This window comes from Saccopteryx bilineata, chromosome 3 (genome assembly GCF_036850765.1).
Source record: "Saccopteryx bilineata isolate mSacBil1 chromosome 3, mSacBil1_pri_phased_curated, whole genome shotgun sequence".
Classification (NCBI taxonomy): Eukaryota; Metazoa; Chordata; class Mammalia; order Chiroptera; family Emballonuridae; genus Saccopteryx; species Saccopteryx bilineata.
The window spans coordinates 200,679,351-200,823,529 of NC_089492.1; the positions used below are offsets into that span (position 1 = coordinate 200,679,351).

The 144,179-nt window shown below is 42.3% G+C and overlaps 2 protein-coding genes and 1 pseudogene across 2 annotated transcripts; 1 reads left to right on the forward strand and 2 right to left on the reverse strand.

Moving 5' to 3' along the window:
* Positions 1–9,146: 9,146 nt before the first annotated feature.
* On the forward strand, positions 9,147–96,774 carry EIF2AK3 (eukaryotic translation initiation factor 2 alpha kinase 3). Its single transcript, XM_066268540.1, has 17 exons — positions 9,147–9,622; positions 19,808–19,937; positions 54,463–54,657; positions 56,025–56,155; positions 58,553–58,787; positions 59,903–60,065; positions 62,025–62,165; positions 63,569–63,691; positions 64,751–64,980; positions 65,580–65,692; positions 69,086–69,208; positions 73,070–73,219; positions 76,602–77,379; positions 81,310–81,477; positions 88,908–89,009; positions 93,437–93,499; positions 95,598–96,774. The coding sequence occupies exons 1-17, from the start codon at positions 9,336–9,338 to the stop codon at positions 95,802–95,804; spliced, it is 3,339 nt and encodes a 1,112-aa protein (XP_066124637.1). The 5' UTR covers positions 9,147–9,335; the 3' UTR covers positions 95,805–96,774.
* Positions 23,731–23,845, reverse strand: LOC136332598 (U4 spliceosomal RNA; annotated as a pseudogene).
* A 21,650-nt stretch (positions 96,775–118,424) lies between the features above and the next one.
* SPMIP9 (sperm microtubule inner protein 9) lies at positions 118,425–122,526 on the reverse strand. Its single transcript, XM_066264941.1, has 3 exons — positions 122,500–122,526; positions 121,772–121,864; positions 118,425–118,847 (listed from the first exon to the last, which is right to left on the reverse strand). Exons 1-3 carry the CDS (start codon positions 122,524–122,526, stop codon positions 118,425–118,427), a joined length of 543 nt encoding a protein of 180 aa, XP_066121038.1.
* Positions 122,527–144,179: the final 21,653 nt, after the last annotated feature.

Sequence of the window (144,179 nt, forward strand, 5' to 3'; positions counted from 1 at the left end):
ACATTAAGCTACTGGATAGTGTGGTTGTCTTTCTGCTATTGTCTGGTAGCCAGCAACTCACTCTCAATTTTCATTTTGTCATTCTATTTAGGTTTTTTGTTTTAATTTTATTTAGAAAAGTAAATTCAATGGAGTGACATTGATCAATAAGAGTACATAGGTTTCAGGCAAACATTTCTATAGCATTTGAAGTGTCGATTGTTTTGTGCCTATCACCTAAAGTCAAATCATTTTCCATCACCTTATATTTGTCCTTTTTTACTCCCTTCCTCCTTACTCTATCGAGTTTTTAAATAACTAAACTTAAAGCTTTTAGTGTTTGAAGAAAAACTAAATTCTTTGGGGAAAAGACTTAACATACAAAACTACGGAATTTCTTGCAAACGAAAGCTAGTGTGATGGGTTTAAGAGAAGGGCTCTGTCTGCCTTACACACTATCTGGCTGTACCTGATTTAAGTATTTAGCTGAGGGCAGATCCTGTGGACATCATATTGCAGAAGGGGATATGTAGCCTTTGAGGGAAGTTTCTGCAAGTGATTTAGGAGCCTGGCAGAGTGGGTCCAACTCCACAGCACATCTGGGTGTGATTTAATTTGTGTCAACTTGGTTATGCCATTGTTCCTGGTTGTTTTTAAATACCAGTTTGGATGTTACTATGAAGATATATGTTAGAAAAGATTAATATTTAAAACAATTGACTTTGAGTAAAACATTGCCCTCCACATATTAGTGAGCCTCATCCAATCAGTTGAAGGCATTAATAGCAAAGGCCATGGTCTCCTAAGGAAGAAGAATTCTGCCTCCATGCTGCCTTCATACCTTAGACTGCAACATCAACTGTTTCTTCCATCTACTTATTGGTTCTGTTTCTCTGGAGAATCCTGACCAAGCTTGCCCCCATTACGCACATGTGGCATACTAGTGTGTTTGATGCCTGAGTAGGTGAGAAGTGTAGCATAGGAGGGAAACCATGACATGGGGCCTGCCGCTCTTCCTGGAGCATCCCTCTAAAATGAATTTTTCTGCTGACAGAGTCACTCAGAGGGTCTCTCTGTCAGTGAAGAAAGGCAGTGAGTGGACAGCATGGAGCAGCAGCAGTCTGGAGCAAAACCACGTGAGCTGGGCGTAGGCCTGAGTGTGGGGGAACTGTCCTTCTAGCCCTTTCATTCTCCAAACTAGACAGGTAAGGAGACTTAACTGGAAACACAAACTGGTCAAGCCTAGAGGGCATTCAGACTATACTGGTAAGAATCCAGTAGTATTTGCAGAGGAGAATCTCTGGAAACACAATACTTTTTGTTAGAAGCACTGAGCATTGAGTTGCGTTTTGGTTTTGTTTTTTTAATTTTGTAATTGATTTTTTAGAGAGGGGAAGGGAGAGAGATCCATTGTTCCAACTAATTTATTGCATTCATTGGTTGATTCTCGTATGTGCCCTGACCTGAACGGGGACAGAACCCACAACCTTGGCATATTGGGTTGATGCTCTAAGCCAGTGTTTTTTAACCAGTGTGCCACAAGACATGGTCAGGTGTGCCATGGGGAAATTAAACATGGGTCCCCAAACTACAGCCCACGTGCCAGATACAGCCCATGGAGGCTATTTATCCGGCCAGCCGCCTCCAACGAACATAAACATTCCCCTCACAATCCCTCCAGCTATCAGTGACAGGAAGAGTGGAGGCACAGGGAACGCTCACTGACCAATCACCTTCTAGGATTCATCCCGACCACTAGCTATGAACCAATAGTAGGCCGCCTCTCATCCACACCCAGGAAGGTCCCTGTTCGGGCTGCCGCGCACTTGTCATTGTGTGGCTGCAGTGAGTAGTTGAAGCTGCTACTCCTCCCCATGGTCCCGATTTCTAATCCTGGTCAGGACTGGAGGTAAATGTTGTCACCACTAGATGAAGCCTCAGCCTCATTTGGTTATGTCTATCTTGATGGTGTATATAGATATTTGACCTTTTTCTTTTTAAAAGAGGCCCCCGCAGAGGGTGATATATAATGCATCACAATGCATCACAATGTTATTTATATTGTATATGGCCTCCTGAAGGATCATCTTCTTAAAGAGCTCAAATCTCTATATATACCATCAAAACAGACAGAACCAAGGCCCCTGCACCCAGCTGACCATGGGATTTGAACCCACAACCTCGGGGAGAACTCTAGTATTTATCAGAATCCTTACCTAGAAAGCAAACTTCTCAATCTGACAGTAGAGATGCTCTGAGGACTTATGATGTTACACAAGTACCCAACATTTTCTAAAATTGATTTTGTCCAGTCTCTATAGAGAGAGTATTTGCCAAATTAATTTGAACTCACAACCTTGATGAAAGCTCCAGTATCTATTAGCAGGACTGTATATATGAGGGGATACATGGGACTGTATATATAAGGGGTTACATGGGACTATATATATGAGGTTACATGGGATTGTATATGAGGGGATGTTATGTGGGACTGTATATGAGGGGATGTTACGTGGGACTGTATTTATAAGGGGATGTTACATGGGACTGTATATATGAGGGATGTTACGTGGGACTGTATATATGAGGGATGTTACATGGGACTGTATATATGAGGGGGTTATCCTTTTTTATTTAACTTTTTTTTAATAAATGTAATTTATTTAAACTTTAAATAAATTCTAACAGTTAGAGTGTCATTTTGGTAGGTGGTGTGCCCCAGGATTTTGTAAATGTAAAAAATGTGCCGTGGCTCCAAAAAGGTTGAAAATCACTGCTCTAAGCGACTGAGCTATCCTGGCTAGAAGGAGCATTGAGTTTTGTGATATTGGCATCAGTAAAACTTTTTGAGGTCACTTGCTGATGGGGTTTGGACATGCTAGTTTTATTCCCCTGATATTAAATGGATTAGACAATATTCCAGTACAAATAAAGAAGTTACCTACAAATTCATTTTGCTTGTATTATTGAAAACGGGCAATTCTTGTGTTGTGGGGCTGGCTAAAAACATGTGATCAGGTTCTCAGCGATATCCTCTCCTTTTTTCTCTCCCCTGAGTTAGGCAAAATAAAGTCTGTTTCTTGAGACTTCTCAGAGACTGTAAAACAAATCTGCTTTTGAATTTCCAGGAGACTGCAGGACCCCAGTGGACTGGGTATCAGAAAAGTACGTGTGCAGGGGACCCTTTTCTCAGGAAGCATTTCTTGGCATTAGTGTTCATGGAACACATGAAATAATTGTAAATAAATCTTTCACAGGCACTTTTCCTATTGCCCTCTAGCCTGCCATTCTCTCTGCTTGCAGAACAAATCTCTCAGTCTGAATTCTTCTTCTAGTTCTAAAACAGCACTGATTCAAACTGTTTCCCCCAGTTTTCTCTATGACCAACTGTGTTAACTTTTTAAAGAAAATGAATGGGGATTGTTCTGTAACTGTAGAATAGAGGGAGAAAGGTAAGTGCTTGTTTTTTGTATGGTACATGTTCAAAGATAAATAATGTCCCTGATACCATTAGTGCCATGGCTTTATCAAAATAAATGCACAAGTGATAGGAAAAGGAGAGATAGGGAGGAGAACAAGGAGAAAGAAATGGAGGTAAAGAAGGCAAGAACTTGCCACAGTGACGATTATGGGTAACGCAGGATTGGACTTAAATACTACCACCTCCAGGGCCTCTCAGAACTGCTGTGCCAACAGTGAGAGAGCTTTCTGAAACACGATAAGTAGACACAGCAGCCACCCATTCTCCAAATCTCAGTAACTAAGCTTCAGACTGTGAAAGCCAGGAGCTATGAAACATGGCCAAAGAGCCATCAAAATGATCATTGAAAGACATTACATTTTTTATATCTATATTTTGGCTCTTGAAAGAATCAAAAACCTTAGAACTTGAAGCTCCCAGAAAAGCCACCTTAAAGTTGGTATTTAGCTAGAATTTTTCTTTTGTTGTGTATTTAAAGATATCCAAGAAAAATAAATAAAGATATCCAAGGAAGGAAATGCCACAGCTCCCTGGATAAATCACTCCAGTGTCTAGTAAGTTTTCAGTTTTCCTACACTCACTCTCCTGAGTTTATTTAATAATGTCCAGGTTTAATGAGCAGGAGCATTCCCATTCTATATTCCCACAATTCAGCATCCAGCGCGTCGGCCTCGGTAGGCAGCATGGCCCCTCAAGCAGTGAGGTTTATGTGAGTTGGTGCAGGTGAGTGGGGAAGGGCTGAAAACACAACCCTGGGGAACTGGGCCGGTGTCAGAACCTTCTTTGTCAAGAACAGGTAACAGAGCTCTTGACTTGAGCTGCGGTAACTGCATGGCCCCCTGTCTGGGAATCTTTTAGGTTGTTGCTTCTTTTTATTAGTTTGAAATATATTTGTTAATGTCCAGGAAGTTTTAAAAAACTCTTTTGACCAGGAAAAAACAGCAAAGTCAGAGGCCTTCTGTTTTTCTAGCATAGCCCCGTTTCTCAGGCTACACGGGTGAAGAGAGAAAATCAAGGCACCAGATTATAGCTCAAGAGATTGGCGCCCAAAGTTCCACCTGTAGTCCTGGGATTCAATTGGCCATGGGAAGGCCCCACCCCAGAGTTCTTCCTCTCCTCAGTGTTACATGTTTTTGTTTTGTCTGCCCAACATCCACCCCTTCCCCCCACTAGCTGATAGAAGAACCTGGTTTCCCTGTGGGAATGCTGCCCTCCCCTATCCCACTGTGTGCTGTCTTGAGAGGACTGTAGACCAAGTATCTCTGCCCTACGGAGTTGAGAATGAACTAATAATTCACGTTTAGGTCAAAGCTCTCTCTCTAGAGGGTGAACTTTGACAGTGTAACTCCAGAAAGAAAAGTGATTAAAGTGGTTCTCTCCTGTGATTGATGTATAAAAAGACTTTCCATTGCATCCTGCTTCTCAGCTGAGCTTCTAGAGGCTTGTCCCAAATCCCCACAACAAGTAACGATTAATCTAAAAAAGCTGTACTTTTGGCCTTTGAAACCAAAGCTGCCTGGTTCCTGTGCTTTCAGAGATTTGGTTGTTCAGCTTTAACTCTGTGAGCTATCCAAAAATTTCTTAAAATTGTTGGTTTCTGTGGCTTCCCACAGAAGAATCCTGACTGATACATTCTCCCAAAACCTTAGGATCAGTTGTCCTAAGACAGCACAGTACCACAAGTTATGAAATCTGGCTACTATGGAAAGACAGACCTTTTGTCCTGGGGTGGTATAATTTAACCTCTACTGATTTCTTGAAGACCTGGAGACCCTGGTAGGATTGTATTGCTGACTCACGTTGGTTCACTGCAAACTCTGGTACTTATACTTCTCGACACCTCCAGCCCTGGGTCTTTGTGGTAACAACAATCTCTCCCTACTACATTGTTGACCTAGTTCATTTTGCCTCTAGTAGGATGTCCTCTAGGAGTCAACACATTGGCTTGAAATGGCCAATATGACATCTCTTTTAAGTTAATAGCTATTTCTTTTGGGGTTTGGGACAAGATTCTAGAAGCTCAACTGAGAAGCAATTGCAATTGGACTTGCACATGACATGAATATCAGGTTCTACAGAGAGCTGCAAGAAAAGTCACAGGGGACCGAGACCGCTCCCTACAGTGGGATAGTCTGCAGCAGTAAAAAACAAACAAACAAATGAGGAAACTTTTCTATGAAATTAAAAGTTCTCCAAAATATATTCTTAAAAAAAGAGAGAATGTTTTATTATGGGAAATTTCAAACATACACAAAGGTAGACAAATAGTGCAATGAAGTTCCATAGACACACCTCCAGCTTCAACAGCCATGAGTTCTTTTTCTATCTATACCTTTACCTACTTCCAGTCCTTCCTTACAGAATATGTTGAAGCAAATCTCAGACATCATATTCTTCTGCCCACAAATAGTTCAATAAACTATTTCCCCATCTCTAAGACACACCTTAATTTTCAGACCTGAAATTTGAAAAAAAATGTATTACATAAAATTATTGAACTCAAGTTTTATTCATCATAAAATTTATACAACTCCTTATCACTGTCAAAACTCCCATCCATTAGCTTGTTCTCATCTGTGTCTGATGATGAATCACTGTCTTCAACAATGAGCACAAAAACAAGTGTGAAAAAGCAGGAAATGCAAGAAAAAAATCTATAACCACTATATAAGATGCACCCAGTTTTTAGACCCCAAATTTTTCCAAAAAATGTGTGTCTTATACATGGGGAAATACAGTAGGTATCTCTTAAACAGAACCGTGATACTGCTATCACATCTAAAAAATTAAGAATTCCATGGTATCGTTATATTGAGTTCAAATATCCCTGATTGTCTAATTTTTTTCAGTTTTTTTGTTTGTTTTACCAAGATTCAAATAAAGTACTATGTTTGGGGTCCACAAGACCACTCCTAAGTTTGTTGACTTATTATGAGGACTCATGGAATCCAGCATATGGCTGTACTCTTAGCTATGCTTTCTTACAAAGAAAGGATAAGAAGCAAATCAGCATAGGGAAAAGGCATGTGGAGTGAAGTCCCGAGGAGGCCAGGAGCAAGTTTCCAGGAGTCCTTTCTCAGTGGAGCCATGCAGGATGCACTTAATTCATTCGGCATCAAATTGTAATACCATATGACATTTTGTTTACCAGGGATACTTGTTAGAGACTCAGTGCTCAAGATTTTACTGGGGGCTGGTCATATAGGCATCTACTACCTGGCATATACCAAAATGCCAGACTCTTAGTAGGAAAGTGGGTTATCAGCCTAAACCATGCTGTTTTTATAGTATATGCACAGTGAGGCATTCTTATCAGTTAGGGGTGGTGAGAACCATTCCAGTCCAAGTTCCCAAACACCAGCCAAGGGCCAACCTTGCGAGCAGCCCTAAGGAAAGTAGTCTCAGGCCTGCTTTGTTACCTTTTCTTCACAGATGCATACATTATAACTGGTTGATAGTTCTTAAATCTCTTAGTCTACACAACCCTCCAAGGGGAACCTTGCAAGGGGAAGAACTTTCAATTTATTGTTTCCCATAGTCTGAATTTTGTTTACTGCATCTCTATAGAGTTATTTTAAATATTCCTCTGTCCCTTGTCTTTCCCATGAACTTGTAGTCATATCTACAGGTTTGATCCAATTCAGGTTTGATTTTTAAATTTTGTCTGGTAGAAGATGACTTCATAAACAGGATTGTGTATGTCTATCACATGACTGTCCTATTGTAGTGCCATTGTCTCGGTTCTAGGTCCTATATCTGTTAATTCACAAGAGGTGCAGAATAGTACAATTCTAATTCTATCATTTCTTCATTTTTTTAAAAGACATTTAATAACACTGCCTTTTAAAAAACTGATTTTAGAGAACGGGAGAGAGGGAGAGAGCAGAGAGAGAATGTGGTAATATAATATATAGAATGTTATAGTATTTAAATATATAGAAATATAAAAAATATGGAAGATATATAAAAGTAATTAAGATATAATATTAAATTAATTAAGGAAATTAAATAAAGTTACGCCATCTGGATAGAAATTAATATAGTGTGTGCAGATGTGATAAACAGACTCTGACTTTCGAGCAGGGCCCAGTTAGTGTGTGTATGAAGTTATACATAGATAAGAAGTGGCTTGATGTCATAATTCTGTAAATTAACATAAACAAGAAACTTCCCTAGGAACATCTTAAAAGTGGCTTGATGTGACATTTCAGTAACATTGAGCAACTCCCAAAAAGGTGGTTTGAGGTGATAATCCTGCAGATTGACACCTGTAAGAAGGCTTGGCCAGAAAAGGTACTAAAGTTGAGGGGCCCCTGCTGCAGTAGTTGCCCAGACTCCAACATTGATGTGGACTGTCTCCATGCTGCACTCTGAGCTCTGACCAAAGACAGCCGAGAGGAACATGCCAATGGGGCCCTCTTAAGCTGTAATCAGGCACATCAAAAGGATTTATAATAAATTGCCTGTGTGATTCTTGCAACTAACGTGTATTGGTTGTGTTTTTCCTCCGGTGGCAGTCAGTGTCGGCACTGATCAGTAGCATCCTCATAGCCACCTCAAAAGTAGTCTCCAAGAGGCTGCCAGCCCTGCTGATAAGCAGGAGTGTCCCACTGCACGGTAAGTCAAATCAGGGGCGCCTGATCAACATAGAGCTTGGGCTCTACTGGGTCAGAGAAACATCAAATCATAGTTGTGTCACTGCAGTTGTTCATTGATTGCTTTCTCATTTGTGCCTTGACTGATGGCCCCAGCTGAGCCAGTGACCCCTTGCTCAAGCCAGTGATCTTGGCCTCAAGGCCAAGCCAGCAATGTTGGGATATCACTGATCCCAGGCCAACACTTGAGCCATCGCGTCCCCACGGGTCTAGCTAGCATTCCTTCTTTATTAGCTAAAATACTTCTATAGAGAACAACCTCCCTCCTCATATTCGATTACACACTGGCAGTCTCTAAGCCCCACAGTGAGGTACAAAGCCTGCTGCATCCGGTGCAGTAAGCTGAAAGTCAGTAGGTTGTGCTTCTCCAAACACCAGCTCTGTGAATTTAGAGGAACTGTGCAGGGACTGGGCTCCTTCCGCTTTACAACCAGAAAGGGGCATACCCCACGGTCGGAAACACCGGTTTCATCACTGACTTCTCTACGGAGGAGCACAACTTCTCCGCATGTTTCCTGCTCCACTGCGCTCTTTCCACTTCTAAGCACTGGGCGTGCGCAGTCACGTCTGTTCCCTGTTTCCCTTCCGCTCTTCTAAACAGACCCGGCTCTAAAGATCCATAGCAACAGCTCCGATCACGTGGGACTCCCCTCCAGCTCCTCCCTTCACTAGGGACGCTACTCTCCACATTAGAATCAGCCACGTAGTCAGAGCCGCTTCCAACCAATTAGGAAAAAGTTATTGCAGACGTTTTGAGGGGCATCCGCTTACACCAGTGAGTTTCAAGTCTTTCTAATGCCTTGCTGTGAACAGACCACCAATCAGGTAAGAAGGCTGAGGGAAGGGCGGGGCGCTTCGCTTGGGCAATCGCTTCCGGAATAGGGCGGGGCCTCGGGCGGGGGGGGGTACCGATGCGATTTGATTGGTAGGCGTAATGTTGACAACCGGGGAAATCCACCTTCTCCAGGAGTGGCAATGGCTAAAGCCAATCGGGGAGCAGCCGCGCGGACTGTTTGCTCAATGGGTGATGTCCGAGGGCGGCTGTCACTCAGGAGGCGGTGGCGGAGACCGAGCTGAGACGTGGCGGGAGAAGCGCGGTTGACTGTCCAGGCTGTCTGGGCGGCGGTGTCCTCGGCGCGTCCGCGGCTGCTCGGGGCACAGGCCGGCAGGAGCGGCGGCGGCGGCTTCACTTCCATGCCCGCGCGTGGGGCCGGCCACTGATGGGGCGCGCTACCTGCCCGGGGCCGCTGGCGCGGGCGCTGCTGCTGTCGCTGCTGCCGCCGCTGCTGCTGCTGCTGGGGTTGGCGGAGGCTGCGGGCCGCGCCCGAGACAGGCCCGCACTAGCGGCGGAGGCGGCCTTCGGCCTGGGAGCCGCGACGGCGCCGGCGGCCGGCGCCGAGGCTGTGGCCGAAGTGACGGTGGAGGACGCCGAGTCGCTGCCGGCGGCCGCGGGCGGGCCAGAGCCGCGGGAGCCCGAGCGAGTGAGCGAGCTGCGGCCACGCGACAGGTGAGCGAAGTGGGCTGAGCGCTGGGCCGCCGGCTTCGGGGAGCCTCCGGGTGTTGTCCGGACGGCCTTCCGGGGATGCTCGCGGGACGGAGCGCACAGGCAGTGCGGAGGGCGCGCCGCTGTCCCTCGATGCCCGCGGACTGTGCTCCGACGACGGCGAACTCCGATCCCCACCCAGCGCTATGTTTCCTCCGCCAGTCGCCGGCCGTCTGCGCTGCTGTGACAGCTGTTTTGGGCAAGGACCTCACAGGGAGATGTCCACATTTCATTTTAAGCACAGCCCTTAATGCCCGGACCAGAGCTATTGCCCGTATTTCTCTAGTTGAGATCTGCGGGGCACTGGCCGCATGATCACCCGGGGACACCGGGTGACCGACTGTACAGGGCCTTAGGCCTCAGCTCAGAATGACTCAATCAGACTACCTGGGTAAGAATCTGGAATGTGCGGGTTTAACAAGCAACTGGCACAATTCTTGAACACGCTCAAGTTTCTTGATACTATATTTTGACAGTTTTGATATGCAGAGATTTGACCATAATCAGCATTTAATATAGAACCGTTTTGGTTGGGTTGGTTAACCTCCTTAAACGTGGTACTTCAAGATACATGTGTTAAAGCACTTTTCCAAGTCTGGACACAAATGTCAGATATTTTAATGGTAAAGTCCTTTCCAGACAGTTGTCTTAGCACATTAACAAATGGAATGATAAAAACATTAGATACATTAAATCAAGAACGGCTACAATGTGGTTACAAAGTATTGTAAGTTTATAACGTAGTATTGACTAGATCGTAGCAAAGCTATTCAATTTCCAGTTAAATATTGGAACCTTGATGTGTGTACCCGTGGGTTACTATAAATAGGCCAAGTACTAAAATTTTCTAAGCATCACTTGAATGTTTATATGTAGATATATTTTTAAATTTTTTAAATTGATTTTAGAGAAAGGGAGAGAGGAGAGGAACATTGATTTGTTGTTCTACTTATTTATTCACTCACTGGTTGATTCTTTTTTTTTTTTTTTTTTTTAACAGAGACGGAGAGTCAGAGAGAGGGATAGACAGGGACAGACAGACAGGAACAGAGAGAGATGAGAAGCACCAATCATCAGTTTTTTGTTGCGACTCCTTAGTTGTTCATTGATTGCTTTCTCATATACGCCTTGACCGTGGGCCTTCAGCAGACAGAGTAACCCCTTGCTCAAGCCAGTGACCTGGGTCCAAGCTGGTGAGCTTTTGCTCAAACTAGATGAACCCGTGCTCAAGCTGGCGATGTTGGGTCGAACTTGGATTCTCCGCATCCCATTCCAATGCTCTATCCCAGGGGTCCCCAAACTGGGGCCCCCTGAGGCCATTTATCTGGCTCCTGCTGCACTTCGGAAAGGGGCACCTCTTTCATTGGTGTTCAATGAGAGGAGCAGAAGATGCATCCGCATCCTGTGCTCCTGGAGTACTGTATGTGCCGCAAAGCGCTGCGTTGCTCAGGTACAGTACTATTTCCGGTGATGTGGGACACACATGTCACGGTTCCGGAAGCGTGTCATATCACTTGTTACGGCTAGCAGTGACAAATATGGAACTGGACATTGACCATCTCATTAGCCAAAAGCAGGCCCATAGTTCCCATTGAACTTTCTCATATATGAGCTTTCTCATATATGCCTTGGTCAGTTTGTTGATTTAAATTTACTTGTTCTTTATTTTAAATATTGTATTTGTTCCCGTTTTGTTTTTTTAATTTAAAATAAGATATGTGCAGTGTGCTTAGGGATTTGTTCATAGTTTTTTTTATAGTCCGTCCCTCCAATGGTCTGAGGGACAGTGAACTGGCCCCCTGTGTAAAAAGTTTGGGGACCCCTGCTCTATCCGCTGCGCCACTGCCTGGTCAGGTACTGGTTGATTCTTGTATGTGCCCTGATGAAGGATGAACTTGTAACCTTGGTGTAGGGAGGATGCTCAACTGAGCTACCTGGCCAGTGTAGATATATTTTTAAAGTGGCAAATATTTGACAAAATTTTCATAGGTTTTGCTAATAATTAATTTCCCTGGAACAGTTTTATCTTAAACTTCTGAAGCACCTGCTCAAACTAAGTTACATGAAGTAGGATGGTTCATGCTTCAGCAGATATTGTGGCACTTACAAAGGCCCTCAAGATGCCTTGAGGTTACAGAGGATGGGGGTTAGCCCCCCACCTCCTGGAGGAGGCTAGCCCTGAGGATTCCAGGAGGAGACCGATAATGTCATTACAGAGCAGGAGTGCAGATTATGTGCTATGAGTGTCTCAGGGTTCTTTGTGGTGCTCGCTCAATGGCGGTAGTGCAAGGGCTGAGGTAGATGAGAAGATAAGCAAAGGCTGTGGTGGAATGAGTTGGTTCCTGAAAAGTGGTTAGCATTGTGATGGGCAGACACTGGACTCGAGGAAACAGCAAGAGGCAAGCTGGGGAGTACATTTAGGGAACATTTTGTTTATATACACCTGGGTATGTGCGAGATACAGATGTACATACGGCAGTGTTGGGCAGGGAGGAGTAGAAGGTGAGACTAGAAACATGTAAGGGCCATAATTGTATACATACAGCCTTATGTAAGTGGTAGTGACATTGTGGGAGCTTGTTAGAAATCCAGATCAAGGAACATCCAGACCCAACTGGGTAAGTATTTGCATTTTCATAAGCTCACTGTGTGCTTCACATGCACATTGCCGTGTGAGTAGTGATGTATCTTAAATGTCAGGCCTGATTAAAGTTTGTGCTTCAGGAATCTTTCTCTAGCAATACCATATACTGGACACTCGAGGTAAAGGCTATATACCACAAGGAGAGTGTTGAAGACATAGAATAGAGGGACTATATTGGAGGTAGAGTGTTGGTTTTTAGCAAATGAATCAATTCTTCCTCTCTTGCCACGCCCATCCAAATATTGAAACCAGGTGGCCAGAAGGTGAGAGCACACATGAAGGAAATGAAGAGATTTAAGGGAGCAGCAGAGAAAAGATAAGGCTTTGGTGTTGGACATCGTGACTTGGAGGTGTGGTCAGGATATCAAGAGGGAGATATTTGGTAGGCAGGTGGAAATGAGTGACTGAAATTGGAGAGCAGTCAGCATAGGTAGTCAAAACTGTGAGATAGGGGAAGTTCATGGTAAATTCTCAGGAAAGTGCCTTATATATTAGAGAAGACAGGCAGGCAGAGGAGACAAATACGGTTGACGAGGATGATGGTGCAGAGTGAGGGCTGAGAGGAATGAAGGAGATGGTGATGAGCACTCTTAAATAATTTAGGTAGAGCAATAGGGAGTGTTCAGATGGCAAGAGAGGGGTTAAGCCGTTAAGGGGTCATCCTCTTCAGCCCAGTGCCTCCTTCCCTCACTGCTAAACCTGATGGGAGGCAAACTTTAGGACCAGGGCCTTGGATCTTATTTACACACATGGAGGAGAGAGCCTGTACAGGTACAGAGGTGGAAAAGAGAGGGATGGAGGAGGAGGTGAAGGTAGTTGGAGAGGACCTATTAGGTAAGCCAGAGGATCACTTCTTTTCTCAAAAACAAGGTGAAATAGAGGAATTTTGGTCTGGCAGAGAGTAAGTGGCCTTTGACAAACAATTGTCTAGGAAGACACAGGCCCAGGTATGGGGGGTCTGCCTGGTAGTGTTAGATAGTGTGGATAGTTTGAGAAACCTTGGGTAAGTAAATTGGTAGCGCTAATAGGAGATAAGTATGCAGTGTTTGTAAAACTTTTTCTAAATGCTCTTAAAAAGGAGCAGTATCAGTTCATCATAATAGACCAATATCCTGTTTGTTTCAAGAGAGAAGATTAGGGGAGAGATTTGAATTAACCAAGAATTTACTATAAACAGCTGTGAAGAATTATCCTACTTGTAACACTTTTAAAAAGAAGGAAGTGGGAAATTAAAACCTTCATTTTTGCATGTTGTATTTTGATGCTCAAGAAGCAGAATGAGGCTCACTAATTGATTTTTTCTCTCCTGATGGCATTTTCATCGCTTCATTCTAAATGCTCACTCTGCATCTCAAGCATGTATATAAGTGAATAAATTACTTTTTTCTTTAAAAAAATAGCTAAAACTTTTTTTAAGGGGTAAGAAGGATGAGAGAGAGAGGAGCAGCAACTCATTGTTCCACTTTGTTCTGCAACTCAATGGTTGCTTCTCATATGTGATCTAAGCGGGCTTGAACCTGCTACCTTGGGGTGGAGATGGCAATCCCGGGATCAAACCGTTGGTCTTGGCGACCTGGGACATTGCTCTATCCGCTGCATCACAGGTCAGAGCTAAACATATTTTTCTGATAGCAGTCTTGTCAGTGCTGCTTCTTTTAAACATTACAATAATTTGGAATTTAGATAGAATGGCTACTGCAGGAAGTTGGGAAGAAAGTCACAATTTCACCTCACTGTTAGGTTTTCTGCAAGTTGACATAATTTGAGTTACCAGTCAGTTTTCTGACTCCAACAGAAATAGCAGGTTAGAGTATTACTGACAGTTCTTGTGATGGGGTGGGCACCCTCATATTGAGCACATCTGACAGACTCAGAAGTTGTCAAGGACTAGTTTTATCTAAACAGTCACACTAACATATAAAGTATTTGTTTCTTTTTCTTCTGCCTCTAATTCCCCTGTAACGAAAGTATGGCACACTGAAAATCTATGGTGCCTCTTCAGTTTTTGCATCTTTAAACTGATTTTTTTTTATTTAATGAAATAACTTGAAGATGCTTTGCAAACATAAGGTGATTTCATTCCTGTTTCTCCTTCTCTCCTTCTGTCCTTTCACAGACTGGTCTGATGTGAATCTGTGGTACAGAAGATAGGTCCTCCTCAGATTTTCAAATTCATAATCATCCTTAAAAAAAAAAAAAAAAAAGTACGGCCTGGCCTGTGGTGGCACGGGGGTAGAGCATTGACCTGGAACGCTGAAGTCAGTGCTTCAAAACCCTGGGCTTGCCCGGTCAATGCACATACGACAAGCAAGCAATGAACAATTTAAAGTGAAGCAACTATGAGCTGATCCTTCTCATCCCCCCCCCCCCCGTAAAATCAATAAATAAAATCTTTTTTTTAAAAAAAGTATGATGGTGGAGTAGTAGAATCTCAGAATACAGTGTTGAAAGGGAATTTAATGATCTGTTCCCAACACTGCTCACTTTTTTTACTTTGGACTTTTAAAGTTGACTAAAATTCACTTTTAAAGAATTTATGCATAAGTTTCAAGGCAAGTTGTAAGCTGAAATAAACATACATTAGGCAAGCAGTTGACTAGCCTTCCTGTCTACAGTTGTTTTTTAGTTTAATTGACACCTGGACTCTAAATATCAACTGTGCCAGGTTTGAAAGGCCTCTGTATTTAATTTGAACTCAGCCTTTACACTCTGAGGATTTTGCACAAGGAGTCCTGCCTTTATTAGCTGTTGTGAGCTGTATAGCTTGGACATGGCTGAAATACTAGCTGGGAATCCATCTATTTTTATTCTTTCTTTCTTTTTCCCTCCCTCCCTCCCTCTCTTTACTGTTTTATAAGAGAGGAGCTGCTTTATATTTTATTACAAAATGTTTTTTGTGTTTTTTTTTTTACAGAGACAGAGAGTCAGAGAGAGGGATAGTTAGGGACAGACAGACAGGAACGGAGAGAGTTGAGAAGCATCAATCATTAGTTTTTCTTTGCAACACCTTAGTTGTTCATTGATTGCTTTCTCATATGTGCCTTGACAGTGGGGCTATAGGAGACTGAGTAACCCCTTGCTGGAGCCAGCGACCTTGGGTCCAAGTTGGTGAGCTTTGCTCAAACCAGATAAGCCTGCGCTCAAGCCTGCGACCTTGGGGTCTCGAACCTGAGTCCTCCGCATCCCAGTCCGATGCTCTGTCTGCTGCGCTACCACATGGTCAGGCTACAAAATGTTTTAAAATGAAAAGAAGAGAACTTGTAGATTACAGAACTAAATATGAGAGGGGAAGATTACTGTTTTCCCACCCTATTCTTTTTTTTAAGACTTTATTGATTTTTTTTTTTTTTTTTTTGCATTTTTCTGAAGCTGGAAACGGGGAGAGACAGTCAGACAGACTCCCGCATGCGCCCGACCGGGATCCACCCGGCACGCCCACCATGGGGCGAAGCTCTGCCCACCAGGGGGCGATGCTCTGCCCATCCTGGGCGTCGCCATGTTGCGACCAGAGCCACTCTAGCGCCTGAGGCAGAGGCCACAGAGCCATCCCCAGCGCCCAGGCCATCTTTGCTCCAATGGAGCCTTGGCTGCGGGAGGGGAAGAGAGAGACAGAGAGGAAGGCGCGGCGGAGGGGTGGAGAAGTAAATGGGCGCTTCTCCTGTGTGCCCTGGCCGGGAATCGAACCCGGGTCCTCCGCACGCTAGGCCGACGCTCTACCGCTGAGCCAACCAGCCAGGGCCAAGACTTTATTGATTTTATAGAGAGGAGAGAGCAGTGGAGGTGGGGGAAAGAGGGGAGCAAGAAGTATTGATGCATAGCTGCGTCACTTTAGTCATTGTTCATTGCTTGTTGTGTGTGCCTTGACCAGACAAGACAAGCCCAGGGTTTCAAACTTGTGACCTCAGCATTCCAGGTGAATGCTCTATCTACTGTGCCACCACAGGTCAGGCAAAGGTTGAGCAGCCACCCTATTCTACCTGTAAATAACTTTTGATTAAAACTGTACCATAGAATAAAATACGAAAAGTACTTCCAAAACTGTTTTAATATAGTAGGAAAAGGGTATCTGTTACTCTCATGTTATCTCTGTATAACATTGGAAACTTAAGACTGTATTTCTTAAGGTCTAGTGGACACGTCCAAAGTTATAGGTGGTAACTTTTGACATATTTGTTTTGATTTGGGGTATGGCTAGTCTTGTGATATGTTTAAATAAAGGAGGTTTGATTTGAAGATATACTTAGTAGGTAGGGACTAAGAAAGAAGTAAAGTCCATGAGTACTGAGTACTAGTTTGGGGGGGGGGTTATATTGATTTTAGAGGGGGTGGGGGGAGAAGGCAGAGAGATAGAGAGAGAGAGAGAGATAAATTTGTTCTACTTATTTATGTGTTCATTGGTTGATTCTTGTCTGTGCCCTGACTGGGGATCAGGTTCTCAATCTTGGAGTGTTGGGACAATGCCCTAACCAACTGAGCTACCCAGCCGGGGCTACTATTTTTTTTTTTTTTTTGTATTTTTCTGAAGCTGGAAACAGGGAGAGACAGTCAGACAGACTCCCGCATGCGCCCGACCGGGATCCACCCGGCACGCCCACCAGGGGCGATGCTCTGCCCACCAGGGGGCGATGCTCTGCCCCTCCGGGGCGTCGCTCTGCCGTGACCAGAGCCACTCTAGCGCCTGGGGCAGAGGCCAAGGAGCCATCCCCAGCGCCCGGGCCATCTTTGCTCCAATGGAGCCTTAGCTGCGGGAGGGGAAGAGAGAGACCGAGAGGAAGGAGGGGGGTGGGGGTGGAGAAGCAAATGGGCGCTTCTCCTTTGTGCCCTGGCCGGGAATCGAACCCGGGTCCCCCGCACGCCAGGCCGACGCTCTACCGCTGAGCCAACCGGCCAGGACTCTAGTTTGTTTTTGAATGAGAACATGTGCCTCTCTGAGGGAGAGCATGTATTTTTTTAAATCATTTTTTAACTTTTCAGTTACAGTTGACATACAATATTATATTAGTTTCATTTGTACTCTCCAGTGATTAGACATTGTATAATTTACTAAGTGATCATCCCGATAAATCTCACATTCATTTGACACTATACATAGTTATTAGACTATGACTATATTCCCTATGCTGTGCTTTACATTTTCTTGACTATTCTGTTTCTTAATCCCTTCACCTTTTTCACCCACCCCCTCAACCCTCCTCTCATCTGGCAGCTGTCAAAATGTTCTTTGTATTCATGAGTCTTTTTGTTCTGCTTGTTCATTTGTTTTGTTTTTTAGATTTTGTTGATAGGTATACATTCCCATTTTTTTAATTTATTCATTTTAGAGAGGAGAGGGAGAGACAGAGAGGAGAGACAGAGAAGAGAGAGAAGGGGGGAGGAGCTGGAAGCATCAACTCCCATATGTGCCTTGACCAGGCAAGCCCAGGGTTTCGAACTGGCGACCTCAACATTTCCAGGTCGACGCTTTATCCACTGCGCCACCATAGGTTAGGCCATATTCCCATTTTTGTTTGTGTATGTGACAGAGACACCGACAGGGACAGATAGAGACAGACAGACAGGAAGGGAGAGAGATGAAAAGTATCAATTTTTCATTGGGCACTTTAGTTGTTCACTGATTGCTTTCTCATATATGCCTTGACCAGGGAGCTACAGCAGACCCCTTGTTCCAGCCAGCGACCTTGGGCTCAGGCTGGTGAGCTTTGCTCAAACCAGATGAGTCTGCACTCAAGCGGGTGACCTCGGGGTCTCGAACCTGGGTCCTCTGCGTACCAGTCTGAAGCTCTATCCACTGCACCACTGCCTGCCTGGTTAGGCTATTCCTATTTTATTGTTCATATTTTTTATCTTTTCTTTTTCTTAAAGAAGACCCTTTAACATTTCATGTAATACTGGTTTGGTGATGTTGAACTCCTTTAGCTTTTTCTTGTCTGGGAAGCTCTTTATCTGTCCTCTGATTCTAAATGTTAGCCTTACTGGGTAGAGTAATCTTGGTTCTAGGTCCTCGCTTTTCATCAATTTGAATATTTCTTGTCAATCTCTTCTGGCCTGCAAAGTCTCTGTTGAGAAATCAGCTAACAGTCTTCTGGGAGCTCCTAACTGCTTTTCTTTTGCTGCTCTTAAGATTCTCTCTTTGGCCTGACCAGGTGGTGGCGCAGTGGATAGAGCGTCGGACTGGGATGCGGAAGGACCCAGGTTCGAGACCCCAAGGTCGCCAGCTTGAGCATGGGCTCATCTGGTTTGAGCAAAGAGCTCACCAGCTTAGACCCAAGGTCGCTGGTTCCAGCAGGGAGTTACTCGGTCTGCTGAAGGCCCGCAGGTCAAGGCACATGTGAGAAAGCAATCAATGAACAACTAAGAAGTCGCAAAGTGCAACAAGAAACTGATGATTGATGCTTCTCATCTCTTTCCGTTCCTGTCTGTCTGTCCCTGTCTATCTCTGCCTCTGTAAAAAAAAAAAAAAAAGATTCTCTGTCTTTTGGCATTTTAATTACAATGTGCCTTGCTATGGGCCTCTTTGGGTTCATCTCTGTGCTTCCTGGACTTGTGTGTCTATTTCCTTTACCAGGTTAGGGAAGTTTTCTGTCATTATTTTTTCAAACAGATTTTCCATTTTTTGCTCTCTTTTCTCCTTCCAGCACCCCATATAATATGAATATTGGTACACTTGAAGTTGTCCCATAGATTCCTTACACTATCTTCATTTTTTTTGTATCCTCCTTTCCTTCCTTTTCCCCTTCCCCTTCCCCTTCCCCTTCCCCTTCCCCTTCCCCTTCCCCTTCCCCTTCCCTTCCCCTTCCCCTTCCCCTTCCCCTTCCCTTTCCCCTTTCTCTTCCCCATCCCCTTCCCCTTCCCCTTCCCTTTCCCCTTTCTCTTCCCCATCCCCTTCCCCTTTCCCTTCCCCTTCCCCTTCCCCTTCCCCTTCCCCTTCCCCTTCCCCTTCCCCTTCCCCTTCCCCTTCCCCTCTCCCTTTCCTTGGGAGGTAGCACAGTTTGACTTTGAGAGTTTTTAAAGAGGATAGAACAAAGTAGTCTGAGAATAGTAACAAGATACGCAGAGCACACCTACCCCATTGGTAGGTCCAGTGGTCAAAGATGTGGAGAAGACAGTTCCCACTTCCAAAGCAGGGTCCTCAGGGAGAGCCGGATTTTATCAGCACAAGAAGGAAAGTGAACATTCAGGAAAGACTTCAGGATTTGGAGAAGAAAGAAGAGGACAGAGCAGGGAACACTGAGTTCCATGTGGGAATTAGAGTGTAGGGATGGGTAGTGACCTAGGAGTCTGGGACTTCTCAGATGTGACATAAACAGACAAAGGACATAGTGCAGTTGTCTTGAAGGGCTGAAGATATTGGTGGCAAGACCATAAGTGTTATGAGGAGGTGATCCTGCTTCTACAGATGGAGGCCTGGGAAAGGGCTAGTTGTTTTTTTTTTTCGAGTGAGTGGAGTAGGTGCTTAATATCTTAGATATCTTTAAAACTTTTCCTATTAATCTTTAAATTTACAGAGCATTAGTGATCATCAGCACTTTAGATGGGCGGATCTCTGCGTTGGATCCAGAGAATCATGGTAAAAAGCAGTGGGATTTGGATGTGGGGTCTGGCTCCTTGGTTTCATCCAGCCTGAGCAAACCAGAGGTAAGAGTTTTCTGTTGCACATCACCATTTGTAATCAGCAATTGCTCGTATCAGAACTGTGTATTGGCTTTCAGAGCTGGGGTTCAAGACCCCATTGCCTAGGTGTGTGGCTGACTGTCTCTTACCGACCGACTATGTCCCTTTGGGGCAGTTACTTAACTTTTCTGTTCCACAGTTCCCTCCTTGTAATGAGGTAGTGATATTAATCTAATTCTTAAGGGCTTTGGGGGGCATAAATAAGTTAATTATATAAATCAGTGGTCCTCAACCCCCGGACCACAGACTGGTACCAGTCTGTGGGCCATTTGGTACCGGTCTGCAGAGAAAGAATAAATAACTTACATTATTTCCATTTTATTTATATTTAAGTCTGAACGATGTTTTAATTTTTAAAAATGACCAGATTCCCTGTTACATCGTCTAAGACTCACTCTTGACGCTTGTCTCGTAAGTTCGACAATTATATTTAAAAATACCACAGTTTTTACGTCGGTCACATAATTTTATATTATGCATTTATCTGTCCCACCCTAAAGGCTGGTCTGTGAAAATATTTTCTGACATTAACCGGTCCGTGGCCCAAAAAAGGTTGGGGACCACTGATATAAATGAGTAACTAAGGATACTGTCTGCTCTGTCAGTATATCTCATTATGTGAGCTATATAACATGATCATTTATTATTATTATCACATAGTTCCCTAAAGAGTTATACATATATAAGGAGCTTAACTTGTAGTAAGGTACCAAAAAGCTGCAAAATTAATATTGATATTCTAGGAGGAAAGGTCAGGCTTTCCTGTCCTGTCCTTCCTTTGGGGAGGGGAGGGAGAAGAATGTAGAAGTTTCTGGCTTGCAAGGACAATGGGTCATTTAGTTTTAAATCTAAAATAAAGGGAAACTTCTTCTCTTTCACTGGGAGACAGAATTTACATACCACTCTACATTGATTGAAGTTCCTCCCCCCTTCCTGGAATCTTGAGAGTAACATACCTCTAGGCTAGTGAGGGAAGATGAACCCTGAAAGATTGTAAATATCTTTGATTGTGTTACCTTGAGAGTCTTAATGTTTTTATGTATCCCCTAAACAAATGTTGTAAATTTGTGCCATGATATCCTGCTCTCTCCAGCCTGTGTGTGATCAAGGTTATATAACTGGCCCCTGAGGTGTATTTGGTGCACATAGTTTGGGTCTGCAAATGTCCTGTGTCAGCCATATGCTGCCAGCATATTTAATAAATCTCCTCCTTTAATAAAACCCTTCAAAACTCATTTGGACTTGGTGTCTCTATGTGAACCCGCAGAAGTGAGGTACAGTACTTTTCAGTATCTGTACAGTACTTTACAACAAACTGTGCTTTAATATATACAGTGTGTCCGTAAAGTCATGGTACACTTTTGACCGGTCACAGGAAAGCAACAAAAGATGATAGAAATGTGAAATCTGCACCAAATAAAAGGAAAACTCTCCCAGTTTCATACCTATTCAGTGCAGTTAGATGTGGGCTCATGCACAGATTTTTTAGGGCTCCTTAGGTAGCTATCCCATATAGCCTCTACAGACTCGTCACTGACTGATGGCCTATCAGAACGGGGTTTCTCCACCAAACTGCTGGTTTCCTTCAACTGCTTATCCCACCGAATAATGTTATTCCTATGTGGTGGCGCTTCGCTACAAACACGCTGATATTCACATTGCACTTTGGTCACGGATTCGAATTTAGCGAGCCACAGAACACACTGAACTTTCCTCTGTACTGTTCACATCTCGACTGGCATGGCCGTGGGCTGCTCTACTGTATACTTGGTGTAATGTCATCATCTGTGCATGCGCACATGCTGCCACATCATCCTACAGAAACTGGGAGGGTTTTCCTTTTATTTGGCGCAGATTTCACATTTTTATTGTCTTTTGTTGTTTTCCTGTGACCGGTCAAAAGTGCACCATGACTTTATGGACACACTGTAGTTAGAAATACAGCGGTGGACAAAAGTAGGTTTACAGTTGTACCTATGGAAAATAGTGCCAAAAAAAGAGAATGAAAATAGTGCAGTAGTTAATCATTAATAATACAAGAATGAACTGTCTTGCACACTCAAAACCTGTAAGCCTACTTTTGCCAACCTCTGTACAGGCTGCAGAATCTCATAAATCATGCTCCACATTATCCCTCAGGTATAGACCTTATTATAAGCATAATTATTTGAAATTCTTTTGGAATGTCATTTTAGACACATTTGATCATTTGCAAAGAAAGAGACCTTGCTTCCAAAACTATTCTGCCTGTGACCCTAAGACTTGCACAGGTGGCTCAACCCCTCAGAGCTACAGTATCCTCGTCAAGAACATAAGGACACTGCCTGCGTTGATGAGGTTAGGGAGTAAATAAATGCAGGAAGTGTATTTTCCTCATGTTTAGTCTTGACCATGTTAAATCGTCTTCTCCTTTTCTGGAGTGTTATTCTCTTATTTAAATTGTGTAAAATAAGTTCCTCTTTTGAGCATGACTGCTGGCACAGAGCAATCACATCTGTTTTCCAGAATACCCACCGGCTTCTTTTTAATCAGGTTGTTCCTCTGGGACACTCCCCCAGGGTCCTCTGTTTTGTTGTCATCATCAGTCTTTCCCTTTCAGAAAGTGTCTTAGCTGATGTCAAGTTTAAAAAAGGGAAAATCTAACTTGAGAAGGAACTGGTTAGTGGTGAAGAAATTTTCTGGTGGGAAAACTGCTAGTAAGTGACCCAACAGCTCTCCAGTAACCGTAGCCTGTGTTTTTTCCTGGAACAACAGGCAGGTATTTAGGGAGATGGCACTGCTGAGCCTCCACATTTGCTGTGTGCTGAGCCCTAACTAGATTCAGAATACCTGCTATTCATCAAACAGTATACCGAAAATATCTGTTCAGAATAGTGAACTTCTGTTGCATTGTGAATTATTAATGCAAGTAGCAATTTGATTATAAGTTACATTAAAATGTTTAAACCAGGTATACTATTCAAATGATTATGACTCAGGCTAAACATTCATTCTGGGATTATGCTTGGGTATGCATGTTTTACTTTATTTTTAAATTAGACATAAAAGGATCAGCAAAATCAGAATATGATAAGCTGTCTACATCTGAGGTAGAACTTCAATGGTGCACAGCATGTGTGTCTGCAGAGCAAAATACACCCACAAAAGATAAATGGCATGCATGGTGTGACAGGGTAGCATGCAGACAGTTGTAGCAGCCTAAATGCTGTGGAGTATGTTTAATTATAAGAATCTAGTTGTACTTGAAGGTTTTCTTTTTTCTTCTTCTCCTTTTCCAAATGAAAGGAGGGGAGATAGAGAGACAGACTCTTGCATGTGCCCCAACCAACTGAGATCCACCTGGCAACCCCTGTCTGGGGCCAGTGCTCTGCCCATGTGGGGTCATGCTTGCAACTGAGCTATTTTTAGTACCTGAGATGGAGGTTTCATAGAGCCATCCTCAGCACCCAGGGTTGATGTACTTGAACCAATGGAGCCATGGCTGTAGGAGGGGAAGAGAGTTAGGGGGGAGGGGGAGAGGTGGAGAAGCAGATGGGCACTTTTCCTGTGTGCCCTGACTGGGAATCAAACCTGGGACATCCATACACCAGGCCAACACTCTACCACTGAGCCAGCTGGCCAGGGCTGAAGGTTATATAGCTGGCTCTTTAACTTAAATTTTTAAAAGTTTAACTATCATCAGTATACAATATTATATAACTCTCAGGTGTACAATATAGTGACTTGACATTTTTATACCTTACAATGTGTTCACCCCTCTAATTCAAGTAATTATCTGTCACTGTGCAGATTTCTTTGTTTTTGTTTTCAATTAGCAATAATAGCATCTCGGATAAACTTCATTGGCTACAATATTGCCACTGCACAAAGCTGTGGTTACCTTGCAGATTTATCAGTGTTACTGACTACATTCTGCTTCACTTTTCTTATCCATCCCCCACCCTTCCCCCTCTGGTAACAACCATCCTTGACCTTTGTTTCTATGAGTCTGTTTTTATTTTGTTGTACTTGCTCTTTTTTTTTTTTTAAAGATTCCACATATAAGTGAAAACATACTATATTTGTCACTCTCTGTCTGACTTATTTCACATAGCATAATACCTACTAGGTCCATCTGTGTTGTGGCAAATGGCAAGATTTTGTCCTCTTTTATTATTGTGGAATATTCCATTGTATAAATGCACCACATCTCCTTTGTCTGTTCATCTAGTGATGGACACCTAAGTTACTTCTATACACTGGCTATTGTAAATAATGATGCAATGAACATAAGAGTGCATGTGTCTTTTCAAATTAGTAATTTTGTTTTCTTTGGCTATATACCCAGAAGTAGAATTGCTGGGTCATATGGTAGATCTATTTTATTCCACAGTGGCTGCACCAGTCTGCATTCCCACCAGCAGTGCATGAGGGTTTCATTTTCTCTACATCCTTGTCAACACATGTAATTTGTTGACTTTTTTATAATAACCACTTTGACTGTTGTGAGATGATATCTGACTTTGGTTTTGATCTGTGGTTTCCTAATGATTGGTGACATTGAGCATCTATTCATATGTCTGTGGTCCTGTGTATATCTTCTCTGTAGAAATGTCTTTTCTTGTCTTCTGCCCAGTTTTTATCAGATTGTGTATTTTTTTACTGAGTTGTATGAGTTTTTTTCTTTCTTTTTTAAAAATTTATTGTGTTTACATAGATTCTAATGTCACTCGTGTTTCGCAGTACACCCCCCGTCTCCCTCCCCGTAATGCCCTCCCCCCTTCCCTCCAGGAGTTGCTTTTCTGCTCTCGTCCCATCCTATCACCCTATCATCCCCTTTCCCTCTGTCCGCTTTCCTTCTGGTCCCTTTGATCCCGCCTCTGTCTCTATTCTGCTCCTCAGTTCATATTGTTTGTCGGATTCCTCGTATGAGTGAGGTCATATGATATTTTTCTTTCTCTGCCTGGCTTATTTCACTTAACATAATAGTTTCCAGGTCCATCCATGTTGTCGCAAAATATATTTCCTTTTTCACAGCCCCATAGTATTCCATTGTGTATATATGTACCAAGCATTTTAATCCAATCATCCACTGACGGACACTTGGGCTGTTTCCAGGTCTTGGCTATTGTAAACAATGCTGCCATAAACATGGGAGTGCATTTCTCCTTTTCAAACTGTGCTATGGTATTATTGGGGTATATTCCTAAAAGTGGGATGGCTGGGTCAAAAGGCAGTTCGATTTTAAATTTTTTGAGGAATCTCCATACTGTTTTCCACAGTGGCTGCACCAGTCTGCATTCACACCAGCAGTGCAGGAGGGTTCCCTTTTCTCCGCATCCTTGCCAGCACTTATTCTGTGTTGTTTTGTTGATGAATACCATTCTTACTGGTGTGAGGTGATATCTCATTGGGGTTTTAATTTGCATTTCTCTAATGATTAGTGATGTTGAACATTTTTTCATATGCCTATTGGCCATCTGTATGTCCTCTTTGGGGAAGTGTCTATTCATCTCTTTTGCCCATTTTTTGATTGGATTGTTTATTTTCCTGGTGTTGAGTTTTACAAGTTCTTTAAAATTTTGGTTATTAACCCCTTATCAGACGTATTGTCGAGTATGTTCTCCCATTGTGTGGTTTGCCTTTTTATTTTGTTCATATTGTCTATAGCTGTGCAAAAGCTTTTCAGTTTGATATATTCCTATTTGTTCATCCTGTCCTTTATTTCCCTTGAATGTGGAGATAAATCAGCAAATATATTGCTGCGAGTGATGTCGGAGAGCTTATTGCCTATGTTTTTCTCTAGGATGCTTATGGTTTCATGACTTACATTTAAGTCTTTTATCCATTTTGAGTTTATTTTTGTGAATAGTGTGAGTTGGTGGTCTAGTTTCATTTTTTTGCAGCTAGCTGACCAATTTTTCCAACACCATTTGCTCAAGAGACTGACTTTACTCCATTGTATGCTATCACCACCCTTGTCAAATATCAATTGTTCATAAAGGTGCGGGTTTATTTCTGCATTTCTCTGTTCTGTTCCATTGATCTCTATGCCTGTTCTTATGCCAGTACCAAGCTGTTTTGAGTACAATGGACTTGTAATATAACTTGATGTCTGGTCGTGTGATAACACCCACTTTATTCTTCTTTTTCAAGATTGCTGAGGCTATTTGTGTTCTTTTTTGGTTCCATATGAATGTTTGGAATATTTGTTCTATATCTTTGAGCTATGTTCTTGGTATTTTAATAGGAATTGCATTGAATTTATAAATTGCTTTGGGTAATATGGACATTTTAATGATGTTTATTCTTCCTATTCGTGAACATGGTATATGCTTCCACTTGTTTGTATCTTCCTTGATTTCTTTTATCCATGTTTTATAATTTTCTGAGTACAAGTCTTTAACCTCCTTGGTTAAATTTACTCCTAGGTATTTTTTTTGTTGTTGTTGCAATAGTGAAGGGGATTGTTTTCTTAATTTCTCTTTCAGACAGATCATTGTTGGTGTATGTATAAAAATGTCTCTGATTGCTGAGTATTACTTTTATATCCTGACACCTTGCTGAATTCCTTTATCAGGTTCAGTAGTTTTTTTACTGTAACTTTAGGGTTTTCTAGGTATCATATCATCAGAAAATAATGATAGTTTTACTTCTTCTTTTCCAATTTGGATGCCTTTTATTTCTTCTTGTCTGATTGCTGTGGCTAGGACTTCCAGAACTATATTGAATAAGAGTGGTGAAAGGGGGCACCCCTGCCTTGTTCCTGATCTTAAGGGAATTGCTTTTAACTTTTTCCCATTGGAGTATGATGTTGGCTGTGGGTCTGTCATACATGGCCTTTATCATGTTGAGGTATGATCCCTGTATTCCCACTTTGCTGAGCGTTTTGATCACGAATGGGTGCTGGATTTTATCAAACCCTTCTTCTGCATCAATTGATATTATCGTTTTGGTTTTTGTCCTTCCTTTTGCTTATGTGATGAATCATATTGATTGATTTGCAAATATTGTACCAGCCTTGCCTCCCCAGAATAAATCTCACTTGATCATGGTGTATGATTTTTTTCATGATTGCTGGATCCGGTTTGCTAATATTTTGTTGAGAATTTTAGCATTTAAATTCATCAGTGATATTGGCCTATAATTTTCTTTCTTTGTGTTGTCTTTGCCTTGTTTTGGAATCAGAATTATGCTCACCTCATAAAAGGAGCTTGGAAGTTTTCCATCTTGAATTTTTTTTTCTTTTTTTTTTTCCTGAAGCTGGAAACGGGGAGGCAGTCAGACAGACTCCTGCATGCGCCCCACCGGGATCCACCCGGCACGCCCACCAGGGGGCGATGCTCTGCCCATCTGAGGCGTTGCTCTGTCTCGACCAGAGCCACTCTAGCGCCTGGGGCAGAGGCCAAGGAGCCATCCCCAGTGCCTGGGCCATCTTTTGCTCCAGTAGAGCCTCGGCTACGGGAGGGGAAGAGAGAGACAGAGAGGAAGGAGAGGGGGAGGGGTGGGGAAGCAGATGGGCGCCTCTCCTGTGTGCTCTGGCCGGAAATTGAACCCGGGACTTCCACACGCCAGGCTGACGCTCTACCACCGAGCCAACCGGCCAGGGCCCATCTTGAATTTTTTGAAACAGCTTGAGGATAGGTGTTAGTTCGTCTTTGAATATTTGGTAAAATTTGCCTGTGAAGTCATCTGGCCCAGGGCTTTGGTTTTTTGGGAGTTTTTTGATAACTGTTTTGATCTCATTTGTTGTAATCGGTCTATTTAGGTTTTCTGATTCTTCCAGATTGATTTTTAAAGATTACATTTTTCAAGGAATTTGTCCATTTCCTCTAGGTTGTCTAATTTTTGGCAAACAGTTCTTCATAGTATTTTCTTACAATCCTTTGTATTTCTAAAGCTTAGTCTTTTTTTTTAAATTTTATTTTTATTTTATTTATTCATTTTAGAAAGGAGGGAGAGAAGGAGAGAGAGAGGAGAGAGATAGAGAGAGAAGGGGGGGAGGAGCAGGAAGCCTCAACTCCCATATGTGCCTTGACCAGGCAAGCCCAGGGTTTCGAACCGGTGACCTCAGCATTTCCAGGTTGATGCTTTATCCACTGCGCCACCACAGCTCAGGCAACCCTTTGTATTTCTGCAGTGTCCGTTGTTACTTGTTTATCCTCATTTCTAATTTTATTTATTTGAGTCCTTTCTGTTTTTTTCTTGGTGAGTCTGGCTAAAGGTTCATTGATCTTGTTTATTTTTTCAAAGAAGCAGCTCTTGGTTTCATTGATCCTCTGTATTTTTTTTTTAATCTCTATGTCATTTATTTCTTCTCTGATTTTTATTATTTCCTTCCTTCTACTTCCTCTCGGATTTACTTGCTGTTCTTTTTCTAGTTATTTTAGTTGCAGGATTAAGTTGTTCTTTTTTTTTTTTTTTGAGCTTTTTCTTGCTTCTTAAGATATGCTGTAATGCTATGAACTTCCTTCTCAGGACTGCTTTTGCTGTGTCCCAGATTTTGAGTTGTATGCTCAATTTCATTTGTTTCAAGGAAATTTTTTATTTTTTCTTTGATCTCATTGTTGACCCAGTTAATAACATGCTGTTTTGTTTCCAAGTGTTTGAGTGTTTTTCAGTTTTCTTATTATAGTTGATTTCTAGTTTCATGCCATTGTGGTCAGAGAAGATGCTTGATATGGTTTCATTCTTCTTAAATTTGTTGAGACTCGTTTTATGTCCTAATATGTGGTCTATCCTAGAGAATGTACCATAAGCACTTGAAAAGAATGTATATTCTGCTGCTTTAGGGTGGAAGGTTCTGAAGATATCTATTAAATCCAGTTGATCTAGTATACCCCTTAATTCTGTTGTTTCTTTGTTAATTTTCTTTCTTGAGGATCTATCCATTGATGTTAGTGGGGTATTGAAATCCCCTGCTATTCTAGTATTTATAGCTGTTGATCTCTCCCTTTATGTCCATCAAAATCTGATTTATATATATATTTAGGTGCTCCTATATTAGGTGCATATATATTTATAATGATTATCTCTTCCTATGTGGTTGCTCCCTTTATCATTATGTAGTGACCTTCTTTATCCCTCACTAGAGTCTGTTTTAAAGTCTATTTTGTCAGATATAAGTATTGCTACCCCAGCTTTTTCTTTATTTTCATTTGCATGAAATATTTTTTTTCCATCCTTTTACTTTTAGTCTATGTATATCCTTTGTTTTGAGGTGTGTCTCCTGTAGACAGTATATATACGGGTCCTATTTTCTTATTCACACAGCTACCCTATGTCTTTTGATTGGAGCATTTAATCCATTTATATTTAAGGTTATTATTGATATATAGTTGTATATTGCCATTTTGTTCTTTAAAGTTATATTCCTTTTTTATATTCTTTTTCCCTTTTGTTCTGTTTACAGCAGGCCCCTTAACATTTCTTGCAGCATTGGTTTGGATGTAATGAATTCCTTGAGTTGTTTTTTTTTTTTGGTCTGGGAAGCTTTTTAATTTTAAATGCTAGCTGTGCTAGATAAAGAAGTCTTGATTGTAAGCTCTTGTTCTGCATTACTTTGAATATGTCTTGCCATTCCCTCTGGCCGCAGTGTTTCTGTTAAGAAGTCAGATGTCATCCTTATGGGGGCTCTTTTGTAGGTGATAGCCTTTTTTTCTCTAGCAGCTTTTAATATTTTCTCTTTATCTCTTAGCTTTGGTATTTTGAGTATAATGTGTCTTGGTGTAGATTTCTTTGGGTTTCTCTTTAATGGAATTCTCTGTGCTTCTTGAACTTGTGTGACTTTTTCCTGCATCTATTTAGGGAAGTTTTTAGCTATGATTTCATTGAACAAGGTCTCTAACCCTTGTTCTTTCTCTTCTTCTTCAGAAACCCTTATAATGTGGATGTTGTTTCTCTTTAGGTTGTCACAGAGCTCTCAGAGTTTCCTCAGATTTTGTCAGTCTCTTTTCTTTTTGCTGCTCCACTTCTGTGCTTTCACTTATCTTGTCCTCTAAGTCACTGATTTGATCCTGTGCTTTATCTAGCCTGCTTTTAATTTCTTCCCATGTAGTCTTCATTTCTGATATTGTGTTTGTCATTTCTGTCTGGTTCTTCTTTATGATTTCCATGTCCTTTTTGATGCTTTCAATTTCTTTACTGACGTGTTCATTAAGTCTATCCATTGTAGCTTTGAGATCTTTAAGCATCCTAAAAATCATTATTTTATACTCTGCATCCGGTAATTTGATTACTTCCGATTTGTCCAAGACTTTATCAGAGGATTTATCTTGTTGAAGCAAATGACTTATGGTCTGAGAGAGCGGTCAGTTTTCAGAAGAATGCCATTGGCATTTTGATGAGATTGCATTGCATCTATAGATTGCTTTGGGTAGTATCATTATTTTAACAATAAAAATCTTTCCAATTCATGAGAACAGTATATCATTCCATTTATTTGTGTCCTATTCAATTTATTATAGCTTTCCAGGTACAGATCTTTCACCTGCTAGGTTAAATTTATTTCTATTTTGCTTTTTTGGATGCAATTATAAATGGGATTGTTTACTTACTTTTTTCTTCTGATCATTTGTTATAAGTGCACAGAACCAGAACAAATAATTCTAAAATGTATATGGAACCACAGAAGACCCCTAATAGCCTCAGAAATCTTGACAAAGAAGAACAAGAGTTGGCGGTATCACACTACCTGATAGCAATCAGACTATACTACGATGCCATAGTAATCAAAATGGCATGGCACAAGCCTAAAGGAGACACACAGGTCAGTGGAACAGAATAGAGAGTCCAGAAATAAACTCATGCCTATATGGTCAGTCAATCTCTGATAAAGGAGGCAAGAGTATATAATGGGATGAAGACAGTCTATCCAGTAAATGGTGCTGGGAATATTGGACTGGTATGTGCAAAAAAAAAAAAAAAAGAAAAGAAACTAGACCACTTACTTATACCATATTCAAGAATAAACTCAAAATGGATTAAAAACTTAAATGTAATGCATGAAACTGTTAAACTCCAAGAAGAAAACATAAGCAGTTAACGCTGACACTGCTCTTATTTACATTTTTGTTGATATATCTCCTCAGGCAAGGGAAACAAAAGAAAAAATGTGGACACATGAACTACATCAAACTAAAAAGTTTTTGCACAGCAAAGGAAACAACAAAATGAAAAGACAGCCTAACCATATGAGAAACCATATGGAGGTTTCCTAATAAGTTAAAAATAGAACTGTCTACATTTCCACTTATGGGTATTTATCCAAAGAAGTCCAAAACACTAATTTGAAAATACAGATGCATCTCTTTGTTCATTGCAGCATTATTTACAATAGCCAAGATAAGGAAGCAGTCTAAGTGCCCAACAGTAGACGATTGGATAAAAAGGAGTGGCACATAAATATTATGGAATATTACTTGTCCATAAAAAATTAAAGCTTACAATTTGCAAAAACCTAGGACCTAGAGGCTATTATGCTAAGGTAAATAAGTCAGACAGATGGATAAATACCATATTATTTTATATATATATATATGTCATGCAAGGAACAATATAAACGAATAAACAAAACAGAAATAAACTCAGATACAGAGAAAAACTGATGACTGCCAGATGAGAGTGAGGTCAAGATTGGTTGAAAAATGTGAAGGGTGTAAGATATACAATCGGTTGTTACAGAATAGATACGGGGATGTAAAAGTACAGCACAGGGAATATAGTAAATAATATTATAATAACTGTGTATGGTGCCAAGTGGATACTAGATTTATTGGGGTATTACTTATGAAATTATATAAATGTCTATCCACTAGGCTGTATACCTGAAACAAATATAAACTAGTATTGAATGTCAACTGTAATTGGAGAAAAAGAAAGTGAGTTCTTGTAGGCAACATGTAGATCTTTTCTAATTTATTCTGCCACTGTCTTCTTAGTGGAGCATTTACATTTACATTTAAAGTAATTATTGATAGGTATGTATTTATTGCCATTTTGTTAATTAGTTTTTGTTGTTCTTCACTTGATCTCTTTTTTTTTTTTTTTACTTGATCTCTTTTGATTTGCTGTTTTTTGTTTGTTTTGTTTGTTTTTTTAAGTGAGAGGAGGGGAGACAGACAGGCTCCTACATGTGCCCCAACCAGGATCCACCTGGCAGCCCCCATCTGGGGCCAATGCTCGAATCAACTGAGCTACCCACAGTGCCTGAACCCAATGCTCAGATAAACCAAGCTGTCTAACTGCCTGGGGTTGATGCTCAAACTATTTGAACCACTGGCTGTGGAAGGAAAAGAGAGAGAGTGGAGAGGGAGATGGGGAGAGAAGCAGATGGTCACTTCTCTTGTGTGCCCTGACCAGGAATCCAACCCAGGACATCCATATGCCAGTCTATACATTGAGCCAATCAGCCAGGGCTTTTTTAGTGTTTTGAATGGGTTCCTTTCTTTTTATTTTTTGTTTATTTTTTAATGTATTTGGTTTATGGTTACCATGAGGTTTATATATATATCTGTCTATATCTATGACAGTCTGTTTTTAGCTGAGAGGATTTTAGTTGAAACACATTCTAATTGCATGATAAGTCATTTTTGCTTTCCCTGCTACTCCTTTTGATGTTGTGTTTTATATCTTTTTGTTTTGTGTACCTGACTTTTTTTGTAGCTGTAGTTAATTTTGCTACTTTGGTCTTTTGACCTTCATGTTAGCTTTTTTTTTTTTTTAATTTTTAAAATTTAAAAAAATTTTTTATTTATTCATTTTTAGAGAGGAGAGAGAGAGGGCGAGAGAGAGACGGAGAGAGAAAGAGAGAGAGAAGGGGGGAGGAGCAGGAAGCATCAACTCCCATATGTGCCTTGACAAGGCAAGCCCAGGATTTCGAACCAGCGACCTCTGCATTTCCAGGTCGACGCTTTATCCTCTGCGCCACCACAGGTCAGGCCATGTTAGCTTTTGAAGTAGTTGCTTCACTGTGTTATATTTTCCTTTACCACTGATATTTTTTCTTTCATCTATTTTCTTATTTATGGTTTTTTGTTTTGTGCACAAATAAGACTTTAATATTTCTTGTAATGCTTGTTTAATGATGGTGAATTCTTGGTTTTTGCTTTTCTGAGAAACTATTTCTCTCTTTCAATTTTGAATGATAACCTTGTCAGATACTGTGTTCTAGGTTGTAGGTTCTTTTCTTTTAGGTCTTTAAGTATTTCCTGCCACTCCTTCTGACCTGTCAAGTTTCTTCTGAGAAATTAGCCCATAACCTGATGTGGTTTTCCTTGTGTGCGACTTGCTTTTTTCTTGCTGCTTTCAAAATTATCACCATGTCTTTAACCTTTGCCATTTTTTTTTTTTTGTATTTTTCTGAAGCTGGAAACGGGGAGAGACAGTCAGTCAGACTCCCGCATGCGCCCGACCGGGATCCACCCGGCACGCCCACCAGGGGCGATGCTCTGCCCACCAGGGGGCGATGCTCTGCCCCTCCGGGGCGTCGCTCTGTTGCGACCAGAGCCACTCTAGCGCCTGGGGCAGAGGCCAAGGAGCCATCCCCAGCGCCTGGGCCATCTTTGCTCCAATGGAGCCTTGGCTGTGGGAGGGGAAGAGAGAGACAGAGAGGAAGGAGAGGGGGAGGGGTAGAGAAGCAAATAGGTGCTTCTCCTGTTTGCCCTGGCCGGGAATCGAACCCAGGACTTCTGCACGCCAGGCCGACGCTCTACCACTGAGCCAACCGGCCAGGGCCAACCTTTGCCATTTTTTTTTAATTTTTTTTTTTTAATTTTTCTGAAGCTGGAAATGGGGTGGCAGTCAGACAGACTCCCGCATGCACCCGACTGGGATCCACCCGGCATGCCCACCAGGGGGCAATGCTTTGCCCCTCTGGGGCTTCGCTCTGTTGCGTCCAGAGCCATTCTAGCACCTGAGGCAGAGGCCACAGAGCCATCCCCAGCGCCCGGGCCATCCTTGCTCCAGTGGAGCCTCGGCTGCGGGAGGGGAAGAGAGAGAGAGGAAGGAGAGGGGGAGGGGTGGAGAAGCAGATGGGCACCTCTCCTGTGTGCCCTGGCCGGGAATTGAACCCGGGACACCTGCACACCAGGCCGACGCTCTACCGCTGAGCCAACCGGCCAGGGCCAGAACCTTTGCCATTTTAATTACAGTGTGTTTCAGCATGGCCTCTTTGGGTTCATCTTGTTTGGGACTTTGTGTGTCCTGGACCCGGATGTCTGTTTACTTCTTCCCCCAATTAGGAAAATTATTATCCATTATTTCTTCAAATATACTTTCTTCCCATTTCTCTCTCTCTCCTGGAATCAGTATAATGTGAATGTTATTCAAGAGTGCTTGAAGTTATCCTAAAGATACCCTATTCTCAGGCCTGACCTGTGGTGGCACAGTGGATAAAGCGTCGACCTGGAAATGCTGAGGTCGCCGCTTTGAAACCCTGGGCTTACCTGGTCAAGGCACATATGGGAGTTGATGCTTCCAGCTCCTCCCCCCTTCTCTCTCTCTGTCTCTCTTCTCTCTCTCTCTCTGTCTCTCCCTCTCCTCTCTAAAAAAATTAATAAATTAAAAAAAGAAAATATTAAAAAAAAAGAAAAAAGATACCTTATTTTATCCTTAATTTTTGAAATTCTTTCATTTTGCTCTTCTGACTTGTTGATTTCCACTATGTTATCTTCTAGGTAGCTAATCCCTTCTGTGTTAACTAATATACTATTTGTTCTAATGAAATCTCTATTTCAGTTATATAGTCTTCATCTCTGAATGGTTCTTTCTTACATTTTCTACCTCTTTGTTAAAGTGCTCCCTGAAATTCTCTACTGTACTCTCACGTTTGTTGAGCATCCTTACGACCCCTTTTGAATTGTTTATCAGGCAAATTACTTACCTTTGTTTCATTTTTTTTTTCCTTGTTCCTTCATTTGGAGCATATTCTTCTGTCTCCTATTTTGTTTGACTTTCTGTGTTTGTTACTATGAGTTAGCTAAGATAGCTATCTCTCCCATTCCTGAAAAAGTGGCCTCTGTGTGGTTTTGGTTGGTCACGAGTAGTTGGGGGTGGGTGTTTTTGATGCCCAGTGTATCATCTGGTCTGAAGGTGTGGGTTCCAGTGGGGCCTTTGGTGTGTGTGCGCTTGATTGCCCTGGTGGGTCTGCTGTGTGCCTAGCATGTCCTGTTGCTTTAATTGTTGCCTGAGCTGGGTAGTGAGCTGAGTGTGTACGTCACACTACTCTTAGGTCCGTACTTTCTCCAGATGGGGCAGTCCTGTATGCGTGCACTGTTGCCCTTTGTTGGTGCTGTGCCCTCTCTAGGCTGGGGAGCCCTGCCTGTGTGCAGTCCAGAGGGTGGGCTCTGAAGCCCCCTCTCATACCCCCTGATCAGTCCCCAAGAAGAAGAGCCCCTGTGTGCACAATGTGGTGCCCTCCAGTTCCTGCTTTATCTACCTCCAAGAGGGGTGACTGGGAATGCACTGTAGCAGCCCTGCAGGTTGGCCAGAGAACCTGGCTAGTGCTCCCATGCCTGAATGTGTGCAGAGGACATGAAGAGCGGTGCTTCCCAGTTTGTCCTGCCCTGGAGATGCCCTCAGCTCCTGGGGAGCTCCCGTGGCTTCCCAGCCTTCTCCGTGTCTCTCGTTTGTTGTCCAGAAGCTGTTCAGTTGGTGCTCAGCTATCTTTCAAGAGGAACTGCACTACATAGAAGATGTGTTCTTGGGAGGAGGTGAGCTCAGCACCTTCCTATACCACCATCTTGGACCCACCTCTATATTAGCTGATTTTTGAACCACAGTTCAATTTTCTTATTATCACTATTCCTTACCATTTTCTGTGACTTATTAGGGCTCTGTTGTTCTAAATAGCCTTCCTACCTACCCTTAATCCTAGATCCTTTGGATAGAATGCTTTGAAATGTTATACTGCAAAGACATTCAAAAAGTTTCACTGTGTTACCCTTGCACAATTAATGAAGAGCTCACTGGCTAACTTCCATGCAGAAAAAATACCCTGAGACCTCTCTGCATTATCTAGATTTAAACTTCTACTCAATAGGAAAAAAGGAAAATCTGAAGTTATTGAACCATTTGTGATAGCATGATAGGTTTACTACATTTTACTGCTGTCCTGAGTCTGTGGGACCATTTCTTGAGATTGTGTTTTACCGTGTAGCTGTGTTAATGACAGCAACATTGTTCCCAGCATTGTCATACAGATACGATGTTCTTTACATACAGTACTCATACTTTACAAGCAGTGTAGTTCTCACAGTAACTCTCCTGAGGCTGATGTGTTGGTCTCACTTTGTAGAAGAGGAAATAAAAGCTCAGAGAAATTAATTGCTTAGAGCTGCCAACAGACCGTATGATAAAGCTGGGATTGAATGCAGGCTTGCAGGACTTAACCCCATCCTGCCTTTTCAGGAGCCCTTTCAAGTCTTGTCCGTATCTCCCCTATAGCCTGGGCGGTTCACCTTACACGCAGGTCTCAAACTTTATGGCCTCTCTTTACATTCTTAAAAATTACTGAGAGCTCCAGAGAGCTTCTGTCCTCCCAGGTTATATCTGTCTATATGTAACTCATATTAATAATTAAAACAAATTTTAAAAAGACTCATTATCAATTAATTAAAAAAGACCAGTGGGCCCATTGCTTGATAACATAAACAACGTAGTTTCATGAAGAATAACTATATTTTCCAATAGAAAAAAAATTAATGAAACAAATGGCATTGTTTTACATTTTTGCAAATCAGTTTGATTTCTGGCTTAGTAGACAGCTGTGGTTTGTATCTGCTTCTGCATTTAATATGCTGCATTGTTGTTTTGGTTAAAAGATATGAAGAAGAAAATCCCATTTCTGGTCAGGGCACATAGGAGAAGCGCCCATCTGCTTTTCTGCCCTTCCCTCTCTCCTTTCTCTCTATTTCTCTCTTCCCCTCCTGCAGCCAAGGCTCCATTGGAGCAAAGTTGGCCCTGTGCTGAGGATGGCTCCATGGCCTCTGCCTCAGGCGCTAGAATGGCTCTAGTTGCAACAGAGCAATGCCCCAGATGGGCAGAGCATCGCCCCCTGGTGGGCATGCTGGGTGGATCCCAGTCAGGCGCATGTGGGAGTCTTTCTGATTGCCTCCCAGCTTCTAACTTCAGAAAAATAGAAAAGAAAAAAAAAAGAAAAGAAAATCCAGAAACATAGGTATATAGTTGGAAATGGGAGTAGTATTAAAGTATCCTTTTCAGTTGATTTTGGCCTTTTTTTTTTTGATACTCTTATCAAAATAGTGAAAGTTTCCTAAAAATTAGTTGTACTGTGGACTCTGAAACCTTAGTAATGAACATTTTGTATTGTGTTAACATCTGTCTTGCCTCTTACTCTTGCATGCTTTTCTACAATCATTTAGAAAAATATTGATTTACTGTGTTACAAAGATCTTTTTAATGTTAACATATTTTCTCACAGAATATTTTAAAAATCAAATTTTTTACTCTCACTACTGATCTCATCAGAAAAATCTTTAAGGACTGGGAAACTGTCAAGCTCACATTAGTAGATACAGGTTTTCCAAAATTGTAGTTTTTGTTAAAACTTAAATTTTATCGCCTGATCAGGCAGTGGCACAGTGGATAGAGCGTTGGACTGGGATGCTGAGGACCCAGGTTCAAGACCCTGAGGTCGCCAGCTTGAGCACGGGCTTATCTGGTTTGAGCAAAAGCTCACCAGCTTGGACCCAAGGTCGCTGGCTCGAGCGAGTGGTTACTTGGTCTGCTGAAGGCCCGCGGTCAAGGCACATATGAGAAGGCAATCAATGAACAATTAAGGTGTCACAATGCTCAAAGAAAAACTAATGATTGATGCTTCTCATCTCTCCGTTCCTGTCTGTCTGTCCCTGTCTATCCCTCTCTCTGACTCTCTCTCTGTCTCTATAAAAAAAGAAAAAAACAAAAAACAAAAAAACCTTGAATTTTATCACAAATGTTTTCTTTGAAATGATTCACTTTGTTTTTGAGAAAATGCAAAACAGTTAAATCTCATAACCGTAGTTTTTCTGTCAATTTTTCAAGTGAAAACTGAACTCTGTGAACAAAGTTGCTAGTCCAGCTCAAAAGTCAGTCACCCCTGGCTGAATAGCTCCATTGGTTCGAGTATCAGCCCAAAGCTCAGAGGTTGCCAGTTTGATCCCCAGTCAAAGCACATATGGGAACAGATTGATGTTCCTGTCTCTCTCTCTCTCTTAGCCTCCCTACCCTCCTTCCTCTCTGGCTAAAATCAATAAATAAAAATTAAAAGAAAAAATAAAAGTCACACGAGTGATTTCCTCAGGATGTGCTTATTGTGGCACAGTGCTTGATGCAGACTCCTAGTCAGTTGTGTAGGATAGTAAAATATATGTATTTTGGTCACAGCTTAATGCAGTTATTCATTTTTTATTGCTTCTTCAGAACATTCTTTATTTTTTTCCTTTCCTCTTTTCTCTCTTCTTTTTACTGAGACAGAGCGAGAGTCAGAGAGAGGGACAGATAGGGACAGACAGACAGGAACGCAGAGAGATGAGAAGCACCAATTCTTTGTTGCAGCTCCTTAGTTGTTCATTGATTGCTTTCTCATATGTGCCTTGACCAGGAGGCTACAGCAGACCGAGTGACCCCTTGCTCAAGCCAGCGACCTTGGAGGGTCCAAGCTGGTGAGCTTTGGCTCAAACCAGGTGAGCCTGTGCTCAAGCTGGCGATCTCGGGGTCTTGAACCTGAGTCCTCCACATCCCAGTCCGACACTCTATCCACTGCACCACCGCCCGGCCAGGCCAGAACATTCTTGAATGAAACTACTTTTTTGTCTCTTTTTTGCTGTGAGTGTATGTCAGTGAAGGATACAAGGATGGGCTTGATTTGGGCTAAGGCACCAGCAGGTTTTTTTTTTTTTTTCTGAAGCTGGAAATGGGGAGAGACAGTCAGACAGACTCCCGCATGCGACCGGGATCCACCCGGCACGCCCACCATGGGGCGACGCTCTCCCCACCAGGGGGTGATAATCTGCCCATCCTGGGCGTCGCCATGTTGCGACCAGAGCCACTCTAGCGCCTGAGGCAGAGGCCACAGAGCCATCCCCAGCGCCCGGGCCATCTTTGCTCCAATGGAGCCTTGGCTGCAGGAGGGGAAGAGAGAGACAGAGAGGAAAGCGCGTCGGAGGGGTGGAGAAGCAAATGGGCGCTTCTCCTGTGTGCCCTGGGCGGGAATCGAACCCGGGTCCTCCGCACGCTAGGCCGACGCTCTACCGCTGAGCCAACCGGCCAGGGCTTTTTTTTTTTTTTTTTTTTTTTTTTTTTTCCTGAAGCTGGAAACGGGGAGAGACAGTCAGACAGACTCCCGCATGCGCCCGACCGGGATCCACCGGGCACGCCCACCAGGGGCGAAGCTCTGCCCACCAGGGGGCGATGCTCTGCCCCTCTGGGGGGTCGCTCTGCTGAGACCAGAGCCACTCTAGCGCCTGGGGCAGAGGCCAAGGAGCCATCCCCAGCGCCCGGGCCATCCTTGCTCCAATGGAGCCTTGGCTGCGGGAGGGGAAGAGAGAGACAGAGAGGAAGGAGGGTGGGGGTGGAGAAGCAAATGGGCACTTCTCCTATGTGCCCTGGCTGGGAATTGAACCCGGGTCCCCCACACGCCAGGCTGACGCTCTACCGCTGAGCCAACCGGCCAGGGCCGGCACCAGCAGTTTAATCACACTGCTTTTACACTCTCTATACAGAAGTCACCACAGTAAGAAGACAAATGACACCTTAATATTAAAACTATTTGACCTTTGGCATCTCTTCAAGTGTCCAACAGACCACACTTTGAAAATTGCTGACTAGTATATAATGAAAATTATAAGAAGATTTGTAAGATCATAAATGTTGGGCAAATAGGTTTGTGGAATCTGTATTTTTGGGGTTTGCTCAGTTTTATTGTTAAAAATGGCCGCTGATCATGTGATTGCGTTGCCCAGGTAATACTGTTTAATTACCTTCATGCTTGGGAAGGGGCTTGTTTATGCTAATGTGTGCTGGAGGAGGGATTGTCCTGCTGTAAAGTTTTAAGTGGAAGATCTAGGAGGCCATTTTAGAAGAGGCCACGTGGGTTGCAGAGGAGGCAGGCAGCCAAGATGGAGACATGCTGAGGGAAACAGAAGTGAGGGGCTTTGTGAGCTCTGCTGAACTAGTGTGGGCTTTGATTCTAGGAAAACTCAGATGAGTCAGTGGCTTTGGGAGCCCTGAATGGAAAGGGAAGTGTTTCCTGCTTTGTGTATTGACTCGCCCACCTGTGTGAGCTAGAATAAAGAAATGGCCCACCAGTTCTTGGCTCCACAGTTTCATTACCATCCACCCTAATCTAATGGGAACCTGCATGTGCCAGGCGGCTGTGACCGTGGCTGTGGCTGTGGCCGTGGCCACTGGCTTTACAATAAACATGTTAACAAGGAGAGGAATGTATTGTGAACTGGGGTCATCTGTTATTCAGCAATGTGTATGCTGCTTGGCATCTGCAATTTGTGTTCAGAAGTTGGACAAAATATCACAGAAAGAGGATCAAAACTGCTATTTGGAATGTTTTGAATTAGATGCAGAGAGGAATATTTCAGTGCATCTGATAAATATTTTAGGAAGGTCTGTAACTTTTTGTGAAAAATGGTTAACTTTCTCTGAAGCCCAGCATTTGATGGGAAAGAGTTGTAAAGAAAGGAAGGCTACTTTTGCTTGAATAAGAAAGTCAAAGCAGTGTCGGAACCTTTTAGGCTGTGTGATATTGTAGAGGAGGGACTGGGTCTCAGGAGCTTGAGTTCTCGTGTGATTCTTTTTTTTTTTTAATTTATTTTTGTAATTCATTGAGTTGACATGTTTTAAGTATATAACTCAATATAACACCACCATATCATGGCTGCCTAACCCCCTCCCCCCACTCTAAGCAAAGTCTCTTTCTACCCCCATAATGTGATTCTTTCAATGACTGACTTAAACCTGGCTAAATTAATGTTTAATTTCCTCTGTAAAATTATGGGATTGAACTAAATCTCTAAAGATTTTTCTAACTTCAGGAATCAGGTACCATTAAATACATAAAACATCCAAATAAATTACAGTTTTTAGAGGAATTTTGGAACTTTCCTTTTTATTACATATAAAATTCTTTAACAAATAAAATACAAATTCATTAGAAACTACCATTAGGTGCGTGAATATCTCATTGCTTCCTGGTCTGCTCTGATGTTGTCCTAATGTTTTTGATCCAAAAGGCATATGCATAGTATGTTATGTTCCTTTAGTGGTGTTTTGATCATGTCAATAAAAGTAAGTTCCCAGGGAATGACAGAGACTGATGGTTCTGTTAAAAACAAGTATTTTAAAGCCCTGGCCGGTTGGCTCAGCGGTAGAGCGTCGGCCTAGCGTGCGGAGGACCCGGGTTCGATTCCGGCCAGGGCACATAGGAGAAGCGCCCATTTGCTTCTCCACCCCTCCGCTGCGCTTTCCTCTCTGTTTATCTCTTCCCCTCCTGCAGCCGAGGCTCCATTGGAGCAAAGATGGCCCGGGCGCTGGGGCCTCTGCCTCAGGCGCTAGAGTGGCTCTGGTCGCAACATGGCGACGCCCAGGATGGGCAGAGCATCGCCCCCTGGTGGGCAGAGCTTCGCCCTATGGTGGGCGTACCGGGTGGATCCCGGTCGGGCGCATGTGGGAGTCTGTCTGACTGTCTCTCCCTGTTTCCAGCTTCAGAAAAATGAAAAAAAAAACAAAAACAAGTATTTTACATTATATTTAAAGTGAATTGTATACTGTAGGAAGGCTGAATTGTCTTGCTATACTGATCTATCTGGTTTGCCATTCTTTCCTCTTAACTAGGTACTTGCAAACTTCCTCAAAAGAACACTGATATAAACCAAGCTAAATGTTGTGTGTGCGTGCACACATTAGAATAAATGATAATACTATGGCACTGATTTTCAACCAGTGTGCAGCAAGAATTTTTAAAACATGCAATACCTGACTATTTAATAAGGGGCACTGACCTCTTTTCCCTTAGATTGTCAAATAAAATGACAATAGTCAACACAACAATACTCATCTGGTGTGAATGAATCAAAATTATACCTATATATTTTTTTGTCAGATCAGCAAAAAATATAAATTATTCTTTTTCTTGGTGTGCTATAGAATTTTAGTAATTAATTTGTGCCACAGCATGAAAAAGATTGAAAATCACTGACCTAAGGTGTACTCTGTTAGTTTTAACAGATGTGCCCTAGTTTCTAAACCTAGTACTTTTAATAGTGAAGAATTTTGTTTTTAATTTTCAGAAGGACCACCTGAGCTGAAACCTAATTTGCTTTCCTTCGGTAATTTATATGCATATTCAACTTGAAAATGCATTAAGGGGATTTGGCTGTTGTTCCTTGTTGTGTCTTAAGTCTTATTTTGTTTTGTAATATACCAGCATTGTTTTTCTTTGGGGTCTCTGGTTGGCATTTGGACTACACTTTACCAAATTTTAGTAGAGGTAATATCCATGAGCTCTTTACTTCTCTATGTCTTAGAATACATTCACAAATACAAAAACCTTTCTTATATTTATTTAGAATGTGTATTATAATTGTGCGTATGTAACTAGTTTGTCCTTAGATGAGTATCTTTATCTTTATTTAGAGAGGTATTTGTTTTGTTTCGGTTTTTTGTTAAAATGCCCTTTTTTTCCACTCTTAAAAGAGCAAACAACTCTGTAATAGGTCTATAGTTAGAGTTTGGGGTTTTGTTTTATTTTTGGCATGTTCCTCCCCAAGGGACACTTTCTATTTTAGACAGGTGCAGAAACAAACAGCCTTGCATCTGAAGCTCTCCGACCTATGACCTCCTGCTGGCATCAGACTGCCTTCATTACCACAGGCCTTCAGAGGTGGCCTTTGGAAAGAGTACGCTTTTCACACTTACTTGTTCATGGTTCACAGAGCCCATTAGTAGGCCCATTTAGTGTTGTTTTATTAAGGGAAGATCTGTAATCTCTTTGAAAGATTCCCAGACTTGCACTGAAAGATGTCTGGTCCTTTTGCAGTTTTTCATTTGTACATAAAGTAGCTCCTTTTCAGCCTGGTTGTGTCATCTAAGATGGTGGTTTATTGTGAAAAGTCACTGTCAAGCGTGTAGCAGGCAAGTATTTCAGTAATTGCGTAGGGTAATGGCTTTTCTTTTAATTGTAGGAATGAATCAGTGCTTTCAGTTTTGTTTTACTACTTCCTTACCATGGCTGAAAGCAATGCTGTGAACCAAACCAGTTTATTCCAGCATGTGTGTTGCTAAGTGAGAAATTGATTTGACCCTATTTTTTAAGAAATGGACTTCCTTTCTACATTGTTTATGTACTTCATGAGTCTGTATTAGTCTAAGTAAAGGCAGACATAGTTTCTTTTTTTTTTCAGAGATACTTCTTTTTTTTAGATTTTATTCATTTTTAGAGAGAGGAGAGAGAGAGAGAAAGAGAGAAAAGGGGAGGAGCAGGAAGCATCAGCTCCCATAGGTGCCTTCACCAAGCTAGACCAGGGTTTCAAACTGGTGACCTCAGCATTCCCGGTCGATGCTTTATCCACTGTGCCAACACAGGTCAGGCACCAGAGATATTTCCTGAAATCCATGTTTTGCATGATGAATGTGAAAAGTATGCTTATGCTGACAAAGTTACGGTAGTCTGGTAATTTTCCTTGAGCTGTTTGGTTAACCTATAGGTTGACTGTAGGTTAAGGAAAGAAAGAATGAAAGTTACCTTCTTGGTCTCACTCCTCTTGCGCATTAATGAACAATTTCTGAGGATATTTAATGCCATACTAAATCACTTGGTGATTTGTTTTTTCTTCTCCTTTATTTTTATTTTAAATCTACATTTGCTATTAAGCATGTCACACGGGATGATTTCTCCAACTAATATTCAGATCTACTGAAAGATCTTGTAAGCACTTACATTAGATCATCTTCCTTAGTCTTTGAGTTTGGATTTCCCAGGAACATTTTTCTTTTAGCAAATAAGCTTCTTTTATGCTCCCCATCATGGTAATTAAAATGTTTTCAGGGAAATAAGACAATAATTTTTTCAACACAAGTGTTGGAACTTTAAAAAAAAATTTACAAATAGTCAATTCTGGCTTCTAGTAGTCTGGTCAGTTGCTCATTTTGATTTATTAAGAGTTATCATTTTATGTTCTACACATAATGTGTCATTTTTGAAGAATTGAAATATACAAAAATATGCCTGTTAACTTTCCTTAATTTTGCTTATTTTTGTGCTAGATAAAGACTTTTACGATCCTTCAGAATATATTATAGTCAAAGGAGAATTTAGGGCAGATTGAGATTTCTGGTAGATCAGTGACTGGTGACAGTTTGATATATTTAATTTTTATACTGAATTCCTCTGTGTTTAGTTTTGTGGCTTTGTTTTTATGTGGGTATGGTGGAATCCAGGGTTGGGGAAGGAATAACAGAAATGGCAGGGTTAAGCGTTTTACTCCTCGGAATTACTTTTGGAGCAGCTATTTGAATTCTAAAAGCTTCTTTTGAAATTTATAAAATTTGTTGTTAATGAACCATAGTTATTTTCTGAAGTTTACAAGTTTACTTATAGAAAATAAAGGAAGGATTATGATGAATTTATATATTTTATTTTTAATATTTTTTCTTTATAAGTATTTACAGTGTGTCCGTAAAGTCATGGTGCACTTTTAACCAGTCACAGGAAAGCAACAAAAGACAATAAAAATGTGAAATCTGCATCAAATAAAAGGAAAACCCTCCCAGTTTCTGTAGGATGATGTGGCAGCATGTGCGCATGTGCAGATGATGACGTAACACCACATATACAGTGGAGCAGCCCATGGCCATGCCAGTCGAGATGTGAACAGTACAGAGGAAAGTTCAGTGTGTTCTGTGGCTCGCTAAATTCAAATCCGTTACCAAAGTGCAACGTGAATATCTGCACGTTTATAATGAAGCGCCACCACATAGGAATAACATTACTTTGTGGGATAAACAGTTGAAGGAAACCGGCAGTTTGGTGGAGAAACCCCGTTCTGGTAGGCCATCAGTCAGTGATGAGTCTTTAGAGGCTATACGGGGTAGCTATCTAAGGAGCCCTAAAAAATCTGTGCATGAGCCCACATCAAACTGCATTGAATAGGTATGAAACTGGGAGAGTTTTCCTTTTATTTGGTGCAGATTTCACATTTCTATCATCTTTTGTTGCTTTCCTGTGACCGGTCAAAAGTGCACCATGACTTTACGGACATACTGTATGTATATGTGTGTGTGTGTGTGTGTGTGTATAAATATATATAAATATATATATGTACACACAGGTATATATACTACACACACGCACACACACAGGAATTACATTTGAGGTTCAAAATAGCAGCCCTGGATTAGTACATCGACATAGCAACTATTATTTGATTAATACTTTACAGTTTGCCAAGTAATAGAAATCCATTCTTACTTAATCATTAACATTGCCTTATAAATAAATATTCTTATTAACCCCTATTTTTTATCTGAGAAAATTTAGACTCAAAATGGTTCAGAAATTTTTTCGATGTAGTAAATGTGAGATTTAACCTGAGATATTTGGACTTACTTTTTGCTTTCTTTCCAATATTTCATTTTTTTAAATGATCTCAGTAATTACCAATGTATTGTTTCCTTTCCTAGTAATTATAATTCTTAATGTGTTTATCAAGAATAATTACTCAAAGATATTATATAGATAGCATGTTTTATGATTATCTTATAAATGCTTATAAATATAACTGTTTCCTCAATTAGAGATAATTGGCTTATAGTGCAAATACTTCACTCAGACTAAAAAAAGTAGAAAGTAAAAATAACTGAAATAAGAGGCCCTAGCTGGTTGGGTCAGTGGATAGAGCATCGTCCTGGCATGCAGATGTCCCAGGTTCAATTCCCTGTCAGGACACACAAGAGAAACAACCATCTGCTTCTCTCCCCTCCCTCTCCCCCTTTTCTCCCTCTTCCCCTCTCACAGCCAGTGGCTTGAGGTTGAGCATTGGACCCGGGCACTGGGGATAGCTCAGCTGATTTGAGTGTCGGCCCCAGATGGGTGTTTCCAGGTGGATCCCAGCGGGGTGCTTATGGAGCCTGTCTTTCTATCTCCCCTCCTCTTACAGAAAGAAAGAAAGAAAGAAAGAAAGAAAGAAAGAAAGAAAGAAAGAAAGAGAGAGAGAGAGAGAGAGAGAGAGAGAGAGAGAGAGGGAGGGAGGGAGGGAGGGAGGGAGGGAGGGAGGGGAGAGAGAGAAAAGGAAGGAAGGAAGGAAGGAAGGGAAAGGAGAGAAAGGAAAGGAAAGGAGAAAGGAGAAAGGAGGAAAAAAAAAGGAAAAAGGAAAGTGTTGGAGCCACTACTTGAGAAAATGCAAACCCCAGCTTCCAAAGCTGAATGAGGGAAAGTTTCTTTATAGAAAAATTCTAGCTCATAAAAGGAGAAAGAATGATAGAATTAGAAATCATTTTATTCCCTTCATTGAACTAGTAATCATCAATTGATACTAAAATGGTGAAAAGTTTATGGGACACACAGGGATGGGGGTAACTCCCTTGAATCCGCTTATTGATAATGATGAATAGGACATAACTCAGGAGCTGGCACACTTTTCTATAAAGGGCTAGATACAGAGGTGGGATTCATCCAATTTGCAGTGGTTTGGTAGAACCGATACCTAATTTTTTGTTGAGTTTGGTGAACTGGTTATTCAAATGGCACTTGTAATCAGGGTTCTCTCTAAGGTAGGTGCTTGGGCAGCCGCCCAATGTAGAGATCACGAATTTACATTCCTTACTATTTTTTAACGTTCATCTGCACAACAGCGTATTCTAAGCACCTGTAGTAATGTTCATTTCGTCTGTAGGTGAAAAAATTTGCAAGTGAGGACACCAATTAAGAAGCAATATGGAAATATCTTAAATAACAGCTTTATTTTTTTTGTCAGGTATTATTTACTATATATTTTTTCATTAATATTTTTAAACTCTTATAATCTAGTTTGTGTACCTCCTTTTTTGTATTTTTCTGAAGTGAGAAGCAGAGAGGCAGAGAGACAGAATCCCACATATGCCCCATCAGAATCCACCTGGCATGCCCACCAGGGGGCAATGCTCTGCCCTTCTGGGGCGTTGCTCTGTTTCAACAGGAGCTATTCTAGTGCCTGAGGCGGAGGCCATGGAGCCATCCTCAGCGTCCGGGCCAACTTTGCTCCAATGGAGCCTTGGCTGCAAGAGGGGAAGAGAGAGACAGAGAAAGGAGAGGGAAAAGGGTGGAGAAGCAGATGGGCACTTCTGTGTGCCCTGGCCGAGAATCAAACCCGGGACTTCTACACGCCAGGCCGACACTCTACCACTGAGCCAACCGGCCAGGACTATGTACCTCTTTTATTGTTCTTATTTAAGTATTAAATGCATGAAATAATAAACTACATTTTGGTATATATATTTTTATACTTAGAACGGTCATTAGGGCAGAGAACCGGTTGTTAAATTACTTGAACCTCAGTACTGGTTACATAGTAACTATCTTGGGCTCTGTGGACCACACACCCTTGGTAGGTACAGTAGGAGAGCAGTCATAGACAACACATAAAGCAGGGGTCCCCAAACTATGGCCCGCGGGCCACATGCGGCCCCCTGAGGCCATTTATCCGGCCCCCACCACACTTCCAGAAGGGACACCTCTTTCATTGGTGGTCAGTGAGAGGAACATCCTGTGCTCCTGGAGTACTGTATGCGCTGCAAAGCGCGGCGTCGCTCATATACAGTACTACTTCCGGTGACGCGGGACGCACACATCACGGCTCCAGAAGCGTGTCATATCACTTGTTACGGCTAGCAGTGACAAATATGGAACCGGACATTGACCATCTCATTAGCCAAAAGCAGGCCCATAGTTCCCATTGAAATACTGGTCAGTTTGTTGATTTAAATTTACTTGTTCTTTATTTTAAATATTGTATTTGTTCCCATTTTGGTTTTTTTACTTTAAAATAAGATATGTGCAGTGTGCATCGGGATTTGTTCATAGTTTTTTTTATAGTCCGGCCATCCAACGGTCTGAGGGACAGTGAACTGGCCCCCTGTGTAAAAAGTTTGGGGACCCCTGACATAAAGGAACGAGTGTGACTGTGCTACAACAACATTTTGTTTACCAAAACATGCAGCTGGTTGGTTGGTTGGTTTTGGCCCACGAGCTATACTTTGCTGACTTCTAATATAATAGGAAGTTTACAGCATCATCTAGGGAGTGGTTTTGTCAAAAAATCAAACCTGCATCAGATTAAAGCTCCAGGGATGATCACACTTTTCAGCAAATACAGGGGATAAAGGAACAAGTTAAATGACATGCAGAACCCAGCCTGAGGGACATTCTGTGGGATTACTAAATCGGGTTTCTCAGGTAGGTCAGTGCATGAGGAAGGGTGTAGAAGGGGCTCTTAAGGGAAAAAAGAATCAAATTGTGATATGTACAGTTTGAATTTGTTGTTGGAGCACACCAGTTGTATAATATATCTTTGAGGCAATCGGAAGAAGTTGAATGTTAGATGATGTTAAGGAATTATTCTTAATTCTGTTATATGTAATGTTGGCATGATAATTATTTCTCAGCAATGAAATATTTATAATGAAATAACTTGTCTGGGGTTTACTTTAAAATACTTCAGTAAACAAGTGTATGGAGTAGGTGAGTGAAGAACAGTTGAAACAATTAGCAAAATGTTAATAATTGTTGAAACTGGATGATGCATATGGGTTCATTATATTTTTATCTTTATTAAAATATTTATTTTATTTTATATTTTTGTAAGTTATTGTAAAGTTGCTTATACCCTGAAAAGTGTATGTATGGGTGGTGTGTGGGTAGTGGTGGTAGTTGCACAGAAAAGGAGGGAAAAAACAAATGAAAAATTTTTTTTCATAGTTAGAGGAATGTTTGTTTATCTTGCTGGTTATATTCATTATAGTAATAGTTCTTTTTGCACTTTTCCAGTTGAAGTTCCTTTGAAGCTTCTACCACTTGAAAATAAGAGCTCTTATTTTCACATTCTAATTTCAAATAGCCATCCCTGATTTACATGTGTCACCAATATCATTATGCATTTTAGATTTTGTTCAGAAATAGAAATTTGGTTTCTTTACCAAACTGTTTTGTGATTGCATGGATTAAGACCTTGGATCTTTGTTACCAGTTTGCTAGTCAGTGTAACAACTCTCTTGTTTTAAAATTATGAACAGAAAAAAATATATATAAGAGAAAGAACCCTCAAACCAAGGGTAACTTGAAGGGAGAAACATTGCACAATTAGTCTGAGATGCAGAGCAGCAAATCAGAACAGGTAGCTGCTTACTGGGACAAATCAATGGAATGTGAATTTGCAGCAATCTACATTTTGATCTACCGAGAGATTTGCAACTAGCCATCTGGGTGACTCATTCCTATGCTGAGCGGGTGAGGTAATGCTCTTGTGAGGGGTGATGTCATCTGTCTACCTGAACTGAATGCATGCACCAATTCTGGTGACTCTCAAGGAAAAGCACCATCTGTCTTCACAGAGGCTGCTGGAAAGACTGCTGCAGAGGTTAGCAGCCATGTGTATGACTCATAAGTGGCCAGTTAGCGAACAGCAGTAATTTCAGGGTGAACTTTTAAAGTCATAATCCAGAAATATGGTATGATGATTCAGTATTAAATCATAATGCTTTTCTTTTGTTGGTTTGGGTTTCCTACTTTTCTCATTGAGTTAATTACTGCTCTTGCAGATTTAACTTTTCAGATAAGCCAGTTTTTCACAATATGGTCAATGGTTGTTTAAACCACATTTTTAATCTTGGTTGTTTAAACCACATTTTTAATTGTAGATAAGTGTGTTTTTTATTACAGTAGGGGATAATTTTAATTGTAGATAAGTGTGTTTTTTATTACAGTAGGGGATAATTTTAATTGTAGATAAGTGTGTTGTTATCTTCTTACTACAGACGTATCCACTCCTTCCTTTTAGTGATGTACACCTACCTTTCCAGTTTGACCTTAACTACTGCTGCTGTCCACAGGACTGCACAACCTTAAATACCTATTTTTTAACTTCATCATAATTTGAATGTACTGTTCTGATAAATAAAATATAGACTACCTGGCCTGACCTGTGGTGGTGCAGTGGATAAAGCGTCGACCTGGAAATGCTGAGATCGCCGGTTCGAAACCTTGAACTTGCCTAGTCAAGGCACACATGGGAGTTGATGCTTCCAGCTCCTCCCCCCTTCTCTCTCTGTCTCTCTCTCCTCTCTGTCTCTCTCTCTCCCTCTCTCCTCTCTAAAAATGAATAAAAATAAATTTAAAAAAGTTAAAATATAGACTACCTAACATACTATGGAAGATAGAGAACAATACACATTTGACTTTCTAACACATATAACTAAGAATGGGAGGTGATATGGCTAAATACTACATATTGTATTTACTGTGATAACAATATATATACTGTCTGCTCTTAGTGGCAACTTCAAATTGGACATTCTACAAAAGATGAAAAGCTTAAATTTTTTGAAAGTAAAATCTGTTATCTTGTTATCAAGACCTGTAAGAGTGCAAAGAATAAAATCGTGATGCTTAAACTCTCAGATAGTGTGAGGTAGGATACCTACTGATGTCATTTGAAAGTTTATTAAAAATTAATTTTAAAAAACTAATAATTAGAGATGTTTAAATACTCAGCATTATGATTAACCCTTGATTTAATGATATAGCCTTTTTGCTTTAATTATAGAGATCCTGCAAAACTCTTGAGTATCTTTCCTTTTTTTTTTTTTTTAAACCTCTTATTTGGAAATAATTTCAAACTACAAAATATTGCCCAAATAAAAGTGGCTCACCCAGCCCTTATTACCCCGGTTTATCTACCCAGACTCCATTTGCTTTATCATTTGAGCGCCTCACTCCCTTTCCTCTCCCCTAACCCTTTATACACACTTCTTTTTCTTGAAATGCTTGAAAATAAATTAAATACCCATCATGGCCCTTTATCCCTAAATACTTCGTATGTATTTCCTAACAGAGATATTCTCTTACACAACCACAGTACAATTTATAAACCTCACAACTTTATAACCGTACTTTACTGTTCATATTCCAGTTTTATCAGTTGACCTAATGTCTTTTATAACATCCTTCATCCCAGTACAGCATCTAGTGTAGTGCATTTCTTTGTCATATTAGCCTCTCTTAATCTGGATTTTTCACAGACTTTGTCTTGTATAGAGTTGACATTTTTGAACAATACAGTCTCCCTGCCCATTTATTTCCTCCAGTTGTGCTTGTCTGTTTCCTTGTGATTAGATGCAGGTGTACACTCTTGGCAAGGAGACTGCACAGGTGATTTTGTGTCCTCCCATAGGGTGTCACATCTCTCATTCAGGAATGTTACTAATTTTGGTCATCTGGTCTGAATTATTCCCTATATAATTACTGGTTAGTTTTTTTTTTTAAATCCTGTAACTAAGACCATTTCAATATCCTGCTTCTCATCAAAATTTTCACCTAGATCTAACACCATTGCTGATTTTTGCCTGATTTAGTCTTTACTGTGATGGTTGCAAAATGCTGATTTTTCCAATTACAGCCTTCATGTGTACCAGTAGACACCTGACGTTTTATTGCAGTAACAGCCCCCCACCCCCTGTGTATTATTTGTTTTATCTGTTTGCTAGCAGTGTGGAGTCATAAATTCCTTGTTTCTCAATGCTTTATAATTTAGTACTTAATTATTTTGGTGCTTAACTCTTCCAAATGTGGTCAGTAGCATGCTCCCATAATTGTTTTTGTTTGTTTTAATTTTTTTATATTTTTAAAAATTATATCTGGGCCCTGGCTGGTTGGCTCAGTGGTAGAGCATTGGCCTGGTGTGTGGAAGTCCTGGGTTCGATCCCCAGTCGGCACACAGGAGAAGCACCCATCTGCTTCTCTACCCTTCCCCCTCTCCTTCCTCTCTATCTCTCTCTTTCCTTCCCACAGCCAAGGCTCCATTGGAGCAGGGTTGGCCTGGGCGCTGAGGATGGCTCCATGACCTCTGCCTCAGGCTCTAAAATGGCTCTGGACGCAGCAGAGCAATGCCCCAGATGGGCAGAACATCGCCCCCTGGTGGGCATGCCAGGTGGATCCTGGTTGGATGCATGCAGGAGCCTGTCTGTCTGCCTCCCCGCTTCTAACTTCGAAAAAATACAAAAAATAAAAATAAAAAATTACTTTTGTACTTTCTAGAATAATAATACGTTAAAGGCTCATCTGGTACCTGCCCTGCCCCATCCTGGGATCATCCATTTTTTTGTGAAGACTTGGTGCCTGGGTGCATTATGTTTACAGCCACTGTATAAAGAAATGTAAAATAATTGGCATACCTGGTAAATATTTCTTAGAGGTACAGCAAGCAATTTTTGAGAGTTTATGGTGTCTCAGTTTGTAATTAGAGTAATAAGTACAGTATTAAGGATTGGGAAGATTTTTGTCATCAAATGTGCACCACCACCATTTTCTTGGATTTCAGAGCAAAAACATAAGTGATGCTAGCTTGAAGTTCATATAGAATTTCAGTGGCAGGCCATGTTGGTATAGGAAAGTGTTCTGGAGAGAAGAAATGACATTGATGTTTTGTCAATAATTGAACAATAAAAGTAACATTAAATATTACATCATTAAGGAATGGTGCCTGATTGCTGTCCGTGTGGGGAAAGGTAAGGAACAAGGAGGAAGAGGTTGTTTGAGGTCATGTTTAGAGGACTTTTGAATGTCAGACTTAGGATTTGGGGACTTTAAGAAGAAATAATAGCTTTAAAAGTTTTTGAGTAATGTCATAACAAGTTTAACTCTGACTCCAGAGATTAATCTGTGAGATAGAGGTTAGAATGAGGAAATTTCTGGATAAGAGGTATAAAGAGACAATTATAATAGTTTAAGCAGATATACAAAGATTTGGAACTAGGAAGTGAAAGGAAGAAGTAGATTAGAACAGCGTTTTCCAGCCTGTCCTCTAGAACCCCAGTGGTGTGGCCCAAAGCTGAGGGATGGGAAGGGATGTGAGCTGGGCACCATTTTAGAACTCTAACTGGCATTGGGGGCATTTTCAAGTAAGTCTACCTTTAAAGAGAGTTCTGCTGGGAAAGGAATGAGGAAGTGCGGAGTAAAATGTTGTTTTAAAGAAAAGCTAAGGCCAGTGTTTGTTTGGAGTCTTATTTTTGGGTTTTTTTAGACGCACTCTTCTTTCCTATTCCCTTTTCCCAAAGTTCTGAGCCTGATGATCAGGAAAATAGTTTTGTCATTAGCCAAAATAAATCAAACTGATATTGTCTTAAATGCCAAAGGACCAATGTCACCATGCCACACACTAATACTCTCTATCAAGAAACAAGACGTTCTTGGTCAAAACCATTAGAGTCATGCTGAAGTCTTTTCCTTTGCTCAGTCCACATAGGGATCCTGTTGGCCTTCCCCAGATCTGACCACCTTCAACACTGCACTGTTGTCAGCCATAATCATCATCTCATGCCTTCTGTGTTTTCCCCCTGCCTCTGCCCTGGCCTCTGCCCTGGCCTCCGTGGCCTGTTCACTTTCCTTGTGGTGGGCACACTTACACTGAAGGCCTCTGTAAAGGTTGTGCTGCAGAACAAGCATGGCTAACTCTCATGGTTTAGCTCAGATACCACATTCTTAGCAGGGTCTGCCCCGAACTCCTCGATGGCAGTCTCCCCCCTTCCACATGCATGTTTTTCCAGTCCCTCTTTATTTTGTTCTGTTTTCTCTCTGGCGTTTATCACAGAACATCCCCTATAATTACTCATCATGGTGTTTGTCTGCTGACACCAGAATTTGAGCTCCAGAATGAGAGTGAATGTTTTTATTATCCTTTGTTTTGCTCATTGGTCTACCCTAAGCAACAGAAGAGTACCTGGCACATAGTAGGCCCTTAGTAAACATTGTTAAAGAGGAAGGAAAACTGAGTGTCAACTTAGTACGCTTAGTTCCTACCCAGGCTCCTCGCACATAGCAGACTTCAGAAAATAAATACAGGGAAGGATGGGATACTGTGTGAGTCACCTGCATTCCTTGGATCTGAGCCTGTGACAGTGATTGTTCTGGAAAGTATCGTCTGTGCTGTTGCCTTACTAGAAAATCATTTTGTTCTCTAGCGTAGTGATCACTGTAAGCACCCCTTAGTAACCTCTCCTTGAACTCACTTGATCACAAAACTCTCTTTGGGTAGCTCACTTGTTATTATGGGAGACTCCTGGCAAACAGAGTATGAAGAGGACCTTGCTGCAGTCCTTCCTACTGGCCCCTGGAGAGACCCGCAGTTCTCTCGAATTGCTTTTGGTGGATGAGCGGTGCTGCTGAGATGGGGGCTAGAGCACAGCATACTCAACCCCGCTGTAGTTACTCCTCTACCGTGAAGACCCTTTTAACAGGCAGTTTTTATTTCAGGTGTTTGGGAATAAGATGATCATTCCTTCTCTGGATGGAGACCTCTTCCAGTGGGACCGAGACCGTGAGAGCATGGAGACAGTGCCTTTTACAGTTGAATCACTTCTGGAATCTTCTTATAAATTTGGAGATGACGTGGTTTTGGTTGGAGGAAAGTCTCTCACTACATATGGACTCAGTGCCTACAGTGGAAAGGTGAATGAGGTTGTTGGATTCATTTGGGGAGCAATCAGAATGAATAGGGACAGAAGTAATTTCCTAAACTATACTTTTACTGGTTCAAGTTTATTAAAATTTCCTCAAGGAGATCATTTGTTTTAATTAAAGCACTATAAAGGAGGAGGGGAGAATACGTTTATGAGAGGCTAAACTTATCCAAGATGGCACAATAGACAGCAGAGCCAGGAGAGCTGGAGGAAGACGGTGTGTTCCACTCTTTGCCGGGTGCACTGCACATTACTTTGCAATCCTCACAGTATTCCCAGCGGTTACATTTTTTTTTCCATTTGGACAAATGAGGAAACCTCCAAGGGTTAATAACAATGCTGATAAAGATGATCATACTCCTCATTTATCTAGTTTGATCCCAGAATAAGAGTAGCCAAGAAGGAAGTTTGCACTCATATTAAAGAAGACTGAGACTGTAAAAAGTTCAGAAACTTAAAAAAAAAGTTTAAAAATCAGATTTGACTTAGCTCTTTCTTACGATAAAGTCATGGTGTTAAAACCTAGACTTCGTCCATTATTAGCTCTTAGCATATGATCCTAATCTGCTTCTAAGATTTGGTCTTGTAATATAGATCCAGTATTAGGAATAACTAATTAAAATCATCCTTTTTAGAAAGTTAAAAATACCTTTAACCCCTTCATATCTTGATGTGTGGATTACAGACTTAAGAGAAATTATCTTTTGACCCTTTGACCCTTCCTTGACTTTCTCAGCCTTTACCTACTCCCCACTGTCAGCTGTAGCACTTGCTCAGGTGCTCTTGTGCTCCTCGCCACTGGGTTTATCTCATCTGGGAGGCGCTGCATGGATCCAGACCCTCTGGTTCTCTGGTTTGAGGGCCTTCTGCCGAGTTCTGCTATTCCTGCAGGCAGGCTGCTTTCTGTGAGGATTTTAGTCTGGGTTGTACTCAGAGTCTTCCTTTTTCTTTTAATGAAGCTTTGAAGGTGGTACTTAGAAATGTTGCGGCTATTAGAAAAGGTTCAAAATTTCAAAAACCAACTATTTTTGTCATATGGAAACTCTGAGGTTGATCTTTTTTTAAATTCATCTGAAATTTAATTAATGATACTGTTAGGATATCAAACCTGGTTATCTATTTCTTTTTGTGTGTCTCATGGAAATGCTTGAAGTAAGACTAAAATGATCTAAATCCTTAAAATTATTGCTACTTTATGTTTCTAAATAACTCATTTTAGGAGTTGACACTTACTAGATGCCTCTTAGTAGTTAGGTACTTCTTATACATTTTTCATTAAAAAAATAAATCAGATTCTTTTAATGGCTCTAGTTTCCTATAAGTTGTATTTTTCCCCCCAATTTTATGTCTTTTCAGGTGAGGTACATCTGTTCAGCTTTGGGTTGTCGCCGATGGGATACTGATGAAATGGAACAAGAAGACATCCTGCTTCTGCAGCGCACCCAGAAAACGGTCAGGGCTGTCGGCCCTCGCAGTGGCAGTGAGAAGTACGTACTCAGATCAAAATGCTGCTGACAGTGTTCAGTGCTACACCAAGACCAAAATCCACAAGATTTTTCTTTGCAGAATTTTTAAAACTATTTTGTTACCTTAGAAGCATACTGTTCTTTTTAAGAAAAATGTAGACCCTAAATTAAAAATGGCCTCATGATTACTAATGAATTCTGAACTGGACTTAACCATATGTTTCAGGATATGGTAATTAGAAGAAACACCATACAATGACTGTGGACTGTGTATTAGTGTAGTCTTAGGTTAATGATGTTTTTCATAGCAACCTTACTGATCAACATGTTTTGAATGCCGAAATCTTAAGAGAAAGTTAATTTGCTTTATTTTATTTTGGACCTTTTTGACTTTGTAGTTCTCTCTGGTATATAGTAGTTTCACAATTTGCCTGATTACTCCAATTTTAAAATAATATTTCAGTCTATTATCTTCTTAAAGTATGAAAATATACTTTATTTGGTCAAAATTATTTTCCCAGATAATGAATTCCTTTTGTGATGTTTACATTTAAATATGTGATTAAAAATAAGGAATTGGGTAAGATATGCTGTTCTTAAATCACATACATGTATGATTTTTAAAAACCTAATTAACCTGACCAGGCAGTAGTGCAATGGTTAGAGCGTCTGCCTGGGATACTATGGACTCTGAGGTCACCGACTCGAGTGCAGGCTCACCAGCTTGAGCACGGGGTCACTGGCTTGAGTGTGGAATTATAGACATGACCCAATGGTCTCTGGGTTGGTCACTGGCTTGGCTGGAGCCCTACCCCCCATCCTGGTCAAGGCACATATGAGAAAGCAATCAGTGAACAACTAAGGTGCCACAACTATGATTTAATGCTTCTCATTTCTCTTCCTTCCTGTCTGTCCCCCATCTAAAAAATAAAATAAAAACCAAGTTAAATTTTAAATTGTCTTTGTAGTAAAAATAATTTTACTTATTTACTTTTATTTATTGATTTTAGAGAGAGTGAGGAAGGCCAGAGAACGAGGGGGGGGGGACGTTTGTTGTTACGCTTATTTATGCATTCATTGGTTGATTCTTGCATGTGCCCTGATCGGGGATCAAATCTGCATCTTAGACTATTGGGACAGTGCTGTAACCAACTGAGCTACCCGGCGTAGTACCCAGAGCATAGTAAATTAATTTTAGATCCCATCTTTATCTTTGGGAAGTGAACCACACTTTCAGATTTAGTTTAATATGATGCAATATGATTTATTTTTCTCTCCTGAAAATTGTATTCTCAAACTCAGTTAAGAATGCATTTTTCCTGATTCCCTGGACTTTAGTAGGGCTTTTGTATCTGCTGGAGATGAAATCTTTTTTATTCTTATAGGATTTTTTTTTTTAAGTGTTTGACTGGTTGCGTGATACTCAGCCATCATGGAAGCAGATGTTCAAATTAATTAAGATTTTGAGTCATGCCCCTATAGGGAGAGTCTGAGGTCTAAGACCCATATTCCTTACATATATATAGGATAAGGACACTTATCACTTTATGGATAAGGACATAGTGACTTGCCCGATATCAGTCAGTAGAGGTTGAAGGTAAGGTGGTGAGACCTTTTAGGTTTGGTATACTGTGTCACATTGCCTTTCGTGACTTGTTTTTACATAAATTTAAAGTTGATGTCTTCATCTTGCCTTCTACATTATTTTATTGAGATGTACTCATTTCTCTGCACTTGAATGAAATGTGCCCAGACTTTAATTAAGAAGTAAGGCTGGTCCTTGCCAGTTGACTCAGTGGATAGAGCCTCAGCCCGGTGTGCAGAAGTCCGAGGTTCAATCCCCAGTTAGGGCACACAGAAGAAGTGACCATCTCCTTCTTTTCCCTTTCCTCTTCCCCTTCTCTCTCTCTTTCCTTCTCACAACCAGTGGCTCTATTGGTTCTAGCATCAGCCCCGGGCACTGAAGATAGCTTGGTTGATCTGAGCATCGGCTCCCAACGGGGTTGCCAGGTGGATCCCAGTCAAGGCACATGTGGGAATCTATCTCCCTTCCTCTCACTTAAAAAACAAACAAACAAACAAACAAAAGAAGTAAAGCTGATTGCATGCTACCTCATTTTAAGATGACTTGGATGCATTTTGAAAAAAATCACTCATATTTGGAAATGTGAACTTGCTACTTTTTGAGAGAAATCTGTCCCATAGCTCATGTTAGCTCACAATGTTCAGGACCCTGGCTTCTAAAGGGTCAAAGTTACGCCCTTTTGTGGCATAAATTATTTCTTTCCAGAAGGTTGTGTGAGTTGTTCTTTTCTCCTTACAAAATTTTAATATTTGCTTTTTCACTTTAGGAAAGTTTTTTATCTGGCCCCCTTTTTTTAAGTGTAAATTTCTAAAACACGCCTTTGTAAATTTAAGGTGGAATTTCAGTGTTGGCCACTTTGAACTTCGGTATATTCCAGACATGGAAACTAGAACTGGATTTATTGAAACCACCTTAAAACCCAGTCGGAACAAAGAAGAGTCTAAAATTATTTCAGATGTGGAAGAGCAGGAAGCTGCTGTGGTGGACACAGTGATAAAAGTCTCAGTTGCTGATTGGAAGGTTATGGCCTTTAGTAAGAAAGGAGGACATCTGGAATGGGAATATCAGGTACCTAAAACCACTGAGCCTTTATGAACTGTTTCTTCCTTTCTCAGTTTGACCAAACATTGGGTACTGGGAAATGACTGCCATTTTGGATTTTTCCTATATAAGGAATCAAAAAGTTGAATTCATTGAAGCATAGGTTAGAATGGTGATTGCAAGGGAATGGCAGGGTGGGATGGAGGGGGTGGAGAAATGGGAAGATGTTCAAGGAGTACAAAGTTTCAGTTGTGCGGATGACTACATTCTGAAGATGTAATGTACAGTTTGGTGATGAGTGTGGTTAATATTACTACATTGTATACTTGAAAGTTGTCAAGAGAGTAGGTCTTTTTTTTTTTTTTTTTTTGTATTTTTCTGAAGCTGGAAACGGGGAGATAGTCAGAGAGACTCCCGCATGTGCCCGACCGGGATCCACCCGGCACGCCCACCAGGGGCGATGCTCTGCCCACCAGGGGGTGGTGCTTTGCCCCTGGGGGGGGGGGGGTCGCTCTGCCGCGACCAGAGCCACTCTAGCGCCTGGGGCAGAGGCCAAGGAGCCATCCCCAGCGCCTGGGCCATCTTTGCTCCAATGGAGCCTTGGCTGCGGGAAGGGAAGAGAGAGACAGAGAGGAAGGAGGCGGGTGGAGAAGCAAATGGGCACTTCTCCTATGTGCCCTGGCCGGGAATCGAACCCGGGTCCCCCCGCACGCCAGGCCGACGCTCTACCGCTGAGCCAACCAGCCAGGGCGAGAGTAGGTCTTTTTTTAAAACACTTTTTTCTAGCTTAATTGAGGTATAATTGACAAGTAAAAATTATATATATTTGGTTTGTACATTTATATGCTTTGATGTACATGCACATTGTGAAATGAAGAGAGTAGATCTTAAATATTCTTGCCACACACACACAGAAAGTAACTGTGAGGTGGTGGGAGTGTTAATCAGCTTCATTGTGGGAAGCATTTCACAATGTGTCCATAACAAAATACATTTTGCACACTTTTTTGTCAATTATACCTCAATAAACTTGGAACAATAAAAGTTTAAAAAGGAATTTGTGATTTTAAATGATATTTTATAAGTTGGAATACATAACTACTTCTTGAAATTATTTAAAATACTTTTCCACTTTTGTTTAGTTTTGCACTCCAATTGCATCTGCCTGGTTGGTTAAGGATGGCAAAGTCATCCCCATCAGTCTTTTTGACGACACAAATTATGCATCTAATAATGAAGTTTTAGAAGATGAAGAAGACATTGTAGAAGCTGCCCGAGGGGCCACAGAAAACAGCGTTTACTTGGGTGAGTGTCTCTTATCCAGTAACAGTAAAAATTGACATCTAGATTTGATTCCTACATTGTTCCTACTTCAGCTGTCCCTATTGTAGTTTTCATGCCTAAATGCATTTTCTGCCTTAGGCTGCCCTAAGATTTATACTTTGATTTCTATTCCTGCTATTTTGTGTTATTTATTCAATTGTAAAACTTTTAATTACTATAGCTTTTTTTTCCTCTGAAATCTATATTAGAAAGGCTTAGAAATATTGCCTGTATATATATATGTGTGTGTGTGTGTATATCATATATATATATATATGGCATAATTTAATTTTTTTGACAGAGACAGAGTCAGAGAGAGGGACAGATAGGGACAGATGAGAAGCATCAATTCTTGGTTGCAGCACCTTAGTTGTTCATTGATTGCTTTCTCATATATGTCTTGACCAAGAGGCTACAGCAGAGCGAATGACCCCTTGCTCAAGCCAGCGACCTTGGGCTTCAAGCCAGCGATCATGGGGTCATGTCTATGATCCCATGCTCAAGCCGGCAGCCCCGCACTTAAGCTGGTGACTCAGGATTTTGAACCTGGGTCCTCTGCATCCCAGTCTGCCTCTATTCACTGCACCACTGCCTGGTCAGGTTATATATGGCATGATTTTAAATTACTGATATATCCTCAAAATCTAAAACTTTCTACATTTATATTTGTACTTGCAATTTGCTGTTCCCTTTATTTATTGATCTTAGAGAGAGAAGAGAGAGTGAGAGGAAGGGAGAGGGAGGAGTGGGAGGCATCAACTCATAGTGGTTGCTTCTCCTGTGTGCCCTAACTGGGCCAGCCTGGGGCTTTGAACCAGCCTCACCCCTGCTCCACCTGCCATACACTGAAAGCCAGGTCGATGCTTCATTGTCTACACCACCACAGGTCAGGCCAGTTTCCTCCCCCTTAAAGATAATGTTTATTTATTTTGTACATCTCTGCAACTTACCTGAAAAATAAAAATGAAATTCTGGAGTACTTCTGGGCAATTGAAGGCCTTTAATATAACAACTTTTTTTTTTCCTGAAGCTGGAAACGGGGAGAGACAGTCAGACAGACTCCCGCATGTGCCCGACCGGGATCCGCCCGGCACGCCCACCAGGGGCGATGCTCTGCCCACCAGGGGGTGATGCTCTGCCCCTCCGGGGCGTCGCTCTGCCGTGACCAGAGCCACTCTAGCGCCTGGGACAGAGGCCAAGGAGCCATCCCCAGCGCCTGGGCCATCTTTGCTCCAATGGAGCCTTGGCTGCGGGAGGGGAAGAGAGAGACAGAGAGGAAGGGGGGATGGAGAAGCAAATGGGCGCTTCTCCTATGTGCCCTGGCCGGGAATCGAACCCGGGTCCCCCTCACGCCAGGCCGACGCTCTACCACTGAGCCAACCGGCCAGGGCCAAACAACTTTTAAGAAACCTTAAATCTAATTATTTGAACTAGTTTTGGTGGTCAAATACAAACTTCTTTAATCTCTATCGGTATGCCACCCACTACACATTCCCAATGAAATTCAGGAGTTTGAAAGATGAACATGTCACACACGTGTTATGGTAGCATTTCCTGAATTGTTAGCAATGTCTCTGGAATGATAGGTGTTTAGTTTTCCTTAGGGAAGTTGTGACTTCACCTAAGGTATCAGTCTCATAAGAATACACTGTCTTCTTTTCTTTGAATTTTTCTACTGGGTGAATTTGCCCATAATTACTGGAAATTATTATTCAGTGAGAAACATTGCATGGACCTTGTGTGTAACATCCCTCTCTTATTTTGTTGAATAGCTTTTTGGTTGTTTGAGTGCCTTGGGCACGATTCTTCTTTGAAAAGAACTGTATAACACAGGAACAATAACTGGAACTAATATGATGTTATGAGGTCAATATGAACCTTTTTGAACAAATAATTGGTGTTTGATTCTAAACGTAACTGACAGTATTCTGATTGGTTCAGGAATGTACAGAGGCCAGCTGTATCTGCAGTCGTCAGTCAGAATTTCAGAAAAGTTCCCGACAAGCCCCAAAGCCTTGGAATCTGTTGATAATGAAAATGCTGTTATTCCTTTGCCAACGATCAAATGGAAACCCTTAATTCGTAAGTGAATTGTAAACTTTTATAAAGTTTATTAATGTGTTCAGAGGTCTCATCATGAGTGTCGTTGCCTTAGTTTTGACTATCACAGAGATTACAAGTATTATATTCTCTATTTTCTGATAAACTTAAAAGGTATTTCAAATGTTAATGAATTTTAATTATCATTTAGAGCATGATTTCATTGAAACAGCAGTTGCTTCTCTAGACCTCAATAATATATTTCTCTGCACAATTTAGAAAAACTCTTTAACCGTTCATTGACCATGCCTACGTATCTGTTAGCTCTTAACCTACTTATATCATGAATTTTTATAAAAAATTATCCGCTTGTGGCCCTGGCCGGTTGGCTCAGTGGTAGAGCGTCGGCCTGGCATGCAGGAGTCCCGGGTTCGATTCCCAGCCAGGGCACACAGGAGAAGCGCCCATCTGCTTCTCCACCCCTCCCCCTCTCCTTCCTCTCTGTTTCTTTCTTCCCCTTCCACAGCCAAGGCTCCATTGGAGCAAAGTTGGCCTGGGCACTGAGGATGGCTCTATGGCCTCTGCCTCAGGCGCTAGAATGGCTCTGGTTGCAACAGAGCAGCGCCCCAGAGGAGCGGAGCATCACTCCCTGGTGGGCATGCTGGGTGGATCCCGGTTGGGCGCATGCAGGAGTCTGTCTGACTGCCTTCCTGTTTCCAACTTCAGAAAAATACAAAAAAAAAATTATCTGCTTGTCCCATCATATTCTTTGAAATACTTAATGACTTGAAATCAAATACCCAGCTACTTACTTTCTTCAATTATCTTCTTGTACCTTTGTGTGTGTATATATATATTATTTATTTATTTTTGTTTATTTTATTTTTCTGAAGTGAAAGTGGGGAGGCAGAGTGACAGACTCCTGCATGTGCCTGACCAGTATCCACCCAGCATGCCCACTAGGAGGCGATGCTCTACTCCTCTGGGCCATTGCTCCGTTGTAGGCAGAGCCATTCTAGCACCTGAGGCAGAGGCCGTGGAGCCGTTCTCAGCACCTAGGCCAACTTTGCTCCAATGGAGCCTTGGCTGCAGGAGGGGAAGAAAGAGACAGAGAGGAAGGAGAGGGGGAAGTGTGAAGAAGCAGATGGGCACTTCTCCTGTGTGTCCTGGCTGGGAATCGAACCCGGACTTCCACATGCTGGGACAATGCTTTACCGCTGAGCCAACCAGCCAGGGCCTGTATATTTTTTATCACACGTTTTTATTTACTTGTTTAAAGGATTCATTTTCTTTATAAGACTGCTTTTCAAGGGAGAGACCCTTGAGCTGCTTGTCTGACTTATGTGCTTGAACTGAACTGTGGTTGGATATCTGTTTTTTGAATGATTGAGGTACATGTGTTTTCATGAAAGCCATAGCGGTTAAGCTTTTACATTTTCTTTTAGATTCTCCTTCCAGAACTCCTATTTTGGTAGGGTCTGATGAATTCGACAAATGTCTTAGTAATGATAAGTATTCTCACAAAGAGTACAGTAATGGTGCTCTCTCCATCTTGCAGTATCCATATGGTAAGTATGATCACTCTTGGGCTAAAAATGCTGTTTTATTTTTTATTTTATGTATTAATTTGAAATTAATTAATAGAATTCAAATGAAAAGTAATCATTTTGTGGGTAGAAAATAAAATACTATTTTGTGAATGGCAATATTGTGAATGGTGGCCAAGGGGCAAGCTCCAAAGTCAAATTGCCAGGGTTCAGGTTCATTTTGGCACAACCTGGGTTGGACAGCTAGCTTACTGCATCTCGGTCCCTTCATCTGTAAAGGAGATTGGTGGTCCTCCTGTCTGTGTATTGGGTCGTTGTGAGGTCTCAGTGAAAGAATGCACATGCAGTCTTCATTAACACTGTGCCTGGCAAATACGTGTTCAATAAGCAAAGTCTTCACATCTTTATTAGACAAAAATACAGATTCCTTATCAGCTACCTTAGATGCTAGGACTGGGAAATGATTGCAGAGTTTAAATTGATAAAAACAAAAACAAAAAAAACCAGAGGGCTCTGAATTAGAAACAGCAGTCTTTATCTGATTTGATCAAAACTTCGGGTAAGAAAGAACTGTATAATCTTCCCATACAATATAGCAGACAAAAGGCTGCTTTCTAGGACAAACTTATTTAGACAGCCTGCAACGAACCAAGGAATATAGTGGAGGTGTTTTGCTTTCAGCCTGTGAAGAATGATTCATGGTAAAATTTGGCATTTAATTAATGCTAAATGAAAATAAAGTTTAAAATCTATCAAGGAAGTTGAGTACTAATTCTTTCTCACATTTAAAGGATTTAATTATTAATGAGGTAATAAGTGGGGTGGCTCTTACATTTTTCTATTCTTATTACTCACTATAAAGGAAATTTATGATGCCTATAGAGTAAAGAAAATATATTTGCGTTGTAAAAGATAACTAATGTAATTGAGGCTAGTGAATGTGTTAAAGAAGAGATGAAACTTTTACAAAAGGAGTTAATGTTATAAATCATAGGAAAATTGATAATTTTTAATAAAGATCAATCTACTTAGACTTATCTTTGTAAAAATTAAAACAACCTTTTACTGTTTGTTTTGAAGATAATGGTTATTATCTACCATACTACCAGAGGGAAAGGAGCAAACGAAGCTCGCGGAACACAAAGATTACAGTCAGATTTCTCGACAACCCAAATTACAACAGGAATATCCGCAAAAAGGATCCTGTCCTCCTCTTACACTGGTGGAAGGAAATAGTTGCAACTATTCTATTTTGTATCATAGCAACAACTTTTATCGTGCGCAGACTCTTCCATACTCATCCTCACAGAGTAAGACATGTTTTTTTTGTTTTTTTTTTATTTAATTTTATTTTTTTAATGGGGCAACATCAATAAATCAGGATACATATATTCAAAGATAACATGTCCAGGTTATCTTGTCGTTCAATTATGTTGCATACCCATCACCCAAAGTCAGATTGTCCTCTGTCACCTTCTATCTAGTTTTCTTTGTGCCCCTCCCCCTCCCCCTTTCCCTCTTCCTCTCCCCCCCCCCCAACCACCACACTCTTATCAATGTCTCTTAGTCTCACTTTTATGTCCCACCTACGTATGGAATAAATTTATTTCAAAGTATTGGGAGTTTAGAAAACTAATGGGGGAAGTGCTAGGGGTACATTTAAGTTTTACTGTAAAATTTTTGTTGTTCGTGTGCTGTTTCCACTTCCGTACCCCTCAACCCATTGCAGCCTGGCTCCCTCCATCATCCCACTTCCACTTCCCCAGGGAAGTGCAGTAGTTTGTGTTCTTATAATGCGTTTATTCTTCTCAATACTATTTATGTATTCTTTAGTGTTACTTTATGGCCTCAGATTGTTAACTAACTTTCAGTGGGCTTTGGACTGATAGTGATTTCCCCACCTTGTCAGCAAAGGAAGGAATCTGAAACTCAGTGTCAAACTGAAAGTAAATACGACTCTTTAAGTGGAGAAGCTAATGATGGCAGCTGGAATGATATAAAAAACTCTGGCTATGTATCACGGTGAGTTTTGTCATCAATGTATGTGTGTGTGCTGTAGCTTCTGGTAGGGGCTGTTTTGGTCACGGAGGTGGCCTCTAAGATAAGATCTTGTTTAACTGGCTTTTTTAATGTGTAAATATGTTAATAAAACATGAACTTAACCTCAAGGAACTTAAACTTACTCAAAGTGGTATGTACCCTAAAATGGTTAGAAATAGAGTGTTACAGAAGTTTAGAATTTCAGCCACCAAATTGAATTTTTATCTGATAATGTAGTTGTTGAGGGGTCTACTATGTAGCCGGCTCAGCATTAGTAATACTAATAATAATTGTGTTATTAGATTATGGTATTAATCTCCATACGTTACTTAATCCTCAGTTATTTATTTCATCTTTATTTTGTCTAGAGTTAGAAGCAGGAGGATGGGGGACAGATACCAATAGGATAGTTCATTTTTAAAAGCAGAAGAGGTAAGTGAGTTGCCTGCATAGCAGTCAGTTTAAATATACTGCTCACAAAAATTAGGGTATATTTCAAAATGAATATGAAGCAATAAAAAAAAGCATTTGATTTTCTTTTTAGTAAACAAAAACATCAGAAAAGCAAATGGCAAGTCAAAGAAAGTTTTTTGATTATGCAAATGAGATGCAAAACCAACTTTGATTTCATTGGTGAAAATGCACTATACAAAAGGCTAACAGTACTGGAGTCTCTGCACGTCCCCTGATCCCCTAATTTTTGTGAACAGTGTACTTGGAGAGTAGATGAAAGTGGAGCCTCTGGGCAGGCAGTCTGTCCTACGGGCAGGCTGTGATGCTTGTGGTGCAGGAATGTGCTGCGGTGTGGTTCGTTTCATGTCACCTAGACTGTCACTCCTTTCCTCTTTGTAATGACTTACACTTAGCACTTCAGTTCAGTGAAGATAAGGAAAAGACGTGGAACCTTTCTGCTTCATAACTATGGTGACGCTTTTATGACACAGCTGAAATGTGTGATATTACACATTGAATTACTTATCCATATTAATACAGTGTGGATGCAGCTGAAATGATCAAAAATTGAAAATTTACTGTAGTCAATTTGTTTTAACTACTAGTTCCTCAAAGTAAAATATACTAGGTGACTAACAAGTGGTAAGGGCTCTAAGACCCTTGCTAACGAAGACACTGACGTGACAGTGGCCAGCAATCTCAGCAGGCTGTGAGAGAGAGAGGGAGGGTGCAGGGGCCCAACCCTCCTGACGGGGACTTGTTGTGGACAGTATTCCTTGTTCATTGAGCATCTATCGAACAGCTATGTGAAGGACAGTGCTCAGGCTGTGGGAGGAACAGAAAGTTGGTCTGGTCTTGGAGGAGCTAAGCCCATGGGGAGCCACACTGGGTAAAATATAAAAGTACCAGGAAAAGCTCTACACTAAGTGACCAGCACTGGTAGTGGTGACTTAAGAGGGCATTAAAAATGAGGTCACATTTTAATTAAACCTTAAATAGTGAGTAAGTGAGAAGGAGCTAGAGACGGAGTAGGAGTGAGGTGTGATGCTTGTAAGGCTGTTGTGAAGAGAATTAGAGTACTCTACTCTAAGACTGAATAACTAAATTTTCCTTTAACTTTATTCATTATGAAGAATACAGCTAATTGTTTTTGGACTGCAGAAGCTCTATGTTAATACTGAATGTATGTTGAGTGCCTCCTATATTCTAGAATCTAGGCATTATTAAGAGAACGAGTTCTGGCTTTAGTAATGAGTCCCATCCCAACCTTGTCATTTATCAGTTGGGACTATAGGCAAAGTGGTACGTGTAGTTATAGAACCTATAAGCATATATGTGTAAGATGTTTCTCTTTTCAGAAGGTATGTCCATTTTCATATGGATGCTTTCTTTAATATAGGAAGGAAAGTCAGTGGGCCCTGCAGGAGTAGCACGTGAACTTCTTGAGAATTTGCAGTTGGGAAGGTGGACTTGTACTGAAGGACCTTGACTGACTAACTATTCTTAGGGGTACAGATTAGTATTCTTAATTCTACGTGAAGGTGATTGTTTCATGGAGGTTTGGGATCTATTGCCTCTCCTCCTTAACTCCATGTTCTAACCAACTGAGCAAACTACTAAATTAACCTGAGTGTGCAAACCATGAAGTAATAAATTTAGCCTTATAAGTGATATCAAAGATAATCTAATTATCTCTTCCCCTATATGGCTGGAAGAATAACTTCCACAGCATTCCACAGGTAAATGAGGTCAGGCGCTAAAGGGGGAAACAGGCTGCAGTGTGAGGTCCGGCTGTGAGTGGCAGATGGTGAGTTAGCTTCTGTCTGAGTTCCTGTGGCTGTGAGCCTACTGACTCATGAGGCAACCAGCCATTTCAGGTCGTGTTGGTTCCTAGAGCAATTTCTGGCTCGAGAAGTACTGTACTTAATTATAATAAGATTGATTAAATTTGTCCTGTAAAACTTACGGGCACTGTCATAAGATTAAAATACATTTTGAATTGAGTACAGGAGGTGAAAGGTTAGAAAATTCAGGATAGACTATTTTAGTAGTTGGTGGGAAGTATTGGATAGGACAAAATAGTACACTTACTTTAAGAACAAGTGATTAACAGGTGATTCCCAATGAAGCAGAACCTTTTGTATTTTTTTTATAAATTTCCTAGGAAAATAATTAGAATGTTTTTGCTTAGTTTAGCCAAAGAGAAGAACAAAGAGTGCTATTAGTAGAATTTGTACTCTTTATTAAAATGAGTTCTATGAGACTTACTGAATTTATACATTTTTTTTTTTTTACAGGGACAGAGAGAGAGTCAGAGAGAGGGATAGCTAGATAGAGACAGACAGACAGAAACGGAGAGAGATGAGAAGCATCAATCATCAGTTTTTCATTGTGATGCCTTAGTTGTTCATTAATTGCTTTCTCATATGTGCCTTGACCCCGGGCCTTCAGCAGACCGAGTAACCCCTTGCTCGAGCCAGCGACCTTGGGTCCAAGCTGGTGAGCTTTTTTTTTTTTTTTTTTTTTTTTTGCTCAAGCCAGATGAGCCCACGCTCAAGCTGGCGACCTCGGGGTCTCAAACCTGGGTCCTCTGCATCCCAGTTCAACGCGCTATCCACTGCGCCACCGCCTGGTCATGCTGAATTTATACATTTTTAAAGATTTTATGTATTGATTTTACAGAGGTGAGGGGTGGCAATGAGAAATACCTGCTTCACTCTAGCTAGCTGTTCATTGGTTGCTTGTCATATGTGTCTGGACCAGGCAAGCCCAGGGTTTTGAACTGGTGACCTCAGTGTTCCAGGTGGGCGCTCTATCTACTGCGCCACCACAGACCTGGTTATATATTTATAGATGTCATAAAATAACATTGATCTGATTATTACCGTACTACAAAATTTAAAACTAATTAATATTTTTTAGCTACCTAACAGATTTTGAACCAATCCAGTGCATGGGTCGTGGTGGGTTTGGAGTTGTCTTTGAGGCTAGAAACAAAGTGGATGACTGCAATTATGCTATCAAGAGGATCCGTCTCCCCAACAGGTATCGGTGGTAATCTAGTAGATTTGCAGTTAGTGCTGTGTAAGCAAACCTCATGGGCAGTGTGTCCTTTTTACTATGTTCCATAGAACATAGTCAGAGCCCACAGAAAACAGTCTTTGACCAGAATCTTGTTCTAAGTGCTACTACGTAATCAGTTGTCTAAAAGATATAATCAACTTTGGTTGCTCTGAATCTTTTAAAATGTGCCCTTTTTATTTTTAACAACTCAGAATTTTCCCATAGTGAGTGTTAATAACTATAGATTTTAATACATAGCAATATTTATTTATCTGTTTATTTATTGAAAGAGAGACAGACAGACAGGAAAGGAGAGTGATGAGAGGCATTAATTCATAGTTGTGGCACCTTAGTTGTTCATTGATTGCTTTCTCATATGTGCCTTGACCGGGGGAGGAAGGGCTCCAGCCAAGCCAGTGACCCCTTGCTCAAGCCAGTGGCCTTGGGCCCAAGCCAGCAACCTTAGGATCTTGATGATCCCATGCTCAAGCTGATGAGCCTATGCTCAAGCTGGTGACCTTGGGGTTTCAAACCTGGGACCTCAGTGTCCCAGGTTAACACTCTAACTACTTCGCCACCACTGGTCATGCTGCATAACACCATTTAAAAACAATCATATCTATTTATTTTGGAAAATAGGGAAAGTATTAAAACCAAAATTATTTATATCTTCTCTAATCCAGTAATAAACCATTATTAGCATTTTAGAATATTTCATTTTTTTTCTGGCTGTAAATTTATTTAATTATCAGTCTAGTAGTTTCCTCTCTTGCTTTCTTCATTGTATTTTCAGCATTTTTCATGTTATTAAGAGTATTTTATTAAAATGTTAAAATAGGCCCTGGCTGGCTAGCTCAGCAGTAGAGCATCAGTGCAGCATGTGGAAGTCCTGGGTTCAATTCCCGGCCAAGGCACACAGAAGAAGCACCCATTTGCTTCTCTATCCCTCCCCCTCTACTTTCTCTCTCTCTTCCCCTCCCGCAGCCAAGGCTCCATTGGAGCAAAGTTGGCCCCGGCGCTGAGGATGGCTCTGTGGCCTCTGCCTCAGGCGCTAGAGTGGCTCTGGTTGCAACAAAGCAACGCCCCAGATGGGCAGAGCATCGCCCCCTGGTGAGCATGGCGGGTGGATCCCGGTTGGGCACATGCTGGAGTCTGTTTCTCTGCCTCCCTGCTTTTCACTTCAGAAAAATAAATAAATAAATAAATAAAATGTTAAAATATGTTAAAAGTATTTTGTAGCTGGATAGTTTGTACAAAAAGTATTTTGTAGTCGGGTTGGTCATGTGCTGTCATGTTTAACTGTTTGTTATTGTTAAACATGTAACTTTCCAATTGGTTGTAACTAAAAGTAACGTTGAGGTGTTCATCTTTTACATAAACATTTGATTACATCACTTTCCTAGGGATAGATTCCTAGAAGTCGAATTTCTGGCTCAGAACAATGTTATGCTTAAGATGATACGCTTTCAGAAATACCTTCCTTTCCACATATTGTAGAATGCTCCTATGGATTTTTAAAAAATTGTTATTGAATTTATATGGATGAACTTGATTAGTAAAATTATATACGTTTCAAGAATGCAGTTCTATAGTACTAATCTGTATATTGCATTATGTGCTCACCACCGAAAGTCTTGTCTCCTGTCACCATTTGTCTCCCCTTTACCCTCTTCTGCCTCCTCTACCCACCCTTCCACTGGTAATCACCAGACTGTTTTCTGTGTCTAAGAGGCTGTTTGTTTTTGCTTAATCCCTTCACCTTTTTCACCCAGCCCCCCCAACTCTTTTTCTAACAGCTGTCAGTCTATCCTCTGTATCTATGAGTCTGTGTCTGTTTTGTTCATTTTATTTGTTAGATTCTACACATGAGTGAAATCATATGTAATTTGTCTTTCTCTGACTGGCTTATTTCACCTAGCGTGGATAATTGCCGGGCTGTCCTTCTAACAGCCCTATAGGTAGGGACAGAGGAATGAGATGGTTTGAGTACTGTGGAACTAGTTCCTTTCTTTGGCACATAATTTTTGAGTAGTTTAAGTATTTATAGGAAAGGCTTCTGTGCTCAGGAACCTGTAACTATTTGAGACATTTGAATATATACTCAGATAATCCCAATGCAAGGAAGATCGTGACCCGTGACTTACCTAAGTGAATAGCTTCTTCTGGAAAATAGTGCAAGTGTAGCTGAAAGGCAGTCAAGGAAGTCAAGGTTTATGGAGGCAGTGACATATGTGCTGGGTGTTTAAGAGCAGCCTGTCCCTCAGTACACAGCTATGGAGGGAGAGTCAGCTAAGTCCATGAAATGGCCTGAGCAAAGGCTCGAGGGACACACTCAGCTGGTGGGAAGAATAATGAGTGTTCTGGTGAGGGCTGAGCAAAGGGTAAACATGGGGCGTGTGAAAGAGAAGATGGAAAAGTTGGTTGCTGTAGCACTTTAAATGCCAAACTGCCTGACCAGGTGGTGGCACAGTGGATAGAGCATCAATGTGGGATACTGAGGACCCAGGTTTGAAACCCCGAGGTTGCTAGTTTGAGCCCAAAGGTGGCTGGCTTGAAGCCTGATATCGCTGGCTTGGTCCCAAGGGCACATATGAAAAAACAATCAGTGAACAACTAAAGTGCCACAACTACCAGTTGATGCTTCTCATCTCTCTCCTTTCCTGTCTGTCCTTGTCTGTCTGTCTTTTTCGCTGTCTTTTCCACACACACACAAAAAGTCAAGCAAAGGAGTTTAGATTTCATTTCATAGATGGTTATGCCTCTGAGCAGCATGACGTGATCATAGTAGAGGTCACTCCGCTGGTGGTTTGTAGATGGCTGATAAGAGTAAAGAGTCAGAAACACCAGTATTTGTTAGGAAATTTATTTTTGCAAAAGTTTAGTCTTAAGATACAGAACATGAGTGCAGCAGCAGGGTGGACAGAAAGGAGTTGAAAAAGAGGAGCTGATAGGTTTTGGTAACTAATTGAATGTGAGGATCTAGAGGGTGACAAATTCAGAAACACACCAGGATTCTCAGAGTAGGGACAGAAACAACAAAGCCTGGGGGAAAGTGGAAGTCTCTGACCACCTCCTGGGGAAGGAAGGGGCTGTCACTTGTACTTACATTGTTTGATAGTGGGATCCCTAGAAATAGGAGATGACATCCATCAGAAGAGCTTTCACAGAAAAAAGTCAAATCCAAATGCCTTTTCAGTTTAACTTCATTGCCCAGGACAGTCCATGGTTGAGGCTTGTCGTGTTAGGACAAGCTTTTAGGATTGTAACATGGACCCTGTTTGGTGGTCAGTCTCCATCACCCTGAACTGTGATACTGTGCTCTGTTTTCTGAATACTTGACTTTGTATCTAGTTATTAAAAAACATTAAGCAATAGCCTGACTGTGATGGTGCAGTGCATAGAGCATCGACCTGGAATGTTCAGGTTGCTGGTTTGTAACCTTAGGCTTGCCCTGTCAAGGCACATACGAGGAGCAACTACTATGCATTGATGCTTCTTCCTGCTCCATTAAAAAAAAAAGAAAAACGAACAAACAAACATTAAGCAATAATCAGTAATCTTTATAGGTCTATAATCATCTATTTTTAGTGAGCCAAGAAAGCTTCTTTTTGAATGAAGCAAAAAATGTGCTTGTAGCATTTATTTCTAGAACAAATAAATTAAATACCAAACATTTTTTAAGTAATACAGAACTTAATATTGTCTTTTTAGAACTAAGCCATTAGGCTAAATCATCAATTTCTAATTTTAGATCTCAGACCTTTATTTTCTTTCTGATTATCAGGTATGATCCCTCTTTCAGATCAGAGCCACCTTCAGTGTCTCCTCTTTTCTCTGTTTCAGGGAGTCGGCTCGAGAGAAGGTCATGCGGGAAGTGAAAGCATTAGCCAAGCTTGAGCACCCAGGAATTGTTAGGTATTTCAATGCTTGGCTGGAAGCACCACCAGAGAAGTGGCAAGAAAAAATGGATGAAATTTGGCTGAAAGATGAAAGGTAACGTTCTTAGACATATATTTAAAATCTAATACTTTCTTTCAGGATAGTTTTTTTTGCTTATGTAAACTATTATTTCTATAACTTTAGAGATGATTTTTTTTCCCTAAAGTGAGAAGCTGGGAGGTAGGCAGACAGACTCTCACATGCGCCTGACTGGGATCTGCCGGGCATGTCCACTAGGGGGCAATGCTCTGCCCATCGGGGGCATTGCTCGTTGTGGCTGGAGCCGTTCTAGCACCTGAGGCGGAGGCCATGGAGCCATCCTTAGCGCCCGGTCCAACTTTGCTCCAATGGAGCCTTGGCTGTGGGAAGGGAAGAGAGAGAGAGAGAAAGGAGAAGGGGAAAGGTGGAGAAGTAGGTGGGTGCTTCTCCTGTGTTCCCTGGTGGGAATTGAACCCAAGATTTCCATACCTGGGCCAACGTTCTACTGCTGAGCCAAGCAGCCAGGGCTGAGATGATTTTTTTTTTTAAGGAAAATAACAACAGATTACTGTTCTCTCTCACTGTGTTTGGAACATTCTCTAGTCATTTGTTAAGTGAAAGTTCATTTAATATTTAAACATGATTTTTTTTCCTATATGTGCCCTGACCGGGACTGAACCGGCAACCTCTTCACTTCAGGGTGATGCTTGCCAAGCTATCCAGCTAGGGCAGATTTTTTTTTTTTACTCCATCTCATTACTTTTTTCCTTTTAATTGGTGGTTGCCCCTTTACATTTAGTGTGATTATTGAGGATTTCCAATAGCCATTTTTCCTTGTAGTTCTATATCTCCACTGTTCTTTTTACCCTTGTGTTTCTGTATGTTATTTTAATTTGTTGGTATTCTGTGATTTAGTCTCCTGTTTCCTCTTTTTTATGTTGTGTACCTTAATAAGTTCTTCAGCTCCAGAATTTCTGTTTTGTTCTTTTTTATAGTTTCAGTCTCTTTGCTTAAGTACTCCTTTTGTTTGTTGATTTTATTTTTGAGCTCTTTGAATTGCTTTTCTGAGTTTTCTTGTATCTCATTGAGTTTTTCAGAACTGCAGTCTTGAATTCTCTGTCATTTAAATCACAGTCTTCCATGTCTTTTAAGTTTATTTTCTGGAGATTTTTCATTTTCTTTCTGAACTCCCTTGTTACCTGGGTTATTTGTTGTGCCTGATAGATTATTTTTTCTGCTGGGTATTTTTGGGAGTGAAACCTTACTATTTTTTTTTAAAGTGCAGTCATTCCTCGCCATATCACACAGATTATTAAACTGTATATATCTAATTTTGTATCGCAGATTTTTCACTGTCTTGTGGGATTTTGTAGTATATAAGTATTTTTATATATTTATTATTTTAATTATTTTTGTGGTAAAATAAGCATTTTCTAACCTAAAAATTGAAAACAATATAAAAACTGTTAATTAAAACATATTAAAAGAATATTAAATCATCATCTTCATTATTCAAGTTGTAGTGTATTCATTGGTGAGTACCCACATAGAATTTGATAATGTTGTTAAAATTACATAGGTTTAAGAGTAGAAAGTGTTTTAAGAGCATAGGAAGTGTTTATAAGAGTGTGGGAAAGGTTTGTTAGAGTGTGGGGAGGGTGTATAAAGCCCTAAATATATATATAAATAATAAATATAAGGTCGCTACTTTGCGGATTTTCACCTATAGTAGGTGCTTTTTGAACCTAGCACCACGATAGGCCAGGGATCACTGTATTCCACTCCTCACTTGTTTAGCAGGGCTTCTTTTGTTTTCCAGTAGGTGGTGCTGAAGCACAAGTTTTTATTTTTTCTTACCTGCACTGCTGAGGTGTTCAGAATTTTGTAGCATGGTACCTCCTTGACCATGGAAAATGCCCTGAGTTCTCCTAGGAGTGAGAGTTGCCCTTATGACCCAGTTTCCTTGGTCTCCAGCACTACACCTGTGAGGGATGGGTCTCTAGGCCTGTGTGTTGCCACTGCTACCTTCCTGTAGCCAGAAGCTGTAGGCAGAGCTGCTATCTGAGCTGACACAGCTGCTACCAGGGCCCATTGGATGTATGGGGGATGGGGTTGGTAGTGGGAAGCAGGTTCAGGTATCTGTGGATTTTTTCTTTTTCGTGGGTTTAGTTGCAATGAGTACAGACCAGTTAGCCTGGAAAGTTGTTTCTGACCTTTCGTGATCTGGCAAGTGAGGATTTTATAGTTGGGCAGGCCAGAGGAGGAAGGGGTGGGTAGGTTCCTGCATCTGTGCAATCCTTTCGCTGATGGTGGGTGCTGCTACCCCCTGTGCCGCTTCTCTGCCCCTACCCTGGTCAGCATCAGCATGTAGCGGCCCCCTAGCCCCAGTTGCTGCCTCTGTTTTTTCAGTTTGTCCAGTGGGGGTTACACCCTCACCCTTCACTGGTATTGTGTCAGCTGGGGCTGCAGCAGTGCCTATCTCTGTCCTTCCTCATGCCTGTTCACCCAACTTGCCCCCACCTTCAGAGCTCTTAGACATGTTTGTGTGTTCAGCAGAAAATTTCCCATTGTTTGAATTATAGCTGTCCACCTTTTTGTAATTTCAAGGGGAGAGACCCGAGGTCCTCTTACACTGCAATGCTGCTGACATCACTGATCCAGATCATGAATTTTAAAAATTTTTAGTAGATAGGGCTCTATGAATTGTAATTCACTGAGGGATTGACAGTGGCTTTTCTCAGTAAGTAATATTATATGCTTTTTTGTACGTATTCTTAACTTTTTATTGTTTCTTAGTAGTTAACAATTTATAACCCCTTTTTAAAGTAGTTTTAAACTATTTGCAGTTTAAAATGCGTAAATTTGTGTGACCTGATGATAATTCCTATATTAAAATTTGCCTGCGATATGATCGAAGGCCCTTTACAAATTACTAACTGAGAACTAAAGGGAAGCAAGCTGCAAATAGACTGAATTCTGCTGGAGCAGAATTCCTGTCTTAAAGTACCAAACACAGCCCTTGTCACAGTGATGCTTGTTACAGACTCAGCCAGTAGCCACACCATGGAAGGATCACGTGAAGTGGCCTCTTGACTCCAGACCCTGTGAGCCTCTGCCCTGCTTTGGACTAGGCTTCAGGGTCATGGTCACCGAGGGTCCTGTCCTGAGTTCTCCTTTAGTATTTTGTATTTTACATCAAGACCGTGGCCACTCCTGCATGACAATCCCAGATAATAGTTCTAAATATAAATAAACGTTTTAAATTAAGTGTTTTTAGAAGGAATAGTGGAATGTGATGTTCTTTGTTTCATATCATGTTTTTATTTTAATCTATATGTCTTTTGTGTTTTGGTAACTGGCTTTACTGTTGTTGAAGCTTTTAAAACAAAGAGTGTATTTCACATAATTTAATCAACAAATAGTTACTCTTATCCTCTTGTATTCCTGCCACTTTTAGCACAGACTGGCCACTCAGCTTTAGTCCAATGGATGCGCTGTCAGTTAAAATACACAGAATGGATCCTTTCTCTACAAAGGAACATATAGAAATCATAGCTCCTTCACCACAAAGAAGCAGGTCTTTTTCAGTTGGGATTTCCTGTGACCAGACAAGTTCATCTGAGAGCCAGTTCACTCCACTGGCATTTTCAGGACCGGACTCTGGAGACATCAGTGAGTCCATGGGCGCAGTGTACAAACTCCAGGACAGTTGCCTTACAGACTGCGATGTGGAAGGTGGTACTCTGGACGGCAGTGAGGAGGGGCACTCCTTTGAACTTTGTCCTTCTGAAGCCTCTCCATATGTCAGGTCAAGAGAGAGAACCTCCTCTTCAATAGTGTTTGAGGATTCAGGCTGTGATAATGCATCCAGTAAAGAAGAGCCCAAAGCCAGCCAGCTGCATGTGGGCAACCATTATGCTAATAAACTCACTGCCACCGGGCATTCCAGTAGCAACTCTTCTTCAGAACCTGCTTTGTCTGTTTCTCTTCCAAGACCTACTACGTTAAGTCTTGGTCTCAGTAAAAACACCGCACAGAAGCTGCAGCCCAGCTCCCCGAAAGTGTACCTCTACATCCAGATGCAGCTGTGCAGGAAGGAGAACCTCAAGGACTGGATGCACAGCCGCTGCCGCCTGGAGCAGCGGGAGCGGGGCGCGTGCCTGCACATCTTCCTGCAGATCGCGGAGGCAGTGCAGTTTCTGCACGGCAAGGGGCTCATGCACAGGGACCTCAAGGTCGGTACTTGTGGACTGTCATCGTGGGTGGCAGTCTGACGTGTGCAGCACTTGCTGTATTTGTCAGCTTTTAATGGGCGTGCCCCTGAGAGCTGAAGACTGTACACGCATCAGGAGGAGAGGTCTGGGAGCGTAGCCTGAAGGGGCCCACTGCAAAAATAAGAAATCCCAGGATTTAAAAACCTCAGTCAGATTGTGAATTCATTTTCTCATGTTTATGTCCATTTTATAGTAAATAGATTCCTAATCTCCTGAAAAAAAAATTATATAAAGTCCAGGGATACCATTTTCTTATGGCTTTGAATAACCCTGGCACAGCCTCCCACAGGGTCCTGGAGGAGAACACTGAAAAGGGACACAAGTGACAGAAGATGCACAGGTGCCTTCCTTTGCCAGCTCTGAATTAGGGCCAGTGGTAGGCTCTGGGGAAGGGTGAGAAGCTGGATGATGAAGGGTTGCAAGTGGTTAGCCACGTGATTTTTGTAGCTTTATTTTCAGTATATACAATATTGAATATTCTAGCAATGCATATGCTAAATTACTTAAGATTCCTACTAAAACATGCAGTATTTCTTCAGTGTGTGCTTCTTAAATAAGTATTTGGAAATTTTTTTTTTTTTTTGTATTTTTTCTGAAGCTGGAAACGGGGAGAGACAGACAGACTCCTGTATGCGCCCGACCGGGATCCACCCGGCAGGCCCACCAGGGGGCGATGCTCTGCCTGCCCCTCCGGGGTGTCGCTCTGCTGCGACCAGAGCCTCTGCCTGGGGCAGAGGCCAAGGAGCCATCCCCAGCACCCGGGCCATCTTTGCTCCAATGGAGCCTTGGCTGCGGGAGGGGAAGAGAGAGACAGAGAGGAAGGAGGGGGGGTGGTGGAGAAGCAAATGGGCGCTTCTCCTATGTGCCCTGGCCGGGAATCGAACCCGGGTCCCCCGCACGCCAGGCCGACGCTCTACCACTGAGCCAACCGGCCAGGGCTGGAACTTTTATTTAACTAATTTCTACCATAGTCCATGTGCTCAGCATGATTATCAGAGTAAACATAGATGTGTAATGAATACATAAATACTTCTCTGCCTGACCAGTCATGGTGCAGTGGATAAAGTGTCAACCTAGAATGCTGAGGTCCCAGGTTCTAGCCCCGAGGTCGCAGGCTTGAGCACAGGCTCATCTGTCTTGAGCGCGGGCTCACCAGCTTGAGCGCAGGGTTGCTGGTTTGAGCGTGGGATCATAGACATGACCCCATGGTTGCTGGCTTGAGCCCAAAGGTTGATGGCTTGAAGCCCAAGGTCTGGTCCCTCCCCTCTTCTCCCTCCCCTCTTGTCCCTCCCCCCCCTTCCCCCACCTCCTCCTCTCCCTTCTCAAGGAGGAGAGATAGACTCCCCACATGTGCCCTGACCAGGACCCCGCCCCCTCGCAACCCCCATCTAGGACTGATGCTAATTGAATCAACTGAGCTATCATCAGCACCCAGGGCTGATGTTCAGACCAATTAAGCCACTGGCTGCAAAAGGGGAAGAGAGAGAGAAGGGAGAGAGGAAGGGGAAGAGAAGCAGTTGGGTGCTTCTCCTGTGTGCCTTGAACAGGTATTAACCAATGCTCTATCCATTAAGCCAACTAGCCAGAGCACTTTCTTATATTTTCTATGTAGCAAAAGAAATTACAAGAAAATTAATATTCCCTTTAGTTTTCTAGATATCAAAATATTTAGTCTTTGGTGAAGGTACATTCCTTTTAAAAATTTCTAGTGAACCATAAAAAAATTCCCCCAAGAGTTTTGCTCCTAGTTGAAAAATCTCTGCATCTCTGCATTCTTTTTTTTCTGACCTAAGCCTCTGAGCTCACTGTGAATCCTCCCAGCCCTCTCACTTTTTGTTCTATGGCCACATTTTTGTGACCTGCACTCTCTGGCCCCTAATTCTTTAGACTTAATTTTAATCTTTTCTTTTCTTCACTCAAGCTACACTGGGTTTTTCTCAGTAGTTTAAATACACAGTGTCCTCAAAGAACCTGGTATTTCTCCTTCATAATCCTCACCATAGTTATATTATTTGTCCTCTAGTTTCCACAGAGGCAGAAGCCATGTCTGTCTGTCCACCTATTGTATCTTTGGCACAATGCTTAATATGTTCTATATGCTCATATAATTTTATTTAGAATATTCTCTTGTTTGCCACCAAAAGCATTTATAATAATTTAATCACAAAGGAAATTTATTGGCCTATGTAATCGAACTTGCCCAAGATTCAAGTAAAGCTTTATCTAGGATCATGTGATGTGGTCAGCTTGTCGTGTGTGTGCCCCCATCTCCCCCGCCCTATTTCTTGTTTCCACTTTCAGGCAGGTTCTCCCATTAGTCTCAGGACAGCTGCTAGCTGTTCTCAGGGCTCTGCGTTTGTAAGTCTTTTGGAGGCTTGGGGAAAGTACCTCTTTTCTCTGCTGTTGACCAGAGGCCTGAGTTTCCTTCTAATTGACTAATTGATAAGCCAAGGACACAGACCCATCCCTAAAGCAGTGCCCTGACCAGGGTGGTATCATGCTGGAGTTTATGCAACCTCAGGAGGTGTAACCCTGAGACACTGCACAGTCGGGAAGAAGGAAGCTCCCAGAGTCCAGTTAGGATGCTTCTGGAGGAAATTAGGGAGTGGACACTGGAGAGCCTGAAAGTTAACATTAATTAATTAGTTAATTAAAAAGTCCATTACAGTGTTCAATAAATAACACCAGATGGTTGGGGGAAGGGAATGGTAAAATTTAAGGCAGCATAGTCTGTTTTTGTCTCTCATAAAGTCATTTGTGGGAGAGCAGGAGGTTATTACTGCAGGCTTTGGTCATGTGCGGTAACTTCATTACTTCAAAGTCAAAATTGTATAATGGCATTTTGGAGTTTGGGAATAAAATGTTATTTATTTGGCAGTATTTGAAGCGTGATAAAATTCAATTTCATGAGCTCATTGGCTTTTTTTTTCTCCAAGGGCTGTGAATGGTGATTATGTTAGCAAGGTTAAAATGGGCTCTGAAGGATGATGATGTATTATTTCATGTCGGGGACTTTGAGTCTAAGGGCCCATGAGAAATTTGGTTTGCTCTCTCTCTTAAACAGCTGCAGATGAGTCTCTACGTCAGGCAGAGGTCTTAGAGTACATGGGGGCTGTAGGTGTTAGGGGTGGCAGCACAGGGTTGCTGTGAAGGGTTTTCATTCTCCCTGCGAGCCTACTTTTCCCTGTCAGACACAAACTTGAATATCAAATAGTAGTGACTAGTTACTGTTGGGCATGGACTGTACTGAATGCTGGACCCATGGTAGCGAAGCAAACATCCTCTCCTCATGGAGCCAGACAGCTTGTCTTTGAATCCCTGCTCCATCACTCACTACTCCTGGGTAACCTTGGGCAATTTACTTACCTGCTCTGGGTCTCAGTTTTCAATCTGTAACATGAAGGACTAATAAAGCTGATAGGGTTGTGACTGTTATATGAGTTAATAGTAATACGCAGCTCAGAATGGCTTCTGGTGTATTGTCAGTGCTCTGTAGCATTTGCTGTTATCATTGCTATTATCATAATCAGGGCCCCAATCACAAATATAGAGAAACTTACCAGAGGGAAGCTGTATAGAATAATAAGACTGAGCATTAAGTACCTGGCCCTAGGTCATGTGAATCGCTAAGGGTGTAAATAGGTGCTGTTTGCTAACTCAGGAGCCACATAGCTAAATGTGAATGCTAACTCCCTCTGCTACCCCTTCCCTGTTCTTTACTCACAGTTTGTCTAGCATGGAAGGATTGGTGTTGTTGTCATATCAGCTCATTTTAAAGGAAACATGCTTGAGAATATCTAGTTTCATGTGCTCATTGTCTGTTGTCATTTTAATAAATTCTCTCCTTTTCCATGCACATCAAATTTACTTTGTTTTATTATTTTTTTTCAGCCTTCGAACATCTTCTTTACAATGGACGACGTGGTCAAGGTTGGAGACTTTGGGTTAGTGACGGCGATGGACCAAGACGAGGAAGAGCAGACTGTCTTGACCCCAATGCCTGGATATGCCAGACACACAGGACAAGTGGGGACCAAGCTGTACATGAGCCCAGAGCAGGTGAGTTTGTCTTCTTCTTAATTAAATATAGATTCTTAGTTAGCATGACAGCAAGGTAGATATGGCCATTGACTCTCCATCTGTGTTCTACTTAAAAAATCCAATAAAATCTGAAGAGTATGAAAACTGTTAGTAGTGTTCCACAGGCAGCACAGCTAGGGGCAGTTTCTATAATTCGAATTGAGGGTGGAGTAAAAAAACAACACTTAACATGCATAAAACATGCTCACCTTCTGAACCAGAACCTGATAGCAACCAGAAATTTATACAGAGAATCTTGAATGCTTCTCCCAAACTTAATTTCAGTTCCCCTTTGTAAGCTGTGTAGGAACTGTCTTCAGAGCCAACTAGAACCAGAGGTATTAGACTGAACTGCCGATAACAATTCACAGGCAACTTCCAGAATATCTTGTAGCAGGAAATAAATAAAGGTAGGTGGGCTGGAATATCTTGCCTTGTAGAATGCTTAGTCTCCAACAAAACGGGGCAGAGACTGAGAGAACGGTGGGAGCAGGGTGTACTGGGGGCTTCAGAGTGACACGCACAGCTCCTACCAGGTTAATAATACTCACAAGCTTATCTGTACTTAGATTAGCGGTTCTCAAACTTTTTGGTCTCAGTATCTATTTATACTCATAAATATGATTGAGAACCCAAGAGTTTTTCTTATGGGGTTTTATTTATCAATATTTGCCATATTGCCCTGGCCAAGTGGCTCAGTTGGTTAGAGCATCATCCCAAAATGCCAGGGTTGTCGGTTTGATCCCCGGTTAGGGCACATACAAGAATCAACCAGTGAATGCATAAATCAGTGGAACAAAGGATCAATATTTCTCTCATTCTCTCTCTGTGTCTCCTTTTTTCTCTCTCTAAAATCAAAGAGTTAAAAAAATTAATTTGTCATATTAGAGATTAAAATGAAAAAAATTTATAAAATCTTATTAACTAATAACTATTACCTCTTCCTAAAGATTTTTTTTTTTTATAGGACAGAGAGAGAGTCAGAGAGAGGGATAAATAGGGACAGACAGACAGGAATAGAGAGAGATGAGAAGCATCAATCATCAGTTTTTCGTTGTGACACCTTAGTTGTTCATTGATTGCTTTCTCATGTGTGCTTTGACCGTGGGCCTTCAGCAGACCAAGTAATTCCTTGCTCAAGACAGCGACCTTGGGCCCAAGCTGGTGAGCTTTGCTCAAACCAGATGAGCCTGCACTCAAGCTGGCAACCTGGGGTCTTGAACCTGGGTCCTCCACATCCCAGTCCGATTCTCTGTCCACTGCACCACCATCTTTAGGTCAGGCCTAAAGATATTTTTATGATAAATATTTTCCAAAACAAAAAGAGATTGGTGAAAACAGTGACATTTGTTTAATTTTTACAAATCTCTTTAAAATTTTACTTAAAAGAGATTCTCATATCTGCCTTTGCATTCAGTTTGTTGCAGTGTGTTATTTTGCGTGAAGTGAATGAAGAAAATCTGACCTCACACACATATATAGTTGGAAAAGGGAGAATATTTTAATAGCATTTTCAAGTAATTATTGTGGGTATTCTTCTTTAATAATGCATCAAAATGATAATTTCTTTTTTTTGTGTGTGTGTGTTTCTGAAGTTAGAAGTGGAGAGGCAGTCAGACAGATTCCCACATGCAACCGACCAGGATCCACCCAGCATGCCCACCAGGGGGCGATGCTCTGCTCATCTGGGGCATTGCTCTGTTGTAGCTGGAACCATTCTAGCACCTGAGAGGGAGGCCATGGAGCTGTCCTCAGCACCCGGGTCAACTTTGCTCCAATGGATCCTTGGCTGTGGGAAGGGAAGAGAAAGGAAAGAGGGAAGGGTGGAGAAGCAGATGGGTGCTTCTTCTGTGTGCCCTGACTGGGAATCGAACCTGGGACTCCCACACACCGGGCCAACGCTGTACCGCTGAGCCAACCGGCCAGGGCAATAATGATTTCTTAAAAGTCACTTGCCCTATGGAATCTAAAACCATATCACTGAACATTTTCTATTCTCTTACTTTAACATCCTTATTTAATTTTGCTCCTGGGTTTTATTTCACCATGGATTTGAGAGTGAGAGGAAGGAAGGGTAGGAGGGAGAGAGAGAGAAGCATCAACTTGTTTCCACATAGTTGTGTGCTCATTTATTGTTTCTTGTATGTGCCCAGCATGCACAGGGATGGTGCTTTATCCACTGAGCCACCTGGTCAGGGCCTCATTTTATACTGTGAATGCGTCTTTTACCCATGCAGGGGAGCTAGATGAAAAATAGATGAGGTCTTATTTATAGTTGCTATTTGAACATTTATTGATAAACAAAATAAGATACACTTTCATTTCAAACTTCTAGACCGTAAAGAAACATCAGATATATTTGAAAACAAAACTTGTGTCTTGCTATATCCTAGTACAATAAAAAAAGATATTAGTGGTATGTTTTGATTTTAGGTTTTTGTTTTATTTTTGCTTCTTTTGCTAGCTAGAAATTTAAAACACCTCCCTATAACTATTGGGTGAATAATAAAATAAAAATGCGGATGCAGAGTATTAAGAAAACAAGGAAAGAAATGAAAAAACGTTGGAATTCACAGGAAGCTATCAGTGTTCTAAGATGACTTTATGTGTAAGGCCTTCACATAAGCACAGTACTGTGTAAGTAAGTGATTTAGCACTCTGCAGGAGCAGCTGAGCTGTCAGGAACAAGAACTCATACTGGTGAAGCAGTGAGACAACAACATTAGGGTAGAATTGAAGTTTTAAATAAAGATAATCCTCTAGCAAGTCTACTTAAAATGGAAAAACCATAAGTAAATTTAGAAGTTAAAAGTTTCACATGTGGCAGAGATTTTAATTTATAAGAGATCTATTATACATAGTTGGTCCTTTGAAACCAAAAGTATCCAAACTGACATGAGTAGAAAAAGAAATCTATTGGCCCAAGTAATTGAATCATCCTAGTTAAATGATGTGGCCGGAACCCGGCACCAGGAGAAACCGAACCTGTGTGAAATACCAAAGTACTGTGAATGTGTATTTATATCCCTATAAAAACAGGCAGGAAGGGTGGGCCATCACTATCAACAGTCACTGCTTCTGTGCAGGGGCTTTGAAAGTTGTTTTGGATTGCTCTGTGTTTTCTGATTTTTCAGCTAGGCATGTATCAGAATTGATTCTAAAGTATTTTTAATAGCATTACTTTTTTAAATTCACCATTATTCAGGAGGCTAGAAATATACCTCCATACTTTAAGTGTTATAAAAACTAGGAATGACTGACTAAAGGGAATTCTACCTGGATGTGTGTGCGTCTGAGGGGCTCACAGACGGAGTCCCCACAACCCCAACCCTGTGTGAAGTAGGGGACTCTCCCTCCACTCCCTGTCAGGATTATCACCTTATACTGTTTTTGCTTTTCATAGCATTTTTTTTCTTTTTCACAAAGACAGAGAGTCAGAGAGAGGGATAGATAGGGACAGACAGACAGGAACGGAGAGAGATGATAAGCACCAATCATCAGTTTTTCATTGCAACACCTTAGTTATTCATTGATTGCTTTCTCATATGTGCCTTGAGCCTGGTCCTTCAGCAGACCGAGTAACCCCTTACTCGAGCCAGCGACCTTGGGTCCAAGGCTGGTGAGTTTTGCTCAAACCAGATGAGCCCACGCTCAAGTTGGCAACCTTGGGGGTCTCGAACCTGGGTCCTCTGCATCCCAGTCCGACGCTCTATCCACTGCGCCACTGCCTGGTCAGGCTTATAGCATTTTAACTCTGAAAGTATTTTTCTTCCCCTCTAAAATAGTACATTATCAGAAGAGGGACCTAGTTTATCTCTTTATTTTACTCCTAGTACCTAAAACAGTGCCTAAATTCAGCTTGAATATTTGGTGGCTGAGAGAATGTGAATGTCAGAGGAAAAGATAGAGACCAGGTAGGTGGTCATGCCACTGCAGACACAGGGCTGTGCTGACTGCATTTTGGCTTGTGGCTACCGAGTGTGTATGCATGTGTATTGGAGGCAAGGTTCACCATCTGAGAAAGGAAGAGACTAATGACAAGCAATGCTATATTTGTTATTGCTGAAGATGCTGGAAAATCAAGGGTGGCTATGTGATAGCTAAATCAGGTAGTTACAAATAGTCTTTTTTTTTTTATTTTAATATTGATTTGAGAGAAAAGGAGAGAGAAGCATCAACTCGTTCACTTCGTTGTGTACTCACTGATTGCTTCTTGTAGATGCCTGACCTGAGGTTGAACCTGCGACCTCTGGTATGCTGGGTCGCTGGTTTATCCACTGAATCACCCACCCAGGGCCAAAATAGTTTTAATTCCTTAATAAATCTCTTAGTATTCTTTTCAGTATTCCTTTTTTTTTTTTTTTTTTTTCCTTTGAGAGGCGAGGAGGCAGAGAGACAGAGACCCGCATGTGCCCTGACCTGGATCCACCTGGCAAGCTCCCTGCCAGGCGATTCTCTGCCCATCTTTGGCCCTGCTTTGTTGCTTGGCAACCCAGCTATTTTAGCATCTGAGTCAAGCCCATGGAGCCATCCTCAGCACCTGGGGCCAAACTGCTCAAACCATTCAAACCTTGGCTGCAGGAGGAGAAGGGGGCAGGGTGGAGAAGCAGATGGTGCCTCTCCTGTGAGCCCTGACCAGGAATCAAACCCAGAAGAACTTCACATGCTGAACCGATGCTCTATCGCTGAGCCAACTGGCCAGTATATTATTATACTGAATAATTCTTCAGTATTCTTAAATACAGAAGCTGTCACTCTATGAAATGTAGCTTTTAAAAGTCTCTCAAAATACTTGGGCTGTATGAATTGTCTTACCCAAGACTCAGAAGCTGTACTAAGACATTATTTAAAAATTTTTTAAATCATACCTAAAGACGTCTCTTTTTGGTAATGACAAACATGTTTTTTAAAAAAGAAAAAGAAAAAGCCTGGTTTTTCTCAGTACACCTTTAAAGGTTTTTAAATTGTTTCATATCTGGTCAAGTTGAGATTTTTAAGAACCTCATTTTTAATTTGTAATAAAAGTTTATAACTTGATTTTTTCAAAAAAGTCAACAAACTGCAAGCACCTGTTAATAAAGGTCTTAAATAATAAAAAAAATTTTTTTTAATCAAAACTCTTAATTTTGTTCTAGGAGAAAATGAATAGAGACCACAGTTACTTTGTTCTTAGTTGCAATTACCAGGAAATACAGACCAAGTTCTAGTATTACACAGTGATAAAACAATCAACTTAAACTCTGAAAGAGTTTATTTTTTTTTATTTTTTATTTTTTATTCATTTTAGGAGAGAGGGGAGGGGGGAGAAGGGAGGGGAGGGGAGGGGGAGGGGAGGGGAGGAGAGGAGCTGGAAGCATCAACTCCCATATATGCCTTGACCAGGCACCCAGGGTTTCGAACCAGTGACCTCAGCATTTCCAGGTCGACGCTTTACCCACTGCACCACCACAGGTCTATGGCTGAAAGAGTTTATTATACCCACCCACTCCCCAGCCTTGAGATTTGTACTTAATTTCTTATTTTTTAGATGTTCTGTAAAGATCATTTTGTATTTGTTTATGAAACTGCATTTGTTATTTAAATGTATTTAACAGTGCTTTCCCCCTTGTTATATGTTAATCTATGCTCAATGTAGGGACCATGGAAAATATAGGAATGTATAAAAAAACCCCTAAAAATCACTTACTAAAACACTAACGTGGTCACTAACAGGTGCACACACATCCAGGTAGAATTCCTTTCAGTCAGTTATTTTCTTTTATGTAACACACACACATACACATACATCTTAAAACATTTTTATACGTGCCTTATTTTGGAGAACAACATTGGGATTCTACTCTGTAAATTTTTGGATATAATATAAAAATATAAGCATTTCTCACATTATGAAGTGTTCTTGGAAAACCTTTTTGGCTACGTAATATTCTTTCTGCTAATTTATTCAACATTTGTTTTGGACATTTTAGTTACTTATAAATTGACTGTTGTGAATACCACTTAGATAACTACAGCTGTGCACACGTCTGTGTCCACATTTCCATCTACCGTGGCTGGGTGGATATAATTAGGGCCATCCAGTGGGAGCAAACATTTATCGCCACCTGCTTTTTATGAAGGTGTGTTAGTATATATTCTCCAGATATGTATGAGGGTGTCCTTTTCATTGTAGCCTATAAGTTCTGTTTTGCCAGTTTTCTTTGAATACTTCCCAAACCCCAGGGATAAGAAGTAAGGGAAGAGAGCCCTGACAGGTAGCTCAGTTGGTTAGTGTCATCCTCATATCCAAGGTTGTGAGTTCATCCCTGGTCTCTGCACCCACAAGAATCAACCAATCAATGCATAAATAAGTGGAACAACAAATGATCTCTCTCTCACTCTTCCGTCCCTTCATCCCCCTTCCTCTGTCTCTAAAATCAGTCAATAAATTAAAATTAAAGTCAGGAAAGAGCAGAAGGTGATGAAGCTGATGTCCTATATTCTGTTAAGTTCAGAGGTTGGCAGCTGTGGGAGTAGCCAGGGAGGCAGGGGTCAAGTGCATTCAGAGAGAAGGCTGTGGAGGGTTTGTCATCCTGTCTGCTACCTGTGACACCCCCCCCCCCCCCAATGATGTGCTGGTGTGGTGCATTCCCAGAGTGACACCTTCTTTAGTTTTGTCAAATGTCAATTTATGTAATTTTCATGAATAGGGGGGTTCTACTGAGTGCCCCTGCTCCCTCCCTTTTAAAATGAATGAGGCTTTGTTGAAGAGTATTTGAGCTGTAATTCATCTGTTCACTTTAACAAATAAGTATTTCTTGAGGGCCTTCTCTGTACTTAGCCCAAGTGCTGGGTGGTGGGGATATAACAGCAGCAGGGCCCTTCCCTCCAGGACTTCCTCTCCAGTTGTGAAGGCTAGGAAATATGCACATGAAAAATACAATTAAGAATGCAAAATAGTTTATAATTAAATGCCATAATGAAGGCTAATCACAGTTGATTAGTGGTTTGGAGTAATGAAGATTTTCTCATAAAAATGGGTGAGGACTAAGAAGATTAGAAATGAGAGATCTGCTGTAGATAGTGTTCACTTTGAAAAACCTCACCTCAGGGGTTTGCCAAGCAACCTTTTTCTGGCTCCCACAAGCTTTTTCAGCATTTCAAGGCACCAGGTTTCTGCCAGGCCTGTTTTACTGATGGTATCTCAGAGCTGTTCCTGGCGTTCTTTCTGTGATGTTGAGTAGTATAATTACTCCTACTGCAGCAAGTTGAAGAGAAGAGGCTTGCAAGATTCTTAATTGTTGGCTAACATTTTTACACTTACAAGAAGTGACTAAGTCGGCTTTGGAATTCACCAATGAATGCCAGTATTATCTATTGTATTATCTCTGTTACTTTTTTCTAATATCTGTCCTTTTGTGGAATTTCAGATTCATGGAAGCAACTACTCTCATAAAGTGGACATCTTTTCTTTAGGCCTCATTCTGTTTGAGCTGTTGTATCCATTCAGCACTCAGATGGAGAGAGTCAGGGTAAGTTCTCCCTGCCTCTGAAAAGGTGGGAAAAGAAAATATTCTTAAATCTACAAAGAATAGTTTTAAAAGGAGCATAAATTATTCTTAATACCAGCAGATTAGTTAACTAAGAGTGAAAGAGGTCCTGTGAGCCTGTGGGGAGGATTTGTATGCAATTTACTTTCATTTAAAGCTCAGTCTTTAAAAACGTTTTGTTCCTTGTTAACTAAAATTCGTCAGAACTTAACAGTATCTCGTACTCAGTAAGTTTGTAGTTAGTGCAAAGCCAGGGCAACCTCAGGGTGATGGGGTGGGGTAGGGAGGGAGCGATGGTGGCCAGGGCCAGTGGCCACACACTCATATACCTACAAGCTGGCAAACTAAGCATAATTAAATGTTTTCCCTCTGAAACCGTGACCATGGCTTCTCAGATAGACAGCACTGAACTGTCTTCTGAACCCAGGCTTGGTCACATCCTTCCCAGCTTTCACAAGCAGGGGCCTCAGCTTGTCTAGCTGTTAACAGCCCCAGGTACTTCCACATTCCAAATATTATCACCCTTTCTTTATGGGCTTTAGACCTTATCTATTGATTCCTGGCCAGGGTGGAAGAGGATGTCAATCTAACATAGCCAAAGGGCTCATGTCTTGTAAACATGAGGACCTACCAAAATTGGTCAATTTCAGAATATCCTAAAAGCTCCCCAAAACAGGTATTAAATAGGTCCAACATATATTAAGGATCAGGACTTCTATGGCATCAAAGGACCCTATTAAAAATGTAAAAATATAGTCTACAGAATGGGAGAAAGTGTGTGTAAGTCATATTTCCCATAATGTTCCAGGGTCTAGATAGAATATGTCAAGAATTACCACAATTCAACAGCGAAAACACAATCCAATTAAAAAATGAGCAAAAGACTGAAATAGACATTTCTCCAAAGGTTTACAAAAGACCAATAAGCACAACATTGTTACGGAAAGGCAAATCAAAACCACAGTGAGATACTAATTCACACAGTGGGATGGGTATAATAATATAAGAAGCGTTGGCAAGATGTGGAGAAATTGGAGCCCTCATGTTGCTGGTGGGAATTTAAAATGGTACAGCTTCTGTGGAAAACAGTTTGATGATTACTCAAAAAGTTACACAGATAATTACATATTGACTCAGCAGTTTCACTCCTAGGTATACGCCTGAGAGAAATGAGCACACGTGCACACAAAAGTTTGTACACGGATGTTCCTAGTAGCATATTCACAATAGTCAGAACGTGGAAACAACTAAAACAGCTGATGAACGGCACAACAAAATGTGGCATACCCACACAATGGAAAGTTCTCCAACCAGAAAAAGGAAAGGGTTTGTGTGCTCTAGCGCAAAGGAACTGTGAGCACATGGTAGTCAGTGAGAGAAGCCAGACAGGAAAGGCCATGTGTTGTGTGAACTCATTTACATGAAATACCCAGAACGGGCAAATCTAGAGATGGAGGAGATTAGTAGTTGCCAGGGGATGGGCTTAGCAGGGGATGGAGAGAGAATGCTTAGTGGATATGAGGTTTCCTTTTGGGTGATGAAAATGTCCCCGAGTTAGATAGTGAGTGGTAATGGTTGTACAGCATGTGAATAGAATAAAACCCACTGAGTTATATATACTTTAAAGTGGTCAAAACAGTGAATTTTATTTTAATTTTAAAATGTAAAACAACAAAAAAACCATGCAGTTGTGTTAAAAAGTTTTGGTTAAATGAAGTCTATTTCTCTTGACCGGGTACATACTGTTCTATGCTGGATCAAATGTATTTGCACTTTTTCTCCCTGCTACAGTCCTTTTTTTTTAATTAATTTATTTATTTTGTATTTTTCTGAAGCTGAAAACGGGGAGGCAGTCAGACAGACTCCCGCATGCGCCCGACCGGGATCCACCCGGCACACCCACCAGGGGGTGATGCTCTGCCCATCTGGGGCGTCGCTCTGCTGCGACCAGAGCCACTCTAGCGCCTGGGGCAGAGGCCAAGGAGCCATCCCCAGCGCCTGGGCAATCTTTTGCTCCAATGGAGCTTTGGCTGCGGGAGGGGAAGAGAGAGACAGAGAGGAAGGAGAGGGGGAGGGGTGTAGAAGCAGATGGGCGCCTCTCCTGTGTGCCCTGGCCGGAAATCGAACCCGGGACTTCCGCACGCCAGGTCGACGCTCTACCACTGAGCCAACCGGCCAGGGCCTGCAGTCCTTTTTTTTAGAATGGCTTTTCTCGGTTGCTTATTTTCTATGAACCAGCTTTTCCCATGAAGGGCAAGGGGTCAGGGAGGCCCCTGCAATGGTGATAGCAGGAACTGAGAGAGCGAGCCCCTAGTCTATCCCCATTTTATAGTATAGAAATGAAAACCTTTTAATCCAATATACAAACAAGGAAGTCTCTGATACAAAGTCACTTATCTGAGGCATAATGGGATTCCTCATGAGAGTGCACCACCCCACATCATGCAATCAGTCAAGGGTGTGGGGAAAAGCTTAGTCTTAAAACCAAGCCTTAGGCTATAATGACCCTGCCTGCTTACAGCCTGTCCCCCCCCACACAATGCAAACTATAAGTGAGCAAACATATGTATCAATTTACAAACTTATTTGGCCGATAGATAGATAGATAGATAGATAGATAGATAGATAGATAGATAGACAGATAGACAGACACATACATACTTACATAGATTGATTTTTCTGGAGCTTATTCTCAAAGCTTTTGTCCTTCAATATGTTCTGATCCCCCACAGACCTGTAAGTTGTCTACCAAGGATGTCCTGCCTACTGTCCTGGTTTGGCCCCTTGTTCTTTAGATTCCATGTTTTCCCCTTTGCTTACAGTACTCTCTTGTTTTGCTAGAGCACATTCTAGTAAATTCTTCAGAAAGGATGTATGAGAGATACAGCTTTAGAGTTCTCAAGTGTGTGAAAATGTATTTTTTTCCATCCTGTTGGGCAGATAAAATGTATTATGCTCACTTTGTTAAAGAGGCGGTTGCCCAGGTGATATTAATGTGTGTTGAGAATTGTTGTAGCCTGAGGCTTGGTTTTGGGATTAAGCCTTTCCTACCCTTTTTGATGTAGGGCGGTACAATCCAATCATGCTTCAGAGAAGTGACTTTGTATTAGAGACTACCCTATTTTGTATATTGGATTAAAGGTTGTGAAGCTACACTATAAAATGGGGGCAGAACGGGACTTGGCTCTTGGTTCCTGAGGTTAGCATGAGAGAGCAGAGAGAGTAGAGCCAGCAGCAGAAGGAGGCCACGTGGAGTAGGCCAGGAGAAGCAGCCAAGATGGCGGAGTGCTGAGTGAGATGCCAGTTTGTGTAGAGTTTGTATCTGGCATAAGGAAGGAGATGGGGAACTGAGGAGAATAAGGCTGGTGAGCTAGAAACCTTTGATTCTAGGAAACTCGGATAAGTCAGTGGCTTTGTGAGCACTGAGTGTGACTGGGTTTTGGAGCCCAGTGTGTATTTTTACTTGCCCGCCGGGTGCAAGCTAGGATTAAAGGCTATGGCCCACCAGTTTTTGGCTCCGCTGTTTCTTTACCGACTGTCCGAATCCAATGCGAACCTGCATGGGCCGGGCTGCTGTGATGGTGGCCCTGGCTGTGCCTCCTGGCTTTACACATCCTCACACATAATTGATAAATTGTCCAGGTTCCAATTTTAGATTGAAATGATTTCCCTCAGAACCCTGAGGGCACTGACTCGTGGCCTTGTCACTTGCAGCACTGTTGTTGGGAATTCGACACCTATCTGGTGCCTAATTGTTTTATAAGGGATCTGTTTGACCTGTTTTATTTTTCTTTCTGGAAGCTGTTAGGACTTGACCCTCATCAGTGCTATTGTAAGAGTTAGTCCTTTCCTTGGTCTTTCCCTTCCACCTCCCACTTATGTGCTTAATACTTGGTGGGCTTTTTCAGTTAAAAGACAGGAATCCTTCAGTTCTAGTAAATTTCTTATATTATTTTTTAATAAATTCTCCAGTTTTCTGTTTTCTTTTTTTGGAACTCCTGACTTAATCTTATCAACATCTATTATAAATATTTTTTCTGCTATATTTCATCTTTCTGGCTTTTTATACTCTGCAAAAGTTCTTTAACTTGTTCCAACCTTACTAATTCCTTTTTATATTTTGACTGTCCAATTTTTACTGTCCACAGTTTTTCTTTTTTAATCACATTCTACTTTTTTACATGGATTTAGTATCCTCATTTATCTCTGAGAATCTTAGTTGTGTATATGTGTTATCAAGTCAAGAAAAGCTACTGACTGATGTTTTCCACCTGTTTAATATTTACCTTTTATCCTTAGTTTCTCTTTTAAAGTATCAAAAATATTTTTATGTTTAAATAGATCTATATATCAAAATAGATTTAAAGATGAGTAACATTTTTTTTCTTTTTAAAAATTTTTATTTTTAGATTTTAACTGATGTAAGAAATCTCAAATTTCCACCACTGTTTACTCAGAAATATCCTCATGAGGTTTGTATAATTCTCCTCTTTTATTTATTTGTTTAAATATATAAAATTGATTTTAGTCATCGATATGTTCTTCCACTTACTTCTGTGTTCATGGGTTGATTCTCATATATGTCCTGACCAGGGATCGAAACACAACCATGGCATATTGGGATGACACTCCATCCAAGTGAACTATGGGCTAAGGCCTCATCTTTTATTTTCTTTAGAATCATATGTAGAACATAAAGGGTCCTTAGCAGTCAGTTCATCAGTTGCCCCGTTTTCCTGATGAGGAAGCCAAAGGTCTGAAGAAGAAAGAGATCTGATCCAGGAACACACAACTTGTTAAATCAGAGACTGAGGCCGAGCCTTGGCCTGGCCTTCTGTGCCCTGTGCTACGTGGCGAGTTGTGTGTAGATGGTAGTGCCTTTCACTTCCGCAGGGCTGAGCTTCTAGGGTGCCCTCACAGGAACAGAGTCGCTGTTATCAGCAGGCCATTAATGCTTTATCTTAGCGAATTTGAGAGAGATCTTAAAAACTGGCTTCTTTAGGGAGAGGGGCACAATTTCCAATGATTATGTGTGTTGCAATGATACCACTCAGAGTGACACAGTAAATGGTTCAGAGTGGGAAGGGGAGATTTGGTATGTCTTGAATAGTAAAAATTATATGTTATGAACCTTTGAGATTTATTTATTTATTTTTTTTACAGAGGCAGAGATAGACAGGGACAGACAGGAACAGAGAGAGATGAGAAGTATCAATCATCAGTTTCTCGTTAAGCGTTGCAACTTCTTAGTTGTTCATTGATTGCTTTCTCACATGTTCCTTGACCTCGAGCCCTCAGCAGACCGAGTAACACCGTGCTGGAGCCAGCGACCTTGGGTCTAAGCTGGTGAGATTTTGACTCATGCCAGGTGAGCCCACGCTCAAGCTGGCGACATCGGGGTCTCAAACCTGAGTCATTCCGCATCCCAGTCCGACGCTCTATCCACTGCGCCACCACCTGGTCAGGCTTATTTTTGCAGTTTAAAAAAAAATTTATTTCGACCTCACCAGTGGTGGTGCAGTGGATAGAGCATCAACCAGGGATTCTGAAGTCCCAGGTTCAAAACCCCCGAGGTCGCCGGCTTGAGCGCAGGCTCGCCAGCTTGAGTTCAGGGTCTCTGGCTTAAGCATGGGATCATAGACATGACCCCAAGGTTCCTGACTTGAGCCCAAGATCGCTGGTTTGCGCAAGGGTCACTGGCTCAGCTTGAGCCCCCCATTGCCGTCAAAGCACATACAAGAAGCCATCAAAGTGCCACAACTATGAGTTGATGCTTCTCATTTCTCTCCCCTCCTCTTTCTCTCTTTCTCTTTCTCTCTCGCATGCCAAAAACAAACATTTCATAAAATGTTTCATCCAGAAATATTTAAAAATTTATACATTGATAAATCTTGAATTGAAGTAAATTAGACTTACCACAAATTAAAGTTTATCTTTTAGTATTATAAGTTCAATGAAGGATTGCATTAAAATGAATTTTATAATACAGAGTTACACTAACCTAAATGAAATACATTTTACAAAAGTTTTTTTGTTATATATTTTGAAATTTGATAATTCTATTCCCAGAGTGGCTCATAAGAATATTTTACATTAATAGGAGTTCAAAAAAAATTTTTAAGATGTTAGGTATTGACTGACTTCTGACATGATATTTTAATTGAAATTTTTATTGAGATGATTGTACACTCACAGGCAGTTATAAGATGAATTTTTTTTTAAAGTCAAATGATGTGTGTGTTTCAAGGATATGATTTAAAGGCTTTTATTATGTGTTAGAAGATAACAAGCAATTATCCACAGTGGTCCACACTTGTTAAAGTAAGAGTTGGCAGACCAGCCCCCAGGCCCAGCCCAGCCTCCCACCTACCTTTGTAATGAAGTTCAGGACACAGCCATGCCCATGTGCTTACACGTCGCCTGTGGCTGATCTTGTATTTTAGGGACAGAGTTGAGAAGTTGCGTCAGAAACTGGCTCGGGAGTTTAATTTTGCTTACTCTAGAGTTAGGGTACTATGTGCAGCAGTCGAAACTTGGCCCTTTTATCACAAAACACTTTTTATGTTTCAGCATAGGATGGTTCAAGACATGCTCTCTCCATCCCCCGTGGAACGGCCTGAAGCTACAGACATCATCGAAAATCCCATATTTGAGGACTTGGAGTTTACAGGAAAAACAGTGCTCAGGCAGAGGTCTCGCTCCATGAGCTCATCAGGAACAAAACATTCAAGACAGTCCAGCAGCTCCCACAGCCCTTTGCCAAGCAGTCAGCCTTAAGGTGACACAGAGTGGTCCCGTAGTCCACCTCCTAGAAGTGTGACTTCCAAAGTTGTGGACTTGAGGATTTTGTTCTTTGCTCGGTTTTATTTTGGACTACTTTTCTAAGTCAAATTTAAACCGAATTTTGGAGCATAACCTAATATGAGCCAACTCTTGATTTTTGCTACACTTGAGGAGAGAACCATCACTAAATAATCTGTTGATTCTTTTTCTTTGTTGGTCTCTTGAAACTGGCTGGCTAAACTTGATAGACCTCACCTTTTGCAGGTGGAAGCAGTCTCTAAAATTAATAGGATATTTTTATAGTATAGAATAATGAAAGTCCCTACATATGCTAACTGTATTGTTCTAGAAATATGCTTTCTAGATATACTGGTGATTTTGAAACTGATTTCCAAAAAAGCTGACTCTGTTTTTGTCCCTGGTGGGTAAGTTAGGAATCAGCACTATTTTGGAGGATAAGTAGCACAAATTGTACAATGGTCTAATATGTCCATAGCTAGTTTTATAGTGGCATTGATAGCATTTAGTAGCTGTATTCCTAGAGAGAGATCTAGAGAGAGTCTAAGGGCTTTTTGTACTTTCTCTCCAAAAAAAGAGGGAATAAGGCTTTTTATGTAAATTGGTCAAGAGTTCTGGTTTAGGGATGAAAAAAGGCTGTAGGAAGAAATGAATCATATATCACCCCTCACTTCTTTAATTATGGACTTTTTAACCTAATAAATTCTTAAGTGTCTTCTATGTAATTCTTTAGGTTGGTACTTAACCAAACCTGATTATAGGTAACAGTTTAATCATCTAACTTGCTAATGTGTTTTTATTTTTCACTGTAAATATGTTTATTTTTTATTTATAAAAATTCTGAACTCAATCCATTTGGGTTGGTGGTATATAGAACGCACTTAAGTGTGTTAACTATTGTGACTTCTTTCAAGTCTAAATGATTTAATAAAACTTTTATTAATTATTTATGATTGACTCTTATTTGGGGGAATTAGCCCCAAAATGGTAGTATTTCAAGTTTATAAAATAGGCTATGTCTAAGAAGGGTCATAGCACTACCTTCAAAGAAACTTATTCCTAACCTATTTCAAACAAGTGTCTTCTATGTTATATTCCAAAGACTTGTCCAGGGCCAAGTCGTTTTCACAACTCACTGTGCTCCTACTCTAGAGATGTTTGCTGAGCACCTGTTCTGTGCACACGACTAAGGACGTGAGGAGGACCTACCCAAAGGGCCTGGTGTGCGGGCTGTGCTGTGTGACAGCAGGTCTGATGGGAGCCATGTGGGGGCACATGCGAGCTGGGCTGGCTAAGTATAGGCTAGCTAGACAACATGCTATTAAGGGTCAAAGTGGAAGATTACAGTGGTACCTTGAGATATATATGAGTTTAATTCATCCTGTAACCGAGCTTGTAAGTCAGTCAACTCGTATATCAAACAAATTTCTCCCATTTAAAATAACTGAAATAGATCTAATCCGTTTTAGCCCTGTGAAACATCCCTAAACCATCCTAAATTATGAAAAAATATGTTTTTAATTAAGAAGCACATATGTATACTTTACCAATGCATAACAAAATATATGAAATAAAAGAAAAAGGTGTTATTTAGTACTGTATTCTTACCTTGGAGACAGACAAGTGCGGCTAATGGAGGTGAATGGTGGAGGAGGAGGGAGGGAGGAAGGGATGCAGGCACTGTAGACATGTAAACTAAAACTGCACTTTCTTAACACTAAATGTAAACTAAAACTGCATTTTCTTTAAACAAAACTAAAACTGCACTTTCTTTACTATTTAAAATGAAACTTAATTGTAAAAAATGCACTTTCTTAACTTTAAACTTAACCTAAGCTTAACATTACGTATTTTTAATTTAATCATCACCAGTTTTTGCCTTTTTGGCTGTACTTTCGGCACTTTTCACTTGCAGGACTTTTGAATAAAAATCTATCCAAAGAGGTTTGCTTTTGCCTGCCTTTTAAATGTTATGGAAATGTGACAAGTGTCATTAAAAAGTGAAGTGGTCTGACCTGTGGTGGCACAGTGGATAAAGCGTCGACCTAGAAACACTGAGGTCGCTGGTTCAAAACCCTGGGCTCACCTGGTCAAGGCACATATGGGAGTTGATGCTTCCTGCTCCTCCCCTCCTTCTCTCTCTCTCTCTCTCTCCCTCTCTCCTCTCTAAAATGAATGAATAAAATAAAATAATAAAAGAGCATTCAAAAAAAAAAAAGTGCTGAAGTGGCAGCTTCCCAAATCATGACTCGTATCTCGGAATTTCGCTTGGATCTCGAACAAAAATATGGACCGACCAAGTCGCAGATCGTATCTTAAAAAATTTGTATGTTGATCTCGTATTTCAAGGTACCACTCTATTTTCATTTTACAGACAGAAGATGTCTGTCCCACAAAGTTGTGAGCAGTCTCCGAGCTGGAAAACTGTCACAGTATTGATGCTGCCCCTCCAGACCCTCACTTCTCAGTGCGGCTGAACACTGCCTCTCTTTCCAGCATCTCCTTGACTCCAGGATAGCCTACCCATCTTTCCTCATCTCTCAGTCATACGTCAGCCTGCTTCAGTTGCTGCTCCCTCAATACCTTTCCTCCACCTTCGCCAGTCCCAGCTGCAGATCCTTTGGCTGTCCCAGATGCCCTGAGGGCTAGTTATGGCAGGTGTTAGGATAGCCCATGCTACCTGCGGTAAAGCTCGGGTCCAGAGAGGGGCTGCGGTTTAGCCCCAGCCATGCACAAAACCAGAAAAAGCAGAATTTGGACCCAATCCCAGGTAGTCCAAAGCTGGTCAGGGTTTTATCTACTCCCTTGTACCAGGCTAAGGATTTGCAAGATTTGTACATGATATAATCAGGCCTCCCTTCATTTTAATTCTGCTTGTGCCTTTGCTGGCCACAGTAGGAAAGCAGGTATGGGGAGTGATGGGGCTGGGCCGGCAGGACCAGCTGTGGCAAGAACAGACTCCTATTCTTACCAGAGCCCTCTCTCCTGACCCCAAATCCTTCTCTCTCTTCAGGCTGTTGCTTTTCTGGCATCTTTCTGAGACCTCTCCCTTATACTTGTCTCTCCTTGTAGCACTTTGTACTTAATAACATGGTTATCAAAAAAGGCCACTCTGATGTAGGTGAACTTTAATAGCTATGGTCCCAGAGAGTAGGGGCACACCTTGTGATTCCATTAATGTCTTGCATAATATAGTCTGGTGCTGGATTACGTATTTGTAGAATTGTATTTGGAGAACATAACATGTAACTCTGACATAGCTGCAGCAAATAGCCAAGTGAGGAATGTACTAGTCACAGCAGTACCGTATTTCCCCATGTATAAGATGCTCCCACATATAAGACTCACTTTAATTTGGGGGCCTGAATTTGAAAAAAAAAGTATTATATAAAGTTATTGAACTCAACTTTTATTCATCATAAAACTGATAGAACTCATCATCTCTGTCAAAATTCCAGTCCACTAGCTTGTCCTCATCTGTGGCTGATGACAAATGATTGTCTTCATATATTGCCTCATCCTCAGTTCCATCTATGGCATTTGAAATGCCACACTTTATAAATGACTTGACAATGATCTCAATCTTGATATTATCCCAGTATCTTTTCACCCAGGTACAAACTCCTTCTATAGTTTGTTTCTTCACTCTTCCTGCTGGTGTCAAATTGTCCCCAGAAGACTTCATCCATTGGTTCCATTCATCTCTCATGGCAGCTTTTAAGGGTTTGTTAATGCTGATATCAAGTGGTTGGAGTTGGGATGTCAAGCCTCCAGGTATGACGGCAAGTTTAGTTTTTTGCTCTGCAGCAATCTTCTTTGTGTTTTTTGTTATGTGTGCCCTGAAGTGATCAAGCACCAATAGGGTAGGTTTGAGTAAGGAGCCCACCTGGTCTCCTCCAAACTTTCTCAAACTAGATCTTCATCCCATCCTGATCTATCCAACCCTTGTCATGAGTGTGGACAATAACTCCTCGAGGAATGTCTTCTTTTGGCAGTGTTTTGCATTTGAAAATCAGCATAGGAGACAGCTTGGTTTCATCAGCACAACCATCTGGAACAACTGTGTAATGGCTCTTTTTTTTTTTTTTTTTTTTTTTTTATATTTTATTTATTAATTTTTAGAGAGAGAGGAGAGAGAGAGAGAGAAGGGGAGGGAGGAGCAGGAAGCATCAACTCCCATATGTGCCTTGACCGGGCAAGCCCAAGGTTTCGAACCGGCAACCTCAGTGTTCCAGGTCGACGCTTTATCCCACTGCGCCACCACAGGTCAGGCTGTAATGGCTCTTTTCATGTCCACCTGTCTTCACAGTTACAGTTTTCACCCCTTCTTTTCAAAGTTCTGTTACTTGGGACATCAAATTGAAAGGGGACTAAGTCCATATTTGCAATCTGTCCCAACTCAAACTGATGTGTCTGCTGACATTGAATGACAAAATGATGAAATTCAAGGACCTTCTGCTCATAGCTTTCAGGGATCTTTTGGGCAAGTCTGGTGCCTATACATATGCTTAGTCCATTCCGTTTCATGAACTTGAAGCACCAATTGTGTCCACCTTTGAAATCAGTAACTTCTTTTTCATCAGCAGTTCTTCTTGCCTCATGCTGAACCATCTTTGTGGACACAGGAATTCTAATTGCCCTTTGCTCCTCAATCCATATCTTCAGTTCCCTCTCTAAATCAGGCCACTTTGCTGACTTGCCTTTCATGACCTCCCTCTGCCATGGCGTTTTCAGTAGGGTTTCTTCTTCCCGTAGACAGTCTCGGAATGATTTCTCAGTTGGAGAAGGACAAAACTTACATATAGCAGCACAATTTCCATTCACTTTTGCAAACTGGATCACTTTTAACTTGAATTCAGCAGGGTACGAAAATATTTTCCAAGCCATTTCTGGGCAGAATGTGGTAAAACATATACCCGTAACAAGTGCAAAACAATGAGCATAAAGACAACAAGCACGAAAAAACAGGAAATGCAAGTAAAAAAAAAATCTACAACTACTGTCTAAGATGCACCCAGTTTATAGACCCCAAAATTTTTGAAAAAGTGTTTCTCATACATGGGGAAATATGGTAAATAGTTGGCTAAGATCTAAGGAGAAAAAGTGGTTGAACAATTCTGATGCTAATCACGGAAGTCTCAAATCCTGAAAGTTTTCTAAAGGAAGGGAACCTTATGCTTTAACTTAAATGAGAGGAGAAATGGGCTGGGCCTCAGCACAGCACAGCCCTGTCTGGGATAGCACCAGACACCCCTTCCTCTCTCACTAGCCAGCATCCTACGCCCCGCCCCCCGCGGGCCCATGTAGCAGGGATTCTCCCAGGACAGCCCCGCATTTGTGTGGACCCTGCCAGAGAAAAAGCACATGCACATCTCCAGGTTCTAGGTTTCACCTCTCAGGGAGGCAACAGTAGCAGTGTGAGTCCTGGCGAGAGCTAAGGAAGATGGTGAGAAACTGAAAATTAGTCACCTACTCTGTCTGCCCTTTGCCTCTGAGTAACAGATAGAAAAACGGGAGTTTATGGTTTTCTCTTTCCATATTGTTCCTCATGGATACTTTGTATGCATTTACACCAAAAGCTATTCTATTTCTGCAGGGAAGTGGTGATGAAGCAAGCTTCCAGCTCAATCCTGGGCAATAAGGTTGCTCAGTCTCACTCTTGGACCAGTCAAGGGCTAAGCAGGGACTCTGGATGTTTCCTGGTCCACCTTTGGGGACATCCACCTCTGAGGGCATTGCTCTTCCACAACTAGATTGGTGAGGATGCTTAAGGAGATTCCCCCTCCCAGATCCTACCCCTACAACTATAGTAGTTGCCACTAGGGGTCTCATTTTCACCTTTCCCCAACAGTACTGTATTTCCCCATGTATAAGATGTTCCCATGTATAAGATACACCTTAATTTGGGGGCCTGAAATTTGAAAAAAAAATGTATTACATAAAGTTATTGAACTCAAGTTTTATTCATCATAAAGTTCATACAACTCCTCATCACTGTCAAAACTCTCATCCATTAGCTTGTCCTCATCTGAGTCTGATGACAAATCACTGTCTTCATATATTGCCTCATCCTCAGTTCCATCTATGGCATTTGAAATGCCACAACCACTGTATAAGATGCACCCAGTTTTTAGACCCCAAATTTTTTGGAAAAGGGTGTGTCTTATATATGGGGAAATACGGTAAATAGTTGAGGGCTGAAATAAACTTTCTTCCACCTGTAAAGGTAGAACACACTACCCCCCAAACATGATAACAAGTGTGTCTACAGGTGACTTACCTAACCATACCAGATAGGGAGAAATCCAACCACACCAAGTCTGCCTTTAAACTCCTCGAGTGTTCAGTGACTGAAAACAGTAAACATAGGAACAGTGTGCCCAGTTAATCCAACAATCAGGGTCCTTAACCCCTTGCTCAGCAGTAGCTTCCTTTTCTGGTCTTCTGTAAGACCTGGTGTTCTGGGCAAAGATTGGGGGGAAGGGCAGGAATGAGGGGGGTATGTAGGGGGAGGAGAGGAAGGAGAAAAAGCATTCTTAGTAGTGCAGCAAGCAGACAGGTCAGTTAAATTATTTTTGAGGCAGAAAGTCCAGGACATTGGAGTTAACTGAATATACATGGAGAGAAGAAAATGGCTTCAGGATGTCTGGTGCTTGAACTTGGATAGAATCCCAAAGAAGGAAGAGGTAGGTGGTCTGAGGATAGATGTTCTATTTTGAAAATGGTGAGTTTCACAGAACTGTGATTGGTACTCATAGAACTGTGGTAAAAGTTGGGGCTTCTGTCCAGACAAAATGATAACCTGTAGTAAGGTACCAAAAAGGTGCAAAATTAATACTGATATTTTAGGAGGAAAGATCAGGCTTTCCTGTCCTGTCCTTCCTTTGGGGAGGGGAGGGAGAAGAATGTAGACGTTTCTGGCTTGCAAAAACAATGGGTCATTTAGTTTTAAATCTAAAATAAAGGTAAACTGAGAAACTTCTTCTCTTTCAATGGGAGACAGAATTTACATACCACTCTACATTGATTGATGTTCCTCCCCCCTTCCTGGAATCCTGAGAGTAACATACCTCTAGGCTCGTAATGGTGAACCGTTTTATAAAAACCGCCCACTTTTGCAGTGCTGGTCAACCTGGTCCCTCCTGCCCACTAGTGGGCATTTCAGCTTTCATAGTGGGCCAATTGTGGCGCCATTTGGTTGCTCCGCTACTGCCCACCTGTGGGGTCTGGACAGTTCTTCAGTAGATACCTCCCCATTCCCAAATTCGACAATTTGGACAATTCAGCAGAGAAATCAAGGAGAAATCAACTCTTTTACTTGACTGAATTCTGGCTTTCTTCTGAATTCTTGCTTTTGCTTTTCTGTTTGGGGACTGGTGCTGGTCAATTTGTTTGGGACTAGGATGTAGGTAAGGTAGATTTGTGGCTTTGCTGAGTTGTAACTCTGGAGATATGTAGGTGAGGTAAATCTTTTGTTTTGTTGAGTTGTAACTCTGGAAATTTGTAGGTAAAGCCAATTCTTTGCTTTACTGAGTTGTAACTCCAGAGGTGTGTAGGTGGGACAAATCTTCTCCTTTGCTGACTTGGAACTTAAGGGGTGTGTAAGTAGGGCTGTTGGGCAGATAAAATATATTATGCTCACTTTGTTAAAGACTGCGCTGCCCACGAGGAGGCTGTGCCCAGGTGATATTAATGTGTGTTGAGAATCCTTGTAGCCTGGGGCTTGGTTTTGGGATTAAGCCTTTCCCACCCTTTTTGATATGGGGTGGTACAATCCAATCATGCCTCAGAGAAGTGACTTTGTATTAGAGACTTCCCTATTTTGTATATTGGATTAAAGGGTTTGAATCTACACTATAAGATGGGGGCAAAATGAGAGTTTGCTCTCTTGGTTCCTGGGATGATTAGCATGAGAGAGCAGAGGGAGCAGAGCAGAGAGCAGAAAGAGGCCGTGTGGCCAGGAGAAGCAGCCAAGATGGCGGAGTGCTGAGTGAGATGCCAGTTTGTGCAGAGTTTGTATCTGGGATAAGGAAGGAGATGGGGAACTGAGGAGAATAAGGCTGGTGAGCTAGAAACCTTTGATTCTAGGAAACTCGGATAAGTCAGTGGCTTTGTGAGCACTGAATGTGAGTGTGTTTTGGAGCCCAGTGTGTGTTTTTACTTGCCCGCCGGGTGCAAGCTAAAATTAAAGACTATGGCCCACCAGTTTGTGGCTCCGTTGTTTCTTTACCGACTGTCCGAATCCAATGCGAACCTGCATGGGCCAGGAGGCTGCTGTGATAGTGGCCCTGGCTACTGGCTTTACAAGGGCCAATCTTCTGCTTTGCTGAGTTGAAACTAGTCTGTCTGGATTGGACTCTCCAAAACCAAGACGTCGGTGGGGAGTTTGTTGGTCCTGCCTTACGGTTCTCTGGGATGCATCTGGTTGTACTCTGGAAAGCGGGCTTCCGGAGATGTCCATTTGTGTTTGCACATTTAGTCGTACTCTAGAAAGACAATTAGTGGGAACTTAGCTAACCAGATTAGTCAGTTCTGCCTCGGGCTTTCAGAGACGTCTATTTTTGTTTGCACATTTGTACATTTGTTCATGCTCTAGGAAGACAATTAAGGGGGACAATTACGGGGTCTCAACTTAATTGAGACCCCGAACTTCTGGAGGCATCTAGTTGTGTTATACTCTCAGAGGAAGACCTGAGTGGGGACATTTGGTGGTGCCACATTACATTTGGTGGTGCTCTTGGGAAGAAATCTGAATAGGGACTGAGTTAATACTGAGCTAATCAGTTTTATCTCAGGAATTTCAGGGACACCTTTGTATTTGTTGAGATCTCGTTCTTTGCTTTCATTGTTTCTGTCTGAAACCCCTGAGTTTGAGTCTAAAGTCCTTCCAGGGACACAGCCTGTGAGCACTTGAGAGGCCATTAGGGGGAACCCTTCCCTGGCAAGTGAGCTTTGTTTGTCAGAAAAGTTAAAATAAATAAAGCGTGCTCATTATTTGTGTATGTGAAGTCTTTGTTTAATGTTTAAATGTGTCTGTTTTTAAGGCCTGGCTTGAGATTTTGTGTCAAAAATTGGAGGTTTCTGACTAGAAGGCGATCTTGAATGGTGAATTGTTTATTTTCTTTGTTTTTAGATTCAAGACTTTTAGAGCACTCTGTCTGATTTCTCCCCTGAAGAAATTATTCTCTTCTGTTGAAATTCTTCCCCTTGTCTTGTGTAATAATTAATACCTTTATAGTCAAACACCCTTTATTCTGGGTGCTAGTTAATTATCTGTCATCTTTTTACTTTTATTAGTGTACTAATTCTTGGATTTTCCTGGAACAGTTTCAGTATTGTAAAGAGGTGGCCCTAGCTATTAAATATGGGAGGAGGGCCCAGTTTACAGAAGACTCCCTTAGGTTGTCTTTTAAAGCACTTTCAAGAAGCTTATGGAGACAGCCATGAATATGGAATTAAATGGTCCAAGAAAAGGCTTCACACTCTCTGTGAATCAGAATGGCCAACCTTTGGGGTTGGGTGGCCAGCAACCAGAACTTTTAATCTCCGGCTAGTAAGGGCAGTTTGGAACATCATAACTGAGGATCCAGGCCACCCTGAGCAGTTTCCATACATTGATCAATGGCTAAATTTAACAATGAATCTGCAACAATGGCCAAAAGCTTGCTCCATACAGAGAGAGCACTACGTCTTCCTAGTCCAGCCAGACTTATATCTAGGACATAAAGGGAATTCGAGAGAAAGAATTAAAACTCTGCTAGGAAAAAAATCAATGCGTGTATTGCAATAGGGAATATGCCTGGGAAAGTGTTTCTCCAGCCTCTAAGGGGAAGGGCTGGCAAGGAAGCCATTTAGATGAAAGAAAAGTAAAAAGCCAAGCAGGGATACGAAGTGTGCGGAATGATGGGGTGGGTCTGCGGCCGAGGAGACTTGAATGTAAGCATGCTCCCTCCCCACCCTGCCGTGCTCTGGCCTGTCTCCATGGTGCACCCAAATGGAAGGCAAACAGCAAACAGCAGACCGAGCACTAAGAGACAAGCCTCACAGCTGCCTCCTGACGCTCGGCTAGGCTAGAATTCAGCCAGCCTTGGGATGTGAAAGAGGGGACAGGCACGCTGGATACCTCTGCCTCTTCCCCTTTCCTAAGAACCCTAGTCAGCAAACTGCTGCTCACAAACAACTCGCGGACCACATATGGCCTTTCACCCCTTGAGTAGAGCTCTCCAATGGAGTGCCATGTGTGGGCACTGCCTCAGTAGGGAATGTGCCTACCTATATAGTTTAAATTTAAATTTTGGCTCTCAAAAGAAATTTCAATTATTGTACTGTTAATAATCAGCTATATTGACTAATAAGTTTTCCAACCACTGGGTTAGAAGTGGTGACTCATTGTTCCTTACTAATGTATAAAAGAGTATTTTCCATATTAGAAATGTATATGTTATTTCAAAGTCTTTTGTTAATTCTTTTAATTTACTGTTTTATAACCCTGTGATATTGAAATCTTGGTTTAAATATTAGTAAATACATAATAATTGTTAATAATGTCTTTTTATGTAGTGTTTAGTTTATAATCATTTTGAAACAGTATTGTTAAAATTTTCTTTTGAATACTAATGTACTGAGCAGCGGAGAGACTCTGGAATCCTAAAGGAAACGCCAAACCTGTTTCTCTTACAAACCTCTACCCTCTTTTATTCGATCCAGCTAATATGCTGTTTTTGTCTTTTTCTAAGAGTTTAGATAGACAGAAAAGGGCCCATAAGCCCCTCAGTGAGATCTTCTGACCCATGGCTTTTAAGGTCTATAATGACCAAGAAAGGAACAGAAAAAGCAAATAGAGCCCAAAAGAGATCAGGAAAAATACCAGCTCTTGGCATACGCCCTTAAAGGCTCCAAAAGGAGCTTCATAGGATTCTATCAGGGCCCTGCTTCAAGAGTGGAAAGTAAGGTCATTAAGCTAAAGCCTGTCAGGCTTTCCAGCTCCCACCAGGGGACATGCCTTTGCTGTAGAAAAAAGGGACACAAGAAGGTAAGCTGCCCCCTTGCTCCACGGAGGAAGGATTCAGTCTCTTCCAGCCTTAATCCAGCCACCTGTGACCTGATCTTGCCCAGCCTGCTGGGACTTGCCACTGAAGGCTAAAGGTGCCCAGTGCCATTGGCCTTATCTCACAACACTGTGGACAAGCCTAGGGTATTTCTTCCAAGTAGCAGGTAAACTGATCTCATTTCTTGTAAACACAAGGGCCACTTACTATACCTTGCCTAATATTCGAGTTTTATTTATCCCTCAAAGATCTCTATTGTGGGTATTGACAGTCTTATTTTCTGTTACTTTGTTTAATGTATAGTGCCTCCTTTATTCCTCTTGTCTCAATGCCCCATGCCTATTTTAGGCTGGGACCTGCTCCTAATTCCAGCTAGAAGCAGTGATTATTCAGACTTGGACTCTAGCTATAGAGTGTGGAATGTGACCACAACTCCAGTACCTTGTGGACTTTTCCTGAATATGTGTAATTCCTGCTCTTTGGGACATTTCTCAAAATGAAGTGAGATTAAGTTACATTTGCAAATAATATGAAACAGTGATGGTGTCAACATAGAGAAATTACGTTAAATGTTAAGGACATTTAAGACTGTAAGAATTTTATTTTGAATCCTGTTATATTGATTAGAACTTTGTTTAATAATCTAGTGGGTGCCTGACCAGGCAATGGTGCAGTGGATAGAGCATCAGACTGGGATGCGGAGGACCCAGGCTTGAGACCCCGAGGTCACCAGCTTGAGTGTGGGCTCATCTGGTGTGAGCAAAAAGCTCACCAGCTTGGACCCAAGGTCACTGACTTGAGCAAGGGGTTACTCGGTCTGCTGAAGGCCCATGGTCAAGGTACATATGAGAAAGCAATCAATGAACAACTAAGGTGTCACAGCGAAAAACTGATGATTGATGCTTCTCATCTCTCTCCGTTCCTGTTTGTCCCTATCTATCCCTCTCTCTGACTCTTCCTCTGTCTCTGGGGAAAAAAATCTAGTGGGCTTTGGTCACTTTATTGTATTAGGACACTTGTTATAGTATTTGTTAACATTAGTGTTTGAATCTTATTGTTTATTTTATATTTTTCCAGTCTGCCTAAAATCAGAACATCAGAATTAGGAATTCAAATGAATAGAAAAATGCCACCCAAAACCAGTGGAGTTTTGAGAACCTTATTGCCAAAGGTTTATTCAAAACCAGTTAGAAAACAATTTTGCCAACAGGAAAGGAATAATTTAAAAAGCCAGACTTAGAATCCATTATAGAAGACATAATATCTGAGTATTTAGTTTGTGTCCAAGTGAATACTAAGCAAAATAAGGAAATTATAAAAAGAAACAAGAGGAAAGGAATTTTCCCAGGTAAACATTTAGAAGTAGACTTTAATAAAATAATTGGCAAGTAAGTAAAAGCTTTTCCTTCTGAAAGTAAGGCCACAGTGACAGTTGTTAGGAAATTGCTATATATTCAATGGAATTCTTTCCAGGTTTAGCTTGCCCATTCTAAATGTAACAACCCCTTCCTTAAGTACTTGCAGGATTTACAGGTTACATAGTAAACTGTTCAAAAGACTGTCTGAGAGGTGCTTCCAGCATTACCAGGAGAGCCAGTACATCCATCCTTTTCAGCCTAGAGACTCAGTCTGGGTAAAGAAATACATCACCCAAGGACTGACTCCCATGTGGACAGGTCCACACACTGTGATCCTGACAACTCCCACTGCTGTCAAGATAGAAGGCATGCCCACTTGGGTCCACTATAGCCAGTTGAAGCCTGCAGTCCCAGCAGAGGCACACTCATGGACAATGAAGACTGACCCCACCAACCCTTGTAAGTTAACCCTAAGAAGGATAGCATGCCCTACTCCAACCACAAACTGGTCTACGTACGGCAAATGCATGAAAAAATGCACTAAGGACTCTCTTTTAATCAGACTTTGGGGAAAAGGGAAACTAGGATCAAATGAAAGCCAGCCTGTCACTAAAAGTTAAAGGTTTTTTTTTGTTTGTTTGTTTGGTTTTTGTATTTTTCTGAAGCTGGAAACGGGGAGAGACAGTCAGACAGACTCCCGCATGCGCCAGACCAGGATCCACCCGGCACGCCCACCAGGGGCAACACTCTGCCCACCAGGGGGCGATGCTCTGCCCTTCCGGGGCATCACTCTGCTGTGACCAGAGCCACTCTAGCGCCTGGGGCAGAGGCCAAGGAGCCATCCCCAGTGCCCGGGCCATCTTTGTTCCAATGGAGCCTTGGCTGCGGGAGGGGAAGAGAGAGACAGAGAGGAAGGGGGGGATGGTGGAGAAGCAAATGGGCGCTTCTCCTATGTGCCCTGGCCGGGAATTGAACCCGGGTCCCCCGCACGCCAGGCCGATGCTCTACCTCTGAGCCAACCGGCCAGGGCCAAAAGTTAAAGGTTTTAAAATTAAGAATTCTGACTAAAAGTAAATTGTTATAAAAGCCAATTAGTTTTATGTAAGTTGCAAAAGGTTTTAGGAAATTAATCAGTTTATAGGAAATTAATCAGTAACAGTTTCTTTAATGAACCATATTGCTATTAATGCTGTCTGTTAAATATCTGTTACATGTTATAAGTTAATATTCCTACATAACAACCTCATGCTTTTCAGTAAGGATTTGACTTAGGAGATGAAACCAGTGGGGAATGTAGTAAGGTACCAAAAAGCTGCAAAATTAATATTGATATTTTAGGAGGAAAGGTCAGGCTTTCCTGTCCTGTCCTTCCTTTGGGGAGGGGAGGGAGAAGAATGTAGAAGTTTCTGGCTTGCAAGAACAATGGGTCATTTAATTTTAAATCTAAAATAAAGGGAAACCTCTTCTCTTTCAATGGGAGACAGAATTTACATACCACTCTACATTGATTGATGTTCCTCCCCCCTTCCTGGAATCCTGAGAGTAACATACCTCTAGGCTAGTGAGGGAAGATGAACCCTGAAAGATTGTAAATATCTTTGATTGTGTTACCTTGAAAGTCTTAATGTTTCTATGTATCCCCTAAACAAATGTTGTAAGCTTGTGCCATGATGTCATGCTCTCCCAGCCCGTGTGTGATCAAGGGTATATAACCAGCCCCTGAGATGTATTTGGTGCACACAGTTTGGGTCTGCAAATGTCCCGTGTCAGCCATATGCAGCCGGCATATTTAATAAATCTCCTCCTTTAGTAAAACTCTTCAAAGTTCATCTGGACTTGGTTTCCTCTACATAAATCTGCAGAATTAAGGCACGGGTACTTTACAACAAACCATTGAGTGCTTCTGAGCTGAGGAAGGACATGAGATATTAAGATCACCATGACAAGTGAGGAAGAGGATTAACTGGAGAGGTCCTGGGACAGAGAACCAGGTGGAACACAGAGAGACTGAGCCACTGCAGTAGGGTGGAAAGACATCCTTTGTCCAGCAACAAAAGGGTATGGTCCCCAACAGCCTGGAGGCAAGCCCTCTGTCACTATCCTTTAATGTAGAATTCTGAAGTATTTCTTCAGAGGCTGCTTCATGCATGGCTCCCCACATGCTGCCTTCTGGAATGAGGTGAGCTTTTAGGAGCACCCAAGGAACACTGTCAGAAACAAAGCCAGTAGCGTGTGGGGGAGAACAATGCCCCGTGGGCTGGGACAGAGCTCAGGCATCTCTTGGAGGAGTGGCAAAACGTCCACTCCCTGGAAAGGTTGCAAAGCTGTCCAGAGAAGGTTTGGGAGGGTTTGATACTGGGAAGTAATGAAGTGGAAGGGTAATGACTGAGTAAAATGAAGGTGCATTCATACAATGAATATTATGCAATGGGCCAGCGGCAGTGAAATTATTAAATGTCTATAAAGCAGCTAAACAACAAATAATTTGCTGAGGACGTTGAATAGTACAATTGCAAACAAACAACTTCTCTCTCTGTTTAAATAAAATGTTTGCCATGAGCATACAAGGTTTAGAAGTATCCACACCAAACCCCATACTGGTTGTCTTGGAAGAGTGGTGTTGGGAGAGGGGCGTGAGCGAGTTGACAATTAACTTTAACAAACATCTCAGCCATTGACTTCTGACAATGAGTGCACTACTTTGGGGGTTAATAATATTACATTCACAGAAGGGAAACCAATAAACCATATTTAGAATATATTTTAACTGACCCCATCTTTGGCATCCTGCTTTATAGTTTCGAAGGACTTAATGTGGTCTCTTTTAGTTCCACTAGAACATCTGCAATTCAAATTATCTCCTTTGCTGTTTTACCTGTGAGGAAACAACACAATTATTAAAATAACTGCAGTAACATAGCAGGATGCCTGTAATTATTCACTTATCATTCCACCATCCTCTTTGCATAGCAATTCTCACTTCTTTGCATTCCCTTCCATCCAGAGGGCATTTTAGAGGAAGGAGTGGCAGGTAAGGAGATAGCGCCTGGCTCTGCAATTACACCCCACAGCATTACTGCTTACCTGTTTACACCTTTCCTTGAGCTCTGGAATCTGTTTCCTCGACTGCAAATAACTGGTTGGGAAGATTAAGGGATAAGATCTATAATGTTAAGCACAGAAGCTGGTAAAATCGTGAGCACTCAATAAATAGAGGTTTAAAATGAAATCATAACCTCGGTTTCCTCAACTCTAAAACAAGCATAACTAGTTGATTCATTGTGAGGACTATATGACATAACTGGTTTAAAGATATACAAATATGTTCATATATGCAAATCTGTGCTTTGATGGGGGAAGCTACAGAGAGAATCGCTGGCTGATCCTGTTGGGCACTCAAGAGTGGACAAGAAGAAAACGAGAGGAGAGGAAGGAAAAGAAAAACAATCTCATAGTAAAATATGTGATTATATGACCAGTATAAAACCTCATGTTTCTGCAAAAATGTAGGTGTTGAATATGCATATGACAAGGCTGACATTTAATATGCGTGGTTATTATTAAAGTAATGGAGCATCTGACCTGTGGTGGAGCAGTGGGTAAAACACCTACCTGAAACACTGAGGTCGCCAGTTCAAAACCCTGGGCTTGCCTGGTCAGAGTCAAGGCACATATGGGAGTTGATGCTTCCAGCTTCTACCCCCTTTCTCTCTCTCTCTCTCTTCTCTCTCTCTCTCTCTCTCTCTCTCGTTCTTCTGTCTAAAATAAATAAATGAAGTCTTTTAAGAAAGTGTTTTTAAAAATAAAGTAATGGAGCAATGTCTTTTGTTGTATCCTAAAGGGTTTGGCTGAGGCTTCCCTGGAGGAGCAGAGGGGGGTGCTGAGAAGTCCTTTTTTCCAGGACTTGAACCCCAAGCTGCCTGTCCAGAGGTAGCCTGCAAGTCATCCCCCCCCATGGCCCCGTGGGCTGCCAGGGCGCAGCGTGGCCCCAGAGTCCGGGGATCAAAGCTACACGGTGGAGAGGTCTGTGCTCTGGGCTGGGGATCTAGGCGGGGGCGGTGCCAAGGCCAGGCACAGAGGAGTAGCTCAGACTGGCCACGTAGGGGCGACAGGACACCGAGGGAAGACTGGGTGCCCCAACTCACCGTGTGTCTCGGTCTGTTTTGCGGGGTAGTGGCGGTGGGGTGCTATGGGGTGAGGGATACGGTCTCCTCACATCATCAATGCCCAGCCCACCTTTTGTGCGCCCCCACTGCGTGGGCCACCCACCCACAGGAAGGTGGGCTCCTCCGGGAGCTCTAAAGGCAAACATTTATGGACCACCTGCCACACACCAAGTCCTATGACAGGGCCTGGACGTTCACCAAGGTTCACCTTGTCCTCGCAGCAACCTTCAGGGCTATTACCATCCCTGTCTAATAGGGAGGAAGCAGAGTCGTGAAGGATCTATCCTAAAGCATGTAACCAGCAAATAACAGCGACGTGTGCATGTTCATTGAGGACTAATTGATTTTAGAGAAAGAGAATCATCGATTTGTTGCTCCATTTATTTCTTTTTTTTTTAAATTTATTTTTATTTTTTACAGAGACAGAGAGAGAATCAGAGAGAGGGATAGATAGGGACAGACAGACAGGAACGGAGAGAGGTGAGAAGCATCAATCATTAGTTTTTCGTTGCGACCCTTTAGTTGTTCATTGATTGCTTTCTCATATGTGCCTTGACCGTGGGCCTTCAGCAGACCGAGTAACCCCTTGCTCGAGCCAGTGACCTTGGGTTCAAGCTGGTGGGCTTTTCCTCAAACCAGATGAGTCCGCACTCAAGCTGGGGACCTCGGGGTGTCGAACCTGGGTCTTCCGCACCCCAGTCCGATGCTCTATCCACTGTGCCACCGCCTGGTCAGGCTCCATTTATTTCTTCATTCATTGGTTAACATTTGTATGTGCTGCTGGGGATCGCATAGGCAACCTTGGCAAACGGGGCCAGGAGGCTGCAATCAACTGGGCCCTCTGCAGGGACTACATATTTTTAAGTAAATGAATGAATGAAAAACCGAACCTAGCTCTTTTATCTTCCCCAGGGGATACAAACATCAGTGACACTGGCATCCTGTTTTCATAATTACCGATGAGACTGAAAAGTGGAAAAAAACCTTACACACGTTGTGAGAAACGCAAACTGGGGTGCGTTTCAGTGAGCTTTTTGATCGGAATCTGTCTAAATTTGAAAGCTAATTCCTCTCGACACCATGATTCCCCTTTGGAATTAATGGTACAGAAATGATCACACACGTTTTAACCTTCGTGGGAAAGGCAAGTAAAGGGGTCTTTTCTTTCTTTTTAAAAAAAATTTTTTTTAATTTTATTTATTCATTTTTAGAGAGAGGGAGGGAGAGAGAGAGAGAGAGAGAGAGAAAGGGGGAGGAGCTAGAAGCATCAACTCCCATATGTGTCTTGACCAGGCAAACCCAGGGTTTTGAACCGGCGACCTCAGCATTTCCAGGTCGACGCTTTATCCACTGCGCCACCACAGGTCAGGCCGGAATCTTTTCTTTACATGTGGTGCGCGCCACCCCTGCTGCGGCCTGGCACTGCCTCCCGCCCTCCCTGCAGCAGTAGTGAGTGTAATCGCGGGCCTGAGGCGTGTGCGGGCGGAAGACTGCAGAGGGAGCATTGTCCACCTGAGTCCAGTCTCCAGAGGTGCTCGCTAAGGGCTTTGGTGTTATTTGCCCTAGAACCCACATTTTAAAAAGCTCCCTTAGATTACTGCCACTATTCAAGCTACACTCCAGCTAAACATCATAACCGCTGAGTTTGGGGCCCAGGCATCAAGATCTTAAAAAGCTCCGGGGTGATTCCCAGGTGCAGTCAAGGCTAAGGACCAGAGGCCTCGCTATTCAGGGTGGCTGCTGGACCCCTGGGGGCGTTGGCAGACATGTAGACTCTCAGACAACACCCCAGACCTGCTGGATCAGAATTACATTTCAGTAGGAACCCCAAGTGATTCTCGTGTGCACATTAATATTTGTGATACGTGGTGAGTGAGGTTTTAGATTACTGTAGTTCAACCCTCCCGCTGGAATCCTCGCCCCAACCGGACCCCCGCCAGCGCAGCCAGGGCTGGCAGAATGGGGTGAGAAGCAGCTGGGCCTGGACAACCCCCTGTATCCTCCGCACCCCATGGTGAAGGCACCACTCTAGTAAAATCCCTGAAACATCTCTTTCAGCTCAAGAAACAAAAGAGAAAAACAAACAGATGGAACTATAGTACATCAAATTATACACAGCAAAGAAAAAACCATCAACAAAATGAAAAAACAACCAGCTGAATGGGAGAACAAATTCACTGACACATCTAATAAGGGGTTAATTTCCAACATTCATTTAAAAATCAGACAACTCAACAACAAAATGGAAACCAATCCAATTAAAAAGTGAGCAGAGGACTTAGACACTTTTCTAAAGAAGATATAAGGATGGCAGATAGACATGGGAAGATGCTCAAGGTCACTAATCATCAGAGAAATGCAAAACCACAATGAGATGTTAGCTCACACCTGCCAGAATGACTTTCATCAATAAATTAACAAGCAACAAGTGCTGGTAAGGATGTGGAGAAAAGGGAACCCTCCTGCACTACTGGTGGGAATGCAGACTGGTGCAGCCACTGTGGAAGGCAGTATGGAGGCACCTCAAAAAATTAAAAATGGAGCTGCCTTATGACTAGCAAGATATATATAATGTAATATACATATATAATATATTACATATATATTATAATTAAATTTTTTTTTTATTAAGTGAGGGGAGGGTAGGCAGAGACAGACTCCCGCATGTGCCCCAATAGGGATTCACCTGGCAAGCCTACTAGGGGACAATGCTCTGCCCATCTGGGGCATTGCTTAGAAACTAAGCTCCTCTTAGCACCTGAGGCAGAGGCCATGGAGCCATCCTCAGCACCCAAACCAACTCACTCCAATCAAGCCATGGCTGCGGGAGGGGAAGAGAGAGACAGAGAGAGAGAGAGAGAGAGAGAGAGAGAGAAGTGGGAGGGGTAGGAGTGGATAAGCAGATAGGTGCTTCTCCTGTGTGTCCTGACCAGAAATTGAACCCAGGATATCCACACACCGGGCCAATGCTCTACCACTGAGCAAACCAGCCAGGGCCTGGGTATATATTCAAAGAAACCTAAAACACAAAGATATACACACACTTATGCTCATTGCAGTATTGCTTACAATAGCCAAGATATGGAAGCAACCCAACTGCCCATCAGTTGATGAGTAGATAAAAAAAAGTGGTGGTACATATATACAATGGAATATGTCTCAGCCATAAGAAAGAATGGAATCTTACCATTGCAACTGCATGGATGGACCTAGAAATATTGGGCTAAGTGAAATAATGTCAGACAGAGAAAGACAAATACTTTATGGTATCACATATATGAAATCTCAAGAACAATATAAATAAACAAAACAGAAACAGACTCACAGATATAGAGAACAGACTGATGGTTGCCAGAGGGAAGCAGGGTTGGAGGACAGGATGAAAAAGGTGAAGGAATTAAGAAGCATTAATGAGTAGTTACAAAATAGTCACAAGGATGTATATAGCAATAGGAATAGTCAATAATAGTGTCATTTAAAAATCAGACAACTCAACAGCAAATTGGAAACCAATTCAATTAAAAAGTGGATGTAGGACTTAAATAGACACTTTTCTAAAGAGGATATAGGGATGGCAGATAGACATCGGAAGATGCTCAAAGTCACTAATCATCAGGAAAACACAAAACTATATATGGTGCCAAGTGGGTACTTGAAATATCAGGGGAAGGGGAAGGATTTGGGAAATGTTCACACATTTTCTTTATTTTCAACAGTTCTGGGACCAGTCTCTTCTCCAAGCTCCATGTGATCAGGTATCAATACAGTGGTCCCTCATCTATCGTGAGGATTAGGTTCTAGAATCCCCCATGATAGGCGAAAATCCACGAAGTAACAACCTTATATTTATTTTATTTATATATATTTTAAGGTTTTATAAACCTTCCTACATTCTTATAAACCTTTCCCACACTGTTATTAACCTTTCCTACACTCTTATAAACACTTCCTATGCTCTTAAACACTTTCTACACTCTTAACCCTATGTAATTTTAACAACATATAAAATTCTATATGGATACTCACCAGTGAATATACTACAACTTGAATGATGAAGATGATTTAATATTCTTTTAATATGTTTTAACTAATATTTTTATATTTTCAATTTTTTTAGGCTAGTAAATGGTTATTTTATAGCAAAAATAATTAAAATAATATGTAAAAATATCTATATACTGCAAAATCCTGCAATATAGCAAAAAAATTCACAATACAAAATTAGATATATACAATTTAAAAATCCATGCTCACTGAGACCATGAAAAGTGAACCGCAATATGGCAAGGGACGACTGTAGTCAGGAAAATTCAGGAGGAATGTCTGCTTCTACCTCATTAGGGGAGAAGTTGAGCTCCCTGCTGGGGACCAGGGACAGGTTGGTCCCAGCCCATCCCTAAAGGATGCTGAGACCCACTAGACAGACTACTTAGCCCAGCACAGTCACTTCCTGTTCAGGTTCTGGAAGTTGGTCTGGTGGTAGGGAACACTCATCTTGGGGGCCTGCCCTCATCCAGCCCTTCACAATGGCGATTTGTCCAATATATATATGGACAAATCATCTTTGACAAAGGAGCCAAACCACACAATAGAGAAAAGAAAGCCTCCTCATTGTACTGGGGAAATTGGAAGTCCATATACAAAAGAATGAAACTTGACTACAGTTTGTCCTCCTGCACAAAAATTAATTCAAAATAGATCAAAGATCTTAACATAAGATCTGAAACAATAAATTACTTAGAAGAAAACATAGGTACCAAAGTTCAAAGTTACAGATCTTGGTTTTAGAGAACATTTTATGAGTTTGACCCCAAAGGCAAGAGAAGTAAAGGCAACAATAAATGAATAGGACTGTATCAAACTAAAAAGCTTCTGCATGGCAAAAGAAACCAGCAACAAAACAAAAAAGCAGCCAACAAAATAGGAGTTGCTGTTCACAAACAATAGTTCTGACAAGGGATTAATATCCACAATATATAAAGGACTCACAAAGCTCAGCAACAAATAAGCAAACAATCCAATTTTAAAAAAGGAGGAGGACCTGAACAGACACTTCTCTTGTGAAAACATACAAAAAAAATATTAAAAGATGCTCATCTTAGCTAGCTATTTGAGAAATGCAAATCAAAACTACAATGAGATACCACCTCACTCCTGTTAGATCGGCTGTTATCAACAAGACGTAATAAAAAGTGTTGGAGATGCTCATACACGTTTGTTTATGAAAGCTCTGCTGAGCAAGAAAAGGAGTATAAATTGATGATTTCTGAGTGGTTACTCCTGACCAATACAGGGGTGGGAGTGGTGAAGAAATGGAGGTTAGAGTGGTCAGGGGAAAGCAGTTCAAAACAACACTTCAAGTGTTACAGATACACCTAACATTCAGATGATTACAGGAAACATACATTTTCCTATTTTGTAAGTAAATGCTTGTAGGAATTAATTAATTAATTAATTTATTTATTTATTAGAAAGAGACAAGAAGAGAGAGAGATGAGAAGCACCAATTCATAGTTGCATCACCTTAGTTGTTCATTGATTGCTTTCTCATATGTGCCTTGATGGGGGGGGGGTTAGGGGGCTGCAGCTGAGCCAATGACTCTTTGCTCAAGCCAGCGACCTTGGGCTCAAGCCAACTTTGGAGTCATGTCTATGATCCCACATTCAAGCCACAACAGGGTTTCGAACCTGGGTCCTCAGTGCCCCCAGCTGATGCTCTATCCACTGCACCATCACCTGGTTAGGTGCTAACACAAGATTCTTAGTTACAATGAAACATCACACAAATTCCAGCCCTCCAACCACACCCTTTCCCTTCTTCCCCCTCCCTCTCCCCTTGTGCAGTGGGGACACTATGTCCCAGGCAGGCGAGGGGTAAGGAAGACAGATACAAGCCCAGGGTTGCTGGGACACCTTCCAAAGTTTTATTCCCAGATTTTCTTTCTGTAATCCAAGGTCAGGGCTGGCACATCCTTGTGGGAGGGAGAGATTGCCACAGTGACCTGGGAAGTGTTCTCGCCTTTTTTACTGGTAAAATGGCAGTAAGGGTCCCCATCGGTTCAAGATGGGGACCTTGGCTGTGCAGTGATGAGGACAGAGGCAGCCGGGCAGTAGAAGGTAGCTTTTGCCTTCCTCTGCAGCAGGTTGGTGCACTGGCTCCAAGAGGCATGGAAAGTCAACATTCTGGTAGACGGGGTTTGGGTCACCCTGGGCCAGGTACAGGGTGTGGGAGACAGGGTGCAGGGAAGGGCAGATGCTGGTGAACCTGCATTTGTCTTTCACTGTGTCCTCACGGTTTGGTGATGGGAAGAAGCCAGGGTGTCCCAGGTCTTTGGCATTCATGTAGGGTCTTTTGAAGATAGGGTATCCATCCTCTAGCTTGGGGTTGGGGCTTGGGATGGGCTTATAAAATTCCTTTTCCCGAAGTTGGGTCTCCACCTTCACATGCTGTGGGAACAAGTCACACATGATTGGAGGGCTGAGGAAGACAAAAACAATGTAACTTCCTTGGATGTATCCAAGATAGAACATACTTTTCTTTCTTTTTTTTCTTTAGTGAGAGGAAGAGAGTCAAAGACAGACTCGGCATGCGCTTCACCTGGGATCCACCCAGCAAGCCCACTAGAGGGCAATCTGCCCATCTTGAAGCCCTTGTTCTGTTGTGACAGGAGCCATGTTTAGTGACTGAGGTGGAGGCCATGAAGCCATCCTCAGTGCCCAGAGCCAACTCGCTCCAATTGAGTCCTGGCTGCAGGAGGGGAAGAGAGAGAGACAAAAAGAGAGAAGGGGAGGGGGAGGGGTGGAGAAGTAGATGTTTGCCTCTCCACCCTTCCCCCTCTCGCTTCTCCCCCCCCTTCTCTTCTCCTCCCCTCCTGCAGCCAGGGCTTGAATGGTTCAAGCACATCAGCCCTGGGCACTGCGGATGGCTCTGAGGAACCTCTGCTTCAGGTGCTAAAAATAGCTCAGTGCGAGCATGGCCCCAGATGTGCGGAGCATCGGCCCCAGATGGGGTTCCTGGATGGATCCCGGTTGGAGTGCACGTGGGAGTCTGTCTCTGTATGTCCCCTCCTCTCACTTGGAAAAGAAGAAAAAAAATTCTAAATTAGTTTTTGAATGGTAATATATACAACAAAAGGAAATACTGAGATAATACAAAAGGGTTAATAGTGAAAAGTTTTTTCCATCCTCCTCAGAGGCAACTGCTGTCATCAGTGTCTTTTGTATCTTTCTAGAAGTATTTTCTATACATTACAGACATAAGTGTATATAGCAATGCCCCTGGTTTGCTCAGAAATAACACATAATTGAATTCTGCACTTTGCTTCCACTAAATAATGTATCTCAGAAATTGTTCTATTTTCATTTGTATATATCTTATTATTATTTTTAGTGGAGCTACCTCAAGATAGAAGAGAACTTCTTAAACAAAACTTAAAAAAAGAACAAATGGTAAAGAAAAAGACTGATACATCTAACCATATTAAAATAAGAATTTCTATTCACTGAAGGACAAGTGAAAAGTCAAATCACCAACTGAAGAAGACTTTTGCCACCTACACAAGTGACAAATGAAAGACGTCCAGAATTTAAAGGGCTCCTACCAATTAACAAGAAAAAAGCCATTTAGTAGAAAAATGGTCAAAAGACATGAAAAACATTTCACAGGATGATAAATATTCATAAACAAGTGAAATGATGCTGAAACCTCCTTAATCATCAGTGAAAATAAAAATTATGAGGACAGGAAAATATTATTTCAAACCCACCAAATTGACAAATATTTTAAACATCTGGTAATTTCACATAATGGTGAGGTAAAAGGATTACAGGCACGACTGTCTGCTGGGGAGAAAGTTAACTGACACCACCACTTTGAAAAATAGCAGTGTCCCTTGTGGCAACCAGTTTCGTTCCTGGGGTGGGTAAACTCTTGCATGTGAGGCTCTGCCTCATCTTTATTGCAGAATTTGGGCGTGGGAGGGTAACAGCAGTAAATGACCCGGAGGAGGGACAGGTACACGGTGGCATACCCATGCAACGGAATTCTTTACAGTGGAAAAGGAAGGCTATGCTGTAATGTTCAGCAAAAAAATAAATGTCACAGAAGAGTGCAAATTATATGATCCAATAGATAATAAAGTTCATTAAAGGTAAACCTGAATAATTTGTTTAGAAGTATACATGAATACTGGTTAAACTAAGTTCTTAAAAACATACACACACACACAGAGAAGGGAATGATTAGCCCAAAACCCAGAGTAGCAGCAATTTTGGAGGTAGGGGGAGGCAGGGAGGAGGATGAATACCCGAGAGCTCTGGGGCCTGTTAAGCGTTGTGTGAGCTGCCTGGTAATAAGGGCATTGGTGTTTGGTTTATTAATGCTATGTGATATTATATTTACACTCTTCTGTATGCATGACTTGTATGTGATTTACATTTTCAAATGCACACACAGGCACATGAAATCCCTGTTAGATATCCGGGAGTTGGGTGTGTGTGTGTGTGTGTGTGTGTGTGTGTGTGTGTGTGTGTCAGAGACAGAGAGAGGGACAGATAGGGTCAGACAGACAAGAAGGAAAAGAGATGAGAAGCATCAGTTCTTCATTGCAGCACCTTAGTTGTTCATTGATTGCTTTCTCATATGTGCCTTGACCTGGGGGCTCCAGCAGAGCAAATGACCCCTTGCTCAAGCCAGCAACTTTGAGCTTCAAGCCAGTGATCTTTGGGCTCAAGCAGGCAACCATGGAGTCATGTTTATGATCTCATGCTCAAGTCAGCAACTCTGCGTTCAAGCTGACATCCTCGAGGTTTCAAACCTGGGACCTCCACGTCCCAGTCCGATGCTCTATCCACTGTGCCACCACCTGGTCGGGCATGGATATTTTTCTCTTTTTTGTTTTGTTTTTGTATTTTTCTAAAGTGAGAAGCAGGGAGGCAGAGACAGACTCCTGCATGTGCCCAACCGGGATCCACCTGGCATGTCCACCAAGGGGCGACATTCTGCCGATCTGGGGATTTGCTCCATTGCAACTTGAGCCATTTTAATGCCTGAGGCGGAGGCCATGGAGCTGTCCTCAGTGCCTGGGCCAACTTTGCTCCAATGGAGCCTTGGCTGCTGAAGGGGAAGAGAGAGAGAAGAAGGAGAGAGGGGAGGGTGAAGAAGCAGATGGGCGCTTCTCCTGTGTACCCTGGCTGGGAATCAAACCTGGGACTTCCACACGCAGGGCCGACACTATACCACTGAGCTAGCCGGCAAGGGTCTGGATATTTTTCTAAATAACTGCCTCCAATGTCCATGCTTATACTACAAATGAAATGAAGATGACTTCAGTGGGCAGTTGAATGGAAGACAACACGTAGTGACCTGTTACCTCTTGTGATGAGACTCTGGAATATTTGTGCTTCCCGTAGGGTACATAGTTGACTGAATAGCAGCTTTGGTACATATCCAAGTCCACAGGGGCCTGAAGGGCAAGGTAAACACAAGGCAAAGCTCCCATCTTGTCCTCCCACTCACAGGCGCTCAGTGGCCAGTATGCCGGGCCCTGAATAACCTGGTGTCCCCTGGCCTTTCCCTCTGGCCCCTATCCCTTGCCTTCCTCCTCTCCTCCCTGCACAAGTGCCTGGCACACACGTGCTGATCTCCTGCTGCAAACGCTAGTTGTGCGCCTTACCAAGTGGCAAACCTCCACATGTCCTCCAAGACCTAGATGAGCTCTCTCCCATCTGAGAGCTAAACCCTCTCCTCTGCTCTCACAGCACCCTCACATCCCTCACACAGCAGTTGGCACGGTGCATTGTGACTGATTAACAAGTGAACAAGATTAGGATCTAATCGTGGGCATTTCTATGCTTCAGAGCCCTGCAGGGTGCCTGATACACCAAGGGCGCCTAATAAAGGAATAAGTAAGTGAACCTCCAGAAATTTGTAAACTTTTAGCTTTCCTTTGCCTGTTAAAAACAAACAAACAAATAAAAAAACAACTTGAGAGTAATGACCAGAGGGAACCCCAAAGAACCTAACAACCTGGCCCTTCCCTGGCCTGTTTGCTGTCCAACCTTGAGGTGGACCCAGGGGACAGAAACCCACAACACTCACCTGTCTGGGGTACCATACACCTGCCATGGCCAGCGACCTAGGCACAGACAAGCTGGTTAGCCCTGCTTGTGCTGCAGGCAGGGAAACGGCCCCTGTTCACCAAGTGGAGGGGAGCAAGCCGCCCCCAGGCTGCCCTGTCCCACCCTATACATTATTTAGTCATCAGAGGGTGGTGGTGGCAGCAAGATGATGGGTCCTGGGACAAAGGGGCTGGACTAAGACCCAGAGGAATTAGAGCTGTAGAGAACACTAGCTTTGCCTCTCGAGCAGGGCAAGTGAAGTGTTGACAATGCCTAACAGTTACCTCTGGGAAGCAAGTAAGCCCCCGGGGTACAGCATTTGCCAGTTTCCGTGGTGTAAGTGCTCCCACCGTGGCCCTGAGCAGACACAGTGTCACTGCTGCAGAGCTGTGCAGATGTGCACAGGAGGGCTCACAGGCCAGGATGAGTTGACCCAGCACACAGGTCACGAAAGCTTACCAAGGCTCAGACCTACCTAGAGAAAGTCTGCCTAAGACTAGGAAGCACCCTGATTAAGAAGTACAAACCACGTTTTCTTGAAGAGATGGCAGTATCCAGTGGAAGTCAGCTGTAAAACTGCATTTCCCATTGAAGAATAACTAGTGCGTGCAGGTCCAACCCTGCCCCTTGCCTCCAGCCCTGAAGTCCTGTGGGGAGGCTTCACTACCCAGGCACTGGGAGCTTCCTGAGCTCACCCTAGCTTGTGTTTGTGGACCTCTAGGTTCTTGGTTGGTCCTCCATTTCATTCCCATGCAAGCCAGACCTGAGCCCCACTCCATTCAGCCGGCTGTGCTTGCCAGACCTCAGCTGGCCCCGTGTCCCCTTCTCTCTGTATGCAGACAGCTCGTCTCTTGGGGCTAGAGACCAGTTTCAATGCAAACTATCTACCTGTCCTTCTGCTAAGGGAGGATGATGCTCTGGCCCTTCCAAGTCCAGGTGCCCCTGCTGCATGGAGAGGCTGCTTATCCCACTGCCACAGCTGTCCTTGAGATGAACTTTCACCTACATGATGCAGGGTGCTTTCATCATAGCCTCCAGTCATTGTAACTACAACCTCCTGCATGCTGGTTCTCCTTTCCCTGGCTCACCCTCTCTTGGAGCGGGCCACTGGTGTCCTGCCACACCTGAGCCAACATGAACCCTGGCAGCAGCATCGAAAAGTATGCAGGAGGCAGAGGCTTTCCAACATGCTGCGGAAGCCACGTATTTCCAGGAGAGGAAGACAAACAGAACCCCACATGGATTATGACATCAGACCCTGTATGACTGCATCCATCTTATACCAAAGCCCCAAAATAAGGGGAGCATTTGTGTTGCCCAAAAAACTGGCTCATCTCTCTTCCATTTGTCAAAATCCCACCTTCTTTCCCATTTGTTAGGAGTGTTGGCAGGGAGGTGGAGTAATTGGACCATTTGAAATTGGAACCAGCATTGCTGGTGGGAATGTAAAATGGTCCCACAAAACCTGTTTGGCGGTTCCTCCAAAAGTTAAACGTAGAGTTACCATACGACCCAGCTATTCTACTTCCGGGTGTACCCCCAAATAAGGATGGAGAGAAAGTCTGGAAGAGCCACTTCTACACTCGTGTTCATAGCAGCATTACTCACAACAGCCAAAAGACGGAAGCAATTCAAGTGTCCTTCAACAAGGAATGATAAACTAAATGTGGTACTTACAATGAAATATTATTCAGCCTTTAAAAAGAGTCCTGGCTGGTTGGCTCAGCGGTAGAGCATCAGCCTGGCATGTGGAAGTCCCAGGTTCAATTCCCAGTCAGGACACATAGGAGAAGCACCCATCTGTTTCTCCACCCTTCCCCCTCTCCTTCTTCTCTCTCTCTTCCCCTCCCGCAGCCAAGGCTCTGTTGGAGCAAAGTGGACCTGGGTGCTGAGGATGGCCCCACGGCCTCTGCCTCAGGCACTAGAATGGCTCAGGTTGCAACGGAGCAACATCCCAGATAGGCAGAGCATCGCCCTGTAGTGGGCATGCCAGATGGATCTCGGTCAGGCTCATGTGGGAGTCTGTCTCTCTGCCTCCTCACTTCTCATTTCAGAAAAATACAAAAAAGAAAAATAAAGTCCTGACACATGTTACAATGTAGATAAACCAAGATAAACATTATGCTAAGGGAAATAAGCTGGCCATAAGGGACAAATATTGTGTGATTTCACTTATAAGAAATATCTGGAGTCATCAAATTGGTAGGGAATAGAACAAAGGGCTGAGGGGACAGAGGATGGGGGACTAGTGTTTTAATGAGACAGAGTTTCAGTTTGGGAGAAAGAGTTCTGGAGACAGATGGTGGTGACAGCTGTACAACATTGTAAATATACTTAATGCCAATAAACATGGTTAAAATAAGGGGAGCATTTGCGATCTTGCTTCCTGGCAATTGTAAATTTGGGCTCAAACTCATAAAAACTCTCCAAAAATGGTAAATTTTATGTTATTACAACTTTTTAAAGGTTACTCTCTTTAAGGACCACCTTCTCCATAAAGATTTGCTTGGGCTCTCACCTGATGTCACCATAGACTCCTTTCATTTATTCAGTCAATATTTATTGAACACTTATTTTTTTTGTTGGTCATAGTTCTGAGACATGCAAATTCAACAGTGAACAAAATAGATGGGAATCCCCACTTGCGCAGAGCTCTCATTCTGGTAGGAGCAGAGTTCAAAGCACAAGTAATAAGCGTTAGTCTGCAGCAAATCGGTGAAGTGAGAGGATGAAGTTCATAGGGGTGCTCCAGACGGGGTCCCGAAGCCTCTTTGAGAGGGTGCAGTGAGCACAAAGCTCTGAAGGTATGCAGTCTTTTATTCCAACCTAAAGAGGAAGGAGAGTTCTCAGGGCTCTGATGGTGGTCGGGCCACAGGGAGACTGGTCCTGTGTGGAAAGAACCAACCACTCGGGATCTGGGGAGGAGGGGTAAGTGCCAAGCCTGTAAGACAGGACAACTTGGAGCAAGGAGGGACAAGAAAGGAGTAGGTGAGGGCATGAGGGCACGAAGCCAGCTTCTCTATAGAGAACTTTAGGAGTCATAGGGTTGTTTTGTTTTGTTTTTTCTTTAGGAGGCGTGGGGTTTGGATGGTGCTGACTCTTTTTTCCAGTTCCAAATGGACATGTTGCTCCCAGAATGCTCCATCTTCTCAGTCACAGTAACGGATTTAGGGAAAGGCTTGTGACCCAAGCTGGGCTGATGAGCATCATCCCCAACTTCTGGGGAAGAAGCTCTCTCTCTCTGAGTCAGTGGGCACTGAGGTCCACAGGAGCCTGGTGCTGCCTAAGGACATCTTTGCACTACAGGGTGTCCTTAGGTTATGACATAGTTCCTTTTCTATGACGGTGAGATAACCCAAATTTTGTTGTAAGTCAAAACACACCCTAGCCTAAGTCACTTACCTGTCCTAACACAATTGTAAAATCATAATCTAGAACATAAAAACACAATTAAGCCACAGAAAAAACTGCATATTCTTCTGCCATTCACAACCAAACCAGTTTGCCCATGTAGTCCGTAAGTATGACGTTAACGACATCAGCTGAAACACGTCTCAATTTTTTAAAAGTTTTTATGGGAGTGAGCATTGTAAACTTGAAATGTTGTATGTTGAGACTGTCATAACCAGAGGACCCCTGTATGTGGAGAGAGCCTGGCCAAGATCAAATCAACATAGGAAAGAAGACCCAAGAGAGAGACAAACAATGACTATATCACAAGGACATCGAGCCCCTGGATACAAACAAACATGCCTGAAGCTTGACTACATCTAGAATTTGCAGTACATATGAGCCAATATATTTCTTTTCTTGCTAAAGCCAATTTTAGTTGAGTTTATGTCAATTACAGCTGAAGCAGCTGAAGCAAAGTCAAGATTGGAAAGCTAAAGTAGTTATTTCTTATAATTAACTGTGGAGTTCTTAAGGTAAAAGGGTCTCACTTTTATATTCCTGGATGCACTGTCCCTTAAACTTAGGGATTAAGAAATACTTGTGAATTTAGTAAAACTGAAAGAAATGGCAAAAAAAAAAAGTAAAAAATAGAATGGCTGCAAAGACAGAAATTAGAGGGAAAAGCTAGGTGGTAACAAGTGATTTTTATGCCTTAAAGATACATTTTTCAGGAAAATATTACCAAGTAGATTTTGGAGTCCTGACTTCAAATCCTGAGACTTATTACCTTTGTGTCCCTGGGTAAATCACGTACGTACAGAAGGAGTCAGTTAGAGCAGTGGTCCCCAACCTTTTTTGGGCCACGGACCGGTTTAATGTCAGAAAATATTTTCACAGATGGCCTTTAGGGTGGGATGGATAAATGTATCATGTGACTGAGACAAGCATCAAGAGTGAGTCTTAGACGGATGTAACAGAGGGAATCTGGTAATTAAAAAAAAATAAAACATTGTTCAGATTTAAATATAAATAAAACGGAAATAATGTAAGTTATTTATTCTTTCTCTACAGACCGGTACCAAATGGCCCACGGATTGGTACCGGTCCGCGGCCCGGGGTTGGGGACCACTGAGTTAGAGCATCTGTAGGACAGGGATATAATATCCACTTGAAATGAAAGTAAGAAGTCACATGGAAATGTTTGTGAAGGTACTTGGCATTCTCCATGCTAATAATCACTCTTATTTTCTGAGCTTCTGTTCTATGAAAGATACTGTGCCAGGGTCTCATTAATAGTAACAAAATAGAAACAAGCAGTCTCTGTTTTAATGAAGTTATAATAAAATTGGAGACAAGCATATTATATAACACAAAAGAGTCTTTAACTATTGTACAACTGTGACAAGTGCCATGAAGGACATATGGGTGTGGGGGCCTGATCCACATCTTGGGGGCTGGTCTGGGAGGAATTGCTTCATGGAGTGATGTTTTTATTCCAACCTAAAGAGGAAGGAGAGTTGCCAGGGCTGTGATGGCGGTTGGGCCACAGGGAGACTGGTCCTGTGTGAAGAGACAGACTCTGCTGCAGCAAAGTAAGAGGGCAGTATGGCTGCAGGCAAGTCTGGGGAGGGAGCCAGGGGCTTGGTCTAGTGCACATAGAAGAGCCCACTGTTGGACGATGTGAGCTCTGTCCACATGAAGGGGACCTGAGGATACAGGCATATGAGTTTGCTGGCCACGGGACGACAACAGTGGCTGGGGCAGGTCGGAAGAGGTTGGCAGTGTGTATGGAGACACGTGGGTAGATTCAAGAGATGCTTTGGAAGTAAATCTGTAGAATTTAATCAGTATTAGAAAGCAGCAGGGGCGAGAAAGACAGGTGTCAGAGATATTTGGAAGAGTCATTGGGGGCTGACAGTCTTGATGAAAGGGGACCAGCTGGGGGAGGAGCCTGTTCAGCGAGTAAGACCTTGGTGTTGTAGCGGTGCAGCCTGTGTGGCTTCCAAGGTGAGTGAACATCTGGGTAACAGTATCTACAGCTCAGGGAAGACCACTCTGGACACGTGATACACCCCCTGGAACTGCTGGTGATGCGGGTGGCATTTGAAGCTGGCAGAGAGGTTTGAGTGTATTTGGTCGGCGTGGGCTCCGGCACAGTCCGGAGCTGCAATGCTGCCCTACAGAGAACCTCTTTTACCCCCTTAAAGGAGAGGTCAAGGGAGTCAGGAGGTTTGGGCCAGAGGAGTGGAAAGGTCATGGGGTCCAGGTGCTCAGGCTTCTTGCATTTCTGCTGAGTCTCTTAGCTTCTGACTCCAGGTGGTTTTCCTGCAGCAACCTGCAGGTGCACTTCGCTCGGTGTGGGCAGGCCGATCTCCTCTAGGGCCTGTTTTACCATTGAGAATTGAAATGCTCCCTCTACCCAGACAGCAACACAGTCATAAACTTTTGTAAGCTTGCCCAGAAACATTGCAAAATGTCACATTGCGCTGACCACTTCTTTCAGTTTTTATTGAACATGTGCTAGGTGTTATTTTTCCAAAGCATAGGACACAAGGCAGATGCAAGGCTGTGTCTTTTCTACATTTTATTTATTTATTTATTTATTTATTTAGATTGCACATGTATATTTAACTGCAGTTTTACCCAGAACGCTAAGAGCACTTCATATTTTTTTAATTTTTATTAATTTTAATGGGGCGACATCAATAAATCAGGGCACATATGTTCAAAGAAAGCATGTCCAGGTTATCTTGTCATTCAATTATGTTGCATACCCATCACCCAAAGTCAGATTGTCCTCCGGCACCTTCTATCTAGTTTTCTTTGTGTCCCTCCCCCCCCTAACCACCACACTCTAGTCCATGTCTCTTAGTCTTGTTTTTATGTCCACCTACATATGGAATCATGCAGTTCTTGTTTTTTGCTGATTTACTTATTTCACTCTGTATAATGTTATCAAGATCCCACCATTTGCTGTAAATGATCCGATGTCATCATTTCTTATGGCTGAGTAGTACTCCATAGTGTATATGTGCCACATCTTCTTTATCCAGTCTTCTATTGAAAGGCTTTTTGGTTGTTTCCATGTCTTGGCCACTGTGAACAATGCTGCAATGAACATGGGACTGCATGTGTCTTTACATATCAATGTTTCTGAGTTTTTGGGGTATATACCCAGTAGAGGGATTGCTGGGTCATAAGGTAGTTCTACTTTCAGGTTTTTAAGGGACCACCATTCTTTCTTCCATAATGGTTGTACTACTTTACATTCCCACCAACAGTGAATGAGGGTTCCTTTTTCTCCACAGCCTCTCCAGCATTTGCTATTACCTGTCTTGTTAATAATAGCTAATCTAACAGGTGTGAGGTGGTATCTCATTGCAGTTTTGATTTGCATTTTTCTAATAACTAATGAAGATGAGCATCTTTTCATATATCTGTTGGCCATTTGTATTTCTTCCTGGGAGAAGTGTCTGTTCATGTCCTCTTCCCATTTTTTTATTGGATTGTTTGTTTGTTGTTGAGTTTTATGAGTTCTTTGTATATTTGGATATTAGGCCCTTATCTGAGCTGTTGTTTGAAAATATAATTTCCCATTAAGTTGTCTGCTGTTTATTTTGTTGTCAGTTTCTCTTGCTGTGCAAAAACTTCTTAGTCTGATGTAGTCCCATTCATTTATTTTTGCCTTCACTTCCCTTGCCTTTTGAGTCAAATTCATAAAATGCTCTTTAAAACCAAGGTCCATGAGTTTAGAACCTACGTCTTCTTCTATGTACTTTAGTGTTTCAGGACTTATATTTAGGTCTTTGATCCATTTTGAGTTAATTTTAGTACAAGGGGACAAACTGTAGTTGAGTTTCATTCTTTTGCATGTAGCTTTCCAGTTTTCCCAGCACCGTTTGTTGAAGAGGCTTTCTTTTCTCCATTGTGCGTTGTTGGCCCCTTTATCAAAAATTATTTGACCATATATATGTGGTTTTATTTCTGGACTTTCTTTCTGTTCCATTGGTCTGAGTGTCTATTTTTCTTCCAATACCATGCTGTTTTGATTGTCGTGGCCCTATAATATAGTTTGAAGTCAGGTATTGTAATGCCCCCAGCTTCATTCTTTTTCTTTAGGATTGCTTTGGCTATTTGGGTCTTTTTATAGTTCCATATAAATCTAGTGATTTTTTTGTTCCATTTCTTTAAAAAATGTCATTGGAATTTTGATGGGAATTGCATTAAATTTGTATATTGCTTTGGGTAATATGGCCATTTTGATTATATTTATTCTTCTTAACCAAGAACAAGGAATATTTTTCCATCTCATTATATCCTTTTCAACTTCCCATAACAATGCTTTGTAGTTTTCATTATATAGGTCCTTTACATTCTTTGTTATGTTTATTTCTAGGTATTTTTTTGTTGTTCTTGCAATCGTGAAGGGGATTATTCTTTTGAGTTCATTCTCAGTTGTTTCATTGTTGGCATATAGAAAGGCTATGGACTTTTGTATATTAATTTTGTATCCTGCGACCTTACTGTATTGGCTTATTGTTTCTAGTAATTGTTTTGTAGAGTCTTTGGGGTTTTCGATGTATAGGATCATACCATCTGCAAAAAGTGATACCTTTACTTCTTCTTTTCTGATATGGATGCCTTTTATTTCTTCATCTTGTCTGATTTCTCTGGCTAGAACCTCTAGCACCACGTTAAATAAGAGTGGACAACCCTGTCTTGTTCCTGATTTAAGGGGGAAAGCCTTCAGTTTTATGCCATTTAATATGATGTTAGCTGATGGTTTATCATATATGGCCTTTATCATGTTGAGATATTTTCCTTCTATACCCATTTTGTTGAGTGTCTTAAACATAAAATTGTGTTGTATTTTATCGAATGCCTTTTCTGCATCTATTGATAAGATCATGTGGTTTTTGTTCTTTGTTTTGTTGATATGGTGTATTACATTAACCGTTTTACATATGTTGAACCATCCTTGAGATTCTGGGATGAATCCCACTTGATCATGATGTATTATTATTATTATTATTATTTTTTGTATTTTTCTGAAGCTGGAAACGGGGAGAGACAGTCAGACTCCCGCATGCGCCCGACCGGGATCCACCCGGCACGCCCACCAGGGGCGATGCTCTGCCCACCAGGGGGCAATGCTCTGCTCCTCCGGGGCGTCGCTCTGCCAAGACCAGAGCCACTCTAGCGCCTGGGGCAGAGGCCAAGGAGCCATCCCCAGCGCCCGGGCCATCCTCGCTCCAATGGAGCATTGGCTGCGGGAGGGGAAGAGAGAGACAGAGAGGAAGGAGGGGGTGGGGGTGGAGAAGCAAATGGGCGCTTCTCCTATGTGCCCTGGCTGGGAATCGAACCCGGTCCCCAGCATGCCAGGCCGACGCTCTACCGCTGAGCCAACCGGCCGGGGCCATGATGTATTATTTTTTTTAATATGTTGTTGTAGTTGATTTGCTAGTATTTTGTTCAGTATTTTAGCATCTGTATTCATTAGAGATATTGGTCTGTAGTTTTCTTTTTTTGTACCGTCCTTGCCAGGTTTCGGTATGAGGGTTATGTTGGCCTCGTAAAATGTGTTTGGAAGTATTGCTTCTTCTTCAATTTTTTGGAAGACTTTGAGTAGAATAGGAACCAAGTCTTCTTTGAATGTTTGATAGAATTCTCTAGTATAACCGTCTGGGCCTGGACTTTTATTTTTGGGGAAGTTTTTAATAGTTTTTTCTATTTCTTCCCTGCTAATTGGTCTGTTTAGGCTTTCTGCTTCTTCTTGACTCAGTCTAGGAAGGTTGTATTGTTCTAGGAATTTATCCATTTCTTCTAGATTGTTGAATTTAGTGGCATATAGTTTTTCATAGTATTCTACAATAATTCTTTATATATCTATTATATCTGTGGTGATTTCTCCTCTTTCATTTTGGATTTTGTTTACACGAGTCCTTTCTCTTTTTTCCTTGGTGAGTCTTGCCAAGGGTTTGTCAATTTTGCTGATCCTTTCAAAGATTCAGCTCCTTATTCTATTAATTTTTTCTATAGTTTTTCTGTTCTTTATTTCATTTATTTCTGCTCTGATTTTTATTATCTCCTTTCTTCGGCTGGTTTTGGGTTGTCTTCTTCTTTTTCTAGTTCCTTAAGGTGTGAAGTTAACTTTTCTACATTTGTACAGGATGAAAAATAAACTGGAAAGCAAGTCCTACTTTTTAAATATTTTTATTATTTTATTTTTAGGTCTAAGTCACATTGGGTTTAAATTGTGTGGGGTAAGATAAATTAATTCGAATAATAGAAATTGATATGAAGGCCCTGGCAAGTTGGCTCTGAGATAGAGTCAGGAAACATAGGAGAAGCGCCCATCTGCTGCTCTCCCTTCCCCCTTCTCTCTCTCTCTTTCTTCTCCTCCCACAGCAATGGCTCGATTGGTTCAAGCACATCTGCCTGGGCGCTGAGGATGGCTCTGTGGAGCCTCCACCTCAGGCGCTAAAAATAGCTTATTTGGGAGCATGTTCCCAGATGGGCAGAGCATCAGCCCCAGACGAGAGTCACTGGGTGGATCTTGGTTGGGGTGCATGCAGGAGTCTGTCTCCCCTCCTGTCACTTAAATAAAAAATAAAAGAAAATAAGAAACTGACATGACTGTATTCATAAAAGCATGGTCTGAGCGAAGCCAATGTTGCTGAAGAGCACACACAAGAAGACCGCGTGCACAGGATCAACTACGAGGTGTGTGCGGCACAGGGCACACCAAGGCCTCTAGGAGCTCCTCCCTCCTTCCTCCAGTGAGGATAGCCACCTCTAAATCTTCATTGTTTTTATTGCTAAAATAATTGGCCCAATACATGTTCCCAGGTTAGATAGAACAAGAACAGGAGGAAAAGAGGTACAATGACTCAGCATCTGGTCTGGAATGCTGTTGGAGTTTTGTGCAACCTTCATTCGTTTGAGAGAGAGATTTCCCTTGGCTTTCTAAGGCAAAGCCAGTGCCCCAAGTTTCTGTCTACGCAAATTCAGCGTGTTAATATTGTTAAATCACAAGAGGAAATTCTTCTCCGAACCAGAAGCCCTTGAGTTCCTCCAAGTTTATATTAAAGGGATTACAATCCATTTCCTTCCTAATGCACTAATACGCTATGGGAAACCCTCGGGCCGGGAATTAAAGCATTTGTGTCTTTTAATTAGGAGTAAACCTTCTCTTAGTGCCTGAAACACAAACAGACAGTCTACACTACAAAGGCCTCCCCTCTCCCCAGACCATGGGGACAATGATCCCTCCTTGGGAGCAGGAAGCCTTCTAGGGTTTCACTCCACCTTTCCCAAACTGGGTGCCTCCACCAGAGTGTTCTCTGCAGAAATAAAAACCCCTCACTCATGTGAAGAACAAACAAACAAAAACCAGCAGCCCTGGGCACCTGGAGGGGGGCTGGCTGGGGAAGCACTACCTCATCAGAAGGGGCAAGAGGCACCCTGGATATTCCCACTAACTGACCCACTGGGTCATGCATGAGCTTGCAAGTGGGTGGTTCTGAAAATTAAGAAAGCCTGACCTGTGGTGGTGCAGCGGATAAAGCATCGACCTGGAACACTGAGCTCGCAGGTTCTAAACCCTGGGCTTGCCTGGTCAAGGCCCATACAGGGAGCAACTACTATGAATGGATGCTTCCTGCTTCTCCCTCACCACCTAAAAATCAATAAATAAATTTTAAAAAAACTTAAAAAAAAAAGAAAATGAAAGCCATGTTTGTGCTTCAGAGAGGCCTGTCCCTATGTGGGTGCCTTCACCAACCCCAAGCACAGGGTCTGTTCACCTGTAGCTGGGTCACCCACGCATGGTTTCTCCAAGAGCAGCCCAATGACCTCTATGTATTAAACCCAGATTTCTGCTGCCACATTCTGTGTCCGACTCTCTGGGAGAAGGACCCAACTCACGAATGTACCTTTGAACAAGTCAGTGGTGATTCCTATGACTCTTAGGTAGGCATAGGAGGAAACGGCAGCCACCCCAGCTCTTTGCAGAGGAGGGAGCTACATCCCAGAATCTTCCACGGATGCTTGGACACGCAGGGCCCAGCCTGGGAAGGGTACAGTGTGGCGGGTGTGCATAATATATGAGAAACAGTACCAAAAGACCCATGGAATTATTAAACTGGGATAAGGGGACGTTGGCTTCAATGGCTCAATATGCAAGTACTGGCTGCCTGAAGTGAGCAGGGTGTGCTGCATGTGTCCATGTGCATAGAAGCAGGAAGGGTGTGTGTATGTCCATAGAAGCAGGAAGGGTGTGTGTGTGTCCATAGAAGCAGGAAGGGTGTGTGTGTGTATCCATAGAAGCAGGAAGGGTGTGTGTGTGTATCCATAGAAGCAGGAAGGGTGTGTGCGTGTATCCATAGAAGCAGGAAGGGTGTGCTGCATGTGTCCATGTGCATAGAAGCAGGAAGGGTGTGTGTGTGTGTCCATAGAAGCAGGAAGGGGGTGTGTGTGTGTCCATAGAAGCAGGAAGGGTGTGCTGCATGTGTCCATGTGCATAGAAGCAGGAAGGGTGTGTGTGTGTGTTCATAGAAGCAGGAAGGGTGTGTCCATGTGCATAGAAGCAGGAGGGGTGTGTCCATGTGCATAGAAGCAGGAGGGGTGTGTCCATGTGCATAGAAGCAGGAGGGGTGTGTCCATGTGCATAGAAGCAGGAAGGGTGTGTTCATGTGCATAGAAACAGGAAGGGTGTATGTGTGTCCATGTACATAGAAGCAGGAAGGGTGTGTGTGTGTGTGTCCATAGAAGCAGGCAGAGTGTGTGTGTGTGTGTCCATGTGTATAGAAGCAGGAAGGGTGTGTTCATGTGCATAGAAACAGGAAGGGTGTGTATGTGTCCATGTGCATAGAAGCAGGAAGGGTGTGTCCATGTGCATAGAAGCAGGAAGGGTGTGTGTGTGTGTGTCCATAGAAGCAGGCAGAGTGTGTGTGTGTGTGTCCATGTGTATAGAAGCAGGAAGGGTGTGTTCATGTGCATAGAAACAGGAAGGGTGTGTGTGTGTCCATGTGTATAGAAGCAGGAAGGGTGTGTTCATGTGCATAGAAACAGGAAGGGTGTGTATATGTCCATGTGCATAGAAGCAGGAAGGGTGTGTTCATGTGCATAGAAACAGGAAGGGTGTGTGTGTGTCCATGTGTATAGAAGCAGGAAGGGTGTGTTCATGTGCATAGAAACAGGAAGGGTGTGTATGTGTCCATGTGCATAGAAGCAGGAAGGGTGTGTTCATGTGCATAGAAACAGGAAGGGTGTGTATGTGTCCATGTGCATAGAAGCAGGAAGGGTGTGTTCATGTGCATAGAAACAGGAAGGGTGTATGTGTGTCCATGTGCATAGAAGCAGGAAGGGTGTGTGTGTGTGTGTCCATAGAAGCAGGCAGAGTGTGTGTGTGTGTGTGTCCATGTGTATAGAAGCAGGAAGGGTGTGTTCATGTGCATAGAAACAGGAAGGGTGTGTGTGTGTCCATGTGTATAGAAGCAGGAAGGGTGTGTTCATGTGCATAGAAACAGGAAGGGTGTGTGTGTGTCCATGTGTATAGAAGCAGGAAGGGTGTGTGTATGTGTCCATAGAAGCAGGAAGGGTGTGTGTGTGTGTCCATAGAAGCAGGAAGGGTGTGTGTGTGTGTCCATAGAAGCAGGAAGGGTGTGTGTGTGTCCATGTGCATAGAAGCAGGAAGGGTATGTTCATGTGCATAGAAACAGGAAGGGTGTGTGTGTGTCCATGTGTATAGAAGCAGGAAGGGTGTGTGTGTGTGTGTCCATAGAAGCAGGAAGGGGTGTTGTAGGGTGATTATAAAAGATACAAACTGGTGAAGGGTGGGGGGTGGAAGTGCATAGAGAAGAACAAGCAGGCTCAGAGAAGGGGTGCTCAATGAAGGGCCATCTGGTGTAGAGGGGACTGGAAAAACAGCAACACCATGTGGTGATGAAATCAGATCTTAAAGGAGGACCCTTTCTTTGTTCAAATCTGGCCTGTCACTGAAGGCTCAGCCAACCCCTGACTTCTGGTGGGAACCACTTCCTGCCCACTCTTTCCTTTGCATATTTATGGCCTTCTAGCAGATATGTGTCATTAAATTGATGCCATTTCCATGTCTTACTTTAGTCATGCATTTTTTTTACTTCACCAAAAGATTTGAACTGCCTTTGCCTCTCTGTCTCTCCTGAGCCTGCCCAGTGAGGCAAGCTAGACCCTTAATACTATTCTTGGGTTGTTTGGGGGGATTTTTAAGGTCAAGCTGGAAGGGCCAGTGGGTCTGGACACTGTAGACAGTGCTGGGTTAAGAAGCGGAACCTCTCAGAGGGAGGCTGAGTATAGAGAGGGGAATCCAGCTCTGCCCTTTACAAACCACCTGTCCCAGTGGTGGGATTCAAATAATTACACAATCAGTTCTCAGCCCTAATGACCATTTTTTGTTTGTTTGGGGGGTTTTTTGTTTTGTTTTTTGTGTTTTTCTGAAGTTGGAAACGGGGAGGGAGACAGACTCCCCCATGCGCCCGACCAGGATCCACCTGGCATGCCCACCAGGGGGCGATGCTCTGCCCATCTGGGGCATCGCTCTGTTGCAACTAGGGCCATTCTAGCGCCTGAGGCAGAGGCCATGAAGCCATCCTCAGTGCCCGGGCCAACTTTGCTCCAATGGAGCCTTGGCTGCAGGAGGGGAAGAGAGAGACAGAGAGGAAGGAGAGGGGGAGGGGTGGAGAAGCAGATGGGCGCTTCTTCTGTGTGCCCTGGCTGGGAATCGAATCTGGGACTCCTGCACGCCAGGCCGATGTTCTACCACTGAGCCAACCAGGGCTGTTTGTTTTTTGACAGAGATAAAGAGAGAGTCAGAGAAAGGGACAGACAGACAAGAGAGAGAAATGAGAAGAATCAATTCCTCGTTGCGGCACCTTAGTTGTTCAAGGATTGCTTTTTTATTTTATTGACTTTAATTTATTGTTTACATAGATTCTAGTGTCACCCCGAATGCATCTCCCTCTCCCTCTTATTCCCCTCAACATCTTCCTTAATCCCCTCCCCATAGCGCGCCCTTCTCCCTTCCCTTCAGCTTTATCCCATCCTATCATACCCTTTCCCTCTGTTCTCTTTTCCTCTGGTCCCTTTGGTCTCTCTGTCTCAATTCCGTTCCTCAGTTCATGTTGTTCATTGGATTCCTCAAATGAGTAAGGTCATATGATATTTTTGTTTTTCTGCCTGACTTATTTAACTTAACATAATAGTTTCCAGGTCCATCCATGTTGTTGCAAAAGGTAAGATTTCCTTCTTTTTCATGGCCCCATAGTATTCCATTGTATATATGTACCACAGCTTTTTAATCCACTCATCCACTGACGGACACTTGGACTGTTTCCATATCTTGGCTATTGTAAACAATGCTGCAATAAACATGGGGGTGCATTTCTTCTTTTGAATCAGTGATATGGTGTTCTTTTTTTTTTTTTTTTCTGTATTTTTCTGAAGCCAGAAACGGGGAGAGACAGACTCCCACATGCACCCGACCGGGATCCACCTGGCATGCCCACCAGGGGGCGATGCTCTGCCCCTCTGGGGCGTTGCTCTGTTGCGACCAGAGCTACTCTAGCGCCTGGGGCAGAGGCCGAGGAGCCATCCCCAGCGCCCAGGCCATCTTTGCTCCAGTGGAGCCTCGGCTGCGGGAGGGGAAGAGAGAGACAGAGAGGGAGGAGAGGGGGAGGGGTGGAGAAGCAGATGAGCGCTTCTCCAATGTGCCCTGGCTGGAAATCGAACCCAGGACTTCTGCACGCCAGGCCGACGCTCTACCGCTGAGCCAACCGGCCAGGGCCAGTGATATGGTGTTCTTGGGATATATTCCTAAAAGTGGGATAGCTGGGTCAAAAGGCAGTTTGATTTTTAATTTTTTGAGGAATTTCCATACTATTTCCCACAGTGCTGCACCAGTCTGCATTCCCACCAGCAGTGCAGGAGGGTTCCCTTTTCTCCACATCCTCGCCAGCACTTATTATGTGTTGTTTTGTTAATAAGCGCCATTCTGACTGGTGTGAGGTGGTATCTCATTGTGGTTTTAATTTGCATTTCTCTAATAATTAGTGATGTTGCAATGATTGCTTTTTTATATAATATGTGCCTGAACCAGAGGCTCCAGTAGAGCGAGTGACAATGTAGGGTTCTGGTAAAGCTGTCAGGACAGTACCCATGACAGGGTGCTGTGTTGCTACCATTATCACCCAATATCCTGTCAATTCTCAGGGCCTGGCAGACTGCAGGAGCCCCCAGTTGCTGCCATTGTTTCCATGGAAGCTGCACGTCCCCTACATGAGTCTCCTTCAGACATCCTGCCCTTTTCATCGTGTTCCATCCATTGCCTTTTCCACATGCACGCTCGTTGACTGACATGCATCACCCTGCTGGGCAGCAGGCGGTCAACCCCATTTTACCCCTTACAAGGAAACTGAGAAGAGGATAAAAGGCCCCCATGGACAGGTCAGTGGTGGAATTCAGCTGGTTCAAATCGGTTTGGCAGAACTGATACCTAATTTTTTGTTGAGTTCAACAAACCGGTTGTTAAAATGGCACTTGTAGTCGGGGTTCTCTTTAAGGTGGGCACCTGGGCAGCCGCCCAATGTGGAAATCACAAATTTACATTCCTTACTCCTTTTTAATGTTTATCAGCACAACAGTGTGTTCTAAGCACCCATAGTAATTAATGTTCATTCTGTCCATAGATGAAAAAATGCAAGTGAGGACGCCAGTCAAGAAGCAATATGGAAATACCTTTAATAATAGCTTTATTGTTTTTTGTCAGGGATTATTTAATATTTTTCATTAATATTTTAAAACTCTTTCTTATAATCTAGTTTAGTATACCTCATTTATTGTTCATTTTGTTCATATTGTTCATATTGTAGAGCCCTACAATATGATCCTCTTTCTTTTCCCCATTGTGTGAATGAGCAGGATGAGGCCCAGAAAGGGTACGTGACATGCTCAGGGTCCCTCATGGCTAATGAGTGACAGAGGCAGGATTCACACCTCCTCTGGGGCCAGAGTCTGTGTTCTCACCCGCTGGGCCATATGGACCCTGCACACATGGGGAAAGAGGAGATGGGGCTCTGAAATTTGGGGGATAGTCTTCGTTTCAGACAAATGTCTTGAAGTTTCCTGAGAATGTGACAAGCAGGCCCTGACCTGGAGGCTGGCACCCACCACCGGCCACAGTATTGTTCTGTTGAACAAGTGCAATTCCACACAATACCCACAGCAGACAAGGCACTGTGCTCACGTGGACTGAGACAAAACAAGGGCACTCTGTGACTGTGTTTGAACAGCTCAAGCAAGAACATTGTGTGAGACCCCAAAATGACAAAGCACCGCCCTGTCCTGGCTACTGAGCCATGGCTGCTGATTCACCTCTGCTCGTTCCTCCTGCCCAATGGACAAGAATGACAGCCACCTCCTTGGTCAGGGCAAGTCCAGCTTCCCTGCGCCATCCCCCAAATCAAATGCCACACCAGGTCCTGTAGGAAATGCTTCCTGACAGCACATTCTAGCAGGTGCTTGGGCTGCATCTGCTCCCTCTTTGCAACTGGACACAAACTGGACTTGGTGAAGTCCAGGAGCATTCTGGATGGCCTTTGGATGCAAGTCACTAACTTCGCATTGGAAACCCCAATGTTTGAGTATCCTAGCTGTTTCCCAGACTGCCCTCCTACTCAGAAGCTGACTGTCAGGCGATGCCATGGTGGAGGCCTCAGGGAGGGTTGCTAGAATCGTCTCTGCTTCTTCATTCTTTCATTCTTGTGATCTCCGTAGCAGAGAGTGGAAAGAAAGTCTCTGCAAAAGTGTGAATGAGAACTATATCAAAACCAGAGAATTGTTAAGAACAATAACTTCCAGCAATTTCTCAACACTTGTTGAGGACAGTAGCACACGTGGCCAAGTCTAGCATTGTGACAGGCAGAGAGAACTTGGACTGCAAAGCTTAATTTCAGCAATGCTCAAAAATGCTTTAAAAAATTTGTTTTGCCTAGGTTATTGGCTTCTCTTCAGCCCAGAAGCCTAGAGAGGGAATGGAAAATTATAACCTCTTTCTCCCAATAAATCGAAGATGCATTCTCTGAGTGCTCAGTTGTTGATAATAATGGAGACAGTCAGGGTGAAGAGTCCCTGAGAAAACGTCCCGTCTCACAGTTACTGCGGCATATCCATGTGCTAGTTTTGTCTCTACCTCTGTCAATTTCCCTAAATTCTTTCGAATGCTTTCTGGGCCATGAGTTGAGGTCAATAGTGGGTCGGGCCATTTAGATGTTGAAAGGGCAAGGTGATCAGTAAGTCACAGCCTGTCTCCTCCCTGCCTGACCCGGCCCTGCCATATAATCTGGCAGAGGATCTCCTTCCTATACGCAGGAGGGAAGTGCCACAGCAGTGCCTCCCCGGAAACCTGTTGACAGATGGGTCAGTCACCTCGAGGTCAGCTCTCCTCCGCCCCCTAAGGCAAACATGGCAGTGGGAACTAGGGGGAGAAAGATGGACTTTCTTCTTGGTTGCAAACACTTTCAGGATGAGTTGGTGGATCTTAACATGTGGTCCTCAGATCTCTGGGAGTGATCACTAAGGACACAGAGTCCTGAGACCTCACCCCACATCTTTCTGATCAGAACTCAGTGGGGATGCTGGAGTCCGGTACAGAGTCAGCATGTAAAACCAGCTCTTGAGGGTATTCTGTGAACCCTGGAGTTCTGGGACGGCTGAGGAAGACCTCATTTGTATTTTGCCAATAGGCAAGTCTTTTGAGATTCCATTTTGACTGAATTTATCATTGTGTGAAGCACTGTTGTCAGGACCCTGGTGTAGAGAGTAGCAGAAATAAAGGAATTGATTTAAGTGGGTTCCTCTGGGTACATTCCAGCGATATCAGACATAAGAGAAAACCAAAACCAGTGCCACTTACTGACTCAATTAGCATACATTTATTAAACAGCTCAGATTTATATATAAGAATTTGTAAAAAAAAAATTAGGAAGTTTTAAAACTTGAGGGAAAAATACTTCCTATTTATGTTCATCTGTGACCTGTAGTATAACAAGCAGAATTGTTTTTCCTACTTTTTATGCAAATTCTTAGTGGAGCTGTTTCATGTGTTTTTTTTATTTTTCTTATTCTTTTTTGTTGTTGTTGTTCAGTAAGAGGAGGGGAGGCAGAGACAGACTCTCACATCCTCCCCAACAGGGATCCACTTGGCAAGCCCACTAGGGGGTGATGTTCTGCCCATCTAGGGAGTTGCTCTGTTGCTATTGAGCTCTTCCTAGCACCTGAGGCAGAGGTCATGGAACCATCCTCAGGGCCCAGGGGCAACTTGCTCCAATCGAGCCATGGCTGTAGGAGGGGAAGAGAGAGCGAAGCGAGAGGGGGAGGGGTGGAGAAGCAGATGGTCACTTCTCCTGTGTGCCCTGACTGGGAATCGAACCAGGGACATCCACATGCAGGGGTGACACTCTACCGGCCAGGGCCTTTACTTTTGTTAAAACCAATGACCCACCTATGTGTAACAACACCTGGAAGCTTGCACTGGTATTTTCTTTCCCCCTTCCTTCCTCCTTTTTCTTTCTCCCTCCCTCTATCCCTCCCCCCTCCCTGCAAATATTAATTAAGCACCTGCATGTGCCAGGCATTAGAAATACATTTATGAACTAAGAACATACCTTACCCTTTCTGAGTCACTTTCTGGGATGGGTTTTGCACTAACCACATCAGTGTACTATAGAATTGATGGTAAATAATGCTTGAGTGCCCCTGCCCATAGCCGACCGTGCTGCTGGTGTGGTGTGGGGAGCAGCCCAAGCCCTGCAGGAGCACGGACTCCTCAACCCTGCCATTTCTCAGTGTGACTCCTGGCAGGTTATTAGGTTCTGTGTCCTACAGAACGCGCAGATAAGATGCTGACTGTGTGTCTGACCTGTAGTGGCACAGCAGATAAAGTATTGACCTGGAACACTGAGGTCACTAGTTCAAAACTTCTGTCTTGCCTGGTCAAGGCACATATGAGAGTTGATGCTTCCTGCTCATCCCCCCTCCTCTCTTTCTCTCTCTGTCTCTCTCTCTCTCCACTCTCTAAAATAAATGCTAAAAAAATTAAAAAAAATTTTTTTTAAAAAGATGCTGACCATGTAGTTGAATGGATTAGAAATAATGAGGCCTGGCCAGGTGGTGGTGCAGTGGATAGAGCATCAGAACGGGATGCAGAAGACCCAGGTTAAAAACCCCAAGGTTGCAGGCTTGAGCGCGGGCTCATCTGGCTTGAGCATAGGGTCACTGGCTTGAGCGTGGGATGATAGACATGACCCCATGGTTGCTGGCTTGAGCCCAAGGTTGCTGGCTTCAGCAATGGGTTGCTCGATCTGCTGTAGCCCCGTGGTCAAGGCACATATGAGAGAGCAATTAATGAATTAAGATGCTGCAATGAAGAATTGATTCTTCTCATCTCTCTCCCTTCCTGTCTGTCTGTCCGTATCTGTCCCTCTGTCTCTCTCTCTCTGTCACAAAAAAGAAAAAAGACATAATGTGTATACTAATATATGCACAATTATTAAATATAATATATAATAATATAGTGTGTGTGTGTATATATATATTACAAATAGTTGTGCTCACTTTACTTGTGCACTGATTGCTTCATGTATGGGCTTTGATGGGGGATCAGGTCACAGGCTCAAGCTGAGCCCTTTGGACTCAAGCCAGTGCCCATGGGGTCATGTCTGTGACCCCATGCTCAAGCCGGTGACCCCATGTTTGAGCTGACGAACCCATGCTGAAGCCCATGACCTTGGGGTTTCAAACCAACAGCCTCAGCATTTCAGGTCAATGCTCTATCCACTGCATCACCACTGGTCAGTCATCATTCAATTTGTTACAATTCTTGGTAAATCTGTCAGTTCAAAAATTGAGTTTCATTCCCCAAAACTTACTCTCCCGCATCTTACTGATGAAGGTTGTGCATCAACCCAAGCCAGAAAGTCGAGAGCCCCCAAATACTCAAACGTGTCTGTTTCCCCACTCCTTTCCTAGCCACTGTCAGTGTCCAGGCGATGGACCCTGCAGTGTGTGTCCACCTCTGCTCAGTGCCCCACCTGCAAATGTAAGCATTTTTCTAAAGCCAAGTCCAGTATATTCACTCCCAGATTTGAACCCTGCTATTCCTTACTGCCTTAGGTTAAAGTTGAACCGGTTCACCCAGGCCAATGGACCTTGCTAGCTCTGCTCACCTCTGGGTCACTCCTTGCTTTCTTCCACCCCAACGCCACACTGAAGGCAGTCCCTCAGACATGCCAAGCCATGTCTGGGCTCCAGCTATTATAATATATATAATTCTTTTCCAACTTGTCACCTCCTCCAGAAGCCCTCCTTGACCCCAAGTAGAGCATGGAAAGTGTTTCCAGAGTGCTCCCAATGCCCCTGGACTTCCTCTGTCATCATGCTCATTATAGGTCCTGGCTATTTATTAGCATGCTGCCTCTAGGGTCCTCTGTTGAAGTTCAAACTCTGGCCCTGACACTTAGCTACAAAACCTTAAATAAATGTACTAAACTGCCGTGGGGCCTCAGTTTCCTCAGCTGTCATGGATCATAATTATACTTACCTCACAGGCCCATGGGGAAGATTAAATGAGAATGTGCACATAAAGCATTCAGTGCAGTGACCTGGCACATAAGAAGAGTACACGCTGGCCTTTACACTGGTTGTCCTAATGGCTAAGGGGAGTGGCCATTACAACTGCCTCCCCATTATCCATTCTGCCTTTCCACATTGCATGGTGGTTACGCAGTTTGGGTGAAATAACTCGACCCCAGCTGCACAGACGGGATCTGATTCATCTCAGTGCAGCTCGCACAATTGAACATGCTTCAGACTCTCTTGGAAGGCATGTTAAGCTAGATTGCTGGGCCCCGTTTCCAGAATCTAGATTCAGTTTCTGATCACAGGAATTTTCACTTTTTGGCATATTATTCCCAGGGAATGCTAGCAACCACACTTTGAGTAGCACTGGTCAGAGTATCTTATTTCTTGTGCCTTATGGTTGAGGCAAGAATGAACACTTGGATGTATGAAGATCCAATGATTGCAAGGGAACAGCTGTCCCCTTCCCTGGATGCCAGGCATTAACTGCAGATGTTGCTGGTAGCTGTCTTGCAATCATGCAAGATGCTTGCTCTTTTGAGCAAAAGGGAAGTCACTAAGCTGGAAGATATGCATGGAGAATCACAGAGAAAC

Coding starts and splice junctions, on each gene's coding strand:
- EIF2AK3 (XM_066268540.1), top strand. CDS start 9,336: ATGGGGCGCGCTACCTGCCCGGGGCCGCTGGCGCGGGCGCTGCTGCTG. Junction 69,209..73,069: donor AGGATCCGTCTCCCCAACAG/GTATCGGTGGTA, acceptor TCTCTGTTTCAG/GGAGTCGGCTCGAGAGAAGG. Junction 93,500..95,597: donor CTCAGAAATATCCTCATGAG/GTTTGTATAATT, acceptor TTTATGTTTCAG/CATAGGATGGTTCAAGACAT.
- SPMIP9 (XM_066264941.1), bottom strand. CDS start 122,526: ATGGCAGGTGTATGGTACCCCAGACAG. Junction 121,865..122,499: donor GTGTATGGTACCCCAGACAG/GTGAGTGTTGTG, acceptor CTTGCCCTTCAG/GCCCCTGTGGACTTGGATAT. Junction 118,848..121,771: donor CCAGAGTCTCATCACAAGAG/GTAACAGGTCAC, acceptor TTGTTCCCACAG/CATGTGAAGGTGGAGACCCA.